The following is a 144,179-nucleotide window of genomic DNA, read 5'->3' as shown; positions in this document are numbered from 1 at the left end:
AACATCATTGTAACATAAATGCTAATGTCCTACATGGACATAAAGGCCAAAGATACAAGTTTTGCGGGTTTACTATCAGTAGTTTTACACTGCTTGTTTCCACATCAACAAAGACTGCATGTGACTAGTCTGGCAGGCCTGATCCAGCTGGGCTTGACAGCAGAGCACACATGAAAGAAAGGGATGGAGGGATGGAGTGGTGAGAGCAGGGAGGAAAGCGAGGGATGAACAGAAACACACAGTGGGATCCTGCTGTTCACAGCAGCAGGTGCAGGGAGAAGGGGGGTTGGGGGGGGTGATGGGGGGGGCGCGAGTGGTTTCTGTGGAAAGAAGTAAAAGAGCATGTGGGGGGTTTGTAGGTGGGGGGAACATATGGGCCGCATTCACTGAATCAAACTCGGCGCGTATAAGCCAATGAGATGGAGTTGTTGTTTAGATTTTGCGCTACCATGAGGCTTTTCATTATGATCTATTGAACTCCCGTGCTCTGATGGCGCTCTTGGACGGCAAGAGGCAGGAGAGCAACACTGACAACAGCTCGAAGTCACACACTGATCTCTCTGCTGCCCGCTGTGTCAAGGTAAAGAGCGCAGACAGCAGCGGTTGCCTGTCGATTGCAAAGGCACATCAAGAAAATACCTTTTTACCAGGTCCAAGATTGTGAGTGCAGCATTTTCAGACTGCGTGCAATCGTTGTTTCAAGCTTTTTGGAAACATGTCATCCATGTGGCCACTAGCGGTCCCCTTTCTGCCTGCTTTCTTCCTCCAGCTGGCTGAGGGTGTCACACCAACATATTCTCACTACCAACTCTTCACACATCGCTGCTTGGTCAGTGGACTTTTGATGTCTACATATGATGTATTAGGTATCCTCCTGTGTCTGTTGTTGAAATTCTGAGACGGTGTGTCAATTTACACCTGTTACATGCCTTGTTTCCTTTCAAAATACACTTCAGTTTTTATACGTCTTTGTCAAAATAAACATACAACATCGGTAAAGCACCTCATATATACTAGTTAGGCTTGACATTTATGTGCTTCTGGGTGAAAGTCCTGTATTTTTGGACCCATCCACTGCCCCTCCCACCCCCTCTATAGGGACTTTCCAGCTCCTTGAGTTACATTAATTGTCCAGTGACATTTTTTAAACCAGCCCTCTCACATTCTGAAGTCGTGAAATACCACTGCTTTCGCAGTGATTTTGGTATAAGATCCCGACGCCAAAAGCCACCTCTTCCCACACAACACACACACACCCCCCCAACACCCCCCCCCCCCCCCCCCCCACCCCCCCCCCCCCATGTGTCAGTAATCGAGTATTCTACTGAAAATTCCATCGATTAATCGAGTAATCGGATGAAAACATATTTTTTTTTAGTTAAAGAGCAATTATAAATATACATGAGACAATAAGACATTTCACCTAACAATGAACCATTGGTTTCCTTTTTTAACTACCCAGTTAGCTTTATTATGTTTTTATTTTCCACCCTCATCACTCTACAGCGCTGTGTTTTTACAGATTAAATAAAGCCTGTATGAAAGGCACGTTAGCCACGCATCGACAGTAGTCATAATTAATAGAAACCTAGCCCTCCGCAGGGCTAACGTTATGTTAGCAAGGTACAGTAACGTTAATCTCATTAATTAGCGCTACTTAACTTCATTTTGCCTTGTCTCGGGTGACGGTCCTCCGCTCTCGGAGTAAACAGGGTGGCCTCGGTGGAGATGCTGCAGCATTGAAGACGTACTGTTGTGGTATACAAGCGCTGTCTTACAGTGAATACACGCAGCAGTGTTCGCCTTGGTGTCCAGCTTGAAATGCTCCCACACTTTTGACATTTTCTGCCTTTTCTTTGTGCCTTTCTCTTCGCTTTCGTTGCCTTCTTCGTCGGTTACCTCTTCATCCATGGTTAAAACCAAACATATCCGCCGCCTCTTTTTTATTCCTTTACGTGCGTGACGTCTGCACGTTGTGCCGCATTAGAAGTAGTCCGGGCGAAATACCATGCTTTGAGCTGGCAAAATTAAACGATTCCTCGAGGCAGAGAAAATTCCACGATCATTTTTTGTAATCGAGTTACTCGAATTATTCGAGGAATCGTTTCAGCCCTACATGATACGCCGCTAGACGGTGTGTAGTTGAAACGCTGCTAGTAACAACACAATAAAGGGAGCACAAAGGTTCCATCCATGCCAGCATGTGCGTTTGTTGACGTCCCAGTGTTGGTTGCCATGTGCTGTTGTTGCCTAAACATAACAGGGTGCAGTGGTACCCCAACATTTGCTTGTTGACATCATAGTAGCAGCATCCCAGAATGTTACCAGCAGATGCAGAAGGATACCTAGAGCATAATATGTAGGCACGGAACCCCACTGCAAAACGGTAATATGTAATAAGTTGGAATGAGAGCACATTGTTCAAACTGACGCTGACCTGCGGTGTCATAACCTGATGTCGCCCATCGGTGTATCATACTGTCAGAAAAACGATTATTTTTTCAGTGTTTGATGCAAAAATCACTATCTAAGTGGCGGCATTTGATGACTTTGAGAGAACAGGTTGGATCCATGTGGCCACAGAAGTCTCCTTTCTGCCTGCTTTCTCCTTCCGGCTGGCTGAGGGTGTCACACCCAATTCTGCAAGCACAGACTTCAAAGGCTCTTGAATTCTCTAAATCATGCAAAGAAGGCTTTATATCCCACCTTTTAACAGTGGTGTTTTGTGTTGTTTTTTTTTTTTTTCATGAAAAATACAAGCAGGAGATGTACTTTCACAAGAATATGCTGCAGGTAAAGTAACCAAGGGCAACCTTTTTTTTTCATTGGTTACTGTGTTTTATTATGCCGTAAAATAGGATAAGTAAGTGAGTGAACCAGTGCTAACATCCTCGCCTGCACTCCCCTGAGCTAGCTTGTGCCCTAACAAAGATTTTTCAAAAAAACCCCAGAGTAGGGGAGATGGAGCGGGGGATATATCAAATTACAGTACATCAGTCTGGAGGAGAAGCATCTTTCTTGAAGACTGGGCGTTTGACAGACAGCGAGAGAACAGGCAAGGGAGGATAGCTGAGGATCTCTGCCTTTGATGAGACATAACAATATCCAAATCCCCCGACCGCCTCTTATTTAAGTTACTGAGGACTCTAAAAAGGGAAGTTCTTCCAAAGTCGCTCAGAAGCTTGTGCGCTTTAGGTGAAGGGAGGGAATGGAGGGAGCAAGAAGTAGAAGGGTGGGGGAAAGAAGATAATGTTTATGCATTAGATTTTCAAAGCGCTTTTTTCTGCAAGGAAATTCAGATTCAAAGGTGTGTACTTCTTGCAGGAAGATCTAAGGATTCTTTCTCCCTCTCCCTGTTATTGCTTGAGTGACAAAGTCTCTCTGTAGCTTAGCCAAGACTTTGTATGCACACATGGTAACTGAGCGTGAGTAGGCCCTACATAGCTACAGTACATCCACCAAGGGGGACTGAGTGATGTGTAAGTGTATATTTTATATATAGTATTTTCTACGCTCAAACTACATATTCGACATCAAAGAGAACAGTGACGCTAAAGTAACTCCTCGGCTAGGCAATCAAATGCGACTGTTAACTCGAGTCAAGCACTCTGCCGCCCACAAGCAATGCCACTGTGCTCACAATGGAACCTGAACTGTATGCCCGCGCTTTATCGCTCCAAATTTCAAAACCCATCGCCGCAATATTAGCCGAGACTTTTTTTTCTAAGTGGAAGTTTGAACTCCCAAACTTCAGAGGCAGAGCACTTTGAAAGAGCTGAAGGAGCGGAGATGAGAGCACGAGGGGTTGTGTGTGTGTGTGCACGCTCTCGTCGGATAGTTTGCTGAGCGCAGCACTCGTACATACGTGTGATTAAAAATTCAAATGAGCGCCTTTAGAATCGATGGAAGGCTTTGAGGCTCCGTAATGAGGCTGATATATGAAGTTTAAACATTCGGAGCCGCTGGAAGTGCCACCGTGGAAAAAGAGACAGAGAAAAAAGGGGAGGGAGGCAAAGAAAAAGGGGAAGATTTGTGGCTTTGATGCAGGGATATCACCGTGGGGCATGGCTGGTTGGCTGGCGCTGGCTGGGATCGGGATCCGGAGCGCTTTCAGAGTGTTTGCAACGTTCCCCAAGACACCGTTTCCAGCAATCCCCTCGCCAACAGTCGGGACAAACCAGGAGGAAGGAGGGAGAGGAACGGAATGAGGAGCAGAAGCGGAAAAATCACGTAAAGAAAGAAAAGTGGATGGAAGCGGAGAAAGCGGTGCCGAGTGGATAAGGAGGGGGGGGGGTTTAAAAGGAGAGTGATGACAGAGGTAGACCGGGGGGGTGGGGGAGTGGGGGGGACAATGAGAGTGACAAAGTGTCCGCTATCACTTCTCTGTATACACCCTTCAATCACACACACACACACACACACACGTACAAACACACACAATAGCTCAAGGAGCCAGAGGAGGGGTCATGGTGAGGATCTGGGACAGAAGGAGAGAGGTATTAGTTCACATGCTGCTGTGTGTGTGACCACGTTCGAATGTGGTCACACACACACACACACACACACACACTCACACACTGTTCTACTTCTATCTGTGGAAGCAGTGGGAGTCTAGTGCCACTTTGAACTTGCCTACCATTAAAAGCCTGACAGAGTTTTGAAGAGGCCTATTGAAAGGGAACCTGTGCATTTATGATGTAAATGTATTTTTTTCCAACCCTTTCTTCTCTCCCCCCTTTTTTTTATTTTGACAGCCTTTGAAATTTGTCATATGCACATCCAATTTAACAGCCAGAAAAGACTTCTTTGGCCCCCTTTTTTTTCTCTTTTTCGCAACAATCCATTTTCATATCAGCTTGAAAGGGACTGGCTGAATATTTTTGCTTGATTTTCTTTAATGTGATCATCACTGTTTCAGTCGCTCAACGTGTCGGAGTTAGATTCTTTTAGTAAGGTAATTTTCTGTCAGATTTGCTCTCATAAGCAGCTCTTCAAAGGGGGGAAAACAAGCGGCTGCTCAAAAGGACAACAACTTGTGCAGTCCTTTTTCTCTCACTTTAAACTGGCTGTTTTTAACCCTTCCTTTCATTTGTGGCTCATGTCCCCTTAAACGGCTCTGAACTCTGAGGTCAAACAGCATTTAAAAAATCATTTCTGGAGTTTCTTTGAACCTTCTCACAGCTCCGCATGAGTGTTTTCACAGGGTCAAACTGCAAAGATGCCTGCCATTAAATCGTCAGTCACAGGCGAGGTCTGTAAGGATCACTGTGATGTGATACATCAAATTTAAATACATTCTTCTTGGATGATTCTTGACATCACGATTTATGTCCAATGCCAATGCAAAGCATAACGCACACTTTATAGCATGTAGCAAAGCAGAGCAGCCCTTTCTCACTGCAAACTCGTCAACTGTTTTTTTTTTTTTCCCTACATCTTAACATGTGCCTCTTTTGCCCAAACCCAACCATCCATGACTTTGTCGTCAAATCCAAACCATTGTGGCTTCCTGTTGGTTGCCATGTGCTCATCTTGTGTAAACATAAGAACCATGCTGTATCATCCCATGTGCATTTGTTAATGTCACGGTGATGGCATCCCAGAGTATAAACAGCTAATACATAAGGATACCTAAAACATAAGTCGACATAGAAGGTCTGACAGGAAACAATGTCAGCAATTGATGGTAAAAAATTATATATTTCATTATTTTGTTCCTGGTAGCTTTCATTTACTTTTAGTAGTTGCACATTTTTGTATATGCATCTACCCAGCTAGCAGGGAACATTCCCACAACATTGGCTAATGTTACCTACAAGTTGCAATAATGTTTTTAAGAAATTGCTTTTAATCTAATGTTCAAAGAACGTTTAAAGGATGTTTATCCTTTCAAATAATGTCCCTTTAAGGTTAAATGCTGACTGAGACGTAACGTTTGAGCTGCAACATTCTGAGGATGTTTTGGTGATGTTGAGAGGTGAATGTTCTTTATGAAACATTCCCACGATGTTACAGAAGAATAAAGGAAGAACATTTATCAAAGCAACATTCAAAACATGTTATTGAGGACTGAGATTACACAGCATTTTTTAAAGATGAAAATGTATATTATATATTAACAATAAAAAAATACATATTCACATTTTTTTCATGTTTATATAGATAATGTTGCCCAAACATTAAGAAGAACGTTCTGGGAACATAAAGAAAACTTTCCACTGAAAGTGTTTTTTAACATGCAGTGGTTGCATTGTGCCATTCTCAGAACATTTTTAGAGCCAAAAATTGTTAACTGGGTATTAGCTGTAGGCTGCAAGAAAACTTTTAACTGTAAAGCATGCCAGGCCAGTATGCTAGCATTGCTAACATTATTTTCTAACAAAAGTTGAAGACTTGACGTCATAAATGCATAAACATGGTGGTCAATGTTTGTTGATAGTAAGAAACTTTATTATTGATTTACGTATTAACTATCAATTTTTGATCACGTCAAGTGTAATATGGTATTAATGTTAACTGCCGTCCACTGGAAACAGTTATCCGCCTCTTGTTTAAACACTTGCAGCATTAAAATGCAACCCATCTTCTTTGGAGGGGGGGTTGACCAACAACAGTGTGTTTGGGAGGGGGTGTACGACAGCTGGAGGCCGACCACGCTTCACATGCTCTCCCACCTGTCAGTCATCTGTCATATCAAAGCCAGCATTAAATACAAAATAACAAAACCCAAGTTTAATATATACAGTACAAATTGCATGCATCACACATGCATAGATTACAGAGGCCAAAGAGCAGCATAGAGAACCACAAGTTGCTTCTGACTCATTCTTCTCATATTAGAGTAGAGTAAATAGCACTCTAGCCAACATCCAAGTTGTTATCATGACTTTCAGAAAGCTCTGATATGTTTGATAATGTCATTTCCTTAAATGAATTGTTACAGGGTGCGTTATTTTATGTTCACGGTTCCTGTGTTTCTTTTTTGTGTGCTTTTCCAGGTGCCACCCAGGTACACACCTAAGCTTAATCTGCTGATAAAGAGCATGCAGTATATATAAGGACTGGCTGTACTGCATTAGTGTTGTTGTTCTTTACTCCTGTTTTGGAGGGAGGGTTAACTTTAGTTGTTTTTTTATTAAGTCATTTAAATGTTAAAATTAGTTTTGCATTCTATGTTCTTATAGAAAGTAGTTTTGTGTTTCATTTTTCAAACCTTTTTTTTGTATATCAAAGCTTTTATTTATACACTCACTTCCACTTGCCTACTAAAATCCACCTTTTGTTTGTAAGTGGGCTGGACAAAAGCTTTTGTGATGTTATCAGCAGTCAGCTGGACTGCACCTTGCGCGACAGATCGCGGATGGGTGACATCAGATGATGACATGGCTGGACAGAACCTGTTGCGACTGTATAAAACACTGCTGGATGGCGTAAGGTTAAAATTCTGCTGGTTACGACGTAATACAAAGAAACGGAGGTCCTGATGGGAAGGTGGGAGGGATAGTGGATGGGTCTAGCAAACCCTGGACTTTCAGCCAGGAGCTGAAACAGGAGTTTGCTTCCTGTCTGAATGTAGAACAAAACCGTTATATTTTCCCTAAACCTAACCGCATGCCTCTGTTACCTAAAATTAACCATCAATGTCTTTTTAGCCTTATGCTAACCATGTGCTTTTGTTGACACTCCAGCGTTGGTTACAGCATCGTGGAACATATATAAATAGCAGACACAGAGGGATGCCTTGAGCGCAATGTAGACGTGGAAGCCCTCTGACAAAACAGCCGACATATTAAATTATTAAAAGAAATAGAACAAAAAAGAATTGCAAAAAGGGCACTTAATTAATGAAAGGTCAAAGGGGCAGCTGCATGAGCTTCACCTGAGGTCTGTCTGTGGACGTTCCCTCTGTTATGTCAGAAATTATTTTTGTGTCTATTTGTTTATTGTTGTCAGCCTATTTTGAAGTGAATGATACAATGTTTTCACTGAGGTTTCTGTTTTAAGTAACAGACAAAAGAGTTTCATTCTGTTCTAGTGAGAATCCTAGCATTGAAGTATTTAGATAAGGATGTTTTTCTTAACCTTTTTAAACCTGGAACTACATCAGTTTCATTGCACTGCGTTCAGACACCTTTCACAAGCATTAAAACCTTTAAAACCTAAGCAGATTGGTTTGATTTTGTTAGAAAACATTGAAAAAGGCAAGGAGCAACTTGACGAGAAATGTCCCCCTACTTGCAAGAAAAAAAGTAAAAGGTGACAAGAAAATTAAATAAAATCTTGCTTTAAAAAATATTTATTTTTTATATTAAAATGATGTTACAGGGGGGGAAAATAGCACCTTTTCCAGGTAATTTTCATGTTTTATTTATTTATTTATTTTTTAAATTCTTTGCTTATTTTCAGGTAATTTTCTTTATCTTTTTTATTAATATCTTGCTATGTGGCCCATTTCTTAATTTGCTCATTGCCCTCTTCCTGTGTGTCTGGAAGAAATTAAGCCAATTTGCTCAGATTTCAAAACGTTCGAAATGATCAAAAAACTACATCTCAAAATCACTCACAGAAAATAAAAATCCTTCATCTCAGCCTGACTGATGCCTGCTTCTGTCTGTATCTAAACACAGCATGAAGACATCACCAGCAGACTGCATCTGTACAACCGGAGCTTTATCTATACAAAAGTATAGTGTGGTGACATTCCTCAAACAAGTACAGCGACACTTTTCGACATAAAATACCTATTAGAGCTGATGTGTATCTTACTTCTGTGGGGGACCACATATAGGTTGAGACAGATACTTTGTGCTGTATCCTTCACTTATTCACTCACACACACCCGCACGCTGTGTTGTTGTGGCCGTCCGTGGTAGCTGAGTCTTAATAAAGCCTAATCCCCGCCGTGCATCCTCTCTCTGTTCCACAACTCCTGCTGGTCGTCTGTCTCAAGAGTGCCGTAATTTACTGTCACAGAACTCCTCAAACCGGCCACCACAGTGCGCTGAGGGGGACAGGAGACTAGGTAACACAGATCAGTGTCAGAAAGAAGGAAAAAACATCCCTTCTTCCCCTTCTGGAAAAAAAAGAATAAAGTCTTAAAAAATAATGGAGGTGGGGAAAGAAACTGTTTTTCACAGACTCAAACACACACAGCAGTTCGCCCAGCTTTGTTTAGGTTTTCTTTTTTTTTTTTTCGGAGAAAAGAAAAGGAAGGGGGGAAAAATTGCTAGGTGGTTGTCAACGGTTGAAGCTGCAGCCGCACCTGGCGTCGTGCGACTGGTCTTTGATCACTTGTCGAGTGAAATTCCACCACTGGATTAAAGTGAAGGAGGGGCAACCGAGGGTGGGAGGACTAAAAAGAGTGACAAAGGAGGAAAAAAGAGAAAGGACGACTTGTCTGAAAGGTAGCCCTGTGCGATTTGTGCCTTTAATGTTGCATGCACTGCACTGTTGGCTGTAATCAGAATCAGCATGAATTGTTGAATTTGTCTACAGCCGGCCTAGTCTATGCAGACCCCTCTTACTGCACCAGCTTTATGTTACCACTTGCATGCACCTTTGTAAATCAGAACTCGACCATTAGAATACCTTCAGTTATCAATCACTTGACGGTTGTATGATAAGCCTGTCCTAAAATACTAAAACTACTAAACTACTAAACTAAAATACAACTGCTTTGATGGTGCTTTTGGTGCAAGATTGCAACACCAAAACGCGGCCAGACAGAACTGGTCGCAGTGTTATTATACACTAGAGTTTGGCCAGACAGCATCTGCCACGTCCAAATGATACACGCATTAAGAATACAGGCTGGGAGAACCTGTCCTGTCTGCTTGAAATGCTGTAGGACGGCATCATGTTGAAATGCTGCTGGTACTGAGGTTATACGAAGTAATATAAGGAATGGATGCAGTAGATGGGTCCAACAAACCCCAGACTTTCATGCGGTAGTCTTGTGTTTGCTTTCCATTTAAATGTGACGTCATCCTTTTAAACCTTACCATGTGCCTGCGTTTGTCGATACTCGATGTTGGTTGCAATGCGCTTGTGTTGTCTAAACATAACCATAACCATAATCCCTCCATGTGCTTGTGTTGACATCACCATAGTGGCATCCCAGTATGTCAAGCAGACGCAGAAGGATACTGAGAGCATAACATGTAGATGCAAAAGTCCACTGCAGAGCAGCAATATGTGACGACTTGGGCTGAGAACATGTTAGAATCTCCCCATGAAAAAAAAAGTAAGAGGCCTCAGACAGTATATCTTCATGTGTGACTCTGTATGCTCATGCATGTTGAAGCATGAAAATGTGAGTGACTTTTAGGTAAAATTCTGTAGGTTTGATCAGCGTGGCCTAAGAATATATCGTTGATATTCCAAAAAAGACAAAAAAACAATGTTTTGTTCTATCAATACATGTATGATAAAACATTTTTCTCCTGGGCTTCTTTTATTTTATCTTTACCTTTTTTATGATATTTAATAATCTCATCTGCTAATTTCCAGGTCATTTTCCTGTCCCCTATTATGTTTTTGTTTATTGTTTGTTTGTTTTTAAATTATTTTTTTGACAATTTTCTGGACATTTCTGGCCAAATTTCTCATTTCCTTTTCCCTTTTATTTTCAAAAGTAATCAAACCAATTCCATCAGGTGTTAGAGGTTTAAAATCATGTGAAAGGTGTCTGAACGCAGCGCAAGACAAGTGATGTTGATCCAGGGACTAAAGGGTTAAAGCTCTGCAAACAAAGTTTTCAAATGGTATTAATTATGCATCAGTATGTAAAGTGATGTAAAATTATTTTTTCCTGATTAAGAATTTAAAGCTTGCCTTACCTGTACCATTTGAGGGCACCACAGTGTGTTGAGAGTTTTAAAAAAGGACATTTCCTTTTTAGCAGGACATATTTTTAAGTGACTTCTTACTGGTTGCTCTCTTTGCTTTTTTGTTCTTATTTTCTTATAACTTTTAAATATGATTTTATTTTGGTTGCTTTTATCTCTTTTTTATGCTAATGCTTTTTATCTTGTAGCACTTTGAGATTTGAGACTGCATTATGAATAAAATCTGTTATTGTTTTTAGTTTTGTTAACCCTATCAGTCTGATCATATTGCTATTATTGGCACCAAAGCCACATATTAAAAACCTAAGACATCTGTGCCCATGAAACAGTTTTTGCCTTTTTAAAAAATGAAATAATAGGGCCCGTACAGTTTGGATCATCCCGTCTCTCAGCTGCCTTCCCTGTGACCTCCTGGGACATGCTGCGCTGTGTGACAGGTGACGCTCGCACACTGCGGCCCGGCTGTGTGACAGTGCAGCAGCAGTTAAGACCCTCTGTCAAACATGCCAGGACATCCAAGCTAAACTGTTAGCGATACCGAGTTAACACCTAGCGTGGGAGTCGTGACGGAGCAGCGTTGATCTGAATGGTGGGAGCGACCTTGAGTGAAGCACCAGGAATTCCCTCCACTTGACAGCTGGCTCTCACGTACACCCTTGACTTAGCATGTGCTAATGCTGTCAGAGATGTTTGGGAAGAGAACTGCTGGCATGCTAATCTGCGCTATGTTTGCCACAAGGCTGAGCTGAGCTGTCCGGGGCATGTACAGGGAGGTGTTGACAGTAGCGCTACCAGTTGTTCAATCCTCCTCTGAAGGGGGGGGGGGGGGGGGGTTCTGGGAGATGAAAGGGACCAAAGATTTACCAGGTTTCTGTGGACAGCCACAGCAACTGGGTGAGTGGATGGTGGGAGGGGCAGTAGTCGTGGCAGCTGTTTCGATGGCGGTGTCACCACGGGGGTCCACCGGTACAGGACACACAAGCTACACTAATACAGCCACATGTTTCACAGGGTGAGCAGAGGTGACGGAACTGAGCTTAATCAGTAAACCGCAGGTCATATAAAGCATAGGCAAGGCAAGGCAGCTTTATTTGTGTAGCGCATTTCATACGCAGGGCATTTCAAAGTGCTTTACAGAGCAATAAAATATAAAAACATAATAAAAGATAGGAATTTACAGTAAAAGAGAAAGAAATAAGATAAACAAGTTGAAATCAATTACTTAATTACTTAAAAAAGTGCAGACAAGAGGTGCAAAGATAAAAAGATAATTTAAAATGATTTAAAATCAGATTTAAAAATAAGCTGGTAGTCAGCAGGTGGAGTAGGCAGTGTGAAAAAGGGATGTTTTTAGCTTTGCTTTAAAAGTGATCAGAGTCTGGGCTTGTCGAACCTCCTTTGGGAGGTTTTTCCAGGTTTGTGCTGCATGATAACAAAATGCTGCTTCACCGTGTTTAGTTCTGACTCTTGGGACGCTCAGTAGGTCGGCCCCTGATGTTCTGAGGGTCCTTGAAGGTTCATATGTCACAAGCATGTCAGAGATATATTTTGGCGCTGAGCTACAGATTGATTTGTAGACAAGCAGTGAGATTTTAAAGTCAATTCTCTGAGTGACAGGTAGTCAGTGTAAGGATTTTAGGACTGGAGTAATGTGGTCATATTTCCCAGTTTTTGTCAGGATTCTCGCGGCAGCATTCTGAATAAGCTGAAGTTGCCGAACAGCTTGTTTTGAAAGGCCTACAGACTGTTGCAGTAATCTAACCTACTGGAAATAAAGGCGTGGGTGAGCCTTTCAAGATCTTGCATACATTGATTAAAGTATAGTGTTCCTGTACAACTGGTACAACCCCAGGTCAAAGGGATAGTTCTGATTTTTTAAAAAAGTTGGGTTGTGTAGTAGAGGTTGACAGATTATCGGACGATTTTTGGGGGCCAATATTTGGCATTTTGACAGTTATCTGTATCTGCATTTTTAACTGAATGATCGCTGATAAAATTAATTCATTAAAAAGTGCAAAAAAAAGGGAGGAACTTTGTAAGACGTCTGGGAGCTATTTTTATTTATTCATTTTTAATTTTTTATTTTCATTGAACTTTGTAAAAAAAAGTTGCTGGGAACTTGCTGTATATGATGTTGAAAGTTTCAGTTTGAATTGTACATATGCCAAAGGCATTTAAACAAAGTTTTGTGTTGGAGTTTATTGTATTCCATATTCTAAATGACAACGGAAAGATTTTCATTTTGATTGTAAATGCATCAGTTATCTGTCTCATTAACTACTAATAATCAGTATCGGCGCTGAAAAACCAATATCGGTCAACCCCTATTGTATAGGGTATTTATTTCGGTATTTCGGTATTTTTTCCGGTATTAATTTTATTTATTTCATCTATTACATACAGTAGATGTCAGTTGATGCATTGGTCTTGTTCTTGTTCATGCTCTTCTAAGGTGTACTTTATAAAGTTACCCTGTGCTGGCCTGGCATACATACTGCAGTGTTTTCGATTGTTTTTGCGAATCTGTGTACAGAAAATCATTTTTGTCCAAATGTGGCATAAGTGCTTTACCCTTCCATCAGACATTCCGACAGGGAAGCCATTAAAGGTTTCAATTCCCCATCTACGCTTTTGTCAAAGCCATCAGACTCCACTGACAAAAACAGTCATTTCAGCTTACTGAGCATGGACGCCACTGTTTCTGGCTGCCTCAATCAGTTAGTCAGTTTGTATTATTGTGAGATTTTGGTGAATCCTAACTAACCCTTTCAAACGCCAAAGTCACACAATAACATAAACATACGAACTGATTGAGGCAGCAGCAGACCAGCAGCTCCTGTGTTCAGCGATGTAAATTACTGCTTTTCTCAGTGAAGTCTGGCTCTGAAGACAGTGATAACTGTCAACTTTATTTTCTCGCTGGAAATCACTGTCTGACATCAAGGTAAAGCAGTGAGAATACTGTCAACATAGTGTACACTTAAAATAATTTTGACTTTTTAGGTGGGACTTTTTCTCGGTGGCTAAAGGTTCTCGGTGGTTTTGTTGCTGACCCCTCTGCAGCAGTAGATTGCTTCTTTACCTAAAGTCTGGCACACACTAAAAGATTTCTAAAATCTTAACTGATATAGAAAATGTGAGAGACCACATGCATGTAGAGCTGTGACGATAACTGCATCATCGCGATACCACGGTGATTGGATGCCTCTTGCAGGATTGAGTTCATTATCGTTATTACTGCACGTTTTTGCTGCATGTGGTGTGTGCCCTAACATAGTAGTCATTGTGTAGTTATAATCATTCATTTTCTTCCATTTGTTTGATGGCATCTGCAGAAACAAAACTTTTCCACTGCTTTTACCTTCCACCTCCCACTGTCTCCATGTCTGTTGTTTGTCGTGCTTCTGTCTTCAGTCAGCTTGCTTCCTGATTGGCTATCGTTTAGTTCCATGTGACAATCCACAGAGTGTGTGCTTGGCTGTCCGCTGTGTTCCCCCCCACACAACAGGATTTACAACCGTAAACATTGACCATGTTTAATAATTATGATTTCAAATCGTAAAAAGAAAATTCATACATCACAAGACACAAGTGCTCAAATCATCTGTAAAATCGTGTACAATCAAAAAGAGTGTCCATCAAGGCAAATACTGATGATGTATTGCTGTATGGTGTATCTTCACTTTTATTGTTAATTTCAGCAAAGATTTTGTCTGACAGAACATAAAAAGTTGGTGAATGCCTTAACCCTTTCAAACCTGGTACATCATCACTTTTCTTGTGCTGCGTTGAAGCTCCTTTCCTTTCACAGGTATTTAACCCTTTGAACACTTAGCAAATTGGTGCAATTTCTTTCAGAAACATGGGGAAAAAGGCAATGAGGAGTTTGACGTGAAGTGTCAGTCAAACTGCAAATTTTTTTTAGTAGATTTAAAAATGTAGTTTTTTGAAAAAAAAAAAAAAAAAAGCTGAGCAATCCAGCAAACTACATAATTATTTATTTTTTGGAAACTAAATTATTATAATTTTTTTTAAATAAGTGTCAGCCATTAGGAGCAGTACTGGTCCAAATGAAAACGACAAACCAAACAAAAGACCCAATGTTTATAAATAATTATTATTGTTATTTTTAAGTAATTTATTTTTTTTGCTGTTGTCTTTATTTGTCTGCTTTTTCTGTTTGTTTATTTGTTTTCTTGCTTTGTATGTCATCGTTGTTGGTGGTTCTAATGGACCCTGACTGTTGTTGCTGATATTGTTTTAGGATCATTTTTAAGCAGTTTTCCAAGTAATTTAATTAATTAATTTATTTATTTATATGTATTTATGTGTTATTTATTGACTTTCCCATCTTTTTTTGTTTGTTTTGGGTTTTTTTGGGGGTTTTTTCTTTTTCAAATTTTCAGGTAATTTCCCGTATTTTCTTTCCAGTTTCATTCTATTTTATGGGTCATTTCTTCTGCAATTCCTCAATGAACCTTTTTCCCATGTATTTGAAAGAAATGAAGCAGGTTTGCACAGCTTTCAGAGTTAACTTGGGATCATTGTCAGTCAGTAAAATCCAGTTGTTTGTGAGCTCCAGCAGATGGCAGCAGTTTCTCCTCATGAAGCTCTCACTGTGATCAGCTCCTGAAGCTGTGGAGACTCGGAGACGCTTGAAGACACGTTCAACAGAGCTTACTGAGAGATGTTTCTGTTATTAACGTCATTGTTAGAAATGAGGTGGACAAAATACGAGAAACACCTCTTAGAATAACACACTACAACTCAACAGCACCACAGACTAGATCCTTTAACCCCTTGAAGACTGGAGCGTCATCACTTTTCTTGTGCTGCTTTCAGAAGTCATTCACAAGTATTGAAATCTTTGAGTTTCAAATTTGTGCTATTTCTCTCAAAAACATGGAACAAAGGCAATGAGCAGCTTGGCAAGAATTTTCCTGCAAATTGCAAAAATATTGTAATTTTACAATTTTCTTTTTTTTTTTTTAAGTAAGATAAAATATCCAGAAAACTTTATTTTAATTATTATCATTATAATATATTTCAAAATATTAAACAGAAATATTATAGTTTTAAACCTTTTGAAAACTAAGCAAATTGACTTGATTTCTTAAAAAAAAAAAAAAAACATGGGAAAAAGGCAACAAGCAACTTTAAAAAAGTACAAAAATTACCTTAAAATTTGAAGGAAAAAAACCTATGAAAAAAACAAAACACAAAAAATGGAAATGGTCTAAAAAAAATCACAAATAGTAATTAAAAAATCTGTAAAAAGATTAAATATATAATAATGACTTTTATAAATATAGGTTTTTTTTGGACATTTTCCCCTTTTTAAATTCTTTTTTTTTCCAAAGCTGCTGATTTCTTGCAGTTTGCGGAACAGTTCTTGCCAAGTTGCTAAATGTCTTTTTTCCAAAAGAAAGCAAACTAATTTGGTCGGATTTTGAAAATTTAAATACTTGTGAAGGCGTCTGAATGCAGCACCAGAAAAGTGATATGAATCCAGATTTCAAAAGGGTTAAGCAGTTTTTCAGGTAATTTCCTTGTTTCATCCATTTTATTTTATTTATTTTTTGTTTGTTAGTTTTTAGTTTGGTTTGGTTTTGTGCTAATGTTCAGGTGCTTTAATGACTAATGTATTGCTAATTTCTGGGTCTCTACTTCAATTCCTCATGGCCTTTTACACTTTTGAAAGAAATCAGGCCAATTTTCCACATTTTTAAAGGGTTTAAAATAACCATACTTATGAATCCACACCTCCAAAAAATGGCAGTTTCATGAAAGGAGGACTTATTGCAGGATTAATGCATTTGACTGCAGCAGTTTTAGATAAGTGTGACTAATAGCCTGGTAACTGTGAGGTTCTGTGGAGTTACAGGAAACATTCAGACAGAAACAGATGAGTTTAAAGGTCAGCCCAGTTTTGTTGTAAATAGAGTTTTGCTCTAAAGAATTATGAATCTGTAAATTGCTTCTTTTATTTTTGTTGGCTCATCTTAGTGATACTGTAAATTTGGTTGGTGCTGTGTCATCAGTATATCAAGGTGGTATGTTTCATAGGTCAGTGTGTGAATAAGATGGGGAAAAATCAAATCTTTGAATAAGGAAGAGACAAAGATGCTATGGTATAAAAATAAACATCTTGATTATAGACACAGTCTTATCCAATTCAGTACAGTACATTGGCTTCCCCAAAGACAGATTATGCTGGATTTATTTGTAATTTGATGTTGTGTACATCATCAGGGGCCTGCACACTGTAGATGGAGTTTGTTGTACTCATCACAGCACTTGTGCCAACCAGCTGTCATGAGGCCCACTTACTGAGCATGCACTTTGAGTACAGGTGCATGCTCTTGTTTTGTGTGTTTTATGTATATGCTTCTGTGCATGTGTGTTTACATGCATGTGCAGTCATGCAGGGTGTGGTAACCTCTAAAATCCCACCCCACCTCGCTTTGGTTCCATGGGAACCTGTGAGCAGCTAATCCTCCTTTTTTGGCTGAAGAGGGCTTCTCCAAACAAATCATCCAGCCCTAAGACCCTCTGCTCCTTAAGTGGGCTCCTGGCTCCCTTTGCCAAGCCTTACCAAAAAACCTCTCTCCTTTCTTCTCTCTTTTCTCATATGCTTCACATAAAACAGCTACCTACCGTGAGGCAAAAATCCCCTCGCCTCTGCCTCTTTTCTTCCAGGAGCAAGGGAAGGAGAAAGGAATGGGGTGTGGATAAGCCAGGCCAGCAGGAGACTGTCAAGTTGAAGAACTAAGATGACCTGTTTTGGAGGAGTGGGTGAGCCTGAATAATGGCTGCTGGTAAAGGGGTCATTGTTTGATAGCAGGAGAGAGCAAAGTGAGGATGAAGGGTGCATCTCAGGACTTTGATGTGGCTCCTTCTGCTTTCTTTTAGTCTGTGTCATGTCATATATATATATATATATATATATATATATTCACAGAGGTGCTGGGTGATGCTCTTCGTCCACTCTGTGCCAACTCTCAGTAACATGGAGGCTGGTTGTGTCTGAGCTGGCTAAGCAGCCATAACCAGCACTCTTACCAGAAAGGTGTTTCTTAAGAATGTATTGGGTCTAAAATATGAATATGTGGGACAGATGTGAAGCTCAGAGTATTCCTGCATTTAAACAATCGGCTTCTTTTTCTGATATTTGTGGAAAAAGGAAAGATATCTGCTGGCTGTGATTGGTTGGCTTGTTACATGACATGCTGTGCGTGCTGTGGTGCGGTTTTTAGGCTTGTAGAGTGTGCACGTGGCATCGGCACGGCGTCGCTGTGGCTTGCCGTGCGTCTCCATTAAAAACAATAGAAATGAGCATGCAAAAAAACACGGCACGTATTCGGCCCCCAAAAGCTTCAGAGTTCAAAGTGGGGTATTTATTGACGTATCTCATAATGAAGAGTAAAACGTGAAAGCCCTTCAGCTTGTGTTAACCACACACCTTATTTCAGGCTTCTAACAAAAAAAAAAACATTCAAAAAACTATTTACTTTGAGACGAGGGAGCCAGAGGTGCTGAAATGCTAACTTGTTTCTGGCTTTTAGGACTCATTAGTGGGGCTCTATATGAGAGGCATTAGACAACTTCACCTACTGTCAGTGTGTTCTTTCAGCCCAAGGACAACACAGTGTGTGCACGCTTCATGCATGCTGCTACTGTATACAGTGACAAAGCTTTGATGACTAGATGGTGATACACACACACACACACACACACACACACACACACACACACACACACACACACACACACACACACACATATATTCACACACTGATACCTTGCCCTTTCTCTAACCCCAGCACATGAATCCAAGTACACTCTCTCCTTCAAAGTCAGCACACAGGTTACTTTCTGTCTTTTCAATAATAAGCTAATAACTTTGCACTTTAGGCCAAAATGACAAACATACCAGTAACTAAAATGTACAACCCACTGACTTCATTGCACATTTTGTTTGTTTCATGGGTAAAACATGTTTGGCAAGCTTTAACTTTAAATGGACCCAACCGTTTAAGTGTTAATCATGGTAAAGTATTGCTGACGTGTGTTAATGAATCTGGAGTAATTCAACATTTTTTTTTTTTGCAAATCACTCATTTATTGGTACACTTTTAAAGAGTTCTGCACAATGAGTACTTTTGAATTACATTTCCTTGATTACACTTCTGTACTTGCAGGACTTTCCTTTGCAATGGAGTATCTTTAAATAGTGATGCTGAATATAGATTTTTCACCACTGTGTGTATGACACAAAATAGTACAGTTAAGTAATAGACTTAATTAAAAGCAGACAGGGTTTTCTTTGAACTTGCATCTGTGTTCATAATGTAAAGATGTTCACCTTCTGCTGCTGCTGCTTGCTCAGTACTGCAGGCAGCCTCCCAACTCTAATAATGTGGGACTTCTGAAAAGTTGCAGTTCATATTGTTTCCACAGAGGGGCGCTAGATCCATGCAGACTTGACAAGAAACGTGACATTTTAACAACAGCAGTTTTACATCAGCACAATCTTTGCTTCAAAAGCAAGAACTATGAGTAAGCAAGTTTTATGTATTATTTTAAAAATACTTAAGCATTTCCACACAAAATGCATTCTTAGTTTTTTTGTGGAGGAATGATAATATTTAAATATGAGGTGACTGAAAAGTGTGTTGATGGCCCAGCTGAGCATTAAATTGATCAAGTTACATCTTAACTTTTATGAGGCGTTTGACAAATACACAATGATAGTGTAGTGTCAGGTTAGCGTTGTTTCTCAGCTCTTGTGTGTCTTTGTGGAGTTTGTCTTCTCCCTTCTGTCAAAACACAAGTTTCTGAACTTGAGCTGTGTGACGCGAGGGAATTGATGCATCCACCATCTATTTATAACACACAGAGCAGGTGTGCCGATACACAGAGGCAAAGTGATTGGTTGGGATCTTCACAGGACTCTTTGTGCTTGTGTAAATACGCACGCACACACACACACACACACACACACACACACACACACACACACACACACACACACACACACAAGACACATGCTTGCATATGCAAACATGAAAACATGCACTCACACAAACACTCACACATACATTGATCTACATACATGAAACCGTTCCACGGCGCTGGTGTGTGTATGCCCACAAGACAAAGGCATTCCCATGCATTGCATACATTCAGACAATCAAAGATTTACAGCTTTCTACTGACACACACACACACACACACACACACACACACACACACAGAGAGAGATACACTCATTTCCATCCAAGCAACTCAAACACATCTCTAAGTGTTGTCATATGAAAAGGGAGACGAGATGCTCTTCACAGAATCATCTTCTTCTCCCCTGAGGGTGGAGCAGATCTACACCCACAACCAGATCCTCTGAGCAACACTTGACTCTAACGATCTCAACAAATCAACACACCTCGCCTCAATACAAACACTCCGCACACAGTTTCAAACACCTCCGAGAACTACCTGTGACCATATTTCATGTCTCCGACAGTGAGGTCACAGTGGTGGCAAAGTGATACAGCTCAGAAGAACCTGTGCCCACAGGGAACATCATCTGCTGTCACTGTGTGAATTTATCAATAATAGTTTTGTATTCTAAAAGCCAAGATTTTGTTTATTAAAATCAAACAAAAGCCCAAAATAATCAAAAATGGAGAAATTGTCATGAAGAGAAACTGAACAAAACTGTCCTTATTGTTATAACTTCCAGTTCTATTATGTACTGTAATTCTGTGTGGTTTGAGCGAGTAGTGTTGTACCCCTGTAAAAGCCATTGCCGAACTTCTGTATGTAGATCCAGTCTGTGTTAAACACTATACTGCCTCTATTTCATTACTTTCAAATGTATGAAGCTAAAAGTGGAAAACTAGAATATGTGAATAGAATAGAAGTTATATGTATGAGTCTTAAACAAATGTAATTAGAAATGCCAAATTTCAATCAGGTTTCATTTTAATCACAAACGACAGCAAATCAAAAAGTGATAATTTGGCACATGTCTACAGGCTGTACACTCTAGAACTGTTACTTTCTACAATTTTATCATAACATTCCAACCCCTTATATATTTAACAACATTCTACAATTGCATCATAGCATTCTAGAAGTATACGTTTCTAAACCTGTAACATCATACACCTGCATCATTCTACAAATACATCATAAAAATATAGAAATATTACATTCAACAATGGCATTCTAATATTATAGAACAGTGGTTTTCAAACTTTTTTTTGGACCAAACCCCTCATTTCCATTGTCCCGGCCCCTTACCCCCCCCCCCCCCCCCCCCCCCCCCCCCCCATCAGTTAAAATGTGGGCAGACTGTCTTCACTGAATATTAATGTTAGTGATTATTCTGTCTTGATTTAAAAAAGCATGTCATTGAATGCCAAATAGCAGATCTGATTTATCAACTGGAATATCATTTTCTTTAGTTTTCAAGAAAGCCAAGACCCATGTGAACAGAAGTTATATTTTTAAGTCTTAAACAAATGCAACTGTTAGAAATATAACATTCAAACTTCAACAAAGTCTAAGTTTTTTAATCAGAAACATCAGCTGATCAGAAAGTGGTAATTTGGCACTGGTGTCTACTGGGAGAAAAGCAGAAGGCTGTACACTTTAGAACAATGGCATTCTAGCTCTGTATCATTCTACAGTAACATCATAATATTGTAGAACTGTAACATTTTACAATTTCATCATAACATTCTAGAACAATAAAATTCCAGAAATCTAAAATACTAGAATTGCAACATCCTAGGACCCTTACACTGAACAGCTAACTTTATTCTACATTTTTGTGTAACATTCCAGGAGTATGACATTCTAGAACTGCATCATTCAACAGTTACATCTTAACAATGTAGAACTATAACATCAGTTGCATTATTATATTCTAGAACAGTGATTCTCAATCCCTTTTTGGGACCAGCAGTCTCTTTTCCATGATCCAGGTCCCTCAGCATCAGGCTATACACACTCTAGAACTGTAACATTCTATAATTACGTCATAACATTCTAGAAATATGACATTCCAGAGCTCTGAAACTCTAGAAATGCAACATTCGAGGACCCTAACATTACAAAACTGACCACATTCTAGAACTGTATCATAACATTCTAGAAGTAAAACATTCTAGAACGTCAACATCTTACAGTTACATCATGATATTCTTCAACAACAATAAAATTCCAGAACCCTAAAATTCTAGAACTATAACATTCTAGGCCTGACAACATTCTACATTTGATTCATAATATTCAGTGACTATGAGATTCTAGAATGCTAAATTCCCAAACTGACAACATTCTACAATTACATCATATATATTCATATTATATATTCAATATTCAAGAATTGTAACATTCTAGCACTCCAACATTCTGGACCTTATAAATTTCTACAGTTGCATCATAAAATTCTAGAACAATAAGATTCCAGAATCATAAAATTCTAGAACTAAAGCTACTATCTACAATCCTAAAATTCTAGTCCCTATTTGTTTTTGGACCAGTGCTGCCCCTTTCCATTACCCTGGTCCCTTACCTTAGGGTTCGTAGCTGAGAAACGTTACACCAGGAATAATGTTGGTAACAGCTATCAGAGAATATATATTTTTACCAAATATTAGACCTCTAGTTATTTAATGTTCGTCGTACCATATTTCAAACTGCAACTTTTGATCTCACAGCCATCGAAACACAAAAACATGTACTCTTTTATTTCTGGGTGTCATTCTGAGCATCATTTTAAAATTACACTCACTCAACATGCAGTGACACACACACGTGAGTGCGCGTGGCAGGTAGAATATCAGTGTCTTAATCTAAGGGGTCCCATTTGTCCAGAAGATGGTGCCATTGACTTGACTATAAAAACTGAATCTCTGGTCTTGATCCTCAGATAGAAGAAAACAGAGCCCAGACTTCTTAAACTGCATTAAATATTCATGACAAAATGTGCAAATAGGACTGATTGTGATTTGATAAGCCATTTAGTTTTGGAAAAACATATGTAGGATGAAATGAGAATGTGCAAAAAAAAAAAAAAAAAAAAAAAAAAAAAAAAGAAATAGAATAACTAACTAAATAAATAAAAACTAGGTTGAGGCTGAACCTGTATTAATGTCCCTCTTTAAGGCCTTAAAAAATCCTTTTCAAAAAAGGGAAGCTCATAGTTGAGTCCAGCAGCTGCTCTTTATCAGGTTTGATCATGTTGGTTTTTCATGACTTCCCTTTTTGTAGTGCAGATATGGTGTCAATAAAAACCATGGTGTGTGATAAGCTTTTTTAAATAGAAGATCATTTTGTCTTATGAGCCTCCTGCTTTAGCAAATGAGACATCTCACTGTCTTACAGCCCTAGACTTTTTGGCTCAGTTGGTTTGACGCATGGTTAATCTTTCACAGTCCAAACACTTGCAGGTTAGATGAACTGTTATTTTTTACCTTTAGATGTGAATGTGAAGTAAGTGTGATAGACTGATAACTGTGTGTAGATTGTGTATGACCCGTGGATGCATTATTAGACCTAGATACCAGACCCCAAGATGGTGCTGATTTAGTGAGGTGCTCACCTGGTGCATACACCAGGAAAATAATAAGCTTCCTGGTTTACTTTTGCCATATTTTCGACCCAATGAAATTCTTAACAGCAGTGTTTCCAACGCATTCTCATTCCAACTCATTACATGGTGCCGCTCCGTCAGTGACCTTCTTCTTATGTCGTTTAGGTATCCTTATGTGTCAGTTTTTTTTTATGCTCCGGGATGCCGTTACTTTGATGTCAGCTGTCTCTGCTGTAGAGAGATACAAATACTTTTGTAATTGGAGCCATACAACCAGAGAAAATGATAAACAAGGGTGCTTTTGCACAAGAGGTAGAAAATCAACAACTACCAGAATGCTGTGTGCCTTATCTGTGTTATTGTCATGGTTCCTGCATCCTCCTCCCCCTCACTGCCAGTACATTTCCATTCATCTCCCTCTGACCTGCTCTACCTCCTAGCCACGCCCACTGCTGCAGCCTGCTCTCCACAGCTGCAGCTCATCACCAATCAACCCGGTATTTAAGACACTCCTGTTCACACACTCATTGCCAGATCGTCCTCTGCAGCATGCACGTCTTTCCAGCACTCTCCGTCCAGATTCTCCGTTGCCGACTCTGCCTGTCCCTGACCCTCTCTTCTCGCCTGCCTCCCTGTGATCCGACCTGCCTTCTGTCCCCGACCACGAACTCAGTTTCGGCGTTCCTGAAATCTGACGGATTCCCCGGTAAAGACCTCTCTGCTCAGACTCGACGATTCTCCGCCTGATCCCTGCTGGTGCTGCTGTTTCCGTGGACGGACCACCCGGTAACCGAACCCCTGCCTGCCCTCGACCACCCCTCCGTTCGATCCCCGACATCGCTCTCACACGTGTTGTCGGCTCTCACGGAGCTACGGGGTTTCCTCGCCACCGGCTACAGCGGGTACGAGCTTCGTGTCTTCGTTACTGGTGATCTCCAGAGACATTGTTTGGGCTCACAGCTCGAAGAACGAACTTTCATTCTGTGTCCAGTCTGCCATTTGTGTTGGTATTAATAAAAGTTATTACCAAGCGCCAGTGAAGCGTACTGTTCTGCATTTGGGTCCTCCTCACGCCCATTACAGTACGATCTGGCCAGAAATGGACCCAGCAGACTCCGGTGCTCTTCAGTCCCGCCTAGCCCGAGTTGAGGGAATGCTTCAACAGCACGAAGCACAACTCACCTCGAACGCGGCGGAGGCTCGCCAGTCTGCTTCGGCGCTGGAACGGGCGCTAACTCAGCTAGCCACGCAGGTTCAACAGATGGCAACCACGCTGACGCAACACGCTGTTCCAACTCCAGTTCCCGTCCAGCCCGCTCAAGCTCCTACGTCATCATCCAGCGCCGCTCCTGAACCCCGGGTGGGGGCTCCTGAAATGCTACGCTGGAGATCCTGAGGGTTGCAACCCGTTTCTCACTAACTGTTCGATCCTGTTTGCATTGCAACCCCATACCTTTGCCTCGGAAGCCGCCAGAGTTGCCTTCGCCATCAACCACCTCACGGGTCGAGCTCGCCTATGGGGAACGGCGGAATGGGAGAGGGGCACGCCGGCCTGCTTGTCGTTCCATGCCTTCGCTGAGGAACTACGCAAGGTTTTTGGACCGATTCCTGTGGGTCCAGATGCCACTGGGGGTCTTCTGAATCAACGCCAGAGAGATCGATCCGTTGCGGACTTCGCCATTGAGTTTCGCACGACGGCTCGCCTGAGTAGTTGGAACCCCGCTGCCAGTGTGACGCTTACCTGAACGGCCTCGCTCCTTACATTAAAGACGAACTGGTTTCGTTTGATCTTCCTCAGTCGTTAGACGGCTTGATCGAACTCACCACCCGTCTAGACAGACGAATCCTGGCGAGGAGAAGAGAGAGCGGTTCCGGGAGGGGGAGACTCGCCGGACCCTCTCCAGTCGGCCTGGTCCTTCCTCCAGCCCGGCTTCGAACTCTGTACAAGGGACAGAACCCATGCAGGTGGGTCGCACACGGCTGACAGCCGAGGAGCGGGAGAGACGGCGTCGGGACAACCTCTGTCTGTACTGTGGTCAAGCCGGACACTTCGTTTCCAGTTGCCCGGTAAAAGGGCGGGCTCAGCAGTAAAAGGGGGCATTCTGCTGAGCCGATCCCGGAACTCGGCCTCCAATCCACGTCCTCTGTTCCATGCCCAGCTCCAGCTCAAGGAGGGATTCTACACCCTCGCCACATTTATTGACTCTGGGGCCGATGTTAACCTGATTGACGAGAGGAGCTCGCTCGTCAGTTAGGGGTGCAACAGGTTCCCCTTCCTCGTCCTGTACCTGCCAGCGCCCTGGATGGTCATCTGTTGGGGACCGTCACTCATCAAACTACTCCCATCGCTATGCAATTAGCGGGGGAGCATCACGAGACAATCCAGTTTCACGTTTTGAGGTCCCCTAACCTGCCCCTGATCCTGGGATATCCCTGGCTTCGCCGACATAACCCTCACATAGACTGGTCCACGGGCTCGATCCTGAACTGGAGTCCGTCGTGCCAACGTATCTGCCTCAAACGACCGAGCGAACCCGCTCCATCCCCCGGTTCCGGTTCCCCTCCGGATGTTTCCATGGTGCCGCCAGAATACCACGACTACAAGGAGGTATTCAATAAGGCACGGGCTACTTCTCTTCCTCCTCACCGAGCCTATGACTGTGCCATCGACCTCCTTCCGGGTTCCACTCCACCCAAGGGGCGTCTCTACTCCCTCTCGGGGCCAGAGAGGGAGGCCATGGAGACCTACATCAGTGACTCTCTGGCTTCTGGCATCATCCGGCCTTCCTCGTCTCCGGCCGGGGCAGGCTTCTTCTTCGTGGGAAGAAGGATGGCTCTCTTCGCCCCTGCATCGACTACCGGGGCCTGAATGACATTACGGTGAAAAACCGTTATCCTCTCCCTCTCATTTCCTCCGCTTTTGAACTGTTACAAGGTGCCACCATTTTTACTAAGTTGGACCTCCGCAATGCATATCATCTGGTTCGGATCAGAGAGGGAGACGAGTGGAAGACGGCGTTCAACACACCTAACGGGCATTACGAATACCTGGTGATGCCGTTTGGACTTACCAATGCTCCTGCAGTTTTTCAGGCTCTGATCAACGACGTACTGAGAGACTATCTGAACAAGTTTGTTTTTGTCTACCTGGATGACATTTTGATTTTTTCCCAGTCCCGACAAGAGCATGTTCATCATGTACAGACTGTCTTGCAACGCCTGTTACAGAATTCATTGTTCGTCAAGGCGGAGAAATGTGAATTCCACGTCGCCTCCGTCTCCTTCCTGGGTTACATCATTGGGCACAACCGGATGGAGATGGACCCCGCCAAAGTCTCTGCCGTCTCCGCCTGGCCGGTTCCTGACTCTCGTAAACAACTCCAGCGCTTCCTGGGCTTTGCGAACTTCTACCGAAGATTCATCCGGGGCTACAGCACTGTGGCAGCCCCCCTCTCTGCACTCACCTCTCCTAAGATCCCGTTTCACTGGTCCCCGGCCGCTAACGAGGCCTTCCTACACCTGAAAAAAACGCTTCAGCTCGGCACCTATCCTCCTCATCCCTGACCCCGAAAGACAATTTGTGGTGGAGGTCGACGCCTCTGACGTTGGGGTGGGGGCCGTCCTATCCCAACGCTCGGCTGACGACGGGAAGTTGCACCCCTGTGCCTTCTTCTCAAGACGCCTGTCCCCGGCCGAGCGGAACTACGACATCGGGAATCAGGAGTTGCTAGCGGTGAAGTTGGCGTTGGAGGAATGGCGTCACTGGCTGGAGGGTACCCAGGTTCCGTTCTTGGTTTGGACTGACCATAAGAACCTTGAATACATCAAGTCAGCCAAAAGACTGAATTCCCGCCAGGCCCGGTGGGCTCTGTTTTTTGCCCGGTTCCTCTTTACGCTCTCCTACAGGCCTGGTTCCCGGAACATTAAGCCGGATGCGCTGTCCCGACAGTTCCTGGTAGGGGAGGATGAGGAGGCTTCTCGTTCCGACAGCATTCTCCCTGCTTCCCGTCTCCTGGCCGCTCTCACCTGGGAGTTGGAGGAACGGATCATGACAGCGCTGGAGGAACAGCCGGGTCCCAGTTCCTGTCCGCAGAACCGACTCTTCGTGCCACAAGAGTTCAGGTCTGAGGTTCTGCAGTGGGCCCACTCATCTCGTCTGACCTGTCACCCTGGAGCTGCTCGGACTAGGGAGGTCCTGCAGCGACGCTTTTGGTGGGCGACCCTGGATCAAGACACCAAAGACTTTGTAAAGGCCTGCCCGATCTGCAGCCAGAGTAAGACGCCCCGCCAAGCCCCTGCGGGTCTCCTGAAACCTCTCCCAGTCCCTCATCGTCCCTGGTCCCATCTCGCCTTGGACTTCGTCACCGGTCTGCCACTGTCAGATGGTAACACTGCCATCCTGACGGTGGTGGACCGTTTTAGTAAGATGGCCCACTTCATCGCTCTGCCCAAGCTCCCCTCCGCCAAAGAGACCGCGGAACTGATGCTGGTCCACGTTTTTCGTCTGCACGGCCTGCCTACTGACGTGGTGTCGGATCGAGGGCCCCAGTTTACGTCTGCGTTCTGGAAAGAGTTCTGCCGCCTGCTGGGAGCATCCACCAGCCTGTCATCGGGGTATCACCCCCAATCCAACGGCCAGACGGAGCGGATGAACCAGCAGATGGAGACCTCTCTTCGCTGCATGTCATCCAGCCAACCCACCTCCTGGTCCTCCCAGCTCCTATGGGTAGAATATGCCCACAACTCGTTGGTCAGTTCGGCCACCGGACTCTCACACCTTTCCAGTGTGCTTATGGCTTCCAGCCCCCCCTGTTCCCAGCCCAAGAAATTGAGACTGCTTACCCGTCAGTGGAGAACTTCATCCGCCGCTGTCGCCGAACCTGGTCCCAAGCCCGGTCTGCACTCCTGAAAACCGCCGCCCGCTACTCCTCTTCTGCCAACCGTCGCCGCTCCCAGGCACCTCCATATCAGGTGGGACAGAAAGTGTGGCTCTCCACCAAAGACCTTCCCCTGAGGGTGGAGTCCCGGAAGCTGGCTCCCAAGTTTGTTGGTCCCTTCCCGGTCGAGAAGGTGGTTAATGAGGTCGCAGTCCGTCTCAAGCTGCCCCGCTCCATGCGCATTCACCCGACCTTCCACGTCTCCAAGCTCAAGCCTGTCAGGGAGAGCGCTCTGCAGCCCGCCGTCCGGCCTCCTCCTCCTCCTCGTCTCATCGATGGCGCCCCGGCATACACCGTTCGGCGCCTTCTTCGCTCTCGTCGCCGGGGACGTGGCCTGCAATACCTGGTGGATTGGGAGGGATACGGCCCGGAGGAGCGGTCCTGGGTCCCGGCTCGGCAGATCCTGGACGACCAGCTGATTGAGGACTTCCACCGTCGCCATCCTGATCAGCCCTCCCGTGCCGCTCCTGGAGGTGGGTCTTCTGTCTCTTCTCCTCCTCCTTCTCCAGTTCCCGGTCCATCTGGTTTGGGGTCCTGCACGAGGGGGTTCCGACTCACCGATGAGGGTTGCTCCGTCCTCGGATGACGACAACGACGACGACGCTGACGGCGACGATGTTTCCATGGGGTCCGAGGAGTTCTAGCCCTCCTCCTGGCCCCCTCCGCCCTCCCGGTTTTTGGTGTCCTTGGTTTGGGACGTCATGGGCCGTCCCTTGAGGGGGGGGGTTCTGTCATGGTTCCTGCATCCTCCTCCCCCTCACTGCCAGTAAATTTCCATTCACCCTCCTCTGACCTGCTCTACCTCCTAGCCACGCCCACTGCTGCAGCCTGCTCTCCACAGCTGCAGCTCATCACCAATCAACCCGGTATTTAAGACACTCCTGTTCACACACTCATTGCCAGATCGTCCTCTGCAGCATGCACGTCTTTCCAGCACTCTCCGTCCAGATTCTCCGTTGCCGACTCTGCCTGTCCCTGACCATCTCTTCTCGCCTGCCTCCCTGTGATCCGACCTGCCTTCTGTCCCCGACCACGAACTCAGTTTCGGCGTTCCTGAAATCTGACGGATTCCCCGGTAAAGACCTCTCTGCTCAGACTCGACGATTCTTCCGCCTGATCCCTGCTGGTGCTGCTGTTTCCGTGGACGGACCTCTCCCGGTAACCGAACCCCTGCCTGCCCTCGACCACCCCTCCGTTCGATCCCCGACATCGCTCTCACACGTGTTGTCGGCTCACGGAGCTACGGGTTTTCCTCGCCACCGGCTACAGCGGGTACGAGCTTCGTGTCTTCGTTACTGGTGATCTCCAGAGACATTGTTTGGGCTCACAGCTCGAAGAACGAACTTTCATTCTGTGTCCAGTCTGCCATTTGTGTTGGTATTAATAAAAGTTATTACCAAGCGCCAGTGAAGCGTACTGTTCTGCATTTGGGTCCTCCTTCACCATCCTCCTCTGGTCAACACTGAGTCCCACTTCAGTTCTGCTTTGCTGCTTCATATACGTCACAAATGCATCAGCTGCCACCGAAGTGTCATGATATCCTTTCATTTTCAGGAGATAGTAAAAATGTCTCCACTGGTGTATGGCCACATTAATTAGCTCCTGTGCTGGATCTTTGCATTGCTTGATAGCTGTGATTGGTTGCCTTGATGCTCCGAAGTTTGACGGCGTTGTTTGCCTGTGATCAGCAGATCATTGACGATTTTAAAACGCTCCCCCGTCACAAGTTTGTGCTTCATTTTATTTGTTACTTACAGCTACTTCGCCATGCTATTTCAACATACTGGCTACGCGGAGTCTGTTTCTGCTTCCCAGCGGGCTCTGCATCTCAACGTTGCAGCCCATGATGAGCATCAACGCAGACGGCTTGCATAATCTCAGAGAGAAGGAGAGATAATTTTCTTATTAAGTTACATAATGAAACAATACAAGCTGAACCTGTCCTGAGCTTGAAACTTTATGCAACAAAACAGATGTTTTTTAGAAGGTTTACTAGGTTTTTGAGCTTGTTTTACATTTTAATTCCAAAGTTAGTTCAAAATCAAGAACGTTGATATCAGTTAGGGAGCAAGAGCCACACCTATAAAGAGACCTTTGATGCAGTGAGGTAAGAAAAAGAAAAACTAAAAGATAAGAAATCTAATTTACTACACCCACTATGTTTTAAGATGTGATTAGATTGTGGATGGATGATAAATAAATAAAAAAATTCCAGGAAAATAACCTAAAAAAAAGAGGAAAAGACAAAATGAGGACAAAAGAAAACAAGAGAAAAAAAGCAAAAAAGGAATAAAGGAGAAAAGGGAAAGTGAAAAACAAAAACAAGAAAATTACTTGAAAAAATGCCTTGCAATATCAATAATTATCAATAATGTCAAATTTAACATAATTTTTTTCATTACAGGATTATGATCATTATAAATATCTGGACATTTTCCCTGGCTTATTTTTTAAAATAATTTTCTAAATATCCTAATTTCTTAGAATTTACTGGGTTTTGTTTGCCAAATTGCTCATTACTTTCTCCCCATGCTTACAAAATAAATCCAGCTAATTTGCCCTAGTGTCAAAAGGTTTAATTACTTGTGAAAGGCTTCTCAGCGCAGCACAAGAAAAGTGATGTCAATCCAGGTTTCAAAGAGTCAATTGCATTCCATGACACAGGTTGTTATATTTTAAGTGCGTGTGTTTTCGTGTTTGTGTAATATTTAAGTGGGCCCAAGCCATATTATACATATAGACTTGTATTGCTCTGCACACCAAATGCGCTTTTCAAAATTCTTTGAAAAGTTTCAAAAGTTCTACAAAATATAACACATTGATATGATTTTCTACTTTCAGTGAGTTAATTTTTAACCAGCATCAGTCCTAGTCCTAAATATCAAATTTTCATTAATTTTCAGAATTTTATTGCTTTAAATGCCAGATTTTTGTCATGATATGACTATGTCTTTAGATGGAAAAAAAAGCACAAAAAATGAATTATTTTCAATATACTACATGCAAAGTAGAAATTATTTTATTATCACAGTTTGGAATATGTCAATGATTTAAAGCAACATTGATTGTGACAGCGCACCTTGTGGAAATAGCATGTATTTTCTCCCATGTGCTAAATATGGTAAAAAAAAATAAATAAATATAATAAAAATAAAATAAAATCAGGTGGAAAATAATAAAGATGTCAAATTCCAAGGCAAAGGCCCAGAATGACATCCAGAAATAATAATAAAATAATAATTTGATGGCTGTGGGATCAAAAACTGCAGTTTGAATGGATTTCATTAACACATTTTTTGCACTTTACAGTCTGAATGTAACAAATTAGGTTCCACAGTGTAATTTAAACTCATTGTAGGAGCTGAGCTGGAAATTCCAAGATTAAACAAAAATACAAATCATTGCCAAAATGTAAATGAAAAACGTGTAAAATGCACCAAACAATCCATAAGAGTTAAATGTGCAGCACTGCAAAGATTCAAAATTTCAAGTGTTTTTAATGCCCGCCAAGGACAACGCTGTGGATGCTACTACTAACAATGATATTAGTATTAATGACTAGTTTGATCACACACACACACACACACACAACCCTCCAAATCCAGCCCATGAGAGACAGTTTATTTCGTTCTAACCAGCACACGGGCTACAGTTACCGAGTGGATATAGTGACAGAGATGACTAAAAATCACAAATAATGGCTGCATGTAGATGATTTTGGAATTTCTCATAAGTTTTGATGTGACACACAGCTAAATGTCTGTAGGACGGTGGCTCTGTCTCTCAGACTCTGTCTGTCTTGTTATGACTAGTTTTTCTTGGGTATTACCATTTTTCTTTCCCCTCCCTCTTTAATTCAAATGAGTTTCTCTTCCTTTATTTTGAGTTTCTGTTCCACCTGCATGAACACTAATTACGACACTCCTTAATATCATGTGCATTTCCTGTAGATCAATGATTTTCAAGCCAAGGACCCCTTCGCTGAAGATTAATGGAGCAAGGTCACCCTGTTACATTATACTATAAAACTGCATTGCATATTAAACCTTTTAGACTTTAGCAAATATGCTTGTGTTATGACTGTGAGTCATATTATTGTTAAAGGGTGTTAAATTGTGTTATTGTTATTATTGTTATTATTACGTTTTTTCCCAAAAACATGGGAAGAAGGCAATGAGCAATTTAAGAAGAAATGACCCTTAAATTAGAACAACATAAAAATTATCGCAGACACAAACAAACAAAAGGAAAAAAAAAAAACAGAAAAAGGATGTGACCTCAAAGTGCTTAGAGATTATTATAATTCAGTAAAATCATTTTAAGTATATTAGTATGATATGTAGTTCTCTGGACATTTTTTTCCTAGCTTTTTAAAAAATACTATTCTAAATCTACTAATTTCTTGCATTTTGCAGGACATGGCTTGCCAAGCTGCTCATTGGCTTTTTCTCATGTTTTTCAAAGAATTATTTGATAACATATATTGGTGGGACAATAAAACCTGAAAATCCCTATAGTATATGAAGCCAGTAAACAGGACCTTTATCCTTTATGTTGTGAAATCTGTGTGTTTTAATACATACAGTCAGACGGACACAGCTGTTGTCTTTGTTGATGCTTTAATGGCAGAGTTATTCATAAATAATAAAGCAGAAGCAGAAAAGGTGGATTATCACACACAAATTTTTCACAGACAATTTTTGATTAAATTTAAGGGTTAACATAAGTCATTATCTTATTACTTTTTAACAAAAGTCAAAGACAGAAAGAGCAACTGTGTGAAAGATGCTATTAACTACATCTGTGATGATTGAAAAATCAAATTGTTATTCTCTTATCACCTCATCTCAGGTCAACAGCTGATTTCAAACTAACTGACTGCATGCATAGTCTCTCCAAGGAGCACCCCATTTCTGCTGTGAAAGATGTTGGCCACAGAGGGACTCATGGGGGAGGATGTGTATTCTTGACACTGGTCACCACCAAGACTTGGTGCGCACTCTACTACATAGGAGAAGAAAAAGGTACCATGATCTAACATGCAGCTATCGCTCACCTTACCTCTATGCAGATCAAAAGTACACTGGCCAAGCAGATCACTGTTCCAGTAAGTGTCCTCATCATAAACACTGAACGTGAGCTTGTTTCTCATGTTCATGACGATGGATCCAAACTCAAAAGTCTCAGACCATTTGGGATTGTCATTGTTACTTATGATGACAGTGCGCTTTATCTGATCACCATATCTCACCTCCACTGAACCATCTGTCTTTGTCCACTTATCACCATACAACTCTTCTGCATAGAGCCTGAACACCTTTAATGTGGCAAGACCTCTCCCAGCAGGACAGCAGTTTGACTTTACACTACTATCACTGATGCAAACACAAGCACAAGGATCCCTTTTGCTGGATCTGTGGCCAATCTTACAAGTTTCGGAGCATTTTTTCAACACAGCATTTTTCTTGATGTAGTTCTCAACCTCTTTCTTCAGTCCAGCCCTGGCAGAGTGAGTACTTGGCAGTAAGGTGTGCAGCGGCTTTAGGTTGTAACGGATCACATCTGGAGTGGTTTTCAGTGAGCTGAGCCAGCTGTTATAGACAGACGGGTTTGATTGCTCGTCAAAAAGGATATCGGCACTGTCAATGTGCCCACCAATGGTCTCGCTGTTGCGCTCATTAAACATACTGCTAAAACTTTGGTTAGAGCCTAACTTCTTCTTCTTCTCCTGACAGTGTTTATACATGGCCTTGATTTTGGCAGTGTTTTGAAAGCAAGCAGAGGCCTCGACTGACAGACAGTCCTTGACCTCCGTTGCTGACAGTCCACCCATGGTTGCCTCACAAGTCTTCATGGAAGTAATTGCTTTGATCTCCCCTCCTAGAGACACTTGTGTGATGTAATGTGTGCCATACGTGTCAATCAGGTTGCGATATAATGACGATGTTTTGAGTGAATAGGAAGGAAGGGAGTTCACAGCTGATTCATAATCATGACTCAGTGGAGGATTCGTTGCAAGTCTGTAGCTGTGAAGCACAGGAAGAATAGCAGTAAGTTACTTGTTCCATTTCATTCAAGTCACTGTTTATGTTGTGCATTTTGGACAAACTTGCTGAACTGTCCAGAATGTTGCAAAGCAAAATATTTTTAAGTGTACTGACCAAATAAAGGACATAACTGTCCACATACTCACCTATAGAACCTACAGTAGACAGAATGGCGAAAGAAGGTGTAGCGATCTTGTTTCGACTTTTTCATTGCAAAGGTAGATTCTCTGGAGTGGGAACCTCCAAGGCCAATGCCAAGAGTGACAGATGGGTCTACAGGGATTTCAAGGTCAATTTTCCAATCATTGGTCACGGCCGAGGTGGAATCATTGACAAGAGTTTCGACTGAATCATAGGTTGTACCGGAGACCTTCAAACTGCACTTGGGGAGGGTTCTCCAGTCTAACACGGCAACTGGAACCTTCTGTTTCTCTTGGTCCATGTAGCTGTTGCTGAATAGCCTGCAAGTGCCATTGTCAAGCTTCCATGTTTCAGTGTCAATGACATAGGCACCTTTTCGTTTCATTGTGACGATGTCGAAGCCTTCTCCACCCAGATTGTAACCAGGGACAAATGGAGCACTTTTGCATTCCTGCGGTGTACCTATGATGCTTATATTGAATGGCAGACAGAGAGGACTCCATGCCCAGTACAGGAGCATGAACTGCCACAGCCTCACCATCTGTAAGAAGGAAATAAAAAACATAAGTTATAAGACAGGGGCACAGAATCATTTAAACAATGCAAATTATTAATCCTAAATTTCTTTTTAAATTGGATGGAACTAGGCTAATAACTGAGGAATAGGAAGAATTTGATGTCACAGATTACTCGGCTCAAAATGTTAGTTTCAGATCTGGTCTTACCATGGCCATTGACAGCGACCTCTGTTCAGTAGCCTACAATGTCTGACCTATGTTATAGAACTGATGTGAAGGTGGAGCTTTGATAGCCAGTGTGATTCTCACACATTTTAAATTTAGCCATCTGCATTTGCATGTGTGTTTGTTGGATGGTTCTGTGGTATGTCACTTCTTTTAGATGATGGGTGGCAGTATGTTTTTTTATTGTATGTAGTCCAAGCCACAGAGATTACTCATTGAAAGAAAATGTCAAACCCAAGAGAAGGATACAATGTCATAAAAGGCAGTGTGGTACAGTGTGCTTGGTAAAACTTGATTATCCACTTGTTTTTCTTGATCCCTATTAAACATACAGTTGCAAGACTTCCATTATATTTAAACAATCTAACTTTGCTTATTATGAGTTGATATTTTGAAAGTTTTGAAGTGCAAGTGCAAGCAGTTCCCCATAACAGCATTTTGTAGAAAAATGAGTCTGACTACCATCCACAAAGAAAGGCAGCTGGGTCAGGTGCATTGTGCAGTGAGGCAGGTGCCAAGGCAGGCTGACCTCTTGCATTGCAGACCAGCTTAAGAGACGTGGAATGTCACCTTTCTGATGGGGAAGGAATCGGAGCTGATGCAGGTAGTGGAGTGGTACCAACTAGATATCGTTGGGCTCACCTCAGTTCAGCACAAGTTCTGGAAACAAACTTCTATTTAGATGCTGGACTCTTGCTTTTTCTTGTAGTTTCCCAGGAGGAGAGGAGCCAAGTGGGTGTGGGGATACTGTAATTGTAATTTTGACTTCTTTGTGAGACACACAACCTCCCACCGCCTCACCAAAATATCAGAATTCAGTTCCTTTGCATTTCAACCACGTGAGACATCCTTCCCTTCTGTCTCCTCATCAAGATTCAAATTCGTTCGTATTTTGAACTGTGATGAGTTTAACTCACACCTTTGATAAGAGACCGAGGGGTGTGTTTCTCCACAAGCATAAAATGTCCAGTTTTCCCCATGCTCGGGGTCTTTCTTCATCCTGACCGCTCACATGTTGATTGACCTTTTCTTTGCAAAGGAAATAAAACCTTGTCGGCCGACAGAAGTCTCTATTTCATTCTTCACCAGCAAAAGCAGCAGAGAATTTCCACCACAATACTCACAAGCCCCTGGCTGAGCACTGAGTTCTCCCTTGGGGAATGAGACAGTCAGCGATGTGGCTGCAAATAGCAAATGCAAGGTCTCTGACCACTGTTTGTGCTTCTACACCAAACTGCAATTCAGAGTACCAGGTCTTCTTGGAGTGTCTGGGGATTGTCCTGGAAAAGGTACTGACAAGGGACTGGACTCTGGGGTGCTGGAAAGGAGGCTCTGACTGATTGTTGAACCTCACCCCGAAATTCCACCAAGTCAGTCAACAGTGTGGACGTTCAAGACAATACTTGGAATGTCTTGGGACGTGCCAACCGTTCCTTGTATAATCCAAATGAGAGCTGTGTACTCAGCACAAAGTCAAACCTGTTGTCAGTGGGCATTGGCCTCTGCCAGGGTTTCCCCTTGTCAACTTTTTTGTTTGTGATATTCATGGACAGAATTTCAAGGTGCAGCCAGGGGAAAGCAAAGTGTCCAGTTTGGGGACCTCAGAATTCTGTCTCTGCTTTTTGCAGATGATGTCATTTTATTAACTTCATTATATTGTGACTTCCGACACGCACTAGGGAGTATTGCTAGGAGGAGTTCTTACGGTAATTACAGAATCAATTGCATTATATCAGTAAAGAAGAAAAAGTAATAACTCCATTCACTCCGTGGATTAATTACAGTGATGTAGATTCACCCCCATAACTCCCAATAAGTTGCTCCAAGCCATTCTATGGTTGTCCTCATAAAAGGATGTGTGGTGTCATACATAATTTTGTGGTTTTCCACCTCCATAATTAGCTTCTCTTCGACCTTGTTGCTGGTTATGACCTCCGAAAACCTCTGACCTGATGAATACGCTCATTTTGAGGTTTTGTTGATGTAGTTAAGTGAAATACGATCATACGTAATCGAGTATGATAATACACTCGTAATACGAGTGTTTTATTCTGAAATTAACCGGATGTTTTAATGTTGTATGGCTGTCCGATTTCCTGTCTCCTCTGTATTAAACTGTGTGTGTATTACACTGTGAGTGATCCGGCGTCCGGCAAAAATAGGAGGCTTGCGTATCTGATCTGCAAGCCTCTGGATTGCTGGAGCAGAGATGGAGGTGGCGCAACGCAGTGGAGCCAGTGGAAATTAACACGTAGACTAGAGTGTACTCTATTTGCTCCATCTGCCATGGCCGGGCGGAGCTGGACGGCACACGGATCTGGTGGAAATTAGGGGTCACCAAAAGCACATGATTAGGATTAGGCAAGAAAAGCACTTGGCAACTAACACCGGGTCGTCAATAAAAGCACATGGTTAGGATTAGGCTACAAAGGCATGGATGGTTAGGTTTAGGCAATAGAAGCAGGTGGATAGGTTCAGGAAAAATGTCATGGTTAGGCTCTACACTCATAAGTAAAGTCTCCAGGTAAAAGTCCAGAATTTGTTGGACCCATCCACCGCCCCTCCCTCCCGCCCTATATAAGCCCTAGTGCTCCTTATATTATGTCATTATCTGCAGTGTTTCAACCTGATGCCTCTCAGCAGCATGTCATGGGGGCGTGATCTTACGCCGGAAACACTGCAAAACGCATCGGTATTTGACATCTGAGAATGACAGTGAGCAGCACATATACTGTGAATACAAAGCAGCTGAGCAAATATCATATTGGATGATAACTCTTAAAGCACTTAAACAAGCAGTGAAAATAGTGTTTGTGAATAACCAGCAGTGACAGTCATCTCCAGAGACGCATACAAACTTCCTGTCACACAGTTGAACTGTGCTCTCTTTTGATGCTGCAAGTTTGCAGGAGTATTATACTCTTTGAGCGGTACTCCATCAAAGTAGCAGTATGTGCCTTGTTTCCATCACTACATAAACCAAAATGTCACACTTTGGTCTTGGTTCAGTTTTGTTCATATCACGAATTTCTCACTATGTCTCATGTGGTCAAACTCATTTACTTGAAGGAGGAAGCTTTATTTTGCAGTTGCTTTACTGTTCAGCATAATGTTGTACTTGAAAGTTGAAAGATGGCAGGTTTAACTCTTTAACTACAAATATATTTGCTTTTTGGAGATCTTGTCAGGCACATTGATGAAACAGATGATTTAATATATGACCTCTGAAAAACTTGCTACACCAGTGATGATTTACTTGTGAAGTGAATAAGTATGCAGTCATATATCAAGCATTTTGTGTTTGTAATTTTTAGATCAATTTGATGGTGTTTATTTTGTTAGTCTTTCTCTGTTAATCTTAAATATATCCATTTTGACTGAGTGCAAAACAATCAACCATTAGTGACTGTTTGGCACGTTTTACCTGCTTTTTATTCTTCATTTTTCAAAAATAATTTTGCCAGTGTTAATGCATATTGCATACATTTTGTCAAGATTGTGTATTTTTGTTGAATCATGGAATTTCCAGCGCACCTCCTACAGTAAGTCTAAAATACACTGTGTAATCATGATTATTATATTCAAACTGTTAAGTGCAGAAAATGTGCCATTGCAATCCATTCAAACTGTATGTTTTGATCCAGCAGCCATCAAAGCATAAAAACATACATTGTATTATTTATGGGTGTCATTCTGGGCTTTTGCCTTGGAATTTTACCTTGCTCATTTTTACTATTTTCCACCTGATGATTTTGTTTTTCACCATATTTGGCACTATGTGCAGTGTCACAACCAATGTTGCTGCAAATCACTGACATATGACTATGATAACCATAAAAAAGTCTACTTTGCATGTAGTATATTGAAAATTCATTCGTTGTTTTTTTCATCCTAAACATTGTGGCATCATGACAAAAACCTGGCATTTAAAGGGTTGACATTCTGAAAATGTATTAATATTTGATATTTATAATAAGGACTAATGTTGGTTAATAAAATTTAATTCAATGAAAGCAGAAAATCTTAATAATGTATAATATTTTTATAGCCTGACTTTGAAAAGTGCCTTTTCGTGAATGGTATGAGTGTGAATATTTGACACAAAATAATAATGTCTAAAAATAAATCTTGCTGCTAATCACTGAAGCATTTCCCAAGCTGTGATAATAATTTATTTTTTAAAAAAATGGCTTCGTATGTAGAATATTGAAAAGAATTCTTTTTTTTGTAGTTTTTTATTTTATTTCCAAAAACATAGTGGCATCATGACAAAAACCTGGCATTTACAGGGTTGTATTCTAAAAAATTAATGAGTATTTTTAATAGGACTGATGTTAGTTAAAAAATGAACTCAATGAAAGCAGAACGTAATACTAATGTATAATATTTTTTCAAAGCTTGATTTTGAAAAGTGCACCCAGTGGGGTGAATGGTTTACACCGTGGATACATGGTGGTCAAACAAATGCCACTTTAGGAAAGTCTCCTGGCTTCAGTTTCCATTATTATGAAGGAGTTCTATAGCAAAAATCCCAGAGGTGCCATCTATGTATCGCAGATGCACTGAACTTTGCCGTTTAAATAAAAGATAGTGATGATAATTTAAAACATTGACAGTTATCTCTTGCATACAAGACTTCCTGTGTCACACGATGGAACTGTGCTTTCTGATGGTGCTGCAAGTTTGCAGATGCACCCCACCTTGAAACACAACAGAATTCTCTGAAAGTACTCACACCATACTGGCTGATGTGTGACACCATCACACAACTTTGTTTTGCAAAGTTTGTCAAATCTGCTTTGTGTGGGATTTCTAATATATATTAGAAAATACAAATACTCTTTTTACCATATGCACAGTGCTTGAACATATCAGCTCTGATACACCACAGCAACCAAACTTCAAACTTCACTTTTGGTCGTTTTCTTTCTCTTTTTCCGCTTCTTGACTGAGACGCACTTCACACTTTGTTTCGTGTGGGGGAACTATTTTACTGTTATGGGAGCATTAACAGTCAAGTGGTTTGTGGGTGTCTGTTTTAGCACTACGCAGAAATGATTAGAATAATAACAAGTATTACTATTAATACTAAGGCTGGGTTGCACCAACAAGGATTAATTTAATTTAAAATTTGAACTGATCAGAATTCAGTACACTTTGGGTTAAAATGAGTAAATCCAGATTTAAAATTAAGCAGCTTCTGCACCATTAAATATTTATCTCAGTTTAGTAAAGCCAAGTTTATTTGTTTACACAGAATTTAAACAGTTTTATCAATCAATATAGTCAAAGTATTTATTTAACCCTTTGAGACATGGGCAAATTTGCTTTATTTATTTATTTATCTATCTATTTATTAATTATTAGAAGGTAATGCACAGTAAAAGAAGACATTACATAAAACAAAACAAAACAAAACAAAACAAAAATACTAGAAGGTTTGCCAAAACTGAAATCCACACTGTCACATAAAAGTCAGTTGTTTGTGGGACCCATACAGCTCCTTATATTACGTGGTTACTGGCAGCATTATAACCTGACATTGTCCTTCAGCTTTTCATGCAAACAGGACTGGTTAGCATCCTGCCATGTTATCATGTGATGCCGCATGTGCACGTTGCATGTCGTGACACCTGGTACCAGTTAACCACCTGCGTACAATAACAACACTAGGCCTGGCCTAGAGCAAAACTTAAACTGAGATTTAAAGAGAGGTTTAAATCTAATTTGATGGCAGTTTTAAAGTTTGGTGCAACATAATTTAAACTGAAACCACGAGCTAATGAGGTTTAAGAATTAATCCTTGTTGGTGCAATTTACCCAAAACCTTTTGTAGCTTGCTTTTAGTGACATGTTAATCATTCCACTAATGGCATTTTTATAGTCAAATGTTTTAATTCACCTTATTTTTACAGTCGGACTCCCTAAAGGCTTATTTGCATTTCCTTTATGTAAGAAAACCAAATATTGCTTGCCTCCAAATACTGTAGGCATTTTTAATTGTGCAGTTTTCAACAGGCAGCAATTACATAACGTGCAGGTGCCATGCAAACTGGAACACATGATAGTAAATACATTTATGTGGGTCTGTCCACACTACAAAAAGTATTCGTGTCAGTTTTGGAAGGTTGGTGAATTTTATTCTGTGAGTGAAGACGTGCATAATAGAGAGTTTCCTCCTGCTGTATATGTGTTCATAGCATGGACACGTTCCCCCTCTGCTGCTGCTGCTCATCACTCCTGCAGGCAGCCTCCAGCCACTTCCACTCCAATGCTGTGGGACCTCTGAAAAGTTGCAGTTCATATTTTTTAACACAGAAGGGCGCTGGTTCCATACAGAAATGACTGGAAATGTGACATTCACACAACAGCTATAGGTTTCAGACATCAAGAATTATTAAATCATTATATATTTTCAAATGCGTTGTTTAACCATTTGGATTGATATTACTTTTTCTTGTGCTTTATTTAAAACCTTGAATTCAGAGCAAATTGGTTTGCTTTTTTAAAAGGAAAATATGGTGTGAAAAAGAGTAATGAGCAACTTGGCATAAACTTTTCTGAAAATTGAAATTAATAGATTTGGATCTTCTTTTTGTTGTTTTGTTTGATATTTTTCTTGATTTCAGGTATTTTCTTGTACTTTTTAGTTTGTTTGCTAATTTTTGAGCCATTTCTTCTTACATTGTTCACATTATGAGCAATTTTGCAAGAAATGTCCGAAAAAAAAAAAGTTAAAATATGACAAAAAGTTACCTGAAAATTTGTCTATTTTCCGGTACATTTTTTGTAACTTTTTACTCATTTCTCGCATTTTTCTGGCCCTTTCTTGTTAAGTTGCTTATCACCTTCTTCCCATGTTTTTGAAAGAGATCAAGCCAATTTTTCTCTGGTTTCATAGGGATGAATCAGTTTTAACAAAATAATTAAGCATCTGAGTGAGTCATCTGACAATGAAGCCTAATAAATCTTAAAAGTTGTTAAACTCAGAAAAATACCATTGAGTGAGCATTGGTAATTTTGTTTTAATTTTTTTAAGGAAGTGCTTGTAAGTGTGTTGGATTTTTATTTTTGGAACAGCACATTTTTGTCCAAAGGAAGAAATAAAAATAAGCCAGTTATATTTAAATACATGTAAATACATGATACAGACATGATAGTGTGGTGTCAGGTTAGTGTCTCTTGTGTGTCCTTGTGGAGTTTGTCTTCTCCCTTCTGTCAAAACACAAGTTTCTGAACTTGAGCTGTGTGACGCGAGGGAATTGATGCATCCACCATCTATTTATAACACACAGAGCAGGTGTGCCGATACACAGAGGCAAAGTGATTGGGATCTTCACAGGACTCTTTGTGCTTGTGTAAATACGCACACACACACACACACACACACACACACACACACACACACAAAGACACATGCTTGCATATGCAAACATGAAAACATGCACTCACACAAACACTCACACATACATTGATCTACATACATGAAACCGTTCCACGGCGCTGGTGTGTGTATGCCCACAAGACAAAGGCATTCCCATGCATTGCATACATTCAGACAATCAAAGATTTACAGCTTTCTACTGACACACACACACACACACACACACACACACACACACACACACACACACACACACACACACACAGAGAGATACACTCATTTCCATCCAAGCAACTCAAAACACATCTCTAAGTGTTGTCATATGAAAAGGGAGACGAGATGCTCTTCACCAGAATCATCTTCTTCTCCCCTGAGGGTGGAGCAGATCTACACCCACAACCAGATCCTCTGAGCAACACTTGACTCTTAACGATCTCAACAAATATCATCACACCACCTCGCCTCAATGCAAACGCTCCGCACACAGTTTCAAACACACTCCGAGAACAACTACCTGTGACCATATTTCATGTCTCCGACAGTGAGGTCACAGTGGTGGCAAAGTGATACAGTTCAGAAGAACCTGTGCCCACAGTAGTTTTATAAAGTCAGAAAAAGGGGAACATCATTTCATGAGAACTGAAGGTGGGAGGACGATAACATTGTTTGCATGTGTTTTTTATTGTGGTCATTTGCACCTACCTCCAGTGAGACTGAAAGCACTGCTGCAACCTCAAAAAGGAAGTAGGCGAGGCCTATTTTGGCAGCGACAGTGCTACAAAAATATGTTCCAGGAGATAGTGTTTTCAGCTTTTCGCCGTATGTAAAAAGGGATAAGCTCTGGTGAACAGAAGATTTGTTGGAGGTTTTCCATGATCTTCCTTCACAGCTCAACATTCGGGGGATAATTTGGGGGCGAAACTGCAGATTTGATGGAGCTTTTTTAGAAATCAGTCTTGAGGAGCGAGGACTGATTTGACACACCTAAGGATATCTTTTCTTTACAGATTCAGCATTGTGACAATGCCTGTGATTGTACTGGAGGCCAGAGACTTCACCAGTCCCCTTTTTCTTGGTGCGGACATTGGAAGTCTTAATCTGGCTGTACCACCTTCAGCCTCGTGGCCTCACTGGAACCTTCACACTAAATCAATCTAACATCCAACTCCGCAACACCTTTTGGACCTTCTGCATGTTTACCTGGTGCTTCTTTCTTCACCCTCACACTCTTTATCCACATTCTCAGCATCATCCAGTTTCACAGCCTCATCCCGAATATCCTGGAAGAACCTGACGATGACGGCGGCAGTCTTAGGCGCGCTGATGTGTCTCAGTGCCTCAGTGGTTTTTCCCTTGGCTCGTCATGGATCACGGAGGAGTGTCGTCTCGCTCTGTGGCGGCTGCTGTGGCCTCCTTTTTCACCTTCCTGGCCTACACCCACCGAGTCCTACATCCTGCGCACCCAAGCCCAGGAACAAAGAGGCTACATGGGGAGCATGCCGGGCCTCCTCAAGATCCTCCAGCTCTGGGGAGGCTGTTATATAATCCCCCTGGTCATGGGAGGATGGTCTCTAGACCGCCTGGTGGTGTGCACAGTTGGCAGATGTGGGTTTCTGGTGTGTCATACGGCGTCTGTGCTCTCATGTCTCTCATCACAGCCGTGGTGATGAATTAGGAGACTTTGCTGGGCGGTGTTTTCTACCTTTTGACAGATTTCTGGCTGTCTTCAGTCTGATTGGGGTGTTGCTCTACATGGTGGCCACAATGATTTGTTTGACCAGATCCTGCAGCTGAGGGACCTCGGACAGAGTGACACCAACAAAGATGCAGAACTGGTTATCATGGAAACAGTGGTGGCCAGTATTACACTGTTGGCTTATACAGTCGACCTGGCCCTTCTCCATTAAACTGCTGTGTGACAGGAGTCACACCTGAGAAAGTACATTGAATGTATTGCATGTGAAGTTCATCATGCAGAGTCCTAAAAGTTTGTGAGAAAAATCATTGTCTTTGTCAAATTTGCGTGTAAAAATCAAACATGAGTGAATGTTTTTGCTGTTAAATTACTGCTGTGTAATCAAACCTTCTATATGTTAGACCTATGAAGTGCTAACTATAAAGACTATACATTAGCTACATACTATACAGAATAAACTTCAGACCTCCTGAAATTATGAAACAGATCACTATCAGATCACACTTTTTTTTCTTTTGATGAGTTCTGCAAGTGGTTTGGTTTGAGTCACATTTATACTGCACTAGTGGTTGGAATGTAACTAAATAGATTTGCTCAAGCACTGCACAAAATTACAAATCTGAAGTAAAAAACTGTACTTTACTTTGAGTCTGTTCTTTTCTTGCCATGTTTATACTTTTTTTTCACTACATTTAAGCGAGAAATATTTTGACTTTGTTACTTTGATCTGAAAGCTTTCGCAACTAACAGATTAAACAGATTAAGATTTTTTGGTTAAAAAGCTAGTTAAAAAAGTATATTTATTCATAATTTAAACAACCCAACAGTGTACAGCTGAAACGGAGTACTTGATATAATATATTATATATATATATATATTATATATAGTATATTTATATATATATATATAATATATATATACAATATATATATATTCATACATAGCTTATTTTTGTAAAAAAAAAACAACTTGTTTTTTTTTACTTTTTTGTGTGCCATGCCTTCTTCAGTTGATGTTGCCTGATCCCTTTTTTAAATATAAATTAACTTTGCTGAATTTTCAAATGGTTTAAGGATTTAAGAACATCCAAATTTTGAAGTAATAGTAACTAAAACTGCGTAGGGGGAATGTAGAAATATAGTGGCGTTATACTATCCGTGCACTTTATTTCGGAAATGTAGTGGAGTAAAAGTAAAAGTTGGCATAATATGTAAACTTCAACGAAAATACATCAACCCGCTGCCAGAAAGCACTGTTCAACGTGGTTCTAATATATTTACGTTACACTGTTTACATTCTCACCTGCTCTAACGCTAGGCATCAAAAGAAGCTCTATCGAGAAATCGATCGGCAACCTGCACGGCGAGCCGGTTATCGCTGTGCTCGGTTCTCGATTTGTCTGGCCTTGACAGGCTGCTGCGTTTTTTTCTTTAAGGAACTGAGTGCAGTTAGTCAGTTGTCAACAGGCTGAGCGACTAAAACGAGTCGTTGATACAACTTGGTACGTGGAACTGATAACACTAACGACACCGTGTTGAGAAAAGCTCGAGGTCCGTGAGGTTCGGTTCGTTCGGTGTAACGTTATCCAGAGAGAAATGAAGAAGTCGCGCGGACACGGTAAGCTATCTTTGACTCTTTTTTAAAATAACAATGTGCGAGTTTGATGAGATGAAGTCGGCCAGCACAAGCTTTAAAACTCATTCGTGACTCAGTTTGTAACGAGCTAGTTTTTCCAGAACCGTCTGTAGACTTTAATATGAAGTCATATTTAATGGATTAAAGGCAGAACACGTCTGTCAGTCAGCGCTGCTAGCTTATCTCACCTGCATCACGACTGCTGTTAGTCTTTGTTAGGTTTGCTTTCAAAGCGTGACAAGTCTCTATTTAGATCACATTAGCATGTATGTTAGCCGATAGTTAACCACTTCCAACAACACCCACGTGTTAAATTTGACTGGAAATGTTTTTATTGTTTGCCTACCATATGGTTAGTCTACAAACATTACACACAAGAGGCTACCAGTGTCTCGACTCACTCACTAAGAGGCAGAAACACCCTCTTCATATTGTCGGTCTTTGTGTTTGTAACCCACATCTGTAATGATTCGGCCTTTCTCTTGTTATTAATGTGTTTCTCAGAAGCCCCCTGAGCATCATGGACATGTGAAACTCGACTCTGCAGCAGGCAGATGCAAGTCCCAGGCTGGATTGAATGGCACTGAGGATACAAGGTAAGCACTTTGCCAGTAAATTTGAACTCATTATTGATCCGTTTCCTGAGCTTCAAATGACCTTAGTGAGGGTAAAGTCTAACTCGACAGAGAGAGAAGAGAAAGAAGAGTGAGGGAAAGAACAAATACAGCTCCTGAGAGTGAAGATCAGAGCAGGAATGCACACAAATGAGTGTACACAAATGGGTTCAGGGATCAAATGAAACCTCAGTGATATACCGAGTATTTCTTTTTTAAACTGTATTTTTGTCTCTTTTTTTTAAAGAAATAAAGTAAAATGATACATTACAATCAGCTCTGACAAATATTGACACCCACCCACACACACATATGTATAGTATCTAAACAGCAGAAAATAATAAACAGATTGGGAGAAAAAGAGGGAGAGAAAGGCCTTAGTACACATTCATATATAGGATACATTGGATCACAACAATATTACATAATCTTTAATTTCTGCTGTCCCTACTCGACCATATTATTTACCAAGAGCATATTCAAAAAAGATTTTACCTTTGGAAAATGCGATAGTTCAACGCATGTAGCAACATTCTTTTAGTACTGGTGACCTGTATATCCCTCCATAAATAATAAGTATAAATAAAAATAAAGAAATAATTTTTTTAAAAAGTAAACAAAAAACAAACAGAGATAAAATAATATAATTATAATAATATATATTGGTTGCGAGTCCATTTTAAGTGACATTTCTAACTGAAGAGGCACAGACAGACCGTGGGTGATAACAAAATAGTGTGTTTGTCATGGGAATCATAACCTCAAAGAGCAGGTTTACCATCTTTGCCACCTGCGCCTGCAGTGATGCGGCTGCAGAGAAAAACATGTTCAAATGTATTAGGCTGACACAAACACCACAGATGTTTTGGGCTTTGCGACGAAAGGCCCTGAGGTATGGATGACAATAAAGTCAATAGCAGCAAGACGTTCTACAGGTTTTTTTGCACACATTGACCTCAAGGTAAATTTAAAATGTTAAGCAACTTGCAATGCAGGGTTGCTATGCATAATGACCTCCTCCCATTTAACCCTTTGAAACCTGGAGTGACATCACTTTTCTAGTGCTGCTTTCAGATGCCTTTCACAAGTATTTAAACCTGTGAACTCAGAGCACTTTTGTGCGATTTCTTTCAGAAACACAGGGGAAAAAAGCAATGAGCAATTAAATATTCCACAAACTGCAGGGAATTAATAGATTTCGAAAATTATTTTTAAAAAGTTCGGGAAAACTGTATTTCTAGTTATAGTAATAACATTTAAAATTATGTTACAGAATTATATTTTTTCCAGGTCATTTACTGGTGATTTTTTTTGGGTTCAGGTTTCAAAGGGTTAACCAGTTTACTGCTGACAGTTGTCTTGTAGTTCTTTCTCTCTTCGTTTTGACTTGTAGCTGTTGCCGTAAACATCTAGTTACCTTTTGGTTGGATGTTGGATGTAGCAGGATTTAGGGTCAGCTTTAATTTTGTTTCTTCTTAAACCACGTTTAAGAAAAATGACAAATAAATCTACCTTGTACATGTTAGCATTGCGGGTAAGCAGGTTACAACTGTTGCCCCTAGTGTGCTTATATCAGGCTGATTGTTTTGGACCTATAAACAGACTTTTATTTCTCTGATGCTGGTTTATTGATCACAAAGTCTGCTGAAGGGATTTACACAAACACATCTCCAGGCCATGGCGCAGACCTACACAGCAGACCATGCTTTTTGGTGCGACTGGGTGTCTATAATTCCCTTTTGTTTTTCTCCCTATCCTCGTAATAATTTATCACATGATCATATTCAGGTCTACTGCTACACTATTATGGTCCTGACCCTTGTACTTCTTCTGTACAGTGGTCTCTTTGTAATCCCATTGCAGTGTTTCTTTATTTCTTTGCTCAGGCTAATGCAGATTTTAAAAGTTTTGCGTGTCTTTGAAAACAGTTGCTGTGTTTTGGAGTGAATGGTGATTTGACTTTAAGAGTTGCACAGAACATGAGTGGTTAGATCCTGTTTGTCCATACTGGAATGTCTCTTCAATACAACACCTTCCTCACCTTATCTGAGTAACTTTTCTGAACGCCTTCACAATGCTGTGAATATCGAGAGCATTTATTGAATATTACAGTCAGGGTTGCAAATTAGCACCAGCCAAATGTTGGTAAAATATGTAAATGGCTGCCAGATTAACTTCACTCAGCAGGCACAAAAACAATGTTAATCTGTTGACTGGCTGGTAGATTTTGGAATTAACCAGCTACAGTGGCAGGCGGACAAAAAAAGTTAACTATAAGTTAAACCTTTTTCTCGGAGAGAGGATTATTTGTCTTCAATAGTTCTAAGGTATTAAGGCTGACATAAAAGTCCAACAATATTGTAGTAATAATCATGTTTTCCATGCAGATGTTATTTAGTATTAACAGATTTTGATAAAGTTTTTGTTTCTCGCATATCAAAAGTTTAGTCTTTTTAATAAGTGAAAAGATAATACCTCATTTAACTGAATCTTTTATTTATTTATTTGTTTAATTAAAGAAATTTTTTTCCTAACATTATATTGATTGCAACAATATGGCCTTGCCCTAAATAAAATAAATATATATATATACACACACACACATTAATAATCCAAAATGGGTTTCTGTGGCTCTCAGAAACAGCATGGTGCTTTCTTAGAGCTCATATTAAATCCCCAAAGGTAATATTTATTTTATTAGATGAGAATACATGTAGCTGACATGGCAAAGTATGAATGGGAAAAAATTCATATCTGTGTGAGTGACAGACAGTTAAAAATGGCGTATATGGTAAGAACTAGACATAAGTTCATAGGATCACTATAAATCTAGACTAAGTTACAATATAAAACTGCAGAATCTTTTTTTTTTTTACTATCAACAAATCCCACGAAAGGTTTAAACCCAAAAACTCCAAATATAAGAATTGTCTTTGTGCCCTATAGCAAGCATACAAACACACTGAAAAGCCATTGGGTTACATATTCTTTATGATCAACACTAAATGACACTGTGTGTGTATTTTTGATCTGTGGAGAGCACAGCGGCTCCAAGTTGGGTTGGCATCATTGCAAATGCTCTGAGACATGGTTTCTTGTTTACAACAGTTTGCTTGTTATTTCACTATAAGCTACTTTGGTCTTACATTTTTGATAAAGAGAGGGTCATTCTTAATCAGTGTCTCAGTGTCATATTAGACAGGAGGCAGGTTTCCAATACAGATTTGTGCAAACTAAAGCAGTATTTTCAAAATATTGATAAAATAACAATTTCCATTGAGTGATATGCAACATCACCTCTGGCGATAACATTCGAGGTCGCATGACAGTGGATGTTCAAAACATTAGCAGGTTTATTTCTATTGCAGCCACTGCACAAGCCGTCATTAATTCCAATCCAAGGCCACGTAGGTGTGTTATTGAACGATAATGGAAAGGCAAGCCCCTTATACGTGGGAGCAGCCATGTATGAGGGGTTTCTGGGAGGTGACAGTCCAGGATTTCACAGAGAAATCGTGGATTCAAAACTTTCGGATGATCCGCTCAACTTTTGGAGAGCTATGCAATGCAATAACACCTCTTGTAGTGCCTGCTGCATCATGAGGGAGCCAGTTCCTACTGACAAGCACAAAGCCAAAAAAAGCCAAAAAAGTGTTTCCATAGTTTGTTTGTTTTTTAATGAGTTTTGTAAAAAAAATATAGTTCCATTACAATGAGGCATAAGCTGTTGGCTGTCAGGCTTTGGCTACAAACATTTCTTGTTGGAAGGATATATTAATTATTTAGTGTTGATAATAAACAAATAAAGTAATGTCATGGTTGTCCTTTACCTGACATCTGTACCAGTACCAGTAGAGTGTCAGAGGCAGCCGTCCATTTGTCAGAGAAATGGAATAACAAAATCAGGACTCTCTCACCTGTGAGAGACAGAAGGATGTTTAGGGTTTGAGCAGCAGGTGCTGTGACCTTTCACCAGTGTTATTTCCCTGACGTGGGGTGTGTCTTATTCATCTTTCATGCCGAGAGAAGGAACATGTGCTGCTTATCACACTCTGTGTAGGAACAGGCCTACACCCCTGTTGACTAAACACCTGCTCAGAGCTTTTACTGGCATAGTGGCCCTCAGTTCTCACCAGGTCTGACCTATTTTTATAAAACTCCAAAATGCCTTGTTGTAGTTAAGGCTCAGTCAAAGCACTGATGTCAGCTCCTGACTCAAGGCTTATTTGTATTGAAATTAACACCAACGGAGCCTCCTCCTCTAACAACACAGCCCTCTGATTTAATTAATAAGGTTGGGCTGGTTAGTGCCTTGCTTCAGGGTTTCCCTCTTGTCACGCTGCCTTAGACAATATTCCAAGTCTACGTCAGACAAAGTAGCTTGGGTAAGATAATTCATCCTTTTTATTATTCAAGAAATGGAAAGGCTTGACAGGTCAATGTATATCCATAATCACAGGCTTGATCGAGTATTGACAATTGTGCAAAGGTGATAAGCTGACCCTATTGTCACATGTGTTTGTAGGCACCTTAGTTTTTGTTGGGGAAATATCTAGGGCTTTGTTGGACATGTGATCGTTCCAGAATTCCATAGCAGGGTGTGTTTTTGATAGATTCTGTAGAACTCTTGTAAATCTCTACAGACAATTGTGATGCCTATCAGTGAGATACCGGTTGTGCTTAGTACAGTGCAACATATACAATGCCAAGATGTGTATACAAACTTTTTTTTCCTTTTAAATGTTTAATTTGTATTATTCTGAGTCCAACCTCTGAATTAGGAGGTTTTTGCGAGTCCATGAATGCAGCCCAGGTGGAGCTCTCCATGTGGTCTTTTTTCCTCAGCAACAGTTTGGGCCTCATGGGATTGATAATTGATTTGTTAATCTGTTCTGAGCTGATTAGATAGGATTGATGGATGAGAGGAGCAGCTGTTTGTGAGTGAAAGCAAATTTTAGACCCAGCAGAATAAATGATTAAGTTTTGCTTTCAATGCACCTTACTGTCTGCTGCTCCATCTGTACCCAGAGCATGCTGTGTGAGTGTGATGCGATGAGTAACTGAACTGTATATATTCCAACCGTGCTCCTAGTGAACAGTTTAGCTTGTTTTTTTGTTTTTTTTTGTGGCAGGCTGGCACAAATAAATAAATGTTTTAGAAACCGCGGTATGTTTTTACTTGAAATCAACTCTAGTTTCAAATCAGTGGTGACATGATCAGTTTTCCTCGTCTATAATAAACACAAATAAGATCTGCCATTCAGAGTTGAAGATACGGTTATTTAGTTAAGCAAGCTTCTCCTGAGCTACCTCCTCATCCATGCTGTAAACATCACGGTTGTTACGGACATGTGCTTCTCCCTCACCCATCCAGCCACTGAGATAATGACCATTACCGAGACATCAGGAGAATGTGTCAGTCAACCAGCCTGCAACGTTCACAGGCCTGTTTCAGGTGCAGCCTCCATTGTATGTTGTCAGTACCATTTATCTCACTGCCATCATAATAATCACTTGTTATCAGAGGGAAGAAATGGAGGCAAGGTGGGAGGTGGGAAGATGTATAAATATAGCCTGTCTATAAATACTACCTCTCACTCGAAACTGAGACATTCACAAAGCGACAGTACATTCACACGCAGCATTGTTTGTGAGAGGAAAAGGCTGGAAAAGATGGAGATGTTTGAGCATAAAGGCATTCATTTGCTGTTTTAATTGGAGCCCCGAGGAATAGTGCAGCTGTCGTTTTATGAGATTAAAGCCACTCCTTTAGAATTTTGAGCAGTCGTTCAGCATGATCTACAGATTAGTGTGAAATACAATGACATAGCTGAGACCGCTCCAGTCTCCCATGAGCTGCTCTCACACTCCATAACAATGTAGTCTTTTGTCACTACAGTTTAGCTGACAAATGCTTTGCCCGATTTCTCTCACTTTATCTGCTACCGATAACAATAAATATATGATTACTGCATTCCAAAGTCTGAGTTAAGTTTCTGTTTGATTTATTGTTAGCCATGAGTGCACAATCATTGCTAAATGAGATTCCAGATTTTTTTCTTTTTACTTCATTTGAGAAGTTTTGATGGTAAGAGGAATTTTTATGCCTTGGCACCGGTGATAGTCATGGCCGCAGTTATTACTTTTTGGGGTTGTCTGCCCATTTGTGGATATAACCGTCCCTTTCTCGTGATGTCTCAAGAACACCTCAAGGGAATTTCTTCAGATTTGCCCCAAACGTTTATTTGGACTGAAGGATGAACTGGTAGAAATTGGTGATCGGAGGTCACTGTGGCCTCCTCTGTCTCGTCCTTGTGAGCGTGGTATCTCAAGAACACCTTGAGGATTTTTTTTTTTTTTTTTCAAATTTGGCACAAACTTTCACATGGAGTCAACAATGAACAGATTAGATTTTTTTGGTCAAATGTCAATATGACCATGCATCTGTCTCATTCTCGTGTATGCAATATCTCAAGAACACCCGGAAAATTTCTTCATATTTGGCACAAACAGCCACTTGGACTGATTAGAAATTGGTGTTCAAAGGTCACCTCACAAAACATGTTTTTGACCATAACTCAAGAATTCATGCTGTAATTATGACAAAATTTCACACAAATGTCGAATTGGATATAATGATGAAGTGGTGACATTTCACATCTAAAAGGTCAAAGGTCAACTTCACTGTAACATCATAACATTCTGCAAAAAACACTTTGCTGGCAATTACTTAACATCATGACTCAGGACATAAGGGGAGAAATTTGATCAGATACTGACATGGTGACACTAATCTTGAAACTGTGCCGACTAGAGAGATCTTCTGTGTTGCCATCCACGTTATCACAGACATGGATGTAAACTTCAAGTGCAATTTGAACGGTTTTTAGAAGCATACAACCACGAGATGTGCAGCACTAAAATCTCTTATTGTTGTCGTGTTTGATGTGTGCCTCAAAGCCTGCTGTTGTGAAACTTAATTAGGTTCTAGGAAAATTGAAGTGGCCTAGACGGATCCAGGCAGTTTAAAGTGTGGTGAATGTCTTTAGAAAAAGGAGAAGTCCACAACCCCAATTCTACAGAGAAAAGATTTTATTGTCTGCTTTTAGACAATCACATAAACATTAGTGTTTTATGTCATTAGGCAGATTTCCATTACTGATTTGTGTGATTTTTGAAAAATTTTGATAAAACACAGTTGCGAGATGACTATGTTTGCACTTAGTGATGCTATGCATCTTCTCTCATGATGTATCATTCCAAAAAGCATAGTGATGGATGTTCACAACTCACAACATTAGCGGGTTTATTTCTATTGCAGCCACTGCACTAACTGTCATTATTTCCAATTGACGTTGACATAGGCATGTTATGTGGGAAGTAATGAAAAGGCAAGCCTCTTATATGTCGGAGCAGCCACGTATAAGGGAGGAATTGTGAAATCACAACTACTAGATTATCTGCTCAACTTTTGAAGATTTATGTGTTGCAATAACACCCCTTTTAGTGACTCTTTAAGTCTTTGTTGTACATCTTGTGACCTATAAAAGCCAAAAAAGTGTTTCCATTACAGTTTTGTGAGATACAGCTTTTTAGAATCTCCTGAAATCTCACCTAATGCGAGACTAAAAACCCGTTTGCAATAAAAGGACGTTTTTTCGACAATGATGTGTTTCCATTTCAATTGGTGCAATTTTTGTGTTAATGGAAACCTGCCAATTGTCTGTTTTTGATTTTGTATCTGTGGAAGTGAACAACCAGTATGTTGACATTCTGCATATACTGGGAACTGTCTGGGGAAACAGGGGAGTAATTGTGGAAACAAAGCAGTGCCGTCCAGTCCTCTCCTGACTTCAACCAGATGTGGCCAGTGGTGCAAACTGTCACCCCAAAGGCCTGGATGCAAACTGTGACTTGGTGTAATGCACCATTCCACTGTTCTTGTATTAGCAAGAAAGTTTAGTTTCATTTTGACTTGTTTTTGGATGAATTTTTTGGTACCAATAAGCCTGTTAGGCTGACGGCCAGATTCAGACTTGTGAAGACGTGATAAAGTGTAGCTGCTGAATGTTTTACTCTTTTTCCATCAGTTTTGTCTGAAAATGAAACCATAATTAAACCCAAGCATTAGACCAAGGCCTTATGAAAAGAGCCCTGGTTTGTCTTGATAGTCTGTCTGCAAAACATGATTACATGGTTGACCTCTTGTACTCAATTAAAACAGTGACCTTAACCCTGAGTTGTTGCTATAACCAGTGGCTTGTGTGTAAGAGCTGTACATGTGACTGGCTTTTATTGAATTGTAACTGAAGTAAAGCTGGTGTTAAAGTAGCATTGAAAGACCTTTTTTAATAAAAAGTATCAAAAAACAACACTACAAAAGCTAAATTGTTGACACAGTTTCTTGTTTTAAAACGAAAAGGAATGCTATTGCTAAGCTAATGTTAAGGCCGACTGCCTGTGTATCTGTAACTGGAGAACAGTGGTGTGCTTGATCCATGTCACAGTTTTGTCACCGCTGCAGCCAAGGAGTTCATTTAAAAGTAATGAGGGCTTGTTGACGACATTAAGCAGTTAAGTGAGGAGTGCATTATTTAACACGAACACCATGTGGGTCAGTGAGCTGACATGGTTTGAGATTGGCTGAACATTACAGAGTAGGGCTGGACATTACGAATATTCCATAATGTTGGTATTAGGTTAACAGCACTGCATACAATTAAAAAGATATTAAAATGTACTCAGTTTTGCCTTGCTGTTGCTTTCAGTATACTGCTAAATAAGGGTCAACCGGTATTGATTTTTCAGGGCAGATACCGATTATTAGTACTCAATGACGCTGATAACCGATATTTGAAACCAATATGCATTTACAATAAAACATGAAAATACATCTGCTGAAATTTAGAATTTGGAATATAACAAACTTCAACAAAAAACTTTGTTTAAATGCTTTTAGCAAATGTTTAATCAAAACTAAAACTGTCAACATTATATACAGCAAGTACCCAGCAACCTTTTTTTAAAAAGTTCGATGAAAATTTAAATTAATAAAATAGATGAATAAAAAAAGCTCTCTGAGGTTTTACAAAGTAAAATACAGAACTTGACATAATTAAAGGAAATGATTTCCAAACATTAATTTATTGATCATTGAACTAAACACAAAATGAACAAAAAAGAATGATAGTTTAATTTTGAAGTGCAGTTTTCTAAGGATATTCTTTTTGACTAACTCGATACTCGATAATACTCGATATTGCATATAATCTCTAAATTGTGCAGCCGTATTACAAATTATTAACTGCAGTAGGAAACACAAGGCTTCTTTATGCTCTTTGTAAGTAAAAGCAAGTAGTGGTGTATGGTCTGGCTTGTTGTTGTTGTGTAAAGCTCAGAGTCACTGTGCTACTGTATGAAAGCCCTCTCTCTCTGTTTCTTAATACAGGATTATTTCTTACTTCCTTGCCTCGGTGGACGCTCTGTCACATGCTCTCCTCAAGCCAGTGTATTCTCAGTGTTGCGATCCACAACAGCTGAGCCACTGAAGGCAGTAATTGAGCAATCCAACTGTCCTGATGGGCATTTGAGAACAAGTGGGAAACACTGCCAAATGTGTCATAATGGCTTTGTCATCAGAATGTTTGCGTATTAGCAAAAAGAGGACAAAACTTTAATTCAGCAAGTAACTGTTTGGTCAACTGATTTTTACAACAATTATGGACAAACAACACACTTAAATGATCACTGTCTCAAATATCATGCATCTGTCTTAATACTGTAGATGCTGAGAGAGTGAGACACTTATTTCGGACATGCATTATACCCAAACAGAGGGAGGGTTGACGTACAGGTCAGTTACATGCTGCTCTGACAGAAGCTATGCATTTCTAAAAAGTCATTTCTCAGGAATTTAACCCTTTGAAACCTGGATCAACGTAATTTCTCTTGTAATGCATTTAGATGCCTTTCACAAGTATTTAAACCTTTAAAACCTGAGCAAATTGGTGCAGTTTCTTTCAAAAACATGGGAAAAAAGGCAATGAGCAAATTGGCAAGAAATGTGCCAAAAAGAGCAAAAGATTAGTGGATTTGGAAAATTATTTTTTACAAAAGCTTGGGGAAAAATTCTTGATTTCTATTTATAATTGTCATATTTATATATTTCAAATTATGGGAGGAAGGCAATGAGCAACTTGACAAGAAATGTCCAGAAAAGAGAAGGAAATTAGTAGTTTTATAAAATAATTTTCTTTTTAAGTTTGGGATAACTCTGTAATTATCATAATTGTGTATTTATAATTATGTTTACTGAATTTTAAGCAGTTTTTTTTCTAGATAATTTACTTGTTTTTTTTATTAACTTCCTGTTTTTTGTTGTTGTTTACTTGTTTGTTTTTGTTTGTTTTACAAAACTCTGGTAATTTTCTTATATTTGGTGCGAATTTCTGGGTTATTTGTTCTTAAGTTGCTCATTACCTACATCTTATGCTTCGCCACTTTGCTCAGGCTTCAAAGGGTTAAAAAAAAGGCCGCTTATTTTTTATGAAAATATACACTGCACATCTGTTTGATAGTTTTCATGAGTGTTAAGAGACTAATACACACATTAGCAGCTGTAAAATTGGCTAAGTAAGTGAGGCCTGACCTGTTTGCGTTTTCACTGTGGCTGCAGGATAACAGCGATAGACTGACTTACCAAAAGAAATATCATAATCATATTTTTTCAGGACACTGTGTTGGTTTACTTTGTTTCAGTGACAAAGTGTGCTCTAGTTGGCAGAGGAAGGCTGAGAGATGGGATGATCTCACGGCCTAACATTTCAATCCCCGCCTGTCTCACCAGTTTGTCAGCATTCATGAGAACAGTTTCGATTCTATTGGGCTGCTATTGTTTATTTGTCTCTAGAACCTGGAATCTGAAATGACCCTGTGAAATGCATTAACCAGTTCACCACCGTCTCAATCTCAGTCACTCAAACATGCCTGGACACACATCTTTGTCTCTATTTATACAATTAGCCACACTGAGGCTACCATACTGCTCTGCTTACTTGTCTTTTACAGTTACAAAAACAAAGAGAGTAAAAGAATAAGAAACATGACAGCAAACTGCATGTTAGACTTGCACTCATAACTTTGGGTTATTGCCCTCTCTTTTGTAGTAAAGCGCATAAGGGGCCTTAAAGTGTTCGCATTAATATCAACCAACGAGTCATTCTATAGAAATGTCTTGTCAGGTTAAGCTTTCTCCCATCCAAGCCTTCTGGAACAGTGCCAATTTGACATTATAGCTACAGGTCCGTCAGTCGATGCCGTTGGACCCAAAAAGACTTTTTCCTGTAGAGTTACATTGTGAAAGAGACGGCTGTAAATCCTTTCATAGGTGGAGATGAAAGCAAGTTTTTTTTTTTTCTTTTAAATGTGTGTTTATGTGTCCCAGGGATGGGAATTTGCACCAGCCACCAGCCAATATGCTGGTTGAAAATGCAAGTGGCTGCTGGATTTTCTTCACTCACCAGCCAAAAACACAATAGTAATCAATCGAGTAGTGGTAGATTTTGTAGTCTACCTGCCACAGTGTCAGAAAGACAAAAAAGTTTATTTCCAAACCTGTTGTGTCCCTTTTGTATCATTCTGTGTCACCTCCCTAAATTCTGAGTTTTTTGCGGGTCTATGAACGGAGCATAGACAGAGCTTTATACAAGTCCTTTTTTTCTTCGGCAGCAGTTTGTGACTGGCAGGATGGATAATTGATTCAGAGCTTATCAGATCAGATTGAATGATGTGAGGAGCAGCAGCTGTGAGTGAATGCAGACTTGTAGACCCAGCAGAGCGCCTAATGTTCTGCTGCTCCATCTGTGCCCAGAGTGTGCTCTGCGCTCCGTGAGTGTGATGCAGTGAGTAACCGAACAGATAAATACTTCAACAGCGACAGTCCAGCTTCAAAAATAGAAAATGTCTTTGTGGCGGAAGAATCGTGGTGGGCTGTCATGGAATCCTGTTCATTCAGTCCAACAATATTTCGAAGTGATTAACTCATTGTATCCCTTTTTCAAGATAGTGGAGAGCTAGACAGGCAGTCATTTGCCGGTTAAAGTCTCTAATGTGCCTGCTCTATGGGCCTAAGATTGCGGAAGCAGAGGAGATTCAGGTAATTTTACACACAGAAGTCCAGTTTTTTTTTTTTTTTGCTTCATGTGCCTCTTAGCAACTTTCCATGCTCAGGCCTCAACGTGTATTTGGGGTTTTTTTTTAATGAAGTGGGACATATAAAGTGGGACTTACGGGAGATATAATCCTTCAACAGCTATTACATATCTGTAACTTGTCACTGCCTTACGGGGGCAGTTAAGTGTTAGCTGCTGTAGCCACAGTGTTGGCAGCAGCATTAATAGGAGCACTGGGCTGTGGGACACTTTGCAAGTCATTAGCTAAAGTGACAGTGTAAGCACAGGGAAAGCCATTACTACTGCAAATAAACAACTGCTTCTAATCCCTCTCTAAGCAACCTGGATCAGGTATAGTGATGTGGGATTTCATGAAGTCCTCCATGGGGAATGTGTGAGCATGTCTTTTCTGAAGGTCTTTTTCTCTTGCAGTTAAATATGTGTGCCTTAGCGAGCATCCTCTTGATGCCACTGATTCAACTGAAACAGTGTTGTATGATATTTGAGATGCTCTGAGGGGATGGCATGTGGTGTTGTATTAGCAGAAAGCAACAGGCAGGATGACTTGCAGAAATACCCTTGCTGTGTGGTTACTGAGCTGCAAACACCGGAAACACTCAGTTCGACTGATATTTTAGGCCCACATGCATTAGGAGATAGAGGCATTAGTGCAAGAAGGTTAAAATGAACACTGCACAGACTCTATGAAGACACACTTAAGCTTCTGGAAAACAGACACAATGTGTGATAATTGTCTATTGTTGCAGACTGTGAAGGCCTGTGGTTGTCCCCAGGTGGTGTGTCTTTTCCAATTGTCACATGGCAGCAATTTCCCAACAGTTCTGTTTACCATGTTTCAGGTTTGCTCCTAAGTGAGCTGCAAAGAGTTGTTGACTAATATTTGCTTCCTTACTGGTCCCAGGCTGTGGATATACTTAGATGGAATTAAGGGGTTTAGGAAAAGTGAACAGTTGTTTGTTTTGAGAAAAACATCATATGAGGAAGCTTGGTATGAAGCAGCCTCTTTCCCGCTGGATTGTTTAACAGACAATATGGGCTTGAAAATGTAATGTAAAATGTCTTTTTGCACTCCAGCTGGTCCTTTTGCAGGAGGATAGTGATCACCACAGCAGTGGCTTTTATACATTTCCCTGTGAATTAAGATTTGGTTCAGGTTAACATGTAGTCAGTATTTCATTAGGTCATTTAAATGAGGTGTGTTGGAGTGGAATGGAATGGCTGCAATACATGTAGAGATGCTGATTTATGAAAAAGTTTGAAGTGGTCTCTTAATTTTTTCCCAAGCTTCATATTTCAACCTCGCTCTGAATAAACTGTCCAGCTCCAAAAATAGAAAATCTCTTTGTGGCGGCAGATGTTCTAATCATGGCAGGCCGCCACTGATAAATGAATGTTTGGCAGACCCTGGCACAGGTGACCATGTCTGAAACCAAAAGTGTTTATAGCTGGAGGAAGGGATCCTCAGATGTTGTGTGACAGTCTAACAGCAATAAGATCAAGATAAGATCATCAGAATAACTGCCAGTTTCAAAGGGCAGGGTGATATGGCGAAAATAGAAATAGCACCGTATTTTTGACTCAATACGCATACTTATATTGTTGTTGACACAATATTTTAGCATTGACTATTTGTGCTTTCACAAAACGTCAACGCTGAGATTTTTAATAACCAGTCATTAGTAATGTGGATATAATGACTAAGCGTGTAAAGGCAAATAATAGAACAATTTGGTAAGTTCAGAAAATTATATCACTTTACAGTAATGCCAGGGCTCAATGCTAATATTTTTAAGCAATGGTCCTATGGGCCTCCAAACCCTTTAATTTGTTGGCCAAAGTAAATTTTGGATGCCTTTAAATGTAAAGTTATGTAAAAACAATAGCCTACAGAAAAGGCTGTTTAATGCTGCTTAACATATCTGTCCTTAACTGTGACACTTCAATAAATAAAATTCATAAACAGAATGAAAATATCTTTGTAAACATGAATATTGTCTCACAGTCTATCATTTCTTTACGTTGTTGTTCTCACCTACAAGGTACCTTAGCTATTGTCTAATAACTCTTTGCTGAAGTGTTGTTAGGAAATAGTGAACTGTTCTAATGACACATGGTATGATATGAGGGAGGATGTCTTTCCTCCCTTTCTTTAGTGTGATTTGGAACTTCTGATGAGGTCATGCAGGAGGTGGTACTACTGTGAGACACTGAGTCATGCAAGCCATAAAACTGTGGTTATTTAAGGAACCCAGAATTTCTTAAACATGACCCTGCAGTAACACTGATTCCAAGAAAATATTACATGTTGAAAGAAAGATCCTCTTGTATATGCTGGACTTCGAATGTTGTAACATCAGTCAGTGATGATTAAAATGTTCAATTTTTTACAAAGTTGTAAATTCCATTTCCCATTTAGTGGCCGTACTTTTCCTTATCTGACTACATTTAATAATTTCTGCTAGAAGATCTATTTGTGGCGGCAGATGTTTTAATGGTGTTGGGCTGCAACAAATAAATGAATGTGTGGGAAACCCCGGCTAATTTGTTTTACAAGAAAACTTCACAGGGTACATTTAAGAATTGATACAGGCTGTGTTAAATTGGTTGTAGGTGTGCATACTGAGATGTTACTGGGTGGGCCTTTTTGTGCAGATTTTTATAGAACACCTCGTCATCATGTTTTTTTTCGAATGGCTCTAGTGAGAAATTGCATCTTGATTTTACTCAGTGTCTTATTTTTCTGCTGAAAACGCCTCACACATTTGAATCACTGTGTCAAAATACATTTTAGATGAAATGACGGCTCTAATTGGGGCTGCTTTCCTCCTCACCATTTCAACAATACGTTCAATAGCTAAACACACAAAGTGTCTTTGTAGTCCAATATCTTCTGTGTGTGTAAGAGCTCTGAGTCTCTTTTCATATACAGTGTGTGCTGTTAGATCGAAAAGACGTGAGCTGTGAACATGTCTCTAATGAGTGCAAAACACGAGGGTTAATGAGGCCTGCTTCCCTATGTAATTGGCTTCATCAGCATCAGTGGCAAGATTTTGTTCTTCGCTGTCCTCTTAAGCTGTGGCACAGGAAAAGGCACTGAGTACACAAGACAAGGGAGGACTTCATTGTCAATGTTTACATTGTCACTTGGATGGATGGCCAAGTGCTGCACATGCCCAGTCTTGGGCTCCGTTTGTTTGTTCCATTTCTGATTTGTTAAAGCAGGAGATAAAATCAAGCTCACAGAGCACTCACATTAACGCATACATGCAAACTTCCTCACTTCATTGGACCAGGCGATATGGCAAAAAATATCACGATAATTTTCCCCATATTGATCGAAATTTTAGCAGCGAGCACGGTAATAAATGACAATACATTTCCTCCTTGTTCCCTGATGTTCTAAAGTGGTTGAGAAATGTTTCTCGTGTCGCGTTTTTTTTTTTTTGTTTGTTTTTTGGGTTTTTTTTTTTAAACAATGCCACTGAGAGGGTCTGAAAAGCAGCTAAATAGCGATAAAGTCAGCACATTAGTAGTCCTCTCCTCCTGTCTCCCCGGGACCTTAGATCATCCGTAACAGTGTCTCCTATACTACAGTGAAAACACAGATTGATGGAGAATTTCATCAATGGTGGGGACAGAGTAAAAAAAAAAAACTGTCCAAAAACTCCACATGACATAGAGTTTTGCAGGGCACGCTGTTTTGAATTTCTCATCACCTCGGCACACTCAACTCAGCACAAACTATAACCTTGCTGTGAAAAATCTGTGTGTACTGTGACGCCTATCCCTCCTGCTGCTGACAGACGGACGTCTCACAACTTCTGCTGTATGACACAGCATGGCAGGCAAGCTGTTTGAATCAATCTAGGCCTATCCATATCAAGTAAAAATGACCATATTTTATCATCGTCATCGATGTACTTTTTATTGCAAACCTATTTCGAGATCGTTTTATTGCCCAGCCCTACGTCATCACTAATCCTAATGTGCTGGTCGGAAATACTGGTTGAGTCTTTTACGTTGAAATGAAATCCATGTCCAATTGGCGATCCATTAGAATGGCCTCATTGTGTTGCTGCTGACTGGAGGCTGACTAGCAAGGGACAGAGGTGGCTGGCAGTCTGCCTGGCTGGGTAACAAGCTCACTCGTGACCCATGTGACAATGAGTGGCCAAGTTGAGTCTGTATAAGGGTGAGCCAGCATGATGTCACACCACCTTTGTTGCCCGAACAAGGCACAAAAAATGCCATTTCTGAATGTCAACAAGACATTACCATAATTCTATTTTCACAGTACAGAAAATTGAACCTGTATACAGCTATGACTTTTTCCTAGACCTCACTCTGGAGCTGAAAAAGGCCATTTTGTTTTTTTCACATGTGCAGTAGCACTTTCCAAGACCTGTAAAAAGATGTGTTAATTTAGAGCAGCCCCCCTTTAATTAATTTGGTTAGCTTTTATGTGAGATAAATATTGGCTGAATTGGCTCAGTGAATGTTTTACATTGAATCTGATATCTGTCCCTCAGCCTGTCCCCTTGACTTTAATAGTATACCCTTGTTAAAGTTGGATCCTTCTTTTTGTCCTAAATACTGCTTAAATTGCTGTCAGTTGATCACCCAGTGCACCTCGGGCATCTTGTTGTGGCACCAAACAATCTCCAATGTTATGCAGTGTGACATCATCCCAGCGTCATGCTATTATCTGGACTTTGGCCTATGTCCCTGAAGGCTGTGCTGTAAGTCTGTTTTTATACATGCCACACAGTATGACTAAGTCATAAACACCAGCCAAGACTGCACTCTGGCAATAATGTTGACTGTTTAATGGCAAAGCTTTAAAATGGAATATAGGTCACAAGACTTTGAATGTTCACAGTATAATATGCAGAAGCTAGAGGTCACCGCTACTTGCTGCAGCGTTTGTATGCCTAGTAAGTCTTTATTCTTGTTTTGCCAAGCTATATTTGTACTGGATTATGGACTCCTTGATTCTGATGAATATTTAGCAGTCTTTGGTAGAAACTTGTGAGAGTGTCAGCAGGTGGTGCGTGGTATGGGGGGTAATTTAAGATTCCCGCTTGCTGCTGAACTGACGTCTGATGCAACTAAAGTGGTTTAGAGATACAATACCGCATATGTCAGCACTCACACATGCATACACATTTCTGTCTGAATATAGCATTATTTACATAATTTACCATCGCTGGTCATCCCAGATAGTTAGTAATGAAATGGAATCAAAGATTGACTTTTCAGAATAAGATGCACCATCTCCTTTTTATAATTTTGCTTGCAGTGCATTGGTCACTGCCTGGGGCAAGTGCTTAATGCTACATTGTGATAACCTGATTGTGCTACTGATTGATAACTGTTTTATCTCATGTAGATGATGACCTGTGTTAAAAAAAAATATTTTCACTGGCGTCAGCCATTGTATATATCATATATCTTGCACAAGACAAGATCTTGTTTGGTTCACAGTCTAAATAAGGGAAAGGCAATCGTAAAAAACAAACAAAAAAACTTTTCTCAGAGAAAAAAAAAGAGTATCCTACTTCTCAAAATGTTGAGCTCTTAAATTCATTTTATAACTTATTGAAATTTTTAGGGATTGTGCTGAGACATAAAAATATCACAATAAAACCATATACCACATTTGATTTAGGCCCTCTTGATACTGGGTAGATCATTTTGGTGTTCTCCATACTAAACACAGGTCGAGAAGTAACATTTGTCTAATGTTTCCTACATGGATTGTAAATAAAAAAATAATCTACTGTTTGTAAATAAGGGATGGGTGGAACTCATATGTTTGTGTTTTGTTTTTTTCTTCCAACAGTTTAAGAAGTTAGAGTTGTTGTGTGGATAATTGACCTGTTAATCCGGTCAGAGCTGATCAGATCAGATTGATGGATGAGAGAAGCAGCTGCTGAAAAAAGCAAACTTTTAGACCGAGCAGATTAAACAATGAAGTTTCCCTTTCACTGCGCCTGGCGCTCTGCTGCTCCATCTGTGCTCAGGGTATGCTCTGTGCTATAAGAGAGTGATGCGGTAAACCAAATGCTGTAGCCCTTTATATTGAATGGTCTAACTCCAAAAAAAGGAAAATTGGTTTGTGGCAGCACATGTTTTCATCATTGCAGGCCACCATGAATAAAAAAATTAAGATGTGGGATACCCAGATTTTTAGTATTTTCCCATTTATGTCATATTTTCCAGTTTATCATTCATTTTTCCCATCCTGGTGTAAATAATAACGCTTGGAGTTATAGGAGACCACAGTCAGTCTTGTTCCCAGATATACTGAATACAGTATTCCGCTGCAAACAAGTTATTTTCTTTATCGATTATTTTGCCAACTGTTTTGATGAATTGCTTTGTCTGTAAAATGCCAAGAATAGATCTTCAAATGTCATGTTTTGTCAAAGCAACAGTTCAAAATACAAAGATAACCAATTAAACGTCATATCTGATGGGGCACAGCAGCATATCCTCACATTTGAAATGTCAAAATCAGAGAATATTTTAGCACTTTTCCTTGACAAATGGCTTACACAATTATTTGATTATCAAAAAAAGCTGCAGATAATTTTTGACAATCGACCTAACAGCTGACTTATCATCCCAGCCATAATTTAATGTAATCTCTTCTCCTTCTATGCAGACTGTGACTCAGTGGGAGTACTGCAATGACTAGCCGGCACCCTAGCCATGCAGAGAGCGCTCACCCCACAGAAAAACAGCCGCCTGCCTTGTCCCCCAAGCTCCATGTCCAGAGATCGCCATCGAAGGACACCATCACCATCCACTTCTCAGCTCTTGGGAAGGAGGAAGAGGAGGAGGAAGAAGATTTGTACAGGGCAACTGACTCTACTACCTCAGCCACACAGGATGACTCAAACATTGTGACAGCTTTAGAAGCAAGTGAGGAGATGTTTGAAGGGGAGCCAGTGGACTCCGCAGCTGAGGTTGCTGTCATGCCTGAATCATCTAAACTTTCACCAGTTTCTAGACATCACACCAACCGCTCTCCCACACACACTCTGTCATCATGTATCCCCGAGCAAAAAGGCTCCACTTCCAATCCCTCTCCCACTAAATCTTTGAGCTTTCCCTCCAGTGACAAACCCTTCCTCAGCTTGGTGAAGACTCTCTCCTCTGACATTGAGGCTCGTGACGGAATCCCTTCTGTTTCTGCTCCTACAGTGAGGCATCGGCACCTGATGAAGACTCTTGTCAAGTCTTTATCCTCAGATACATCCCAGGACTCCTCCTCCACACCCTATCGTCTTCCAGAATCCCGCCTTAACCTGCAACTCTTCAAGCAATTTGCGCAGTCCCGGATGCCGTCTGCTGCCACGTCGTCAGCTGGCGATTCCAAAACTGCCCCTTCCTCTCCATTAACCTCACCAGATAACCGCAGCTTCTTCAAGGTCTCCGAGGTTGAGGCAAGAATCGAAGACACTAAGCGACGTCTCTCTGAGGCCATCTCTGAACCGCTCCAACTCCTCAGTAAGATCATGGATGAAAAGAGTGGCAGCTTAGTTGGCAGCAGTATTTACAGACCCAAGGCCCTCTCTGCCAGTGCCTCCGAACTCTCAAATCTTACTTCTGTCAATGGTCACCTGGAGAGCAACAACAATTACTGCATCAAGGAGGAAGAAGGAGGTGACCTCGAGGCAGAGAGCCCCAACAGCAGGCCTTCTGGTCCGGCTGAATCACCTGTTGCCTCCTCCATTGACACAAAGAGCCCCAACAAATCTTTACTTTCCATGTCATTGGACAAATGTTCCATGTCCGCTCTGGCTAAACAAGAGGACGAGGACTTCTGCATCCTGTACAGTGAGGACTTTGAGACTTACACCAACACAGATGGTGACGGTGGTGATAGAACTGATGATACTGGAACTGGAAGTCAAACTAAAGTGCCACTAAGTGGTAGTACTGAACCATGCAGTGAAGATGAATCTGAAAGTATTGAGCCGGCGCCGAGTGTTCCACACTATACTCTCATCATCCTCACTGTGCTGGTCTATGGGTATTTTGTATTACCTCTACCCAGTTATGTCAGAGGAATGCTGCTTGGGATTGGGTTTGGATTTCTTTTAGCTATCGCTGTTGTGTGGCTGACGGGACCAAAACGTTCTGGCAGTACTTTTAGACATTCCAGACACCATGGGAAGCTGTGGAATCTGACCAAATTGGACATCAAGGAACCAGAAATATATAAGGTCAGTGAATATTCATTTCATAAATATTTAGTGCATTTTGTCATGTTGCAAAGGCCTTGAACACCATATGTAATGTTGGTTGGTTGATTTGGACTTCTTGTGTTGATATGTCAAATCACTACTGAAACAGAAACATGTTTAACAGATTTTCATAAGACATTACATTATGAGACAATTTATGAAAAGAGTTTACTTCTTCCTAACTTTGATTTTTTCTGAAACTTGTGATGTGTTAAGCTGATCCACACAACACCCCCTGCCACACAATATAAACTTCTCTCTTCATAGGACATTGTATTGCGGGCTCCCACACATTGTCATGGATAAAATTTGAAACCTTTTTAATGGATTTTTAAAGAACCATTATAAAAATGCTTTCTTGTTGCCCTACTTATATTTTAAATACATAATATTCAAACTCCATTCAAACATGATTTCAGCTGGCTGGCATGCATTCGGAAAGAGTGGGAATTTAGGGAAGAATAAAGAAACATATATCATAGTAAATTAAATGTATCGCATTGACTTATAGGCTATTTAAAGCTGTGCTTCTATCAAAAGCTTGCAGTGTAGTAACTTTGGAACTAAAAATAACAATTACAAACATGTACCTCACTAGATGTGCTCAGCGTTTCCACTGTAGACAATACTTTTACATGTGAGCGGGGTTTTTATCACTCACTGCTCCATCTAGCAGCACTCATTGTATTTCAGTGTTCACCAGTGATACAGAGGGAAGTCTGCACCCCATTTATCGTCCACAGAATGGGGCTGCAGGCTTGAGTGAGAGTCTCTCTAATTGGGATTGATAAATAGCGGATTAGTGCATTGAATCTTTGTCAGACAAGAAGAGGATTTTAGTGCTGCTGGATGGCACCGGAACAACAGTGCTTCAACACGTCTTTTTTCTCTAAGAGAGGATTAGAATATATGCAGTTCACACAGTCCACTGGCAGTTAATTTGAACTTTTTAAACACTTAAAGATGCACTCATTGCTAATAGTGTCTGTCATTCAAGAGAGACAATAAACACAGATGGAGTGGTCAGAGTGTCATATTTAAGGTGTGCTGATGGATTCAAGTCTTCAACTTATGCATTGAGTAACATTACAAGTAAATATTCCTCAAAGGTTGATGGCAGAAGGCCCAGAGGATGAAATATTTTTTCTCAGTGTCCAGCTACTGCTGCTGCAGGCTGAAACATCCTTTCATTTTATAGTTATAGTTTAATAATGCAGAACAATCTGACATTGTATGTACAGTGGTTAAAGCAGCCACAGCTCAGCCCTGAGCAAGTGTTGATTCTCTACTGACCAATCAAGGAACTGAAGTTTTGTAGCTCCACCTTTTAGTAGCGGACCAGGGTGCTCGTTACGCCGTCAGAGGGGTGACAAAAAATGAGGATAGTTCCAAAGGTACTAAAGGTACAATCTACAACTTTTTACAATGGAAATGCAAAGAAAATGCATGCTTAACTGGACCGTACCAAACCGACCTGCTGACAGTGATGCCCCATAAGCGTAATTGTGTCTCTTTTTGGGGTGTTTTGCGTTTCTTTTGGGGTTGTATTGGGTATGTGTGGTTGTTTTGTATCTCTTTGGGGTCGATTTGCACTTTTTTGAGGTCATTTTGCACCTTTGTGGCCATTTTTAATTTCCTTAGGTTCATTTTGTGTCTCTTGTTGTGCATTTCTTGATGGTTGTTTTAATCTCTGTTGTTGTTTTGCATCTCTGTGGGGTTGTGCACAGAAGATTACTGTAAAAACTTTATTACGCAAAACACAATTTGATGGCTTTTCTAAACTTTTAATGATTTTTACTTGAATAATAATAATAATAATAATAATAATAATAATAATAATAATAATAATTAATAATAATTAATAATAATAACTTTTGATAACACCTTTAAAAACAGAGTATAACCCAAAAGAAAGGAAACAAAGAAACTAGAAACTGACTTAAAATTGCTTGGAAAAAATATAACTATGGGAAAAATTCTAAATATATAATAATGATAATTATGAATACAGTTTTTAGGACATTTTCCCCTTGCTTTTTGTAAAATATTACTCCAAATCCAATAATTCCTTGTAATTTGTGGAACAGTTCTTGCCAAGTTGCTCATAGCTTTCTTTTCCATGTTTTTTAAAGAAAGCAAACCAATTTACTCCGATTTTGAAGGTTTTAATACTTGTGAAAGGCACCTGAACACAGTGCAGGAAAAAAAATTGCATTACAAAATTACAATTAGATCCTGACTTGGCAAGAGATGGGGTCCACTCTGGACAGGTCACCAGCCTATCACAGGACCAACACATAAAGACAAGCAAATATTTACACCAGAGCTGCACAGTTAATCCAAAATATTGGCAAAATGGCCAAGTGCAGTATCCAAATTGCGAGAGGTACAACTTAAAAAAAAAAAAAAAAAAAAGTCACAGCATACCATTATACATGCGCATTGTGGTGCTACAGAGGTGTTTCAACCTACAAATCATACTCTACACAAAAAAGGGAACATACTTGTTTGGTTTTGACAGCAAAAATAACACCATCATCTGTTTTTTTAACAGTGAAAATGAAATGCAGAAATTAACATTCCCACTACTGCAACTCATATTGCAATCACAATATCTGTCAAAACGACTGCAATGTGATTTTTTTTTTTTTTTTTGCCTATTGTGCAGCCCTATTTAAACTTCCATTCACACCTACGTGCATTTTAGGACTGAATTTGAATCAACAGTGCTTAACTCTGCCACACCAAATGTATACTTTAAAGCAACATACCACAGATTTAAAATATGAAACACAAAACATTGCATGAACTTTGAGAACTTAAGAGAATTGTACTTGATTATCGCACTGTGTGCAGCTCTATCTATGGAGTGCTGTGAATAATGGCAAAAACGCACTTAAAGATGCATATTTCTTCAACACTTTTTTTTTTATTAAAGAAACAAAGCAGCAAATGAGCTAAACATGGATGCTGGGCTGACTTTACCCAGAGGAACTTCAAAGTCCACCACAGAAAGTGAATGACAACAAGCTGCCTTTGAAAGACAGTGGATACAACATGCTCTCTTATCAGTGTCAACTTGCACTGGCCTCATTACCAGGCGCAGTTTGGGATTGTCATCTGTTCTGAGTTTGCAGTTATTGAGAAGGAAACACAGCACATATAATTAGCATTTTTCAGATCCAAACTGTATTCCAGTGTGATTGCTTTTGATCTCATTCCACATGCTGTAAACTGATGGTGTTTCCTCTGCAGGGCTGGATGAATGAGATCTCAAACTACGACCCAGAGACATACCACGCCACACTGACACACTCTGTGTATGTGAGGTTGGAGGGCTCCATCATTCGTTTGTCTAAACCCAACCATAACATCGCCCGCCGTGCCTCACACAATGAACCAAAACCGGATGTCACCTACATCAGTCAGAAGATCTATGACCTCACCAACAGCAAAGTACGTTTCATTCATTTCAGCTGAAAACTGTTGTCCCAAATCTCCCTGTAACTGAGGTCCGCTGTAGTTTTGAACGAGTAGATCTTATAAAGCATATCACGAGTTAATGTTCAAATATTTATATAGTACATATATAGTACAAATTCTGTATGGAATCTGTCTTGTATAGCTTCAAATGAGCCATGAAATGTGGTGTAAATGTGTTAAAACCAAGCGCTTTGTGACTCGGGTCTGTCCTTCTCCAGGTATATCTAACACCTCCAAGCCTGGCCAGGAAACGTATATGGAACAAAAAATACCCCATATGCCTTGAGCTTGGCAAACAGGATGACTTCATGTCAAAGGCCGAGGGAGACAGATGGGAGTCCAGTGAGAGCTTCAACACCAGGGACAGAGGAGAGGGGACAGGAGGAGCGCAGGAGCGTGGGTCTTCATCCAGCAGAGACCTGACCCTCTATCTGTTTGGGAGGACTGGGAGGGAGAAGGAGGAGTGGTTTCAGCGCTTTCTGTCAGCTTCAAGGCTCAAGGCAGACTTGAAGAAAGCTCCAAGTGTTGCAGGGAGTAAGAGCGGTGAGCAAAACTCATGTTTGTGTCCATGGCCGTATCTACCATTGAGTTCACAGAGGTCGGGACCTCTGCATTTTTTTTCAGGGTGTAAAACTTAAGATAATGTCCGTGTTGCAAAGATAATATGATGCCAAGAGAATGAGCGACTTGCTCCTTTGATAACAGTCATTGATTGTGTGTGTGGGTTGGTGGTGAGGGGAGTGCTCCTGTCCTCAGTATGCAATCTTTGTTAAATGCTGTGCTTCTCGGGTATTAGGTATGGTGATCAGACCTCCCGTCCCTGTTTTTGGTGCCCATTTTTGACTGCAGGGCTGCCAACTTGCACGCACTGACTCAACGTTTTTTGACCCATTTCAAATCTTGCACGCCGCGTGTCCATCTCCTCACACAGAGAAATATGTGTGATCACTCATGTGATCTCATATCAAACAGCTGATTGTCTGACGGCACTCCAGTGAGGGAGACAGACAACGGGACCGGAGCTTTCCCTCCCAGCACCAACATGTCTGAGTGTTTTAACTTCTTAAGACTTCAACAGAGCATTTTGTTTTAGTTTTAGTCGCATTTAGGATGGAATTATTTGTAAATACCGGGATGCATAGCTCTATATCTCATCCAGCCGCTCTGCGCTGAGCTCTCATTATTATTACCAGAGGCAGATGTAGTGATTTGGGGGCCTGGGGCCACAGACAAAGTGCCCTGCTTTATTTTCAAGCCTTTTCTAACTAGGAATGTTGGTAGGCTGTTGGCAGGTGTAGAGGGAGCAGGCCGACTCAAAATTTTTTTCTTAAATAAAATTATTAATAGCACACAGTTAATATTAAAGCCAGAATCCTGCAGCCAGGAGAGATTTTATTAGCACAGTGTACCTAAACCTCAACCTAAAGCATGTGCTTTTCATTCTTATTTAAGGCTGGATTGTTTAATATATAGTAATGCATCACATTTTAAGTGTTCTCTACAGCCTCAATCTAACTAATCTTGACTAGTGAAGGTGGTGTAGAAATAAGGGGATTTTTTTAATGTTACAATTTTTTTTCTGGGGGGAACCCCCAGACCCCCCCTCCATCCAATTATGTGTCTTGTTTTATTTATACCACTGTCCACTGACATTGATCTTAAAGCTATTGTTATCCAATTTTTCTCTCCAGAACGCTTAAAATCCAGATCGTGAGGGAGGGAGACAATTTCAGGGAAGCATGCCCCTGAAACCCCCTAGCAAGCTTGGTTTTTGGGACCTCAGGTTTTCTAAAACCCTGCATACAGCCCTGTTTGTGTCCACATTTGTCTCCTTCCGCAAGTGTAGAGAATTTTAGAGAAGAAAGAATATCATTAGTTCTTAATCCAACTTTTTAAGGCTAAATTTGTTGTAAATGTTTTTATTTTAGTGCAGATATATTTATGCTCTATACAGAGATATGGCACTTGTAATTTTAAGTTTTAGTAGTTGGGAAACGGTAGCAAAAACTGCATGCGTCATCTAATTCTAGCTTTTTTCTGATGTTTGCCGTGGCCCTCAGCTCTGAGCTCTCACAGTCGCAGCAGCAGCCGCAGTAGTCTGGATGAAGCTCTGGCGTCTCAGCCCAGGTCAAAGGACTCCTCAGTGTCCTCAACAACAGCAGGCAGTGCCAGAAGCAAGCTGCTAATGGACTACAATGTATACATGGCCTCCTTACTGCCAAAACAGCTGGTGGTGAGTCCTACAGCTGCCAGCCCTGTTCTCCAGAGTCCTCAGAGCAGCCCTGGGGCCGATAAAAAGGTACAACATGCTCATCCTCTATTTATACTGTTAACCCTTTAGAACATGGATTGGCATCAATTTTGTTTTGTTGTGTTTAGATGCTTTTCACAAGCATTTAAACCTGGTTTGATTTCTTTAGACAAAAAGGCAAGGAGCAACTTCCCAAGAAATGTTCGGAAATTTGAAAAAAAAATTTGTAAAGATAACAAGAAAATTACTTGCAATTGGCTGTGAGGAGATTTTCAGATCTTCTTTCAAAAAAGGAAAAATGTCCGGAATTCTCTATTTATTTTCTTTTGATTATATATTTAAAATGATGGTATGGTGGCACTTAGGTGACAAACTTAGGCTTACTATAGGGCTAAATGTTTAAGAAGTCTGTTTAACCCTTTGAAACCTGAGAAAATTGCCTTTTTTTTTTTTTTTTTAAAAAAACATTGTAAAAAGCAATGAGCAACTTATGAAGAATTGAAAGAAGTACAAAAAAAATACCTAAAAACTTGAAGGAAAAAAACCCTAAAATGTAAAAAATGTAAAAATAAATAAATCAAAACCAAGGAAATGACCTGAAAATATAGCTACAAATGTCTTGCAATTTGCAGAACACTTCTTTCCAGGGTGTTTATTGCCCTTTTACCCCATGTTTTCAAAAGAAAGCAAAGCAATTTGCTCAGATCACCAAAGTTTAAATATTTGTGAAGGCGTCTGAACGCGTCACAAGAAAAGTGATGTTGATCCAGGTTTGCGAGGGTTTAAGATCTGAGGTTTATTTTCTCATCTTCTAATGTTTATAACCTCGCCTGCTGTTTCTGAAGCTCCAGAGCACCACTTCAGCTCAGGTGCAGCCCAGGGAGGAGGAGGAGGAGCAGGAGGAGGGGGAGGACACTGTTGCCTGGGTGAATGCGGCCCTTGGCCGGGTCTTCTGGGACTTCCTGTGCGAACCCTACTGGGCTGAGCTGGTCTCCAAGAAGATACAGATGAAGCTCAGCAAGATCCGGGTGAGTGGAGCAAGGCCCCTGACAGTCTTTCACTGTTCAAATGTAAAGAGTCAAAAAATAGGAGAATTTAAAGTAAAGAGTAGAGATGATGTAACAGAGGACACACACACACACACACACACACACACACAGACACAGAGAGAAAAGCTCCAAATGTCAGTTTGTGTCTCTGTGCCGCTCTTTAAAGGCCCAAGAGGCTCCACACTGGGCTTAGAAGCAGAGAGACAGACAGAAACACCTCATCTTTCACCTCGGTCCTTCATACTCCTCTTTCTTTTCAGTTCTGTTGTGTGATTTCTCAGTATTTTGCCTCGCCTTATAATGTCTTTTGCTCTGTGCTGCAACATAACCGTGACTTGGTAAGAGATGGGGTCTACTCTGGACAAGTCACCAGTCTGCCACAGGACTAACGCTTAAAACAAGCAAATATTTACACCAGCGCTGCACAGTTAATCAAAAATATCATTGGTCTGTGTTGACAAGTATATGTGCATGAATGCGCCTGAAGCTGGAATCCTACATACTCTTTGAAAGATATACATTTTTTTTTTACCAAATGAAGTGAGATCATAATCTGCAGATAAATTTCTCTCATACAGTGTGCTCAGCTCAGGTTGCATGCTTTTGTCTTTTTCAGTTGCCTTACTTCATGAATGAGCTAACCCTGACAGAACTGGACATGGGCTCGGCCACACCCAGAATTCTTCGGGCATCGAAACCCTCCATCGACTACCGAGGTCAGAGAGAAATCCATTCTGACACACACAAGCACTTATACTCTGTGATTTCTGTAAAGAGATACTAGCATGTGTGGCCTGTTATGCTGACTGCGGGCCACACTGAGCTCTGTGCTCTATATTCTGGGAAGACTTCAGCCATTTTGCAGAATTTTCTTATCTACAGAGCACACATGGTTGCTTCTTATGTCTGTGACACAGGTCGTTGTCTCACACAGGCGTTTAGTGGGCATTTCTGTCCCTCTGCAGCTTCACCATCTTGTCACACAGTTAAAAAAACTATTCTAAAACTACTTCTGTGTCAGATTCCAGCCGGCTTCTCTAAACAGGGGGCATGCCGACTGACATCTACTGTTTGTTATGTATGTCTGTGGATGTGTACCACAACTCCACCTCAAAAAATCAGAACTGTTCCTTTAACCAGATATAAAATTAAATTAGCATGGCAACGTCCAAAGAAAAAAATATATAATTTTCTAAATCTTGCAGTACAAGACATATTGTGAAATGTCAAATGGGGTGAATACTTGTGCAATCTACTGCCTGTACACACACGTGGACAGAAGTGACCTTTTATCTCATGACTGTGCACTGCTCCCATTCTTTCTCCAGCCCTCCTGCTGTGACTAATGAGATCACAGCACTGAGGCTTTGTCAGGATGACTCTGACATGCTCCTCAACCTGACTCTCAGTGAAAACAGCACCGTCCAGACTGAGACGCTTCCAATATTAACCATCAGATAATCAGAATGCTAATGATAACGTAACACAGCAGTGTGGGTCGCACCATCATCGTGTTCTGATTAACTGCTTGCGGTTCAACCTCTGTTTACATTTGAATCAGCTTTGACGCAACTTTCAATACATGTGTGAAAAACTAAAAATGGAAAAATACCCTCCCCCCATTTTTGATTACAGCAATGATAAAGCCATGAACAGGTGCTCTGTCAGTTGCAATCAGTGAGCCATAGGAAAACTGCAGCCAACAACAATATCTGCTCCATTCAGTAATCAGGGGCAAAATGAGGTTTACTGTGCATCACACTGGAGCCCAACATGCACTTACACCCACTCAGCCTGTCAGACAGGGGTCCCCTCGAGGGTAGAGAGACGTGCTCGCTACTTGCAGGCTCTGATCCAGTTAAATAAAAATCCAGACCTTTCCTCTCCACTACAGCTGCTGCCAGACACTCTGACCTACAGTAGAGCTGCTCAGAGTTCAGCATGGGGCAGTTACAAGGAGAGCTGGGACACAAATTGAAAAATAAGATTTTGGATATTGTAATATCCCAAGTGTTCTTTTTTTCCTGCTTCTAAAAGATGTTTTACAGTAAGGTGATTTAATTTTTCGGAACTAACCACACTGTTCAAACTGCTCTTTTATTTGTATTTACCCATTTAGTTACTATATGTCCACTTTACTGTACATTAAACAAATTCTTGATATTGGAAAAGATTAACATTTGTATGCTCAGAAAAATCTTACTCAGTATAAAGAGCAATGGGCTGGTAATAAACAGATGAAACCAAAACCGTGAACATTTAGGATGGTAAAATATGAACTTGGCACTGATAATTATGCTTTATATAATTTAACTAAAAAGGAAAGATCCCTTTGTGTTTAGTTGAGATCTGGCATTTTACCACTGATGGTTTAAACTGGACGGTATACGAATTTAGAATAAGAAATGCAGATTTGTGTTATTTGGCTGATATAGAAATCGAGTTTCATTATATTTTTTACTGCCCTTTTTATGTGGAACTTGATTTAGTACATATATAGTGCTGTGTGTATGTATATATATATTTGGTAAAAAATATTGTGATATTTGGTTTTTCCACTATTGCCCAGCTCTAGTTGCAAGTGTTATGATAAAGCATGTGTTTGATTAATATGAGGAAATCACCTTTTATTAAAGTCGTGTGCTATAGATCCTGGGAATCACTTCATAATGGAAAGCTTTGATTAGAGAATATAATCTGATGGGTAGTGAGGTTTTAACTCCTCAGTAGGTTGTTTGCACGTGACGTCACATCGCCCTGAAGAACTGTGGATGGGGGCAAGACGTGATTTCTGCACGAAGTGCTTTAAAAATGCCAGCGTTTTGTGCTGTTTATAGCTTTGCCAACTCATCAAATCAGGGAAAAAAAAGAGCTACTTTTGCAGTAATGACAGACAGTGCTTGTGTATGTTTTGTATATCACGTTTTCAGCTGAGTTTGTGAACGCGTCTGAGAATGGTTGACCCAACACAAACAAGGCAGAAAATAGTAGCTACAGATAGATAGCACATAGCCTGATGCTAGTGCTACATCCATCCATTTAAAGGTACTTTAGAGTGGAAATAGCAATACAAAGACAGTGATTCTCAAGCAAACATGCTCACCAAAAAACAAGACGGCTGTCATTCAGTGCTACTCTTGATCCAGTGTCGTTGACCCAGCCACACACAAAATAGTTATAAGCCTCAAAACTCTTGTACACCTTCATTTGGATTGCCATGTAATTGGAGTGCTGCAGGAAGAAGTAATTTGTGATATAGATCACCTCCACATCAGACAAAGCGGTCAACCCGTGGGAAAAATCACTTTTACATAAAGTGTATGGATCATTTCCGATATGTCTATAAATTTCTGATGATAACTGCTGCGTGCAGTTCCATCTAAGGCTTTAGTGTTTTCACTTTCCTCCATTCTCAACAATTGAATTGAGTGTTCAACACTTCCTGACCCCATCTGACTTTTGCGCATCATCATGATCACATGATTGAAAGCAAGCTGTACAGTCAGGCCCTGAGCACTGTAGCAGGTCTTTGAGTTATCTATGGATCAGATAAATCGAGGCTTTGTCTTTGTGGGGGACTGAACATTCGCCTGCTGCAATTGCACAACTATGTCGGCTCAAGTAGCGCAGAAGTTTTCAGCTAACTGTGCTCTAGTTTTTGATCAGAACGCTCTTTGTATGTCTTTTTTAGACATGCTTTAGCAATGAGCCTTCTATCCCTTTGTACCGCACTGTCTCTCTCATTCTCCCTCACATCCAGTGACAGATCTGTCTCTTCAGCCGTTTCATATGTACAGTCTCCAACTTTTTCTCTTCCTCCTGCATTCCCTTTCATTTCATCTTCCTCTTTCTGTCCTCACTCGCTCTTTTGTCTCACTATTTCCACTTCCTCTCTCCTGTGCTGTGAGTCACCGCCTCATTTTTATCTCTGCGGCACTCACATAACCCTGTAATGAGAGCACGAATTGATTGCATCTCCAAGTCAGACGGCAATGGCATTTATTGGAACCGTTCCAGGCAAAACACACCTCAACAGCCACTCTGAACACAATCAGTGTGTATGTAGGCCACTGTTATGTTGTGGACAGGTTGTCAGCTTTAATTGCACTTTCATCTGCAATATGTTACCAAATTCTTTGATTTGAGATTGCAAGTGAATTGATCCAGATCACCCACTGTCAATCTCGAAACAGCAAAGTGCTTCCTTTTTAGACCTATTTCTTGGAAGGGACAGGAAGCAGGAAAGAGGTACAAACGAGACTAAAGATAAATGAAAGCATTTTCTTTACTGAGCCCCGTGCATGTTTCTTTGCTTTATAGCTGAGACCTCTGCAAAGAAACTCATGTTTCCCCCCTTCTTTTCTGCTGTGTGTCTATGATCATTAGCCTTTAACCTTGAAGTGGTGGCTTGAAAACATTGAGTGGAACAGGTCAGGTCAGCTTCCCTTTTGAAATTTCCACTGGTGTTAAAGTAGCTGTGTCCTCTCTGTGTCTCAAGTTCTGCCTTCACCCTGTCTGACCCAGCTCCTTCCTGGAAGCAACCTGTAGAGTGCAGTGGATCAATGAAGCTCTCCAGCTGTCTTTGTGCACACACATCTCCACAAGGAGTACACTGCACGCTTGTGTCCATGCACATTTATGTTTACACACACTCATGATTCATAATCAGCAGTTTCTGTAATGTCTATTTCTGGATGCATGCAAGCGTGCATGTGTGAAGTCTTTGCAGCATGTGCAGCACACACTCTTAAAGAAGTGTTTCACTGCTGGGGAAAGATCAGACCAATAAATCCTCCTGCTGGTGGGTGACGTAATGCGAATTCGTACATGTGAAACCATGGAAGCTAACAAGAAACAGTCTTGTATTCCAGTTAAACGGTAAGCTAAAATATGTCTGAAAACATTTAAAGAGAGAAATAGGCAACTCAGTCACAAACTCAGTAATAAATATTCTTCTTCTTCTTCTTCTTCTTCTTCTTCTTCTTCTTCTTCTTCTTCTTATTATTATTATTATTATTATTATTATTATTGTTATTTTATCTCTTCATTTATCTATAAGAGATAAAATAAACATCAAAGGAAAAAACAGATAATAAAAAGGAAGGGAAAAAACATTTTTGAAATATTTGAATGATTTGATTTACATTTAGATCATAGGAAGCAATCCTATTGGCTATGTATTCATGATTTTAAGGACTTCGGTAGCCGTGTACTAAATGGTGCATTCTGTCTTTGTTCAAAGTGCACTGTGTTTTGGTTCAAAATCTCTTAATGGCCCATCTTCCTCTGACTCACTCACACCTCACCTTATTCATCTTTCCTGTGTCATCTGCTGCCTCCCCATGGTGTAAAGAGAAACCACACCCAAGTTCATGATTATGCTGGGTTATTTGTACACAAGGTCATGTGATCCCGTGTTGTAAACAGACAGAAAAAAAGGAAAACAGTGCACATAGCTTTCCCTGTGCAAGGCAGGCTATCAGTTGAGGCTTTTGAGGAGTTTGTATAATCCAGATTATAGCAGGTTTTTTGGAGCAGACGGAGAGAGGGAGAGTCTTATTAATGCAGCCCCCCGAACCCCCCTGCTGATATCAAAAGGGGCTGTTTCTTCTCTGTTCAAAGGACCTTGTGATCCCCCCCGCCAAGTCGTTCACCGTCTTTCTCGTCTAAGCTGAGGGATCAAGAAAATAAAGTCTGATGGAGAGTTCCCACTTCTGTGATACTGATGGTGCCACAGAAAGGGCAAGAGAGTAAGGGAAGGATATTAGAGGTGGGGAGACAAAGAGTGAAAGATGGAGAGATATAACAGACAGGGAGGAGGACTGTGGCCTTAAAACTCATAGCCATCTGAGTCAACTCTGCTGCTTTTTAGTATCTCTCGTAAACAGGCTCAGATAGAGTGAGGATATTTCTAAGATCTGTTAAGTCACACTTTTTCTTGTATCCTGACTCAGCTTGTGTGTAGATATAGTGCTCTACAAAGTAGCACATATGAAGCTATCAGAAAAGTTCTTTACAAAAATTACATGTAAACTCCAAGATTTTGATGCACCATCTGACTAGATTGAAATGCAAAATCTACTTGTAGATAATAGTGTCAGCGCCATAGAAGCAGCAAGATATGTCAGTGCATGTCACAGCCAAAAAACACAACCAGCACAACAACGCATATCAGCTAGAGTTCATCTCCTCACAGCTCACACTCTGCCTTCTCATGTATTACTGTACCTCATGGATTTTCTTTTCTTTCTTTCTTTCTTTTTTGTTTATCAGATGACTGATGGTCAGTGTCCCTATTTCTGTTGTTGTGGTTGTGTTTTGATGCTTTGGCAACTTTGCTCTTGAAGCTTACATGCCAGTGAAGCAAGTTGTTTTGAATTGAATCTAACTGCACTGAATAGAGCAGTGATATGATAGTGGAGCAGTCTGTTTCATATCCTCAAATGTTCCACTCTACAGTTTCACTTCTTTAATTTTCTCTCAGATCAACATTTCTAACGCCCGCTGTGTGTCCCTGCAGGTTTGTGGTTTGACCTGGAGATCTCCTACAGCGGTTCCTTCCTGATGACCCTGGAAACCAAGATGAACCTCATTCGCCTGGGCAAGGAGGGAGAAAGCTTCCGCTTTGGGGAATTTGGCAAAGATGGGTGAGGCAGTCAAAGGCACACATTTTAGAAAAACCTCCAGATGTTTTTTTTGTTGGATTAGATGGCCTCTTTTCCCCTTCTATTGACATTAAAAATATATATGTCTCAGTCAGGTGTCTGCCACATTCTGTTTGGCTCTCACTCAGCTTTCTGTGTCTTTGCTGTCTTTTATTTCTTATTTCTTCTTTCTGCTGTTCCCTCTCTAACTTCTGGTTTCCACCTTTATGCGGCTGTTAAATCGGATGTGTATCTGCTCTTGGTGAGTGCTGCTTAAATTTTAACAATGATGTTGTCTGTGCAACTCGTTCTTTACTTGTATATGTTTATTAAGTATTGATACCTCAGTGTGTCTGGTGCTTTTGTCTGTGTAACTGGCTGTGTACTATCTTCCCCTGAATCCATCCCCAGCGATAAAGAGGAACAGAATATGTTCATATACAGTATGTCAGAGTAAATACAGTCAATTATACTTTCTCTCCCACTCCAAATACCTGAATTCACTTTCAGTATTATAACTCTGACTGAAGCACCGAATTACCCGATCCACTAAATATGCTCCATATTTGTGCTGATGGCACTATTTTTCTCATCTAAGTCACTGAATTCTTTCTTAAAACAGTAATGTGTCCAGACGTGCACGTTACCTTGTGATTGTTTCCATACCTCATTTATTCATTGTTTTGTGGGTGTAACACAAGAGAATTCATTTACATAGTGCAGTAAAACACTGCAGAACTCTGTGTGTGTGTGTGTGTGTGTGTGTGTGTGTGTGTGTGTGTGTGTGTGTGTGTGTGTGTCTGTCTGTCTGTCTGTCTGTCTGTCTGTCTCTGTCTCTTAGTGCATGCATGTAGGTGTGTGTTTGTGTGTGCATGTGTGCTAATCCATTTGTGTTTGTGTGTTTGCAGACACAGGCCACGGACTTACTGCCTGGCTGATAGTGATGAAGAGTCATCCAGTGCTGGCTCATCAGATGAGGAAGACTCCTCAGAGCTCTCAAATGACTCCACAGGAGCAGAGGGGTGAGATGAGTATATTTTAGGGAATATTATGTAATTATGGAATATTTAAAAAAATATTTCTGTAATAATCATTCAAGAAAAAAATGGAACAATAGCTTTGTGTTTAAAAACATTGAAATGACGTCACAGTGAAAGTAAAGTAATGAAGAAGAATTATTTAAACTGAGATAGAGGATTTTGGCAGACATGACCAGGTGTTCATTATTAAATCACTTCCTTGACAACAAAATCTACTTTTGAAAACGTCATTTCTTTTTATTGAAGTCTGGCTACAAGCAATTCAGTACGTCTTCAACCCTAGCCCTCTTTTTATTAATGACAGTTTGGTGGGAGGCCACAAACCCAGCAAGATCATGCGCTTCGTGGATAAGATCACCAAGTCCAAATACTTCCAGAAGGCCACGGAAACAGAGTTCATCAAAAAGAAGATGGAGGAGGTGTCTAACACACCCCTCCTGCTTACAGTGGAGCTGCAGGAACTCCAAGGAATGCTGGCTGTCAACATACCCCCTCCACCCACTGACAGGATATGGTATGTGTTGTTGTTCTTCTGCCTCATTCCTGGAATGCTGTGCAAAGTGAATTTCAAACAAACAATCATATGACAAACAATCATATGCTCTTCTGAGATGGCACTTTCCCACAGATGGAAAACACAGCCAACTCTGTTGATAACAATTACTTTCAGATGACTCTGAATTAGCCAGCATCCTCTCTCGTGTCAACACTAAGTTCAGTTCAGTTTTTATTATTTGCCCCAGAGGGCAATTTGTGTCACAGCAAGTGTGAAAACATAATAAGAACACATAAAGCACAAACAATAAGACACAGAAACATACAACAGATGGCATTAATCTGCACATAGGGAGAGTTGCACCTGTACACATGTAAGCTCAACAAGACAGATTATTAAGTGTCCACCATAACTAAAGCCATATAGTACATATTGCACTTGTAGTGAGTCACATGGCACATAATTATATTTCTGAATGGTGGATAATTCATATGAAACATATACAGCAGAATATCTGTAATAAGAACAACTATAATTCTTTAAAGAGACAGAAAGGAGAGAGAAAGAACAAAATAACAAAAGAAAGAAAGAAAAACTGAGAGACAGCAAGAAAGAAAGAGAATTTTTTTTAGATTAAAAAGAAATACTTTGACAATTATATATCCAACATATTTACAGGCACATCATAAAAATGGCACATATAAAAAATCCATACTCCTTCCCTTGTCAGAGTTTTTTCGCTAAAAAAAACAACAGAAACTACTCTACTGTACTGCTGTAAGGGAAAAAATGAAAGAGAAAGAAAGAAAGAAAGACAAAACAACAATTCATACAAAAGTGCATCAACAGTAGCAATGTACACTGTATGTCATGTACATTTTATTAAGTGCATGGTGCAAGGTGCTTTGTCTATGTGCAAAGTGCAAAATTCCACACATATGTTGGCTGTGTACATATGTCACAGATCACTGGACAAAAGGACAAGAAGCATTGCAGTCTTGCAGATACAGTGCATAAGAACAATCCAGATGAACTGATCCCCTCCTGCCCCCTGGAGATATTGTAGACTTAGCCAAAACAGCAGATGATTCACATACACCCAACACATGCATACAACAATCGTAGCATCACACATCCATTCAGCCACAAATGACAGTCAACATGAAAGGAGCACAGCAGACGGTTACAGGGCATTTCTGCATGCATGTATGTAAGCATGCAGTGCACCACAGCAGTGAGACAGTATATAAAAATAGGTTAAATAAAACAGAGCATGGCAGACAGGTAGTACAGATATACAGTATATCTATCTGTGTGCTGCAGAGGATCGCCCTCTGCTGGTGGTTAAAGTACTCTGCATGGCTTTAGTTTGTTCATCTGTCAAGTTGTTAGTGTTTGTCTGTAAATCATGAATTGTTTTGACCTTTTGTTGTCATAGGTATGGCTTTAGGAAGCCGCCTCACCTGGAACTGAAGGCCCGACCTAAACTGGGAGAAAGAGAGGTCACTCTGGCTCATGTGACAGACTGGATAGAGAAAAAACTGGACCAGGAATTCCAGGTATTTATGAACACCACATTTTTATTAATTGAGACACATAGTGCCTAGTCACCTGTTATTCTGTGTGGATTTTTTTTGCAAATAATGAGACATAAACTAACAGTGACAGGCAAATTCACAGTCTTGCAAAAGTCTAACACACCACATGATCCACCGCTTTCAGTTCCACTGAAATAAATCACATTATAAATGCTGGCACTGTGCCATCATATTTTCAAATTCCACTGATCTAAAAACTTAACCACTTTGAAGGACACTCTAAAATGTGCAGTTTGATCACACAACACAATGGCACAGATGACACCAGTTTATGAGAGGCCGTGCCATTAGCATGTGGACTTAGAGTTATGTCCACCAGCAGGCTGTTGCACCAGCTGTGCGTAAGTTCTCTCTTAAATTAGGGTGCAAAGTCCACAGTAAACACTACGTTGAAATTAGTTTGTGTGATACCAAAGCTGTGTGGATTTTTTGTCGCGCCAGAGAGAACGTAAGGCTCATCTCAGTTACCCTGACGAAATTTTCACTCTCGATTGTGGCCAATCGGTGACAAACACCATTCTTGATGCTGTGTTTATGAGTAGATTTATGTGTTACAAATTAATCTGCTTGTATTTCTTGTCATGTTTTAGCTGATAGAAGGTCTGCAGCCAGTTATATTTTGCATCTCTGCTTGATGATTACTTTTAAAGCTTGTCTGGTACTGGCCCCAAGCTACATAATGGGGATGTTGATCCCCTATGAGCCAGTTTGCAGTCTTAGATCGAGTCCCTCTGACCGTTCTAAAGTCGAGGTGTAAATCCAAAGGTGACCATGCTTTTGCCGTCAGGGAAAAATAATAATAATGATAATAATTATAATATTATTACATTATTGTTATGGACCTAGATGGACCTGCACATGTATAGCGCTTTTTAAGTCCTTCAACCACTCAAAGTACCTTCACACTATGAGGCACGTTTACACACTGGTGGCTGAGGCTACTATACCATGTGCCACCTGCTGCTTAGTTTTCAACTATTTATACACATCACACACCAATGGAACAGCAGATGGAGAAATTTGGGGTTCAGTATCTTGCCCAAGGATACTTCAACATGTAGAGTGGATGAACCACCTTCTAACCTTCCCATTAGAGGACAACTTGCTGCACAATCTGAGCCACTGCTCTCTGTTATATGTGCTTACTGTTTATGGTTTATTTTCCAAAACATTACGTGTCGAAAATATTCCAAGAATACAAAAGATTGTCAGACCGCTCACTGTCCATCCATCGTTGTCTCTCCTCTTTTAGAAAGTCTTTGTAATGCCAAACATGGACGATGTATGGCTAACTATCATGCATTCTGCCATGGACCCACGCACAGCCGGCGGGCCCTTTGTGGGCCTCGCAGTGGACCCAGAGCCTTCCCAGCCAGAGAAGGAAGGCACCAGCCAGCCATGAAGATTGTTTACAGTATTTCCTAGAGCTTATGAAGTCTCTAAATTGGAACTGGAGCCAAAGTGGATAGGTCAGACACTACTGTAATAAAATTCCATTCCTGTAGGGAGATGGTTTCTCACTCACCGTAGAGGAAACCTGATCAATTAAAAAAAAGAAAAACGGTTGAGTCGACCAAGGAAACACTAAAAACAAACTGTTGCTTGCTGCTCTGTTCAGTAGTATTTATCGTGCCAGAGAAAATGGAAGGATTGCTATATAACTGTAGGAACCTTTGAATAGGGGCTGATATGTGACAAGAGTCATTTTTGGCTCTTACTCTGGGTTGGTTTAATTTAATAATGGGAGTATATGGGGATATATACATGTGTAATGTTCTATGAATGTGTTGAAGTGGAAGCATTCACCAGATACCTTACAGCCTGCAGATGACACGTTGCTACTGAGGCTAGAGACTTAGATCGAGCATGGTAGCACACTTATTATAGAAACACAGTAAGTGGAGTTGTACAATAGATAGTACGTTGAAGTTGAAGGTGTTTTCATAGTGAATGATTAGTGTGTGAAGGAGATTTTTATCGGTGAGAATGAACGAAGTGTAAGCAGGTTTAAAAAGAAAGTATATAAGCTCAGCAACTTGATGTTAGATTTCTTTACTGTATGAAACATTCGAACTTTAAGTGGCTTCATGTCTGCGATTTTTCATCAGGTGTTAACAGTATTCCTTTGTGCTGTGACTACACCCTAAACACCTTCCTTAATTCGCCAAAATGTTCTCATCCCAAGTCATCACATGTTGCCGCTTTAAAGTGGACTTTTAAATCTACATATTACACTCTAGGTATCCTTCTGCATCCGCTGTTGATGTTCCGGTGCGCAGTAAGTGTGATGTAAACACAAGCACATTGTGGGACTACGCTGCATGCTGTGATTATGTTTAGGCAACAAAAGCACATGGCAACCAAACTGGTTAGGATTAGGCAACAAAGTCACAGGTGATTAGAGTTAGAAAAAAGGGCACAAGGTTAGGTGTAGGAAAAAAAACAAACATAACATTCAGACAGGAAGCAAACACTGAACTCACACATAAAAGTTCTGGGCTTGTTGGATCCATCCACCTCCCCTTCTGCATGCCTTATAGAGACCTCCGTGCCCCTGATATGTTGTTACCAGCAGCATTTCAACCTGACACTAATCTGTGGCGTATATCGCAGACATAGCAGGTTTCATTCAGGCGTGTTTTAAACTGGTGCCACCTGCCTGCTTATCCTACTGCCACGGTAGATGCTGTCCACCAGTGTAAAATAACAATGTAATGTTTCTCTCCAGCATTCTCTGCAGTGTATAATGGGGATGCAAAAGTTGGCTTTTGGTGTTGCGATCTTACGCCAAAAGCACAGCAAAAGCAGCAGTATTTGACGACTTTGAAATGAGAACGGGCTGCATTTACCAACATCCCTTTTTTTATGCCAATGATGCCCTTATCCATGTCTGTATGGAACTAATGCTCAAGAGCAAACATTATTATGTAGGAAGTGTCATTCGCTATGTAAATCCCACAATAATAACGAATACACAAACACAATAAGTGCAATGATAGAAACGCTAGGTAAACTCTAGTATGATATTGTATAGGTATATAACTGTGCGTGTGAGATAAGAAGTATGAGACCTCTAACATGTCGATTGAATGTATGTTTGGATAGTTTTGGTTCTTATTGTATGACAGCAGTTTTTACCCAGTTACATTCTGACTGTGGTATGCAAATGATTGCACAAATACAAGTTTTGTTCTTGTTTTCTTCTGATACACATGATCTCATCCTGCAGATCTTCATATTCAGATGTGTCATTTAACCATATGGAGTACCAGGTGGTGTATTTATTGATACATCGTTTCTACTTAATTGTTATTTTTTGATTTTTTTTTTTGTTGATGTTTTTATATGACCAACTTGGATATGTGGCAGTGCTTTAAAGAGACTCTACCTGCCATACTGTATGTACAGCAATTGGGTGAAGTGAAGGTACGTACTGCACAGCGGAACATTAATTGCCAAGAATGTAACGCCTTATCAACAGGTTCCATTTCAGAAAACACATTTATAACTGTGTCATATTTCTAATTGAAACCAAAGCCCTTTGATTAGGCAATTAGTGCCAGATCTCTGCTCAAAGGTACACATCCTGTCTTGATGAAGCATTTTGAGGTAATATTTACAAATGCGCTACAATACCTGCATTAACATTGTTTACAGGAATATTTACCTTCTTTTTTCATTTTTTTTTTGCTCTCTTAGGATACTAAAGCACTGCAACACATAATGGATTTTTTTTCCTGTATGATTGTCTTTCCTTTTATGCTTTGGTTACTTTTTGTGATGTATTTGTTTCTGAATGACTACATGAGGTGGGTTATGGTTGTATTTTTGTCTACTTCTTTGGAATAAACACAATGAAATAAGATTTTTGAGGATATATGAAGATCATGCCATGATTTTTATCTGTGAATTATTAATGACTTTTAAAGTTATCATGTAATTTTAAGGCCAAATTAAGTGATTATGTGTATCTGCCTTATTTATAGAGCAAAAATAAATCTGACAGTGAAAAGCCTTTTGGTTTTTTTGGCTTCGAATTTTGTATTTTGAATATCTGGGACGCAAAACTTGCTTACTGTTTTGATTGAAATAGGGTTTTTTTTTGTTTTTTTTTAGCTTTTTTTGTCTTTATCTTGTTTGTTTAAAAAAGTATTCATTTGGCAGCAGCATGGCCCCTGTCATTGCTGCATTAGTAGCATGCAGTATTGTATTATGACTACCAATACATTGATATAATATAGCAACAAATATAAATAACTCAATATTTTGTTTTTTGTAACTATATTTGTCAGTCAGTGGTGTACATACATTTTTTTTTCCATTTATTTTAGTGACTTTTAGTAGTTGGGCAAGTTATGAGCCTGAAATGTATGTATCCAGGTTGTCCAAAAAATAATATGAGCTACATATGTGTTTGTAACTTAATGATGATACATAATCTATTTTTCTTGTGACAACCAGTGATGAATGCAGCCTCGGACAAAAACAAATTAGCATATGGACGTTTAAAAAAATCAAGTCAACGGTGTCATCCTCTGAGGAACAAAAGGTGCAAGGTTCTTCTTCAAATTGAAATCATTTGTGATAGTGATAGTTATCACAGGGTATACTGCTGACATGTGGCTTTTCTTTGGCTTTAAGGAGCAAACTTCTTGTACGTTGACGTGCTGAAGTGACCGCATCAGCCGCTCTGGGACGATGCTGAGCGCCCCACCTCCTCCTCCAGCGGATGTTGTCGGTTGCTTAGCAACGTTAGTGCGCTGGGTTGTTAGTGGCAGTGCTACGGTGGTAAGTACCTACAGCTTTAACGCAATTAAGGAACTTATTTCTAATATTTTACCCAAAGATAAAGTTACGCTGTATAGCTTTTATGTGTTTAGTAGCTAATGTTAGCTGGCCACTTCTGTAACTGTTGTGACTGGGTTAATGTTCCCTCGAGCTCTCTGTCTAAGCTCCGATGAGAGCTAGCTAACTAACGTTAGCCCAGGGCTAACAAGTTACCGTCCTGGGAGGTGTTGGCTTTGAGAGGTTTGTGTTTTGTGTCCCCTCATAGCTACTAAAAGCGAGTTAGCCACAATGTTCTTGATGAGAGATTAATTAACGAAAACAGCATAACGTTACGCTAAAAGAGGTTTTAGAGGGGGTTTTGTTAAGCTAATTAACAGGTTAGAACACCTGTGAAGCGGAGTGATACACGCGTGGTTAAAAGTCCTATAGCTGTTGTATCAGCACCGTGGAAAAACAAGCATATTAGCTAACGGTTACATAGAAAAAAATATTGATATATACAAATGTAACTATCTTCATTCCTCTGCGTCATCACCACAGGTCCAATGCAGAGCTCAGGAGGAGAGGGAGGAGAGGGAGGTGAGGGAGGCCCCAGCCAAACTCAGACAGACAGCCGGCCGCATGACGGAGCTGAGGAGGCAGCGGAGGACTGTGGAGCGGCTGTCCCATCTGCTCAACAGGTATCATGTCTGGGCAGTAAATAAGACGCATGCAAATTTTTAGCTTTAATGTTTCATGTTTCTCTTCGTACTTAAAACTTCTTAGGAAGACATGAGGTTATTTATTTCATATTTCTCCAAGTGTTATGATGTTGCACTTGCAGGCTAATCTGTGTTCAAGCCCGTCAGGCTGGTAGTACAGTGTTACTATGTGACACCTGTGGACCTTTACACAGCAGACATTTGGACAGGTGAAAATGGTAATATTAACCATGGCTCAGTTTCATTAACCCTTAGGGCCCACTTTAATATTGCATACACACACTCTGCCCATAAAATGCACTTTTAAAAATCAAGCTTTCATATTTATAGAGTTATATTTTTTTTTTAAAAAACCAACATCAGTCCAGTTATATCAAATATTCATTCATTCTCAGAATTTTGACCCTTTAATGCCAGGTGTTTGTGATAATGCCACTATGTTTTTATATTATTAAAACACAATATGCGAAAATATTATTTTCAATTTTCCACATGATGCTAAGTAGATTTTTTTTATTATCACAGCTTTGGATATGTCAATGATTCGCAGCAACATTGTTTTTGTACAGTATTATTTAAAAAAAAAAATATATATATATTTAAAAATAAAAAATATATAATATTTACAAAAAAAACAACCCACAAACAATGAATTATTGTCAATATACTATGTGCCTAAGTAGATGTTTTGGGATTATCACAGCCTGGGGTATGTCAATGATTAGCAGCAACATTAATTGTGACAGTGCACCTAGTCAAAATATCATGTATTTTCTCCATTTGCCAGATCTAGTAAAAATGACATTATCATGTGGAAAAAAGTAAAAAATGACAAATTCCAAGGCAAAAGCCTAGACTGATACCCAGAAATAATACAATGCAGTTTTTATAATCTCAGATGGCTATGGGATCAAAAATTGCAGTTTGAGTGGGTTAAGTGGCCCAGTTAGTTATTCCAGTGCAGCTATCATTATTTTTACCTGGTTTTCCTATTTGACATGTCAAAATGTCTGCCATGATAAAGTTCTTTTGCCAGCTCCTGTCAGAGTCTGGAATGTGCACAAATATAGTCTAACACAACACGCTGTCTGAATCAGAGTCAGTGTTTAAGACCTTTATGCCTGCTTTCTGTGTGTGTCCCACTGTGACTCACAGAATCAGTCAGGACCAGAGCCTGATGGCCAGACCCCTCAGCCTCACCCTGACCACAGTGATGACCCCCCCCGCAGCCACAAATTCAGGTCAGTCACAACTGGGATCAAACTCTGTCTGGGATTGACAATCAAGGTTAGAGCAACACAGCGAAGCACAGCTAAAACAATTATCCTGTGGGAATTTTTTGAAATCTTTCCCTAGCTTTTAAAAACATAAGTTTCTAAATTTACCATTTTTCTTGTAGAACACTTCTTGTCAAGTTTTTCACTGACTGTTTCCTGTATTTTAAAAACAAAGCAAACCAATCTTCACAGGGTCTGAGGGTTTAAATACTTGTGAAAGGCATCTGAACGCAGCACAAGAAGAGTGATGTCGATCCAGTTTTCAAAGTGTTAACATAAACTTTATTGTTCCTAACAATATTTGCACTGAAAGTTTAGGTCAGCATATGGAGAGCAAACATATATATACATTTTGAAAGAAATATTGAAATATTCCCAAGTTCACATTGAATTCATAGTAAAGACTGTCTTTTATTTTCTGTATTTCAGTGCAGCAAAATGTTGCTCAGGTCCCACTGACACTTAACCTCTCAAACCTTAACACAACAGAGGACATGGAGGTTCAGGAGCCACTGCTGGAGGACGAGGATGAGCAGGAGGAGTTTATAGTTTTGGACTCTGAACACGTCTGTAGCTCTTCCTTCTTTGTTTATGCAATCAGTGATTATTTAATATATAGATTAAGTCTTCTGCTCCTCGGAGAGTGCAGTGTTGCCAATATATCATCTGAGTGTCTACAATGTTAATGTATTTGGAGCACTGAAACAGTGCTCAAGTATCAGCTAAGCCCTCCAAAAGCTACGTTAATGCTGCAAATTTGCTTCTAGTCCTTAGGCGGATTTCCATTAACCCCTTATATTTCACAAATTGAAATTGCAAATATAAAATATATCTAATGGAAACACATCAATATTGAAAAAACTCCCATTTATCGAAAAAAAATATTTCACAGTAGTAAGTTCTCAACTGCATGAGATGGTATCTAGGGTGATTTGAAAAAAACATATTAAGCCAAAACTGCAATTTTTTGGCTTTTATAGGTTAATGATGGAGCAAGAGCTACAAGAGCTGTTATTGCATCGCATAACTCTTCAAAAGTTGAGTGGATCATCCTGAAGTTTTACATCCACAATTCCTCTGTGAAATCGTGGTCTATCACCTCCCAGAAATCCCTCATACATAGCCGCTCCCATGTATAAGGGGCTTGCCTTTCCATTATTGTTCGCATAACACCTACATGGCCTTGGATTGGAAATAATGACGGCTAGTGTGGTGGCTGCAATAGAAATAAACCCTGCTAATGTTTTCAACATCCATAGCCATGCTTCTTGGAATGTTGGAAGGAGAAATCACATAACATCCCACAGTGATGCAGTCATGTCACAGTTGTGTTTATCAAAATTTTGAAAATATTGCTTTGCCTTTTGGGTAAATCTGTTATGGAAACCCGCCTGGTGGTTCGTAAACATTATACCATGTGTAGCCAAATCTCATGTCACTGATGTCATGTTTATGTGTTGCAGCCTCTGGTCAGAAGGCAACAGGCTGCTCTCAGCAGTCAACTCACCAAGCAGCTGGAGAGGATCAACCTGGAACTGAGGGAAAAGGTTGGCTATTTATCATACTCACACATACAGATATACACACAAAGAAGAAACTAACATGCCGTCTACACACACGTGCAGGTGAAGATTGTCCAGAAGATGGTGCTGTTGACCTATATAAAAATTAAATTGACAAACATGTATTTCCTGGGGTTAGGTTAGGGTTAAAATGCCGTATTCTACAGTATATTCCATGGGGCACAGGCACAAAGGTAACAGCAGTGTGTTTGCTGTTAAAAAGTACCTAAATGAACCAGTTCTGATTACAATTTCTACCAAAAAGGGGTTGATATGGTTAAAGAGCTAATTAAAAATCCCTTTTAATCCCTAAAAATAATTTAAGAAGTAAGTACAATAAAAAGATGTATTATGGTTGTTGATAAAACTTTGGATAAAAGGGGGAAGAATAAAAGGTAGATAAAACAATGGGTAATTTTTTGTTAAAAGGAGAGTTCCAGAAAGCTGAGGGGAGAAACAGACAGGGTTAATGGGAATCTACATTAATAATAAAAGATGATGGTTCTTACCAGGGTTAGGGTTAGGTGTAGGGAGAGGATTTGACTTGATTTGTCAGCCAAGCAGTAGGTACAAGCACACTACCTTAATATTGTTTAAAACCCTTTCCTCCCATTACACTATATATCAACGTTTGTTTCTTGGTCCATTCTACCATCGATGGTGGACTGGGCCTCCACTACCGGGCCATCCACAACCTTTAAGTCTCCAGTTATAGTCCATCAACACAGAACTAGCAGCTGTCATTTTTTATGACTTTTACCCAACATACTTAAGTCAATTAAGTGCCACAAAAGTGTTCCAAACCCAAACAAATTCACATGCAACAAACATACAATCAAAGACGAAAACAAATTCATATGCAACTAAAATAAAAAAGGAGAGAAAAACACAATACCTTGCCATTTTTGTACATATTTTGCAATAAAAATGACTTTACCTCACGTCCTAATCCTAATAAGTTGAGCTGTTTATCCAAAATTTCTCCACTGTTCCTAGGGTGTTTTAATTATGATTGTATCTAGTAGATTTTACTTTTTAAATCACAGTTTTATCGAGTAACTTTTGAAACACAATGACATGTTTTTATCCTGTAGATCTTTTCTAAACATGTTTTCAGATCACATTGTGGTTACATCCCTCTTTGGTGTTATTTCAGTCCAGTTTCCAGTGGAGATTTTTACTGATTATGATTATTTTAGTCAAATTTTATTCAGTCCATCGGGTGTGATGGTTTTTAATTCCTTTATATTTAGTTTTTTGCTGCTAAATCTCCTCTCTTCTGACCAACACACTCCTGTTTCCAGGCCTGCAATCATCAAACTTCGCTTGCCATGTGTACGGAAATGCTTTTGTAGTTCTGTCACTTTTTATGTTTGATTGATATAATACAAGTGTTGTTTTAGATGTTGTTAGAATTTGTTCCATGTTTGTCCAGTGTGGTTAGGGTTTGGGATACAGCATACAATATACATTTAAATACCCAGCATAAAAATGTTCACTTTAAAAAAAGTGATGTTCGTGATAAAAGGAAAGCAGAGTTTGACAGACTATCTGAGAGCCTGATTGAATAAAAGACTCTTGATAATTTGTTTTCTGGTTTCTTTCTCTCTGCTCTCTCCCGCTGCCCCAGCTGGAAATGGAGAAGGCAGATGCCAGCCACATGCAGGAGATGAATATTGAGATGTTCAGGATTCAGGAGCAGCTGGCCAGACTCCAGACCAGGCTGGATGACCGTCATCACGCCAAGGCGCAGGCTGAGGCCAAACAACGGCAGGCTCAGGATCAGCTGGAGGTGGTAAAGAGGCAACATGCCAGTGTTTCTGGCCAAACTGCCAAAGCCAAAACCAGCGGTGAGACTGACTTGCCTTTCAGTATCAAACTAGGATTATATTTCATCCTGGTGACTGTTTTACAAAATTTATTTCAAACTCTTACAAGCAAATCCCAGATAACTGATTTAATCCATGATGATTCTGATGTTTGACACCATGTTGGGAAATGTGAGCAAAATACTCTGTATGTTAGACTTGGCCTATTATTTCCGAAAATGGTCAGCTATATTGTAATTGTTATCCTATTTAAAATCAGAAACCTCAATCTTGTGCCTTAAATACTGCTGAAAAGTCAATAGCACACATTTATCACTGTAAGCATGTCCAGGGAAAGAAGCATTTAACAACCAAAAGCAGAAACACATGAGGCTAGGCTTTGTTGCTTTATCTCAGCTGAAATTACAGCATTTCTTAAAATAAATGGGGTTAACATTTTAGGTTCAAATGTTTTTGCAAATTATCCAACAGTATGACTTAAATTTATTTGAACTGAATCTTGGATCTGTCTTTATAGCTAGAGTGATGATACTGGTATCATATGAAACTAGAGAGCCAGAGGATTCCAGTGGGGCCAACCATGTCATGCCATCTTCTCAGAAAGGGGACGAAATAATGTTGGGCAAAGTTTTGGCCCATGGAAAAATGGCATGGCCATTTCACAGGGATCCCCCTCAAGATATCGGAATAAGAATGGGTTCTATGGGAAACCCATGAGTCTCCTCTTTACGGACAAGCCCACGAAATGCTAGTCTCATGCAGTTCTGAGCAAAAACTGGGTTTTTTTGCATGCAGTATGAGTGTGTTATTTTCACCCATTTGAGTATTTCTACATATTGGGGCCCCAAAATAGCCTGGAAATTGCTCCAACCAACAAGTTCAGCACAGACATGCAGCTAATCAGACTGATGTCAGCAGACAGCTGCATCACCAAAGCTGGCAAAGCACTATTTTGGAATCTCCACAAATCTTTGAATGAAACCGAATCGAAGAAGTGAACTACAGCTACTAAATGGGTAGAAACTGACTGCAGACCAGCCAACATGGTGGAAGACTCGGGTCTAAGAGACGTCCTCAGGTTGAGGGGAACAGTAGTTTCATGACACAGGACCTCTATGAATCACAGAGAGCAACTAAACTGGAACTCCTGAAGAGTATGAATGCTGTCATGTGATTCCTAATTAAGTCAATCTGGTGAGACTCAGTTTACCTCGTCAAAATTGACTTAAAACTGTTTTGAAATACAGAATAATGGAATTGTAAACATTTCATTTTAAAAAAAGTGATTAATTATGATTAACTATTGAAATTGCAATCACAATTTTAACAAAATTAATTGTTTAATAGCCCTAATTGAAATGTCATTCTTGTTCTTGCACACAAGACTTTGTATTGGAAGCAGCCTGTAGTTTGGTACATTGTATCATACAGTATAGTTTCAGCAACAGCAAGACAGCATCAGCCCATGTTTCTAAACTACAGATTTAAGACACCATGTAAATGCTGGCTCCTTTGTGTCCTCTCTTCAGTGTCCCAGTTACAGACAGAGTTGGACAACCTGAAGCTGCATCTGGCATTCGCGCAGGGACTCAGTGAAGATCTGCACTCTAATGTCAAAGCCATGAAGAACGCCACAAACAAAGCAGGAGCTGAGAGGAACCAGGCCCAAGACCAGAAACTGAAGCAGGTGACAGGATCAAGTCTGAAGTTCAGTAACATCAATAATGAACTGTTATTGATTAAAAAGTCTCCTGTGTCGTCAGGATCTATATGTGGAGCGTCTATCAAAGGACATGGAGAGGCTGACGCAGCAGATTGCCATGTATGAGGCTCAGACCAAAGCTCAAGCAGAGGAGACGCAGGCAGCCAAAGAGACGCTCTCTGAGGTAACTGGATCATGACCTAAAACAGTATATATACCTGATAATGATCATATATACCTGATCATGTTTTTTTGCCCCCAAGTGACTTTGAATCCGAGTCACTTAATACTGAGTATCTGCTGATGCAGAGTCCTGATCTGATACTTCTGTTTTCTAAATAATACAGCTGCACAGGCTGTGTTTAAAGATATGAATAAATGAATAGCCCTGCAATGCATTAGCCATTTTATTATTATTATTTATTTATTTGTTTTACAAAAGGAAGTGTAAAATGACAAACCCTCCCTTTAATCTTTTTGGCCTTGTCGTTTTCAAGTCAGTTCTTAATTCTCAACCCGAGCTTGACAGGTTGAGCCAGGTTTGGGCTGAAAATATGTGCTGATTGGCCGATTCAGGTAGGGCTTTGACTGTGGGGAAAAAAACCCCAAAACTTTTTAAAGATACGGTAAATATATAAAAACATTAAAAAGTCAGTTCTCTTCCCTTGATTTAATTTAATTCTTGTTTATTTAAAATGTAAATCCAACATAAATTATCAACACAGGTCTATGTTATTGATTTTATGTGTTGATTGATTGATATTATCTCCTCTTTCAACATCAGATAGCAGCTTCCTCTTCTCTTTGCCCTGTAGGCAGTGTGAGAGAGAGACAGAGACAGAGAGCAGCCAGGCTCCGTGCCAGGTTCTCTGTCGTTTCTTTCAGCCCAGGCAGAGAGCTTCTCTGGTGTAGCAATACAGTTCCTGCTCAGTATTTTCTGTGATGATTTCGGACAGGCCTGGTTTGGGCTTAAACTTACACTGGTTGATTCGGTTAGGGATGTAATTTAACAGACAACAAAGACAGCACAGTACCTGTAATTATTATGGCAGTGTTGACTGGATTTGGTGGATTTAAGCAGTCTCACTCGAGTAAATTTAAACTGTTGTTAAATGAAATAATGAAATATATGTATACTGTTGTAATCTGTAAGTGTTGGTAAAGTTTCTACAACAACAGTCACGACACATGTCCACTTATGTTTGTGTCTTTGCGCAGGCTGAGATGCAGATGGAGTCTGTGATGATGGAGCGTAAACAGCTGCTGCAGCAGTGGAGCAGCAACCTGCTTGGTATGAGGAGACAAGACGAGGCCTTCAGCGCCATGCAGGAGGCTGTGCGGTGAGAAGGGGGGCGACAGAAGGCTGAATGTTATTATACTGCTCCACTTTAAATGTGATAACGTACTAATAGTACATGTAGCTAACAATATCCCTGCGGGAGATGTGCTTCATGGGGGTGGTGTCTTTCTGCAGTGATAGATTTTTGTTTTGCTTATCCTCTCAATTTTCAGGCTAAAGCAAGAATATTCAGATATGTGTTGAAAAGATGTAGAAATACAACATAATATTTGTAGGACACATAATGATCACTTGAAATCTAAACAGAAACAATCAAAATTAAGACGTGCTTCTGTTACTTCTTTGCTGCTGTCCTTGTTACCCTCAGCACTGCCGAGCACCAGGTGGTCATGCTGGACAGTGAGATTGAGGGTTACAAGAAATCCACATCTGAAGAGCAGGACAAAAACGAGACTCTTACGATGCAGCTGAACTGGTCCCAGGCAGACGGCGCCACCTCCAAAAAGCTGATCAGTCAGAAGCAAGTCCAGCAGGAGGCTCTGCAGGCCCAATACAGCACCTGCCTCCGCACTCTGAGGGAGACGGAGCGCACCCTCGCCAGGCTCAGTAAGGTAGCTACAAGAGGACCAAGGCTTCTGTTTTTACGGCTCTGCATCTGATTTTTCCAGACTGGTGTCTATTTAAAATAGGACCTCATTAACATACAATTTGTACTTGCGTGGATGAAAAATGACGTGCCAAAAACTACGGTTTCTCTAATGTCCTCTTGAGGCTGGCTTCAAAACAGAGTCCATCCCCTAAACATCCCTGTTAAAATGTTCAACTTCATAGCAGAAATGAACATGTTTATGGCCTTGTACAAAGAACAGTTTTGGTCTCTATAGCTAATTTCAACATTCAACATTTATTTTTATAACTCATCCATTTACATTTTATTAAGGCTTAAAGTTACACATATTTAATGGTGGGGCCACTTGAGTGACAGGCTGTCTGCCAAAAGTATCCTTGGCTTCCAGTCAGATCTACCCCTCACTCCTCCACAGCTCCAGCCCATTCTCATTATGAAGTTGGCAAATACTGCCACTTTTGCAGTGCTTTTGGGGTAAGATTCAGACACCAAAAGCCACCTTTTGCATCTGCATGATACACAGATAGACTGTGTAAGCTGAGACTGTGGTTGGACAGAACCGATCGTAGTGTTATTATGAGCCGGCCAGCTTCACTTGAGAACACTGTCGAAAGAAACCTGTCACATCTGCATGATGTGGCTGGACGACATCAGGTTCAAACGCTGCCCGTACAGACATAATATAAGGAGCACAAGGGCGCTTATAGGGCAGGTGGGAGAGGAGGTGAATGGGTCCAGCAAACTACGCTGGGGTCCATTGTTCACTTTCTTTCTGAATGTGATGTTTTCTTTCTACACCCTACCATGTGCCTCCCCTAAATCTAACCATTTGTGCTGTTGTTGCTGTATTATAACCATGTGTCACGTCGTCCCGCCATGTGCGTTTGTTGAAATCCCAGTAACGGGATCCTGGAGGGTAAAAAAATAGGTGCAGAATGACACTTAACTCATAATATGTAGACGCAAAGGTCCACTGACAAAGCTGTAACATGTGATGAGGTGGGATGAGAAAGTGTTGGCCTTCAGAAGCACGTTTTCAGAGACCGACATAATATGTTTGAAGAGAATGATAAACTGCCTATCAACTGTTTGATTGCCAACATATTTACCATTATGACCGCAGAAACAACTTCACCGCTGTGTCCATCACACACCTCTAAGCAAACATGTTTGCTTATATGGAGGAAAGGGGGCATGACAGTGTGTTCACTAACATTCACAGGGTGGTAAGAACAAAATTGGCCAGTGTGCAGGTGTTGTGTATCCAACAGTAATTTTGCATATGCACTTACTAACATTTGTAAGCACATAAACCTGAATGATGCCAAGTGTCTTCCTACCTTCCCATTTCCCTCTGAAACCAGTCCACTCTCAAATTCTTTTTTGCCTTCATTATTCTAGGAAACCAAAACCCACCATGATGAAATGAACAATCAGAGGAGGCAGTTGGAGAAAGACAGTGCTCTCCGTCACGAGTTTGAGGATAAGATCACGACCTCCATCCAGCAGAAGCTCACCCACAACCAGGCTGCAAAGTACTCCCAGCGACTCATCAGCAGGGTAGCTGCACTCAAGAAGGACAAGGTGGGAGATGATGATGATGACAAAGATGGGAAATATTAAGATGGAATAATCATTGAGAATGTGGCATGCCCTTGAAAAACATGTTATAAGGGTTGACCATCTTTCAGTTTAAAGATGCAGATTAATAACATCAAATTTCCTTTCCATTGGCTCCTTCCATATACACACAACTAGCCTAATCATGTTTTGGTGTCTTTCCGTTATCATTCTGTCCCTCTCTAAATTCAGACATTTTTGCTGGTCCATAAACTCAGCACAGGAGAAACTCATCATGAATTATTTTATCCCTCCCAGTAAAAGCCTCCTGAACAATAAACACTGAAGCAATCCTAACTTCATAGCAGGAGTTTTAGCTGGTTACAATCTACAGCCCTCGCTGCTGGATACCACTAAACTCTACACACTGCTCCTTTAAAGGAGTACAGTTTGAGAACCAGTGTGAACGGCAGAGAGGCTGCCAAATGCCAAAAAAATATAATTTGCTGAAGACAGACATTACAAAACAACACACAATTCACATATGCAGTATGCTAAGGATAAAGATTTGGCTTTCTGATGATATTACATTTTTTTTTCCTGTTTGTCATTTCTTCTCCCTCTGTAGATCTCTCAGCTGTGGCAGCTGGAGGATGAGATATCAGTAGTGGGACAGGAGAGCAGTGAACTCAGCCAACAGCTAGACAGCCTGACCCTCACCCAGGAAGCCCTGGAGGAGGAGATCGCAAAGTACAACAAGTTATTGACAACAATCCAGTCCAAGATTTCCTCCTTTGTGACAGTGATCGGGCAGAAGCAGGCTGCCATCACCAGCTATAACAAAAAGATCGGTCAAATTGCAGCCAGCACTGGGGTGAGAGATTTGGGGGAAGCAGTAATCCCTGGTTGTTTGTTGTCTATGTGGAATAGAAATTCATTACAATCAGAAAAAAAATCACATGTTGCCTGTGTGGTCTGTGTGCCTTCATTGCCAGCGTGAGGACCTGAGTCCTCTGCAAATCAAGGTGGAGGCATTAATGGATCAGATCGAGGAGCTGGCGGCAAATATTAAGAATGACAAGCAGCTGTGGATGCGACGACAGGAGACTCTAGAAGGACTGAACCAGGAGAAAGGAGCTAACAGCAAGGACATGCTCAAACTGCAGGCGGAGTACACGTGCATGCAGCAGAAGAAAATACGCTTGGAAAGTAAGTAATATAGTTAGAAAGAAGCATGCACACACACAGGTCCAAGTCAGCCAATCAAACTCACTAGTTAGTGAGTTATGTGTAGGCTTTTAGTGACTGTGAGCAAGTGAACATCATGTCTGAGATTTGAATCCTTTAAAAACAGACCTCCCATGGACGGCTGTGGTTGATAGTTTTCATGATTTTATTTAAATAGATTTTATATAGGAACCTTTACAGCTAGAGAATTTAGTTCTTTTTGCAGCAAAAATGAAAGGCTTCTGTCTTTTCTGTCATCATGTCAGTACCTTATGTTACCTTACCTTAAGTGCAATGCAAATGTAGTATTTTGCCTTAAACGAGAATTTAATGGCTGCATGAGACTGCTGTTTACATATTCCCCTAAAATGAAAAATCATAATAACTTTAGCAGTCATGCTTTTTGCAGTAGAAAGCGAAGGCTTCTTTCTTCCATTTCATCACACTGGGCCTTTTTCCAAACAGTGCGTACGCACAACTCTGTGATCACCATGTGTCGTACAAATGATGAAGGCCTGGCTGTTAAAGAATATGTAAACACACAACTAACTAACTAAATGCAGAGCATATTAAAATGGCATTCATGAAAAACGCTTTCATAGAAAATATTCAAAAGCATTCATTTTCTAATGCACGCACCTACTTTTTCCTCTGCCTTTCATCCCTATCAATTATTGTCATTATTAAAATATTAAAAGAAAAACCCTGAATCTCCCATTCCTAGCTTACTTTGGACTATATGAGAATTGAATCTGCTGCTAATAATGGCTACTCCTACCAATTTACCAGTTTTACTACCATGAATTTCTTCTGCGCACGTGATGTGATGTCATTGTGCTACCTGCATTGCAAAAACATGCAGTGGCTTCAGACGAATGACTCCATCACAACACCTGTATACTTTGCCCATAAAATATGAGCATATCTCAAAACCTACATATTGTACATAGTTATCTTAACTCATGGAGTGTTAAGACATATATAGTCTATGTCTCTACAATTTTTAAATATATTCTTTTGAATGACACAGTTTTATAAATTTCTATGGTTTATTGATTTACATAAGCTTTTAGCTTAGGTTGCACAGATTTTAGGGATATGAAGCATTTAAAGATACTCCAAATAATGACATCACAATAAGCAAAAATACCAGTGTAGGCACCAGCAGACCATTTCCGTTGCAGAGTTCAAAGGTTAATTTCTTTCCTGCGTCAGTCTGACATCTACAGATGTACTCTAACTTTGCCTGTGCACTATTACATAAACTGCTATTAAACCAACTCTAACCCCACCAGGTCAGATTGAGGTTGTGCACCGTGACGAGACAGAGCTGGATAAGAATGTGAAGCTGCTGAGAGGAGACCTGCTGAAGCTCAGCACCCTGCTGAGCAAGCACGGACGGCTTAGCCAGGCACTGGAACAGGAGAACGCACTGATGGAGACAGACTTCCTGCACAGACTCAAGGCACGGCGTGATTTTTAAATTCATCCTTGAGTTTATTGTTTTCTGCAGTTTAACAGTAAAAGGTTATGCTTCATGTGTTTAGGAGGCAGAGCGGGAGTCCATCGAGCTGCAGATGAAACAGGAGAAGACCCAAGAGGAAAAAGAAAGACTTCTCAACAGTCTGCTGGAGGCTGAGTCAGTCACATATTCATTTTATGCTTCGACAGTATGAGTTTGTATTTCTTCATCTGTATAGCAACCTTATGAACCAAAATTATATATGTTTTAAACAAAATATACAAGCTATATCTATTCAACTGTACTCTTATAAATCAGTGCTAGCTTAATACAACAAGTATTTTGTTATGGTTAGCAGTAGGGGTGTATTAAATGAACAACGATCAAGTAACATCGACACAAAGTGTAAACATAGATCCATATCATCCTATTTCAGGCATGCATTTATTTTGTAAGTATATGTCATGTCACACAGCGTCCGGCAGATGATGGCGAGCAGCCGAGGGAAAGATGATGAGGATATATTACTATTATTTACTCATGAATCAATCATCAGTGTGGAAATGTTTTGTTTTCGGAAAAACTGCAAGTTAACAGACGGCGCACGTCATATGTAAACAAAAGCCGTACTGAGGAAACAGGACACACCTGCCGGGTCACTTCACTGACTTCTTCCTAATGTTACGTTAGCTGCTCTGTTTCAGCAATGTTGACTAAAAAAACGTGCATGTAGACTGAAAGTCATCAGTGCTGTTCTGTCAGGAGATGCAGGGACTTAAACCGGCGGTGAGTAAGACAAAGCATAAATAATAGTATGTTGGTTAGTTCGTTAAGCGAATTTCTGCAATGTAAAATGCCATAGGTTTATGCTAACAACATTACCATGTTTTATATGTGGAGGAAATGTAACCTACAAAAGACAGTTGTTTTGTCTATGACCCTTGACAGTTATTATTGAGTTTTATACTTAAGCGAAAAGATCTTATTGTTAATCCACGTTTTGAGGATGTCAGACAGCCCTGAAGTTTTAAGAAAAAAGATCATGGTTTAAATTGAAATGAAAACATTTTCTCCAGAAAGTTATCTTTTCTGGCCATCAACTAAATCGAATCGAAATTGTGGTAGACTTTGTACTCAGCAAATACTAAAGTTTCGATATAATGTCGTATCGTGATGAAACCACTGATTTACACTCCTAGTTAGCAGATTTTAGATCACTGCTTAGAACACAGTAACCTCAACGGTATTCAAGTTATTTAAAAACACTGATTCATAAATGTCAAGACACTTTTCTGTTTTCTAATAATTTATACCTTGTAGCCTATGGATTGAAACAAAATCATTCAGTTACTGACAGCTTACATTGTTCTTGCTTTGTCCTTTTTTTATGTCTCTGCACTGATGATAGCCATAGCAGAAAGCGTTATATTTTTCAGGTTGTCTGTCTGTCAGTCCAGCCATCCCATTCTCGTGTACGTGATGTCTCGAAAAATGCCTTGAAGATTTTTTTTCAAATTTGGCAAAAATGTATACTTGGACTCAATGATGAATTGATTAGACTTTGGTGGTCAAAGACCAAGGTCACTATGACCTTGCAGCTGTCTTATTCTCTACAATGCAATATCCCAAGAACATGAACATGATATATCAAAAGCACCTTGAAAGAAATTCTTCAAATTTGGCACAAACTTCCACTTTGACTTAACGATGAACTGATATAATTTTGGTGGTCAAAGGTCCCTGTGATCTTGAATCCATCTCATTCTCTTGAACATGATATCTCTTGAACTCCTTTAGGGAATTTCATAAATTTGACATAATTGTCCACTTGGACCAAAGAATAAACTGATTAGAATTTGGTGGGTGAAGGTCACTGGGACCTCACAAAACGTTTTTGGCTATAACTCTTTAATTAATTTAATTATCCTGCTAATTATGACAACATTTCACACAAATGTCTAATAGGATATAATGATGAAGTGCTGACATTTTATATCTAAAAGGTCAAAGGTCAACTTTCCTGTGATATCATAATGGTCTACTTAACACACTATTCTGGTCATTACTCAACATTATAACTCAAGAATTTAAGGGGAGACAGTTGGTCAGATACCGAATTGATGACGCTAATCTTGAAACTGTGCTGAATGTAGAGATCTTCTGTGCTGCTGGGGAAAAATGTTCATCAGTGTGAATGTGAAGCATCCATGTTTTTACACACACTGATGTAAACTTCAATTGCAATTTAACTGATGCGTGGAGGCATACAATCAGGAGGCAATAATTCTAGTCTCACTCTTCATTTACAGCACATACTACACATGTTGGGCACTTGTTTTACACGCTTCCTTTGTTGTGTGCATGTGTGTCATGTTTGTGTGGCCCACAGGCGGCAGATTCTGCTGTGGGAGAAGAAGACCAAGCTCGTAAAAGAGACTCGTTCAATCGTGGACTCAGAAGTGGGCCAGGGAGAAATCCAGATGATGAAGTCTGAGATACACCGTATGGAGGTAAACACAACTGCACACACAATGATTATATGTCGAGACAATAAACCGTAATATTGAGTTATCATCCACTGTTTGCCTTTGTATGTGCATACATGTGTTGTATGTACATGAAGGCAGCAAACAGTAATATACTCCTAACACCTCTCTCAACACTAGTTTGTCTCAAGATTTGAAGATCCTCTTTTTGTATAAAAACACAGTCAGCAGGATCAGAAAGCACAATCAATCCTGGCATTACATCATCTGTACAAATGGCACCATTATGTGTATAAAGCTTCAAACTTTTTTTTTTTTTTTGCACTGTGGGACATTGTTTCAATGTACAGTGTTGTTGAGGACTCTCCAACCCAACAGGGTGGGTGTGGGCAGGATGTCTGTGTGTGTCTGTGTGTGTCTGTGTGTGTCTGTCTGTGTGTGTGTGTGTGTGTGTGTGTGTGTGTGTGCGTGCGTGTGTGCGTGCGTGTGTGTGTGTGTGTGCATGTGTGTGTGTCACCCCTGCCTCCATAACAGACTCTCAAGCTCTGTCAATGTTTTATATTCTCAAGTGTTTCTCTCTGCACACACAGATCAAGTGGCTAAGTAACAGGTTGAAAACCCTTTTAGAATGGCTGACATGAGGTGAAAATCAGTTTCTTCTTGTTGGAGGAATGAATGAATAAATAAATCTTTATTTGGAACATGTATAAACAAAACCAAGCAAAACAAAACACACGCAAACAAGCCTTATGGCCAAGTGCAATGAACAAAAAAACAAACAAAAAAAACGACTGATACATAACCTACAGATCGTATCAATGACAAATACTTGAGCCACTTACACTTAAATATCAAATGTTCGAAATAATACAATGCATGTTTTTATGCTTTTATGGCAGTGGGATCAAAAATTGCAATTTGAATGGGTTTCAATGGCGCATATTTCGCACTCATCAGTATGAATGTAACAGTTTTGTTTACACAGTGTATTTTAGACTTATTGTAGGACCTGAGCTGGAAATTCCAAGATTAACCAAAACTACACGATCTTGCCAAATTGTATTCCATATGTACTAACACAGCCAACATTATCAAACATTGAAGAATGAAAAGCAAGTACCAAACAGTCCCCAAGGGTTAATATTGAAAAACAGCAGAGTAATCCTTTAAAACAACATGCTGTAAAACAGCATCTCAACCAATACCATAGTATGAGGTTTAGGTGAGGAAAACATTTAGAGTGAGCTAAAATGAATGGCTGGGACGGTGTGCAGGTTCGAATCAACCAGCTGATGAAGCAGCAGGAGCGACTGCTGAGGGAGAGTGAAGCAACAGTGGCGAGGAGGGAGACCATCGTCCTGCGCAGGGAGGCCATGATGCACAGCTCCCACAAACAGACTACAAAGGGCGAGCTGAACCGTGTCATACAGGGCCTGCAGCGCAAGATCAAGGACACACACAAAGTAAGGGACAGAGATTTTCCATATTTCAAGCATGTTTCACAGTTACCTTACATTCACTATTTCTGTCTTCAGCACGTGGTAGAGCAGGAGCAGGTGATCAGGGAGCTAGAGGAGAGCCAGAGGAGTGTGAGCGACAGGATGATGCAGCAGAAGGAGCAGCTGATAGAACTCTGCAGCACTAGCTATATCCTCGACGCTGACTTCGGAGATCTCCAGGACACCAAAGACAGGGTGAGGAGCACATACTTTGTGGCGGGATTGGGGTATCATTCTCTGACCTACATTTTTGTAGGTCTGTAAACACAGCATAGGCAAGTTTTTTTGTTTTTTTTTTCTTGATCTGAACAGATCCCTGTAGAACGTGATCCGTGATGCCATCACCTAACTATACTGAGCACACAAAGAGCCGCATATGTGCCGTAAGTTCTGGAGAGGCATATTTTTCCCCTGGACAATTTGGCTGTTGTTGTGTTTATCTGCCGGACAACAACAAGTAGGCTATTGCCAGCCACAAGGCAGCGTATCCCGGCTAACGTAAACTCTGATGGCAGCAGATTTTTTGATTGTGGCAGGCTACCACAAATAAATAAATGTATGGGAAACCCTTTTTTTGGGTAGTGATAAATAACAGACTGGACTGGAAATCTAACACTGACGCTGTGTATAAGAAGGGGATGAGCAGACTCTACTTCCTGAGGAAGCTACGATCCTTCAACGTGTGCGGCAAGATGTTGGAGATCTTCTACCAGTCTGTTGTCTCCAGTGCCATCTTCTTCGCTGCTGTTTGTTGGGGTAGCAGCATCAGAGCCAGTGACACCAACAGACTTAATAAAATCATTAAGAAAGCTGGCTCTGTGGTAGGTTTTAGGCTGGAGACTGTGGAGACGGTGGTGGAGAGGAGGACACTTAAAAAACTGCTCGCCATCACTCTGCACTGCTGACTTTATTTTTATTTATGTTTATTCAGATACTGTTCCGCACTTTACACATGTATATATGTAGATATGTACAGTCTCTTAGTTTTTTTAGGTTTTTTTTAAGCATATTCCTTTATATTCTATTAATAATGTGTGCTCTTTATTCTCTTGTTCTTACTGCATGGCGCTGCTACATCCCAATTTCTCAGTTTTGAGATCAATAAAGTATATCTATCTATCTATCTATCTATCTATTGTACTGCATTACAACATATTAACACATGCTACCATGTAAATATACTGTCAGATCAACTTTGTAAATTACACTGGTGTGTATTCACATTGTGCGAGAGTGACTGACTCGTCATTGTCTTGAAATGTTATGAAAGTTAAGTATTTGAAATAAGTGAGAAATAAATAATTGCTGCTAAGTGTGTGAAATATGCACTCTCAGTCATCTGCTGGCTGAGAAACACAATGAAGGTGTGGTTGAGAATGTTCTTTAAAGCATTTTTCTGGGTGTGAACATGCCTGTGGATTAAGTGACTTGAGCGTCACAGTTTCCACTTATAGAAACCACCCCCACACACCGAGAATACCACACTACTCATTTTTTCCCTCCTTTCTGTGGTCAGTGTTTTGAACAGGTGAAATCACAAAACATATCCATCTCATTCCTTATACCTCTGTTTCTCTAGAACTTAGCCCACCTCGTGGCTCTGCAGAGCCGCGCCAAGAAGCTGCAGGGGGTGCGTGAGGGCAGCTACCAAGCCTTGTCCACCAGCGAAACCGTGGGAGCCTCCCTGCAGAGCCAGATGGAGCGCGTGCACGCTGTTGGCACCATCCTGCACCGTGTGTGTGAGGAGCTCCCCCAGCACCAGGGGGCGCTCCGCAGGCTGTTGCTGGCACTTGCAGCACGCACAGAGGCCCTGGAGCAGGAGGAGGCCAGAGAATGAACAGAGGTTAGACACATGACAGTGAGTACAGGAGGAGTAAAACATGGAAATGGAGTACAAAATAGGTGAAAATAAGAGAGAATGATTAGATAACCTGAGAAGAATCAGAGATCACAGATTTTAATGTTTGCATTCTTTGTTGTTTTTAAATTAAACATGTTTGCGAAACAATGTAATAGAATGAAGACTAACAAAGCATTAATAGAAATAACTAGATTAATTTTTTAGCGTTTTGTTTTTTTTCTTCATTTTAAACAATTTTGACGGTGTTGGATGGTGGATTTGAAAGTGTTGAGGTCTCTGAAGCTTATTTTCCACTGCAAGGAAACACCTGCTAACATCTGGCTTAAAAAAAGACTTTAAGGTGATTTTTTAACCAAAGGTGATTTTTTCATTGGTATAATTCTCTCCTACGATTTCTAACCAATGTTATTGCTTTCTTGTTTGTGATCAATAATATCTTGGTCAAATATCTATCATGGTCCAGAACACAATCATTTCTATTTCCAAGTTACAGAACTTTGCGTTCTTTAGGTATTGCATATCCCAGAATTTCTTTAATTGACAATGTCACATCGTCCCAGAATTGGTAACATCTGGCTTTTTAATGCAATGGGAATGTGTACAATTGACATTCACACCCTGGTTAACGGATTCTGCAGTAGTCATAGGAATTTATTGGCTGCGGCTCCAATCAGCAGTGACTAAAGTGTAACCACTGCTAAGTTTTCACAGGCCCCCATGCTGCACACACACATACACACAAAGGCATACACAAAGGCATACTTGTCTACTGCAGAGCTGTGTACACATTTGTGTTCTACTGTCAATGGGAAAGCAATCTGTAACCTTTATTTAGTGGGTTTTCCTGTGTTCAAACAGTGTGTGACTTTCATCACATCATTTACCTTCTTCTCTTCTACAATTTACAGTCTTCTGAATTCAAGGCAAAGCTCCTCGTTAAGATTCATGTTTGTGAACAAATATTCAACACATCAATTGAAAATGCAATTTTGTTTTGTAAAACTAATACCTATTTACATACAACATACATACATACAGTATATATTTATTTCAATGTGGACAAAATTAGTACTATTTCCACACGGACACACACAACTTCTAAGCAGGTCTTGTAGTGTGTTCTTACTGGAGATGTGACTAAATTAAGTATACACAGAAGATTAACACTTGATTGTTAAGTATGGTGGCGACATACACCAATGTCCCAAAATGCCATGTATGAAGAAAACATCTGCAAATCATTAAAATAAATTTCAATATATTTCAATATAAGTTTCAATATATTTTACTCTCTCTTGTGAAGTTTAAGCACAAAATGGTGAAATAGACTTTGAGTAAAGTTTATGACAAAAACTACAAGTACATCATTCATACTGTATACCATTAATACGTATATTGTATATAATTGGGACCCAACTGAAGCTCCTCAATATTATTGATTTTCCTACTGTGCACCATTAGCATTTTGCTTGTGGGTAGGACCCACAGTGTTAAAGTTACACCCATTAAAAACATGTAATTGAGCTGCTGCAGAATTAACAGCATGTGCACAGTACACTTCTTTGGCTTTTCTAGGTCACATGATGCTATGGCTATGTGCTTGTCAGTAGGAACTGGCTCCCTCATGATGCAGCAGGAGCTACAAAAGCTGTTATTGTATCGCATAACTCTTCAAAAGTTGAGCAAATCATCCGGAAGTTTTGAATCTACAATTCCTCTGTGAAATCATGGACTATCACCTCCCAGAAATCTCTCATACGTAACCACTCCCACGTATAAGGGGCTTGCCTTTCCATTATGGCTCGCATAAGGTACAATGTATAAGGTAGATTTATTAATTACATTATAAACATAGTTTAAAAAATGAAATTAAGATTTACTCTTTGATCCTCCTACATTCTTTTGGAGCTGAAGGATGAAAAACTGAGGACTGTCACAGCCTGGAGAATGAAGCGACTCCATTAACCTACGTCCCCTTGGAGTGGAAATAATGATGACTAGTGCGGTTACTGCAATATTTTCACGATTAGTTTTGGTTAACAATGACATCACGTTTATTTTACACAATTACTCACTGACTTTGGAAACATTATGCAGTAATTGAAACCATCGCATGAATACCTGTTTTCTTGTGCTGCATTAAAACACCAAGCATTTAAACCTAAATTGTATGTGTGAATTGAAATTACCAAAAAAGCTTTTTTTTTTTTTTAAATATCATGCTCTTATTTGTATTTGTTTTTTACTCTTTTCATTTTTGTTTCTTATTTTAAGGTAATTTTCTTGTAACTTTTTTCTAATTCCTTGCATATTTTTTGTATCCATTTCCTTTTCCTTTGCTCATTGCCTTCTTTCCATGCTTTTGAAAGAACTGAAGCCAATTTTTGGAGTCAGGAGTTAAACAGCAGATTTTTTTTTTTTGTAAAATATAACTGAGAAACAAATTTTTAAATAAATGGTTAAAAATTAGATAAATAAAAAAAATAGATAAATATAAACACATGACAAGAGGAGAAGGAGAGAAGGTAAGCTTTAGCAGACGAGGCAGGGCGATGTGATTGTGTTTAATTGGAAACATTTAAAGGTAGAATCTGTCATATGTGTTAATGGCTGGTGTTATTCATCTGTGACTCATCTGTTCATTATATAACACAGCACCTGGACAGTAACCACGGGTGTGTCTTTATACTCTGCCATTAAAATATATTGATCACACCTGTCCTGGTTGGCATTTAAATCTGCTAACAAAACACAGCACCTTGGCAACACATTTCACACCGGGTCAGCATTGTCAGGCATCAAAATCAACAAAATTTACCGCTTGTCCAGTAACTGGCACTCATACAGAGATGGCCAAGCAGCTGCAGTCTGTCCTTGCAGGCAGCCCATCAGCTTTACACAACAGTGATGTCAGCTGATTTCAGCATTTACAAATGTGACCCTCCTTCAAGGGTTGTCACCAAGCCTTGTCAATGCAATGCTGCGGAACCGGCTCCTCACTCCGCATGCTTTCTGTGAGCTCCATCTTGTACTGTATCTGTTTGGACTTTCCACAGCACCTGCAGGCACCCTACAGACTGTCAGTAGAGTTGGCAGTAGGCGTGCTCAGGCCCTGGAGCATGGCAACACAAGTAGAAAATACAAAGAACTCAGGCTACTCTTACTCAAATACCTTCTCACACTCATCTTGCTTAAATATGAAACCTAAATTTAATCTCTGCTTACAAAACCCATACCTAGCTGGATGGATATGGCAGGTGACTTCTGTCTGACCTACACTGCTTGTAAGCAGGAGACATCTTTAATGTTCTCTTCTGTAAAGTACAATGACACGGCAGCAAGACTTTAAATGTATTTCAAGGTTAACATTACAAACTATAAAGGGGAATACCACTTAAATAAAGAATTCCAATTCCAAGTAACATCCATGGCCTTCGAAATTTCAGATCCTGTCACCATTCTCACAGTAACTACACATTGCCAGTTTACACGACTATGTAAAAAGGTTGTGTTTTCAAAAGATGACACTCTGGAACCTGGTTTCAAAATTTTGCGTTTTCAGGCCCCCAAAATAGCGTTGTCATGTGAACGAAAGGCCTAACTACAACAAAAAATGTAAATTAAAATCCATGCATGAACGGTTGCATGCCCCACCTCTTTTTGGTGGGGCATGCATTGCACTGCTGAGCAGTACAGTCATGTTTGGAATTTTTATGAGCTGAAAATCTTGTCAAGGTGCCTCTCAAGATTGTGCATTAATGTTGTCTATTGGAAAACTTCCATTTACCTGTATGAGTCACTATTGCAGTTTACTGGCACACGCACCTTAATCCTTAATCCCCATTTAGTAACGTCCTCTGATCTTGGACCACATCATTAGTTGGAAATACAAGTACAGCTCTGTGTCTGAGACACAATGTTTGTGTGAATGCTCAAATGTCATTGTTAAAAATCTCTTATGTTCTTTCATTAAAACATATTTGTTCAGACTCTTTACATTTCCATATGTCCTGCAGCTGTGAGATTTCCCACATGTGCCTGACTCATTGTGCCAGTATATCATTTACAGTAGGTTGCCTGGATAGCCCCCATTTGTTTAAATAAAGCCTTTAGTGTACAGTAAACACACAGTTCACCTACAAAGGTAGTAAGTTAGCTAACAGTACAAGAAAGCCTCTGACCTTATGCTTACAGCTCATGCCAGCTACGCCTCCAACCTTATTTCCCTCTCCAGCGGAGGACTTTGCACTTCCCAGTTGGCTGTGTGCTCCCGTCCTGTCAGCACTCTGCTATGTGTGTTTGCTTTACTGTGATTAGCAATTATTAAGGTGAACTCGCTTGTCATCTAATGTTTCTGTGTAAGCGAGAGGCTTTGTGCATTTATGCCACAAGCTGTGGCTGGACTCCATTCAGCAAACACGTCTGGCTTCACTCATTGATAAAATGAGGCAGACCTTTATGATGTGATTACACACAGAATTAGCTGCCGAAAGCAAACAAATGTTAGAGAGACACCAACAGTGTGACTGGAAGAGATGTGTCGCTCACTTGACTAATGGCTTTTTAGTGTGTGTGTGTGTGTGTGTGTGTGTGTATGTGATTGTAAGAGCTTGTGTTTGCAGCATTGTGTCTTTTTGTGCCAGCGCTCACAGGGTCAGTCCCTTGACACGCTACATCACACAGGTCTTGTCTTACAGGTTTTCCTGCACGCTCACACATCAACACACACACGCTTTGACACAAACGCCCAGAAGGCGTGGAAAGCCTGACCCTTTAATACTGCTTTTCTGCTGCTTCCAGTCACTCTGCTGTTGTGTCTGCTGCCTGGAATGAGTCTGTGACAGTGTCTTTGCAGCTGAGGGTGTGTGTGTCTGTGTCTTGGCTCCGTTTGCACTGGCCGTGCCTGTCGCCTCAGCGAACAAAACACGCTTAGGATGGCAGGGGATTGTGTTTCTGAGGGTCGTGACCTGGGAGAGATGACTGAGGAGGAACTGTGGGAACTGATTAATGACAACCGCCACCGGATCTCGTTGGGGGTGCGGCCGTGCATATTGATCCCGTACCTGAGGCAGGCCAGGGTGCTCAATGAGATGGATGAAGACGAGATCATCTCCTGCCACAACCTCACCAACCGCAGCATGAGAACCAGTGAGATTTCTGACTTAACTTGCTTCTTGGATTTATTGTTTGGAGGACGTAGTCTGCTTTAGTTTGTAAACGTCAAGTGGATTCTGCTTGGTCCTCATTTACTGCATCTGATATGTTTACACTGACTGTTAAGTGTGCCTCCAAGAGACAGTGGAAATCCCAGCGACACTTTGGCTCCAAGAACAATCATTTATTAGTAAAGCCAACATATTAAGCTGCATGAGAGTTTGAATTTGTATTGGCCTGCTTGATACATTTATTTTCAAAATTTGTATTTTGATTTAGCTTGCTTTCTCTCTGAAGAGAGATAAAAATGGAGTACTCAAAGGCAAAGTTAAGATTCTTTGAAGTGGGGTTATAGGAGGTACTTATTTGGCATTGATGGGAATACAACACCCGGGTGAACGCGCTAATTTCAGTTCCTTAATTAGAGAGATGTAATGACGTTCCATCACTTACCATCCATCTCCTCCTAAGCAGCTAAAACACTGATCCAAATACATCTGCACCAAGTTTGAAAGAGAGAATGGATAAGTAAGAGATATAGAAAGAGAAAAAAAACACTGAAAGTTTTTAAAGACGTCTGGTCCTACAGCTGTCTACTGTTTACCTATTTTCCAGCCTGTCCTTGACGTTGCACGGACATACCAACAAAACAACAAAAATCTGAACTATCCCTTTAAGTAAAGATTGTATTGAGGAAATATTTATCTTTAGACTAATTCTGCTGAATCAAAGGCTAAGGTTTTGGTTGGAGACAACATGACATCATCCTCTACCATTTCCAGGCTATATGCTAGACCTGCTGAGGACCCAGGGGAGGAATGGTGCCGTGGCCTTGCTGGAGAGCCTGATGATCCATTACCCCACCTTGTACACCCAAGTCACTGGACGCAAACCCAGCACTGAGCCTTCAAGATTCAGCGGTCAGTGGCTTTTGTCTTCTGTCTCTTCCTGCATTTTAAAGGGATACTTCACCAATTTTCAACCACCTTTTCATTACAACAATATGGGTAGTATGTGTAGATGAACTCTGTTAAACTTCCTTCTATCTAACCAATGCTTAGATATCCATCCTTCCACCATGGTGAAACTCCACCAGATGATGAAAATATGCAAAACATGTAATCTGGAGTTTTGCCAACTCTTGGGGGCTGTACTTCCACATTTTCATATTTTTGTATTTTGGAGGTGGACCAACAGACTGCCCTGGCCCTTTATGAGAATATTTGTCTCTGTTTCACATGTTGTCTGACTCTTCTGGCAGGCCTGATAAAGTACTCGGAGCTGACAGAGTACCTGGTCAGAGCAGTAACAGGGATGCAGAAGGAGCTCCAGGAGGCACGCTGTGAGGCAAGCAGAAAGAGTGCGCGCTGTGCCTCCCTGGAGTTGGAGATCAGGCAGTTAATGGAACTGGAGGAGAAGTCCAGGTGCCTCCAGTCAGAAAATGAACGCCTGCGCAGACAGCTGTGTTGTTTGCAACATGAGGTCACCAAGCTGAAGGATGAGAAGTGTGACTTGTATATGCGCTACACAGCAGCCATCGAGGAGAAGTCAGCCGTGAACATGCGCCTCCATGATCTCAACCTGCAGGTCAGTGATGCTATAGTCTTAACCTCACAAGGCGGGTTTCCAATATAGATTTGCAATAAATTTAAGTGATACTTTTGAAATGTTGATAAAACACAATTACAAGATAACTGTGTGTCCACCGAGTATTGTTCTGCGACTTCTCCTTTGGCGATAACATTCCAAGAAGCATGCCGATGCAGCTACACTCGTGTTTGGAGCTCAGATGTCTCTTCTGTTTGGACAATTATTCCTTACACCAGTTTCTCACAAGTCCCCCACACTCATTTGGAATTGCAACACAAAATCACCACATGCCCCCTGACATCCTGTAGCTCAGCATGCATTGATGGGTTCCATGAAAGTGCAGAGCTCTTTTGATATGTGTTTTAATCACAGAGGTGATACTGAACATGGTGGCTGGGGTTTTATTTCAGTCATGGTTGTAATACAGTCTATGGTTTTAACACCTTTGTTTGATACCTCACATGCATTTTACCTGAGGAACTCTGTGTGGTGTATGACTATATTGTGCTGAATCAATTCATTTGATCAATCGATAAGTTGACTGGCTGTAAAATTAATCAACAATAATTTGAAATTTCTTACATTCAAATTACCCAGCCCAACATAACAGAGCAGCACCATACAAATGTAATACAAAGCCTCTATGCTTTATCCCTTGTGCTCCATATCAAACCAAAATCTTATTCTTAATTTGGTTTTTAGCAGTGCTCCTCTGGCACTTTCAAGTTTAAGGCTGAATTTCACGTGTAAACAAAAGTCTGGGCCCAAAAATGCTAAGTAAAATTTATGAAGCACGAATGCTTAGCCCGTTGTTAGTTTTTTTTTTTTTTATGTTGTTGTAAAATTAGCATGTTCGGGGTATTGTTGGTGAGACAGGCTGTCAGCCTAGGTTCTGGTCACAACATTTTTTAAAATTTTACAGACCAAAATTTTATTTTTTATTGATTAAATGAGAAAAACCATCAGCTTTGTTCTTGTGTGTTGGCAGATGTATCAGCTGCAGACTGAGCTGCAGAAGACACAAACTGAGAACGAGTTCCAGAAGCGGCGCTCACTCAGACGTCTTTCTGAGACTCCACCACTGAAAGAAGAAGTCAGAGAGGTACCGTCTGGCCACTGGGCGCACAATTAGCATTATGTTCCTGTAAAAACACGGGTTAACCCTTTGAAACCTGGATAAACATAACTTTTTTGTGCTACATTCAGACATCCTTCAGAAGTATTTTAACCTCTGAAAACTTAGCAGTTGGTTTGATTTCTTTTGAACACATTAACAACTTTGCAAGAAATGTTCTGCAAATTAAAAGACATTAGTAGATTTAGAATTTAGAAAAAGGGGCTAGGGGGAAATGGCCAGAAAGTTATAAATTATATATTTAAAATTACATAACGGAATTATTATCACTTTTTCTCATGTCATCTCATGTTTGTTTGTTTTTTGTTTTTCTTTTGCTCGGTTAATTTTCTTGTAACTTTTTACTGATTCTTTGCTAAGTTTTGGGATAGTTGCACAGGGCTTTATCGCATGTTTTTGGAATAAATCAAATTAGTTTGCTCAGGTTTTAAAGGGTTAAAGCTGAGAATTGGTTCTCAACTGATTTGACCTTTTTAAATAAAGGTACAAAAAACAGTGTAATTACCACAGCTATGTATTTTGGTAATTACAGTGGAATCTATAGGCTTAGTTTCAACAATAACAACAACAACAACACACCAGCATAACTATAGTGTTAAAATGTAGTATATTGTATCCTTGCAGACCACAGCCAGTCGCCTTTTAGCTGCTTCCGTCTGGCTGAAGGTGCAGCCTACCAGGATGAAGGACAAAAAGATTTAACAGTTCATTTGACATCACTGACATTGATTTTTTAACCCTTTGAAACTAAGAGTAACATCACTCTTCTTACAAAGCTTTTAGACACCGTTCAAAAGGATTTAAACATTTGAAGAAAATTGGTGTGATTTCTTAAAAAAACATGGGGAAAAGGTAATGAGCAACTCGGTAAGAAATATTCCACAAATTGCAAAAAAAATTTTGAAAATGTAGAAAATTATTTTGTAAAAAGCTAAGGGAAAACACTGAGGGATTAAAGCAAAACCTAGGGAAAAAATATGTAATTATAATAGTTTACATATTTAAAATTCTGTTACAGAGTTTTCCTTTTACTGCCTTTTTTATTTGTTTGTTTATTTACTGATTTATTTATTTGACTGACTTTGTTGTACTTTTTACTGATTCCTTGTTCATTTTTTTTTATATATGTATTGTTTCCTGCTGGTTGTGCTTGCTCCTGACTATACAACAGCACAGCACAACTGTGTATCACAGAAAGAGTCAGCAGGCACTTGTGTCTCCATGTGTCTCTGCAGGCTTGTCAGGACATCCTGGCCAAGGACCTGGCTGAGGCCATCGACAGCCAGACGGAGCTGGCAGAGCTGCTCAGGTGTTCCAGAGCGGAGAACGAACACCTGCTAGCAGAGAGGAGAGGGGTGGGTGTTTTTCTGTGTCATCGTGGATCAGGAAATGTCACGCAAATTCATCTTCTGTTGATTATTCCACTGCTGCTCAGTGCCATGACGCCCAACAGCCTCTGGCCAGGGGAAAAATTCAAATCAGTCTATTTAGTACTTTGAAAGTGTGCAATGTATGAAAACACTTTATAACACAAGAGTTAAAGGTGTACAGTAAAAACTTATTTACTTACTTTTTTTTAAAATGGTGTAAGTATCTAATTCTGTGTGTGGCTCGGCAGCAGATTGATACGCTCATCAATTCCTGTAAATGTATAATATAACACTAACACACTTGAGGGCACATTGGTGTAATGTGTGTGTATGTGTGTGTTCAGCTGGTGGATCAGAAGGAGAGCCTGAGCCTGCAGATGCAGCAGCTGACCCTGGACTGTAACATGCACCAGCAGAGGAGCACTGTGATCCAGAGCCAGTGTAAAGAGCTGCAGGCAGAGAGAGACCAGGTGAGCTCACCACGCAGACTTTCCCCTCCTCCCTAAACATTCATTCAGTTTTACAAGCGGTACTTTTTGTTCTCGATTCTATTTTTAACTGAGCTTCCATCACATCATGTTGTTGTTTTTTTCTTTTGAAATGTCAGCAGTCAGATGTCAGCAGGGCTGAGAATTGCATATCAACCAGCACTGCACTGTCTGGAAATCCCTGTTTTATCTCTCTCTGTGTGTGTGTGTGTGTGTGTGTGTGTGTGTGTGTGTGTGTGTGTGTGTGTGTGTGTGTGTGTGTGTGTGTGTATGTGGATGGGTGGTTATTTTTGTCTCCTCGATATAGGACCATTGATTTAAGCACTCCAAAACTGAATATACCATGAGTTTTTTCATTGAGCAGTATTAACCCTTTAAAAACCAGAGCAATTTTGCTATATATCTCACAAATATGTGAAGAGGATGGTGAGGAGCTTAATAGTAATGCCCCCCATATTAGCATTAATAAGTAAAAAGTTACAAGAAAATTGTTTGAAAATAATGAATTAAAAAAAACACACGAGAAAATGATCTTCAAAAAACGGCTAAAAATATGTAAATGAATATGTTTTTTCTTTAACTATATACTTACAAGAATTAGGACTAGTTTCTGCACATTTTCCCCAACTTAAAAAAAAAAATATATATATATCTACAAGTTAAGACAAGAAATAAAACATAGTAGTACAGAGTAGTGTGAGTGGTATATGTGAAAATATATAATTAATAATGACATAACCACCTTACGTATGTCTCACCTTGGCTGTTTTCAGAAACATATTTTAGTGTACTGTTAAACTGTTACACGAGATAGCTCGCAGCTGGCCAGCGTATTGCTTTCTGTATTTAATTTGCATCGTTCTGGTGCAGCGCTGTCTATTCTGGTAGTTTTAGTTTCTTTTTTTAATTCTTGTCTGTTTTCTGTGTTCATGTAGCACCAATTTAAAAAGAATTTGTGTCTTTGGACTGCACAGATAGTCTAGTTTTGTGAAACGAGTATCTCTCCAGCAGTGAAATACTTCTTTCAAGATCAATCAAACTCACTGCTACCACTTTTCCTTACAAGACATTGTATATGCAGCGATTTGGCTTCAAAATCTGATTGCCTCATTAAATGTGATTTTAGGTAAGAGGTTTTCTATCATTCATTATAACACTGAGAGGCATATGATTTAATTCTTTGAACCTGAGGCAATTTGATACAGTTTCTTTCAAAAACATGGGGAAAAGGCAGGTGACAAGGGAACAACCTTATTTAGAATGATCATAAATACAAAATTAAAATTATAATACAGGATTTTTCTTATCAGGTCATTTCCTTGTTTGTTTGCTTTTCTTTTACTTAGTTTTTCTTTTGTTGTCTTTTTTTTTTTTTTAAATAATTTTCAGGTAAATTTTCTTGTACCTTTTATTAGATTCATGCCAATTTTTGTCTTTTTTGGTAATTTTTTCCATTGTTTGACATTTCCTCTTTGTTGCTCATTGTCTTCCTCATGTATTGTTTGTTGTTTTCAAAAGAATGTACCAAAAATGAGCAGCGACAGACGCCACCCTGACAACATCCTTCATACCAGCACGCATTCAGACATTCATACTTCTTCATTTAAACAATCCCTGACTGACATGTGCATATCTCATGTTTTGAGTTACAGGGGATGCATGACGAGTGAAACTATTTTGCTTATCATGACATTGTGATTGAGTATAGATTTAAATTAATAAGCAATAAAAATTCAATTACATATGGAGAAAAGGTGGGATTAAAATGTTTGTACTGCTTCTCAACTTACTACTTTTGGAATTTGTAAACTGAGTCATCATATGTTTGACCATTTCTTTTGCTCTATGTTTTTTTATTTTCTGAAAAAAAAATACTTTTTGTCTGTCTGCATGTTTGTACAATCATTTGTCTGTTTCCTTTTTTACATGTTTGAAAAAAAATTATGATTAATTCCTGTGCTTCTAGGCATACCTGTCAAGAAACGAGGCCCAGGCCATGATCGCCCGCATCCTGGCTGAGAAGGACACCCTGAGGTGTCAGCTGGTGGAGCTTCAGGAACAGGTCTGCAGCCTGCAGGCTAAACGCAGCCCCAGAGAGGAGCGGCACAGTAGTGATGTAAGTTGTCACACAAGCCCAAGTTCAGCACTCACATGAACAAAGTGCATGCAGAAGAAATCATGCTCATGCGGAGCTCTTTGTGTTTTTGTCACAGGAGACGGGCGAGGGCTGGGAGAGCCCGGGATCCAGCTTCGAAGATTCCTCACTGCACACAATCCCCACCAGACGCAGACTGCGCCGCATGGATGCAGTCAATCCCATGTCCCTGAGCTCCTGTAATTCAGAGGTAGGTGTGTGTGTGTGTGTGAGAGAGAGAGAGAGAGGGAGAGATCAGATACAATCCTTTAATTAGGCCAGAGTACTAACCCTTTAAAACCTAGAGCAAACATCACTTTGTTTGTGGTGCATTCAGACGCCTTTCACAGATATTTATTATTTAGTTTATATTTATATATATATTATATTTATTTTTTCTTTTAAAAAAAGGGGGGAAATGGGCAATGAGCAACTTGGCAAGTTCTCCAAATGGCAAGAAATTAGCAGATATTTTGAATCATAGTTCAGAATTATTGTCATTGTTTAAGCAAATTTTTCAAGTAATTTTCATTTCATTTCATTTTTCAAAAAGTACTTTCCTGCTCATTTTTTTTTGGGTAGTTTTTTTTTTATGTTGCTCATTACCTTCCTCTAAATGTTTTTTTAAGAAATCACGCCAATCTTAACCCATTGAAACTTGAGCAAATGGTTTAATTTCTTGTAAAACATGAGGAGAAGGCAAATAAACAAATTAACAAGACATCGCCCAGAAATTAGCAAGAAACAGTAAAAAGTTACCAGACAGTTATCTGAATATACACAAAAAAGAAAGGCAAGAAATAAACAAAAAAAGGGCCTCTAAACTTGATTATATTTTTTGTAATATACTTTTTAATATATCATAAAAACATTAATGACTATAATTTTCTGGACATGTATTCTTTTTCTTTTTAATTTCCTTTTCTTTCTTAAAAACTGATTTTCATGTCATTATCTTGTTCCTTTTAATAATTTTTTTGCATTTTGTGAGACATTTCTTGTCAAGTTTTTTGCTACTTGTTAGCTATTTTTTGGAAGAATGCACACACACACATACACACACATACACACACACACACACACACACACACACACACACACACACACACACACACACACACACACATACACATATTCTTCAAAAAGGAAAAAATTCTGCACTTTTGTATATGGTAAAGAATACATATTTGTGTACACATCTGTTCCAAGTATATCTGTATGTGTGTGCACAGAGTGAAGATGTTGCAGCAAGCAGTGTCCGATCCCGAAACGTAGAGCCCCCGAGTCCAGAGTCAATCCGCAGGAGGCAGAAAGCTCTGTGTGCAGACAGCAGGTGTGTGTGTGTGTGTGTGTGTGTGTGTGTGTGTGTGTGTGTGTGTGTGTGTGTGTGTGTGTGTGTGTGTGTGTGTGTGTGTGTGTGTTTATCTTCAGTCCATGTCACTGTGTGCCTCTCTACATGTTTTTTTTTCATTATTTGTCCCAAGTGCAGCACCTATCAGAGAGGAAGACGTGAGGGTGTTATTGCATTCCTTTCTGTTGATACAACACTTGGGTTATTGATTTACAGCAACGAGGGGGGGGGGGGGGGGGGGGGGGGGGGGGGGGGGGGGGGTAAACTCAGATCTCATGATACCACGATAGTGTGATGAAGAGTAAATTACAGCAAACATGAAAGATGCAGGCAGGGGGTGTTAAGGAGTAAGACAAACCACCAGTGAAAGCACGCTGTCAGCTTCATGCACACTCACATTCCTCTATTCTTGTATTTCTGCTCAGGGGAACTTTTTATTCTCACACTTGGAGTGCTAACAAAAGATTTAGCTCTGTCATCATAAGGCTGTTATTATTCTACCCACCAAACCAGTCTGTGGGTGGCAGCGTGGCTGATGATTATCTCACACCTAGCATTAACCCATTAACACCTGAACAAATTGGCTTTGTTTTCTTTCAAAAAACATAAGGGAGGAAGATAATGAGCAAGGAAAAAAAAGAAATGACCCAAAAATTAGCAAGAAAATCAGAAAATTAGATAAATAAAACAAACAAAAAAAGAAAGTAAACAAAAGTGCTTAAAAAATGTAGCTGTTGTCTTCTTTTTTTTGCAGTTTGGAAACTTTGGAGACGGAATGTCTATATGACGACTTTGTCTTTATTGGGAGTGGTATGTATTGACAACATACGAACATTCTGTGTGTGTGTGTGTGTGTGTGTGTGTGTGTGTGTGTGTGTGTGTGTGTGTTTATATGTGTGTGTGTGTGTGGGGGGGGGGTTGCTGTTGTTTGGCAGGACTTTCTATAGCCATTGTTCCGTGTTGGACCTTTGCCAGGGCTGTAAAGTGACACATTAACTCACACGCACATTATTTCTGGCCAAACAACCTTGATACCAAATTTTTAAACAACCTCTCTTTTGTCTAGTGGGGAGTAAAGACAAGCAGACAGCCATGCTTTCCTCCTCTGATGGCTCCGGCAGTGATGGGTGAGAGGCGCTACAAAGCAACAGAGAAACAGAATCACAATACTGAGCATTTGATCCTTTTTACTATGTAAAGTGTCTTTGAGTTCCCTGAAAAGCGCTCTTTAAATAAAATGTCTTTATTATTATTTATTATTATTATTATTATTATTATTATTTTAGCGTAGAAGAGACAGCAATATGTGCAATATACTGTCAGTTGAAAGCTGTGCATACCCTCAAGATAGTTACATACATTTAACCTTTTATCAGTCACACTAAGAAATGCCTTTGCAAAAAAATACATTGTAGATTGCAGAATATCTTAACAAAATGCATACATTTATAAATAAAAAAACATTTTCCCAGCATAATGCATTGTAAAAAGTGCAAAGGTCAATGTAATATAATAGATATCTGAAAATAAAATTGACTTCATACAATAAACATATAAAAAATAAATGTAAAAAAATAAAGAGATAGAAAAAAAATTAAATTAGTAAACAAAAACATTTGTAGAAAATATATGGTTAAAAAAGTTAATGTTATATAATAAAAATCCAGGAAAAAATAACTTCATCAAATAAACAAATAAAAGAACAAAAATAAATACAAATATAAAATGAGTAACAAAATCAGTTTAAAATGTATAGTATTGAAAAAACTTTCACTTTAATATAATAAAAATAGAATTTAATTTTGAATTATAACATAATCAAAATACTGAAATGTATTGTATAAAAACATCTGTATGAAAATTTTTTTAATGCTTTAAGCAAAGCGATTTGATCACAAAATATGTCAACTATGTTACAATGCCTGATAAAGGGTTAATATAGGGACAGGGTTAAAGCGACACCTGAGTTATATGAGTGTTATTTTTGCGCCTGAGCATAGTGTAGAATTTGCAATCCACCTGCAAATTTTAACAAGTTTTTGTCTGACACTTTTTGCTGTATGACCACTTTCAGCAGAAAAAATAAGAAGAGGCGAGAAAGAAAGAAGAATAATGACAACAAAAACAATAGTGCTACAGCAGTAAATATTGCTGCTTGGACTCCTTATAATAATAAGAGATATAAGAGCTCATCCAGTGCATATAGAGCAGATAGCGACTTCTGATTCTCACATTTAAGAGAGTACTCCAACAGTTTAGCTTTACAGACCACCTTGGTTTTAGCTGTAAATACTGCATAGTATGAAAGGATTTCTCTGTGCTCAGTGAGAAGTAGCATTTTTCTGTTCTAGAAAGGGAAACAATCCTTAAATGATCTTTATAATAATCAGAATGTTTAATGAAGTATTCCTTCCTATCACTCTCTCTCCAGTCTGTCAAAAACCTCCGCCCCTCCCTTCCTGATGCGTTCTCGTCCCAAAGCAATTCGCGTCAACGGCCGTGTTCTCAGCATCTCCTTCCAGGGGGAGGCGCTGCTCAGCCAGCTGGCTGTGGTGGAGGAGGCAACAAGAGCGGAGTGTTTGTGCACCAGGTGACAGAGGGCTCCGCTGCGCATACTGTGGGCATCAGCCCCGGCTCACAGATAGTGGAGGTGGGTTTCACTGTGTCTCTGAACACCGCCATTCTGCATCCTGTGACGGGTTTCTCATGGTACTGTTGTTGTTGTGCAGATAAAGTACGAGCAGAACCAGAAGGCTCTGAGGATGGTGCTGGAGGATTCCACTTTAGAGGAAGCTATGTGGGCTCTTGGCCAGGTCACAGGCCTCTGTCACCTCTCCCTTCGGCCCAGGCAAGATGGTACGTCCCGCGGCATGTACATAAAATTCTTTTTGCTCCTTGTGACATAGATGGTACGTCTCAGTATAAATTATTTTGATCCATTTTACATACTATATTTCCTCATTCTTTAAGTCAAAATATTAGTTTTTATCATAAAAAAAATCTATATTAGACTACATTTCCTATGAACTGGGGGGGCGGCTGATTGTGTATTGTTGATTGGTTACTGATAGCAGGTGGGACCTTGTACAGTAGCATCGGCCACCAGTGTGTGTGAATGTGTGTGTCAGTGGGTGAATGTGACATGTAGTGTGAAAACACTGGTCAAATGACTAGAAAAAACACAAGTGCAGTCCATTTACCAGTTACTATTACTTTACATCAACCAAGACTTTTGTTATCTTTAAAACTAATTCCACTCTGTCCTCAATAAGCAAAAGGAATTTACTGCCTCACAGCAGCAGTTGGACCATTTGTGTTCATGCTGTGTTTCCAGGATCATGAAATTACAAAATGATGAAAAAAAGCAACAGAAGAATGCATTTCTACACTTTGCAATTTAATTTTTAAGAAATTACATTACCTTTTGTGCACACACACACACACACACACACACACACACACATGTACACAAACTCACACAAACATACATGAACAACTTAGACTGTATATAGAGATGGATGACGAGTCCCCACTTACCCCCTCTATGCTTACGTGAGGTTAAAATATCCAAGATACGGGCGTTGCCATCTTGCGCTGTTATGTCGTATAAATTCAGAGTAAAACATTTGTAAATTCAACATTAAGTTTTCAGTGGCTATTAAAGTTTAAAATTTTCGTGTTTCTAATTAGCTTCCATACAAATCTTCCTTAAACCTGTTGGTGGTTATAGCATAGTAAGATGTTCTACCTGAAATGGACAGTGGAGCTTATATGTCTACACCTGAAGTCATAGTGTACAGCAGGTGAAGACATGTTAGATTAGTATATATATGTTAATAATGTCTAAGCAGCACAAACCTGCAGAATTCATGCAGATATTCTTTGCAGTTTTAAAAATGTCATTCTTGATCACTATTACAGATAGACAGTGGCTTTAATTGTGATGTCCTGCTCTGCCTGTTCAGACTATGAAACGCTGCTGCAGCAGCTGCAGAGCAGTGAGACATCATCTGGGGACTCCTTCTACGTCCGTGTCAACATGTGTCTCCCTGCCGGCGCCAATGGAACCTTAGCTGTGTCCCTCAACGACATCCTCCATGTGACCAACACACGGCCTGCTGACACTGAGGACTCGTGGCACGCCAGCCAAGTTCACCCCTGTCAGCTCCTCGACCTCCAGAGCGGAAACGTACCCAACTATTACAGGTCGGAACACTGGTGGGAAACATAGAAATGTGTCGTGCAGGATCACCACTCACAGTGCCTTAACCCTTTCAAACCCAGAGCAATGTCACTTTTCTTGTGCTGCTTTCAGACACCTTTCACAAGTATTTAAACCTTTGAACCCTTAGCAGATTGGTGCAACTTCTTTTAAAAAAACCTGGGGGAAAAAAGGCAATGACGTCAACTTGACAAGAAATGTTCCCACAAACTGCACGAAGTCAGTATATTTAAAAAATGATTTCAAAAATCTAGGAAAAACATATTTTTCATCATCAGAATTACATTTTTGAAAATATGTTACAGAATTGTCATGTTTTTTTTATACTTCCTTTTTTTGTTTTTTGTTTTTTTTGAATTAATTTTTAATTTATTATTATGATTATTTTATTATTATTACTACTACTAATACTAATTTTCAGGTAATGCTTTTGTATTTCATTTTTTCTAATTTGTTGCAAATTTTTGGGTCATTTCACCTTTCCCTGCTCATTGCCCTCTTCTCATGTTTTTAAAGAAATCAAGCCAGTTTGCTCAGGTTTCAAAGGGTTAAACTAGAGATTTGAATGACTTTGTGATGGCACAGGGCGCAGCGACTCCTGATCCGAGCCATTGAAGAGATGAACTTTCAATCAAAGAAGCCTGGAAAGGTAAGAATAATATAAAATGCTGCCACCTACTGACCCCATCCAAATTTTCACTGTGCTAACTCTGGGATGTTCAGCAGACTGGACGTGTGCTGGCCCAGAATACGCAGAAGGCAGTGAGGATTGTGGGCACCAGGCGGCAGGGCAGGAACCCACTGTGGGTCTGCGTGGAAGATGAAAAGCCCAAGAGTACCGAATCAGGTACAATCTGAAATCTACTGTTTGATAAACACATTGAAATTAGAACTTTCCCTTTCTCACTGTGAGCCTCATGCAAGAAACGATATATGAACAAAATTTCTCTTATCACTATTATTGTTATTCTCTCTTTTAACTCATATCCAGGATATGTTCTTATTATATTAGTACCCACTGATTTTTTCAGTTCACCTGTGTTTTTTGCTTTTCTTTGAGGAAAGAGTTGAGGAAAGAGACAATTTTACAAATGGTTGAAAACACTCCACTTCCACAATCTTTTTATTTGACGTATTTGACATATTGCAATACGTAACCAAGGCAGGACTGAAAAAAGACAAATACTACAAATTAAATCAGTACCCAGACCAGGACCAAAACAAAACTTTGTAATAAAATAAACACAGAAAAATATGTAAATACACGTGTATAATGACAAAAGTAACTGCCTGTCACATTACAATTTAATGCCCCTAAAATTTATGGTTAATCATTCAGGAATGTTTGAAAAATGGTCTCTGACTGAGAATAAGAGAAGAAAACAAATTGTTTCCACACTCCAGAAGTTGTTGTCCAACACAAGGAAAAGTAATGTTTTACATTTGAGGAAAATTTTTAAAATGTTTGAAGATCCTTTGATCAAATTTACATAATGTTTTAGGGTAATTATAATGACTGGATTATTAAATTTCAGGGATACTAAAATACTTGATGCATTAATCTTAATGTAATTTCTGCAACTGTGGGTCCCCCTGCTGGCCAGAGGTGGAATATAACTAAGTACATTTATTCAAGTACTGTACTGAAGTACATATTTGAGGTTACTTGAGTTTTTTAATATCAAGCCAGTTTCCACTTCTACTCCACTTCACTTAAGGGAGGTAAACTCCACTACTGTTAAAGAGAACTGCCTTACAAATTAAGATTTTTGAGCACAACCATATGACAGTATACAAGCTGAAACAATTAGTTTATTTATTAGAAAATTATTTGGCAATTATTTCTAAAATTGTGAAATTCATTTTTCATGAAAGTATCGTTTTATGGTTCTAGCTTCTCATATATAATGTCTGCATAAGGACATGCTGCTCTTTTAATTATTTTCATTATAATGGATAGATAGATAGATAGATAGATAGATACTCTATTAATCCTTCACAGGAAATTATATGTATTACCTCAGTTCATTCACAGCTAACCACACACCATCACACATGACATGAAAGCACATCTGTTATTTTCCACAGGAAAATTAAAGTATCTTAAAAATAAATACTTGATAATAAATACAAAAAAATACTCACTTCTAAATAATATCCAATAATAATAAATACTATGTAATATATATGAAATTTCAGTGTGAAAAAGTGCAATAGTTAAAAACAGTTATTTAAGAGCATTAAAAAGTCTAATGGCAGCTGACAGGAAAGTCTTTTTTGCAGCTTTTGGGTAGACACCGTTTGTTTTCACCAAGATGCAGCACTGAATGCTGCAGAAAAAAGAACTACTCATTAAACAACCATAAAAAAAGCTTTAAAAAAAGTTAAAAACACCATTTAAAAGCACTAAACACAGGAGAAACACATACTACACAAAGCCGCACATAACAGGCTGCCGTTCTACTTGTGCCAGACTCCCTCCTGATTTATGAAATGTATTTAAACCTTTTTGCATGTGTACATTTACTTTAAAACTTCAGTACATTTCCCTCAAAAATAATGTTTATGTTTTTAAATTTATTTAAAAAAACAGTAGGCTTACATCAATTTCACTACCACTTCTAACCTTTTTTGGTGTCATCTCTTCAGTCTTGGCCATGTGCTATGGTCTTTGCACACGGCACAAAACCTGCCCTTATATAGTCTTTAGGGGGCGTTACCTGTGTTACCACGTGACTTCCAATTAGTTGTATTCATCACTGAGCTCACCTGGTCAGAGCAGATTTGAATGGTTAAGATGACATCTGGAGTTGACGTCTCTATGAGAAAATATGAGAGAAATTTGAGAGAATGTTGCTGCAGGAGGCCCAATGTGTATTGTTTCCTCTGCAGGTGATGCGTCTGCGGCCAAAAGTTGTCTAACCCTGATGCCCTACAGCCTGGTCATGCCACACTTCCCACCCATCTGCAGGCCGGTGCTGCTGCTGCCCACCATCCTGGGACACATCCTGAACAAGAAGCTGGCAGACTGGCAGGGCTTCCAGCTCTGTGAGCCAGGTGCGAATTTCTATTTTCTAACTCTTTCTGCTGGAGCATATGAAAACAAATGCAGAGGAGGGAAGCACCTTCCTGTGTGGACAGATAAGTCTATTTGACCTGACAGATCACATGCTGGTCTGTTGCTGCAGACCAGGAAGGAAATCAACTTTGGGAATAAATGGTAATAAAACTGATAAAGGTTATAAAGACAATACGGTGTTCCCTGCAATGATGTGGTGAAGTTTAATGATCTTTGTGGGAAATTTTGACCATTATGTAACGTCTAGTGTATTTAAGAGAACACTGACATGACATGCAGAGGAAAATCAAATGATAAATGTTTCAGATAATGTGCCAAATGAATTTAAGATAAGGCCATATCTAAAGGTAAAGATATCATATCTTCATATGAAGTTTGAAATCGATTGATAAAAAGACACAAACAAAATTCTTTGATGATCTTGTCATATGACTTCATTCTTTTTATTTAAAGCCTTGGGAACCACATTGAAACCCTAATTTTCCATGGTGCCGAGGTACATACAACATTCAACTCAAAACAATTGTCAATACAGAAAAATGCTTGGTATGGCTTGTACAAAATAAAAAAACTAATAATCAAACAAACCTAAGCCTAATTTTGCTCTCAGCTTTGACTGCAGCATGTCAACATGGCATTTAAAAGTCAGTTTTTCATCAATTAAAATGTATATAAAAGATATATGTAATATAAAAGATATTTATAATGCTGCATTTTCTCTATTATGGAATTGTCGGTAGAACAGATTTCAACCCTTCCAATGTCAATATTTCCTTTTGAAGGAGGTGAAATGATTACTGTAGATTTAGGGTGGTGTCATGAATGTAATCTGCACGGGAATAAAGGACAGTGTCATCTGCATAAAAATGGAAATTACATTTGTATGAAGAGGCAATATTGTTTATGTAGATGGTGAAAAGGACTGACCCAAGGACAGACCCCTGTGGGACACCTCTTGTTATGGGGAGAAAAGAGGACTGATAATTGCCCACCTTGACACACTGCGACCTATCAGATAGATAATTCTGAAACCACAGACAGCTGACATGGTCAAAACCCAAAAAAGAGGGTCTTCATATATATCATGGCGTCATGCCTCACCTCCTGTGATTTTCTGCTCTCCAGAGGTGCTGAGCCCCAGTGAGCATGCAGCCCAGCTGCAGAGGTCTGAGATCCTGGAGGAGTGTGAGCAGGGGAGAAACTGCTGCTACACCCTGCAGAGTGTGGAGAAAATCATGAAGAAGGTGAGAACATTCAACAAAAATACTGGTCTTAGTATTTCATTTTAGGCTGGTACCTCAAAAAAACTAAGAATTTGACTCAGTCAGGGGTGTAAATATAGAGTGTGTGTGAGGGGGGCAACGATGTCTTGAGTAGAGAGTGGGCTCTTGTGAGTGATTCATATTGCCACCCCAGAAATATGCATGTGATCTCATTCTGAACGTATAAATAGTGCCGCTTTGACAGTGCTTTTGGTGTAAGATCGCATAAGATTGCACAGAAAGAGACCTGGTGCCTTTCTTCTTTTTTAATGTAAAATAGAAATTAACAACAAAATGATATTGTTATTCTACATACATTTTAAACACTATTCAAGTAAATCAGTCATTTCTGATTTTCTTTTCTTTGGTATTTTTGTCCCATACAGATAAGATGATTGCTCGGTAACATACAGTGTCAGGTCTCTTTTTGATCATGTAATGTGAGAAGACATTACACAGTAGCTTTAGTCCAGACTGTAATCCTGACCCTCATAAGTCTGCAGCATCAGACCCATTACATATAGTCAGCCACCATGTTGATAAGCTGATAAGAAGACTATTTATGTACTGATACCTCCGTGAAATCATGGACACAGGGAGAAGTAACCACAAACATCTATGCACACATTAGATGGTTCTGCTGTAACTCAGTATTCTGCCACTTTATGTGGAGACATAAGGGAATCAGTGCTCACGTGTCTCACAGCTATCAAAAATACTGTACATTTTTAGGATTTTCTATTTTCATCAAGTTTTTTTTATCAAACATCAGTCCTAACCATAAATATCAAATACTTATTCATTTACATAATTTTAACCCTTTAAATGACATGTTTTTGTCACGATGCCACCATATTTTTAGATGAAAAAACCCCCACAAAAAATAGATTTTTTTGTATTTTCTACATTAAGATGATTTTCTACCTTTATGGAGTCATTTTTTTCAGTCTTAATCATAAATATCAAATCATTAATTTTCAGGATTTTAACCCCTTTTAATTCCAGGGTGTTTTTTCATGATGCCACTTTGTTTTTAGTTGGAAAAACACACACATACACACACGCACACAAACAAAGATTTATTTTGAGTATACTACATGCAAAGTTGATTATTTTTATTCTTTTTTTATTCTTTATAATCACAGCCTGGGATATGGTAATGAATTGCAGCAACATCGATTGTGCACCTAGTGGAAATTGCATGTGTTTTCTCCATATGCCAAATATAATAAAAATAACATAAATCATGTGGAAAATGGTTAAAATTACAGATAACCAGGCAAAAGCCCAGAATGACACTCAGAAATAATCTAATATATGTTTTTTATGCTTTGATGGCTGTAGGATCAAAAATGACAGTTTGAATGGGTTTCAATGGCGCATTTTCTGTAGTTAACGGTATGAATGTAACAGTTTTGTTTCCACAGTGTATTTTAGACTTATTGTAGGAGCAGAGCTGGAAATTCCAAGATTAAACAAAAATACCTGCACTCACACATACACTGGATATTACTCCTGCTGCTATCAATCGATGCTGTCAACATTCATATACCTCATACACTTGCTATTGCATAACTTGTACTACATTTATTTCAGTTGTAATGTTTACAGCCTTTTGTCTTTGTCTTTCAGGTCATTGTCGTTATGTATAGTTTTTACCTTAAGCTCTGTATGCCTTACAACTTACCCCTCGGGAACGGATATAGTGTTTTTGAATTTGAATTTGAATTTGAATTCACAATCTTGTCACAATTTATGCCATATGCATGAACACAGCTGAAATTATCAAAAAATGAAGAACGAAAAGTGCTTAAAATGCGCCAAACAGTCCCTAAGTGTTAAAATATATCTAACATATTGGCATTACTCTTGATTCGTGCTCATTTATTTTTCAAATCCATATTCTGTTGTTCTCTTCATCCTGCAGGGGATTCACTGTGTGCTGCCGTTGGGGCTGGACTGTGTGCGTCGTCTGCACCGGGCTGAGATCTTCCCCATCATCATCTTCATCGGCCAGTCTGCACGGAGTGCACGCAAACTCAAGTAAACTTTCACAAACGTTCACGTACAGCTAAAACGTCTCCTGAGGGGTATTCCATCAACCTAGCCAATTTTGTGGAACATTCCCACAAAATTGGCTAACGTTAAGTTTAAATAATGTTTTAAAGAAAACATTTTAATCTAAAGTTCAAAGAACCTTTTAAGGATGTTTATCATTTCAAATAATGTCCCTATAAGGTTAAATCCTGACTAAGATGTAACATTATAACTGCAACATTCTGAGGATGTTTTGGTGATGTATAGAGATGACAGATTATAGAATGATCTTAACAAAACATTCCCACAGTATTACATGACACATTTCATTCATGATTACCCTCGTTTTTAAGATTTTAGACTGTAGGCTATGTTGTAGCGATGCTCCATTTCCCCATCATGCCTATTGATGGACTAAGTAGACTGTGGTTTGCTGTTTTATGTTCCGAAATACAAATATCACTTTTAGTCAATGTTCATAATTTGTCTATTCAGAACATGTTGCTTTATGCTGATTATTGTCACCCTGTTAAGTATATATCGCTTTATATTCCTCTCTATTTATTCCAAAGCTCCATCAGCAGCATTTGTTCAGCCACAGAAAAGAAACAGCTCTTCAATTGTTCCCTCTTTCTGACTCATACGGTCGTCTTTTCGTCCTTCCGTTTATCGAGGCCTCTTTTGTACCCTGAGTATGAGCACAAAGCGAGGCTCTGCAGCCTGTCTGCAGTCAGCCTTGATTAGATGAGGCTAGAGTGAGTTAGTAGAAAGACTTGGGGCTTAATTGGGAGATGGTACTAGTTTAAGCTGGGCATTTTCAGGTGACCTTGGCTTTCCTAAGCTATGTTGGTGGAATACCCCCCCTGAATTATCCACTAAGGTCACTTCCTCTCCAAAACAAACGGATCAGGTGATTTAAACCGCCACAAACAATGAATAAAGCAGTTTCATGTAATGTAACTCCAGCGCTGCCCCTTGCAGTTGGGCTTCTAACTGCGTTAGCTGCGGCAAAAATGCAAATGGCTGTATTTTTAGCCAGTGTTGGGTTAATCCTCTCTGGCCTACTGTAGAAACATGGTGGCGCAACACGGAGATGGACAAGGACCTGCTCTTTATGTAGATATAAACTACTCATTCCAAGGTAACAAAAACACAACCATTCTTATTTTCAGCTAATTACACACTAAAGAAAACTTATTTCACCCTAAATCCTACACACTGGACCTTTAACTTAAATTTTAGCTGTAAAGAAATATACTGATATGATGCCACATTGTCTACATTTGAATGGTTATGTAGAAAAATACTTATTTATTAATCATTTATTTATTTCCTTCATTTTTGCAACACTTCCAGGTCAAAGCTGCATCGCCGCAGTCAGTCTGAGGAGCAGCTGCTGGCGTGCTCAAAGAGCGAGGAGCCGCTGCTGGATAAGCTGCCGTGTCTGTATCATAGCGTGGCTCCGGACTCCTGGTGCGACCAGGCCTCCCTGCTAACCAGCCTGCGCACCATCATCTGGGAGGAGCAGAGGAAGATTGTCTGGGTGGAGCCTGACCTGTGGTGAAGCGGTGGACAGAACTGAGAGAAATCTTAGGAAACACATCAAATATTGATATATGGTGATTTGATTTGTGCTTTGTGTTAACACGAGGATATATTTAGCTTTACAATGAATAGTTTTGTAAACAGCAGTATGTATCTATGATACTAAGGAGTAACTGGGTGAAAGAAGGGCTTTCATGAAGTTCTGTATTCTGTACTTTTAACCTTTTCAAACCGGAGCAGGCTATATTTCTTTCAAATACATGGGGAGAAAGTAATGAGCAATTCAACAAAAACAAACAGTAACAAACAAAAAAATCATCTAAAATATGCTGAAAAATGTGTTTATTTTATGTTTTGATTATATTGGTTTATTAACATAATTTAAAATATAAAATTGTTATAATTAGACCTATAGTTTTCTGGATATCCCCCCCAAATTATTTGTGATCATTTCTAAAAACTACTTTTTAGATAATTTTCTAGTCACCTTTTACTCATTTCTTCCAATGTTTGTTATTTATTTTATTGTGTTGTTTCGAAAGAAATTGCACCAATTTTAAAATGGTCAAAAAGCTTGTGAAAGGCATCTGAAAGCAGCACAAGGAAACCAATCAATCCAGGTTCCAAAGGGTTAAAATGTATGAATATGTATAATTTCTTACTGTACTCAAAAACACCTTGTACTCTGTGTTGCCTCCGTGTTTGAGGCGTTTGTCTACAGCAAACAATGGTGTCAGGTATCCAATGAAACAGACTGTAATGACTTGTTTTTAGTACATCTCTACAGTATGTTGTGGATCATTCCCACAATACTTCCACTTTTCATGCACTACATTTTCTGAATAAAATGTGTACTATTGTTTCAACAAATATACCCTACACATCTTAATAGTTACTTACTATAAAGATAAAATAAAAGTTTAAAAATATGACCAAAACGGCTTATAAAACATGATAATAAAGCCTGTCGAAAAAAATGTCTGATACGGACTTAGTATAGTATGTTGAAAAATGTGAAATTTTACATATTAGAAAAATGGCTGAAAAGGAAATATAGCTTGTAGACGCGATTGTATGGCACGTTGAAATAAAATGTTTTTTATGACATGTCAAAATTTGAAATTTTTCGCGATACTATGCTATGCCGTTTTCTGCCATTTTTTCGACATGCTTAGTTATGGAGTTTTTGGACTTTTTTGGCCTTTTTTTCCACTTTGTATACTATGACATGTCTCTCCAAAGTATATTATGTCGTTTTCAGCCATTTTAATGACGTGAAATTTGAGGATTTTCGCTATACAGTACCATGGCCTTTCTTGCAATTTTTTTGACATGCTTGATTATGGCGTTTTTGGCCTTTGTCTCTACAAGGTATATTATCTTGTGTTCAGCCATTTTTTGACATTTTCGACATACTATACTATGGCGTTTTTTGCCATTGTTTCGACATGCTAAATTATGACATTTTTAGCCTTTTCTGGCCTTTGTTTCCACTTTGTACACGATGACATGTCTCTACAAGGTAAATTTCGTAGTTTTCAGTCTTTAAAAGGAATATTATGTCATTTTCAGCCATTTTTATGGTATGTCAAAATTTGAGTTTTGTCGACATACAATATTATGGCATTTTCTGCCATTTATTCAGCATGCTAAATTGTGACGTATTTGGCCTTTTTTGACCTTTGTTTTCACCTTCTATTCTATGACATGTCTCTACAAGGTAAATTTCGTAGTTTTCAGCCATTTTTATGACATGTCAAAATTTGAGGTTTTTTTCTGCCAAATTTTCAACATGCTAACTTATGACATTTTAAGCCTTTTCTGGCCTTTGTTTCCACTGTCTATTCTTTGACATGTCTTTACAAGGTATATTAAGTAGTTTTTATTCATTTTTATGACTTGTAGAAATTTGAGTTTTTTCAACATACAATAATATGGTGTTTTCTCCAATTTTCTGGACATGCTAAATTATGACCTTTTGGGCCTTTTTTGGCCTTTGTTTGCACTTTGTATACTATGACACGTCTCTACGCGGTATACTATGTTGTTTTCAGCAGTTTTTATGACATGTCAAAATTTGAGTTTTTTAGACATGCTACACTATGGTGTTTTCTGCCACTTTTTTGACATGCTATATTATCACTTTTTTGGCCTATTTTTTGTCTGTGTTTCCACTTTGTATGCTATGACACATCTCTACAAGGTAAATTATGTCATTTTTAGCCATTTTTATGGTATGTCAAAATTTGAGTTTTGTCGACATACAATATTATGGCGTTTTCTGATAAATTGTGATATTTTTGGCCTTTTTTGACCTTTGTTTTCACCTTCTATTCTATGACATGTCTCTACAAGGTAAATTTCGTAGTTTTCAGCCATTTTTATGACATGTCAAAATCTGACATGTCATTTTGACATACTATATTATGGCGTTTTTTGCCATTTTTTCGACATGCAAATTTCTGACTTTTTTGCCCTTTTTCTGCCTTTGTTTCCACTTTGTATACTATGACATATTACTACAAGGTATATTATGTCATTTTCAGACGAAACATTAAAACGTGTTAAAACAGCCCAAAAGACCATAGTATAGCATGTTGAGAAAATGACCAAAAAACCAAGGCTATAGTATGGCAAAAATTTTAAAATTTGACATGTCCCAAAAACAGCTGAAAACAGCCCAAAACAGCAAAAGAAAAAAAAAGAATGCTGACACACGCCATATCATTAAAATGTGTAAATACATTTACACATTAAAATGTGTAAATACGACCCAAAACGCCATTTAGAAGCATATCGAAAAACCGTAAAAAAGCAAGGCTATAGTAAGGCAAAGATGTCAAAACTTCACACATTTTGAAAGCAGCTGAAAACACCCTCAAAACAGCATGATATGGCGTGCTATGGCAAAAATGTCAAATTTTGACATGTCCCAAAAACAGTAGAAAACCCCCCCAAACAGCAGAAAATAACGTCCTGAGACACGCCATTGCATTAAAGAGTGCAAATACTGCCTTAAACACCATAATTTGGAATGTTGAAAAAATGACAACGATAGCAAGGCTATGTGGTATGGCAAAAATGTCTAAATTTGACATGTGCCAAAAAACAGCTGAAAACACTTCAAAACAGCATAAAATAGTGTGCTGAGACATGCCTGATGTTTAAATGTGCAAATATGGTCAAAAACAGCATAATTTGGCATGTTGAAAAAATTACCACGATAGCAAGGCTATAGTATGGCAAAAACAGCAAAATTTGACACATCCCAAAAATAGCTGAAAACACCTGAAAACACCATAAAATAGCGTGCTAAGACACGCCATATCATTAAAATTGTAAATAAAGCCCAAAACACAGCATTATAGCATGATGAAAAAATGACCACGACAGCAAGGCTATAGTATGGCAAAAACATCAAAATTTGACACATCCCAAAAATAGCTGAAAACACCTGAAAACACCATAAAATAGCGTGCTAAGACACGCCATAGCATTAAAATTGTAAATAAAGCCCAAAACACAGCATTATAGCATGATGAAAAAATGACCACGACAGCAAGGCTATAGTATGGCAAAAACATCAAAATTTGACACGTCCCAAAAACAGCTGAAAACACTTCAAAACAGCATGAAAAAGTATGCTGAGACACGCCATATCATTTAAAAGTGCATATATCGTCAAAAACAGCATCATTTGGCATGTCGAAAAAATGATCACGACAGCAAGGCTATAGTATGGCAAAAATGTCAAAATTTTACATGTCCCAAAAACAGCTGAATACACTTCAAAACAGCATGAAAAAGTATGCTAAGACACGCCATAGCATAAAAATTGTAAATACAGTCCAAAACACCGTATTATAGCATGATGACAAAATGACCACAACAGCAAGGCTATAGTATGGCAAAAACATCAAAATTTGACACGTCCCAAAAAAACAGCTGAAAATAGTTGAAAACAGCATAAAATAGCGTGCTGAGACAGGCCATAGCATTTAAAAGTGCATATATCGTCAAAAACAGCATCATTTGGCATGTTGAAAAAATTATCACGACAGCAAGGCTATAGTATGGCAAAAACATCAAAATTTGACATGTCCCAAAAACAGCTGAAAACACTTCAAAACAGCATAAAATAGTATGCTAAGACACGCCATAGCATTAAAATTGTAAATACAGCCCAAAAATACCGCATTTTAGCATGATGAAAAAATGACCATGACAGTAAGGCTATAGTATGGCAAAAACATCAAAATTTGACACGTCACAAAAACAGTTGAAAACACTTGATAACAGCATAAAATAGCGTGCTGAGACACGCCATAGCATGTAAAAGTGCAAATAATGTCAAAAACAGCATAATTTGGCATGTCGAAAAAATGACCACGACAGCAAGGCTATAGTATGGCAAAAATGTCCAAATTTGACATGTGACAAAAACAGCTGAAAACACTTCAAAACACATAAAATAGTATGCTAAGACACACCATAGCATTAAAATGGTAAATACAGCCCCAAAATACAGCATTTTAGCATGATGAAAAAATGACCACCATAGCAAGGCTATAGTATGGCAAAAATGTCCAAAATTGACACAGTCCCAAAAACAGCTGAAAACACTTCAAAACAGCATAAAATAGCGTGCTGAGACACGCCATAGCATTTAAAAGTGCAAATATGGTCAAAAACAGCATCATTTGGCATGTCGAAAAAATGACCACGACAGCAAGGCTATAGTATGGCAAAAACATCAAAATTTGACACGTCCCAAAAAAAAGCAGCTGAAAACACTTGAAAACAGCATAAAATAGCGTGCTGAGACACGACATAGCATTTAAAAGTGCAAATAATGTCAAAAACAGCATAATTTCGCATGGCGAAAAAATGACCACGACAGCAAGGCTATAGTATGGCAAAAATGTCCAAATTTGACACGTCCCAAAAACAGCTGAAAACACTTCAAAACAGCATAAAATAGCGTGCTGAGACACGCCATAGCATTTAAAAGTGCAAATATGGTCAAAAACAGCATCATTTGGCATGTCGAAAAAATGACCACGACAGCAAGGCTATAGTATGGCAAAAATATCAAAATTTGACACGTCCCAAAAACAGCTGAAAACACTTGAAAACAGCATAAAATAGCGTGCTGAGACACGCCATAGCATTTAAAAGTGCAAATAATGTCAAAAACAGCATCATTTGGCATGTCGAAAAAATGACCACGACAGCAAGGCTATAGTATGGCAAAAATATCAAAATTTGACATGTCCCAAAAACAGCTGAAAACACTTGAAAACAGCATAAAATAGCGTCCTGAGACACGCCATAGCATTTAAAAGTGCAAATATGGTCAAAAACAGCATCATTTTCATGTCGAAAAAATGACCACGACAGCAAGGCTATAGTATGGCGAAAAACATCAAAATTTGACATGTCCCAAAAACAGCTGAAAACACTTCAAAACAGCATAAAATAGTATGCTAAGACACGCCATAGCATTAAAATTGTAAATACAGCCCCAAAATACCGCATTTTAGCATGATGAAAAAATGACCATGACAGTAAGGCTATAGTATGGCAAAAACATCAAAATTTGACACGTCACAAAAACAGTTGAAAACACTTGATAACAGCATAAAATAGCGTGCTGAGACACGCCATAGCATTTAAAAGTGCAAATAATGTCAAAAACAGCATAATTTGGCATGTCGAAAAAATGACCACGACAGCAAGGCTATAGTATGGCAAAAATGTCCAAATTTGACATGTGACAAAAACAGCTGAAAACACTTCAAAACACCATAAAATAGTATGCTAAGACACACCATAGCATTAAAATTGTAAATACAGCCCCAAAATACCGCATTTTAGCATGATGAAAAAATGACCACCATAGCAAGGCTATAGTATGGCAAAAATGTCCAAATTTGACACGTCCCAAAAACAGCTGAAAACACTTCAAAACAGCATAAAATAGCGTGCTGAGACACGCCATAGCATTTAAAAGTGCAAATATGGTCAAAAACAGCATCATTTGGCATGTCGAAAAAATGACCACGACAGCAAGGCTATAGTATGGCAAAAACATCAAAATTTGACACGTCCCAAAAACAGCTGAAAAACACTTGAAAACAGCATAAAATAGCGTGCTGAGACACGACATAGCATTTAAAAGTGCAAATAATGTCAAAAACAGCATAATTTCGCATGGCGAAAAAATGACCACGACAGCAAGGCTATAGTATGGCAAAAATGTCCAAATTTGACATGTCCAAAAAACAGCATAAAACCTTCAAAACAGCATAAAATAACATCCTGGGACACACTGTTGTATTTAAGAGTGCAAATATTGTCTTTAACACCATAATTTGGAATGTTGAAAAAATGACCACGACAGCAAGGCTATAGTATGGCAAAAATATCAAAATTTGACACGTCCCAAAAACAGCTGAAAACACTTGAAAACAGCATAAAATAGCGTCCTGAGACACGCCATAGCATTTAAAAGTGCAAATAATGTCAAAAACAGCATCATTTGGCATGTCGAAAAAATGACCACGACAGCAAGGCTATAGTATGGCGAAAACATCAAAATTTGACATGTCCCAAAAACAGCTGAAAACACTTCAAAACAGCATAAAATAGTATGCTAAGACACGCCATAGCATTAAAATTGTAAATACAGCCCCAAAATACCGCATTTTAGCATGATGAAAAAATGACCATGACAGTAAGGCTATAGTATGGCAAAAATGTCCAAATTTGACACGTCCCAAAAACAGCTGAAAACACTTCAAAACAGCATAAAATAGCGTGCTGAGACACGCCATAGCATGTAAAAGTGCAAATATGGTCAAAAACAGCATCATTTGGCATGTCGAAAAAATGACCACGACAGCAAGGCTATAGTATGGCGAAAACATCAAAATTTGACATGTCCCAAAAACAGATGAAAATACCTCAAAACAGCATAAAATAGTGTGCTGAGACACGCTATAGCATTTAAAAGTGCAAATATGGTCAAAAACAGCATAACTTCACACGTCGAAAAAATGACCACGACAGCAAGGCTATAGTATGGCGAAAACATCAAAATTTGACATCCCAAAAACAGCTGAAAACACTTCAAAACAGCATAAAATAGTATGCTAAGACACGCCATAGCATTAAAATTGTAAATAGCCCCAAAATACCGCATTTTAGCATGATGAAAAAATGACCATGACAGTAAGGCTATAGTATGGCAAAAACATCAAAATTTGACACGTCACAAAAACAGTTGAAAACACTTGATAACAGCATAAAATAGCGTGCTGAGACACGCCATAGCATTTAAAAGTGCAAATATGGTCAAAAACAGTATAATTTCGCACGTCGAAAAAATGACCACGACAGCAAGGCTATAGTATGGCAAAAATGTCCAAATTTGACATGTCCAAAAAACAGCATAAAAACCTTCAAAACAGCATAAAATAACATCCTGGGACACACTGTTGTATTTAAGAGTGCAAATATTGTCTTTAACACATAATTTGGAATGTTGAAAAAATGACCACCATAGCAAGGCTATAGTATGGCAAAAATGTCCAAATTTGACACGTCCCAAAAACAGCTGAAAACACTTCAAAACAGCATAAAATAGCGTGCTGAGACACGCCATAGCATTTAAAAGTGCAAATATGGTCAAAAAACAGCATCATTTGGCATGTCGAAAAAATGACCACGACAGCAAGGCTATAGTATGGCAAAAATATCAAAATTTGACACGTCCCAAAAACAGCTGAAAACACTTGAAAACAGCATAAAATAGCGTGCTGAGACACGCCATAGCATTTAAAAGTGCAAATAATGTCAAAAACAGCATCATTTGGCATGTCGAAAAAATGACCACGACAGCAAGGCTATAGTATGGCGAAAAGATCAAAATTTGACATGTCCCAAAAAACAGCTGAAAACACTTCAAAACAGCATAAAATAGTATGCTAAGACACGCCATAGCATTAAAATTGTAAATACAGCCCCAAAATACCGCATTTTAGCATGATGAAAAAATGACCACGACAGCAAGGCTATAGTATGGCAAAAATGTCCAAATTTGACATGTGACAAAAACAGCTGAAAACACTTCAAAACACATAAAATAGTATGCTAAGACACACCATGGCATTAAAATGTAAATACAGCCCCCAAATACCGCATTTTAGCATGATGAAAAAAATGACCACCATAGCAAGGCTATAGTATGGCAAAAACATCAAAATTTGACACGTCCCAAAAACAGCTGAAAACACTTGAAAACAGCATAAAATAGCGTCCTGAGACACGCCATAGCATTTAAAAGTGCAAATAATGTCAAAAACAGCATCATTTGGCATGTCGAAAAAATGACCACGACAGCAAGGCTATAGTATGGCGAAAACATCAAAATTTGACATGTCCCAAAAACAGCTGAAAACACTTCAAAACAGCATAAAATAGTATGCTAAGACACGCCATAGCATTAAAATTGTAAATACAGCCCCAAAATACCGCATTTTAGCATGATGAAAAAATGACCATGACAGTAAGGCTATAGTATGGCAAAAATGTCCAAATTTGACACGTCCCAAAAACAGCTGAAAACACTTCAAAACAGCATAAAATAGCGTGCTGAGACACGCCATAGCATGTAAAAGTGCAAATATGGTCAAAAACAGCATCATTTGGCATGTCGAAAAAATGACCACGACAGCAAGGCTATAGTATGGCGAAAACATCAAAATTTGACATGTCCCAAAAACAGATGAAAATACCTCAAAACAGCATAAAATAGCGTGCTGAGACACGCTATAGCATTTAAAAGTGCAAATATGGTCAAAAACAGCATAACTTCACACGTCGAAAAAATGACCACGACAGCAAGGCTATAGTATGGCAAAAACATCAAAATTTGACATGTCCCAAAAACAGCTGAAAACACTTCAAAACAGCATAAAATAGTATGCTAAGACACGCCATAGCATTAAAATTGTAAATACAGCCCCAAAATACCGCATTTTAGCATGATGAAAAAATGACCATGACAGTAAGGCTATAGTATGGCAAAAACATCAAAATTTGACACGTCACAAAAACAGTTGAAAACACTTGATAACAGCATAAAATAGCGTGCTGAGACACGCCATAGCATTTAAAAGTGCAAATATGGTCAAAAACAGTATAATTTCGCACGTCGAAAAAATGACCACGACAGCAAGGCTATAGTATGGCAAAAATGTCCAAATTGACATGTCCAAAAAAAGCATAAAAACCTTCAAAACAGCATAAAATAACATCCTGGGACACACTGTTGTATTTAAGAGTGCAAATATTGTCTTTAACACCATAATTTGGAATGTTGAAAAAATGACCACCATAGCAAGGCTATAGTATGGCAAAAATGTCCAAATTTGACACGTCCCAAAAAACAGCTGAAAACACTTCAAAACAGCATAAAATAGCGTGCTGAGACACGCCATAGCATTTAAAAGTGCAAATATGGTCAAAAACAGCATCATTTGGCATGTCGAAAAAATGACCACGACAGCAAGGCTATAGTATGGCAAAAATATCAAAATTTGACACGTCCCAAAAACAGCTGAAAACACTTGAAAACAGCATAAAATAGCGTGCTGAGACACGCCATAGCATTTAAAAGTGCAAATAATGTCAAAAACAGCATAACTTCACACGTCGAAAAAATGACCACGACAGCAAGGCTATAGTATGGCGAAACATCAAAATTTGACATGTCCCAAAAACAGCTGAAAACACTTCAAAACAGCATAAAATAGTATGCTAAGACACGCCATAGCATTAAAATTGTAAATACAGCCCCAAAATACCGCATTTTAGCATGATGAAAAAATGACCACGACAGCAAGGCTATAGTATGGCAAAAATGTCCAAATTTGACATGTGACAAAAACAGCTGAAAACACTTCAAAACACCATAAAAAATAGTATGCTAAGACACACCATAGCATTAAAATTGTAAATACAGCCCCCAAATACCGCATTTTAGCATGATGAAAAAATGACCACCATAGCAAGGCTATAGTATGGCAAAAATGTCCAAATTTGACACGTCCCAAAAAACAGCTGAAAACACTTCAAAACAGCATAAAATAGCGTGCTGAGACACGCCATAGCATTTAAAAGTGCAAATATGGTCAAAAACAGCATCATTTGGCATGTCGAAAAAATGACCACGACAGCAAGGCTATAGTATGGCAAAAACATCAAAATTTGACACGTCCCAAAAACAGCTGAAAACACTTGAAAACAGCATAAAATAGCGTGCTGAGACACGACATAGCATTTAAAAGTGCAAATAATGTCAAAAACAGCATAATTTGGCATGGCGAAAAAATGACCACGACAGCAAGGCTATAGTATGGCAAAAATGTCCAAATTTTACATGTCCCAAAAACAGCTGAAAACACTTGAAAACAGCATAAAATAGCGTGCTGAGACACAATATAGCATTTAAAAGTGCAAATAATGTCAAAAACAGCATCATTTGGCATGGCGAAAAAATGACCACGACAGCAAGGCTATAGTATGGCAAAAATGTCCAAATTTTACATGTCCCAAAAACAGCTGAAAACACTTCAAAACAGCATAAAATAGTATGCTAAGACACGCCATAGCATTAAAATTGTAAATACAGCCCCAAAATACCGCATTTTAGCATGATGAAAAAATGACCATGACAGTAAGGCTATAGTATGGCAAAAACATCAAAATTTGACACGTCACAAAAACAGTTGAAAACACTTGATAACAGCATAAAATAGCGTGCTGAGACACGCCATAGCATTTAAAAGTGCAAATATGGTCAAAAACAGTATAATTTCGCACGTCGAAAAAATGACCACGACAGCAAGGCTATAGTATGGCAAAAATGTCCAAATTTGACATGTCCAAAAAACAGCATAAAAACCTTCAAAACAGCATAAAATAACATCCTGGGACACACTGTTGTATTTAAGAGTGCAAATATTGTCTTTAACACCATAATTTGGAATGTTGAAAAAATGACCACCATAGCAAGGCTATAGTATGGCAAAAATGTCCAAATTTGACACGTCCCAAAAACAGCTGAAAACACTTCAAAACAGCATAAAATAGCGTGCTGAGACACGCCATAGCATTTAAAAGTGCAAATATGGTCAAAAACAGCATCATTTGGCATGTCGAAAAAATGACCACGACAGCAAGGCTATAGTATGGCAAAAATATCAAAAT

At 39.6% G+C, this 144,179-nt stretch overlaps 4 protein-coding genes across 5 annotated transcripts; 3 read left to right on the top strand and 1 right to left on the bottom strand.

Moving 5' to 3' along the window:
- Positions 1 to 32,990: 32,990 nt before the first annotated feature.
- LOC121942699 (perforin-1-like) lies at positions 32,991 to 35,352 on the bottom strand. The gene is made up of 3 exons (XM_042485981.1): positions 35,302 to 35,352; positions 34,582 to 35,117; positions 32,991 to 34,414 (listed from the first exon to the last, which is right to left on the bottom strand). Exons 1-3 carry the CDS (start codon positions 35,308 to 35,310, stop codon positions 33,259 to 33,261), a joined length of 1,701 nt encoding a protein of 566 aa, XP_042341915.1. The 5' UTR covers positions 35,311 to 35,352; the 3' UTR covers positions 32,991 to 33,258.
- A 10,649-nt stretch (positions 35,353 to 46,001) lies between these two features.
- LOC121941936 (testis-expressed protein 2-like) lies at positions 46,002 to 87,671 on the top strand. Of its 2 annotated transcripts, none has more exons than XM_042484956.1 (13): positions 46,002 to 46,017; positions 46,540 to 46,631; positions 65,508 to 67,074; positions 70,351 to 70,551; positions 70,797 to 71,121; positions 72,639 to 72,877; positions 73,675 to 73,857; positions 74,495 to 74,594; positions 80,399 to 80,525; positions 81,437 to 81,544; positions 81,867 to 82,076; positions 83,497 to 83,617; positions 84,909 to 87,671. In XM_042484956.1, exons 3-13 carry the CDS (start codon positions 65,533 to 65,535, stop codon positions 85,056 to 85,058), a joined length of 3,306 nt encoding a protein of 1,101 aa, XP_042340890.1. In that variant the 5' UTR covers positions 46,002 to 46,017; positions 46,540 to 46,631; positions 65,508 to 65,532; the 3' UTR covers positions 85,059 to 87,671. The 2 variants fall into 2 exon arrangements, with proteins under 2 accessions (XP_042340890.1, XP_042340889.1); XM_042484955.1 differs by having other exon boundaries at positions 81,431 to 81,544.
- A 711-nt stretch (positions 87,672 to 88,382) lies between these two features.
- ccdc40 (coiled-coil domain containing 40) lies at positions 88,383 to 107,562 on the top strand. Its single transcript, XM_042485706.1, is given in 20 exon segments — positions 88,383 to 88,444; positions 88,985 to 89,124; positions 90,301 to 90,362; positions 90,364 to 90,386; positions 90,852 to 90,988; positions 91,886 to 91,969; positions 93,615 to 93,834; positions 95,343 to 95,500; positions 95,577 to 95,699; positions 96,734 to 96,855; positions 97,183 to 97,426; positions 98,845 to 99,027; positions 99,632 to 99,877; positions 99,999 to 100,212; positions 101,526 to 101,695; positions 101,778 to 101,869; positions 104,082 to 104,202; positions 105,453 to 105,641; positions 105,714 to 105,872; positions 107,257 to 107,562. Coding segments are annotated over 19 exon segments (2,940 nt in total). The 5' UTR covers positions 88,383 to 88,444; positions 88,985 to 88,989; the 3' UTR covers positions 107,515 to 107,562.
- A 4,799-nt stretch (positions 107,563 to 112,361) lies between these two features.
- LOC121942408 (caspase recruitment domain-containing protein 14-like) lies at positions 112,362 to 133,224 on the top strand. The gene is given in 21 exon segments (XM_042485605.1): positions 112,362 to 112,686; positions 113,475 to 113,612; positions 113,954 to 114,279; positions 115,271 to 115,384; positions 116,653 to 116,772; positions 117,132 to 117,257; positions 119,242 to 119,391; positions 119,489 to 119,620; positions 120,642 to 120,742; positions 121,515 to 121,570; positions 121,827 to 121,887; positions 123,192 to 123,315; positions 123,318 to 123,410; positions 123,490 to 123,616; positions 124,726 to 124,966; positions 125,568 to 125,631; positions 125,709 to 125,829; positions 127,875 to 128,039; positions 129,187 to 129,305; positions 131,251 to 131,366; positions 132,717 to 133,224. Coding segments are annotated over 21 exon segments (2,916 nt in total). The 5' UTR covers positions 112,362 to 112,472; the 3' UTR covers positions 132,925 to 133,224.
- Positions 133,225 to 144,179: the final 10,955 nt, after the last annotated feature.

Source organism: Plectropomus leopardus, chromosome 4 (genome assembly GCF_008729295.1).
Source record: "Plectropomus leopardus isolate mb chromosome 4, YSFRI_Pleo_2.0, whole genome shotgun sequence".
NCBI lineage: Eukaryota > Metazoa > Chordata > Actinopteri > Perciformes > Serranidae > Plectropomus > Plectropomus leopardus.
Note: the sequence above shows the minus strand (reverse complement) of the source record. Positions and strands in the feature narration are given on the sequence as shown.

What these genes read in the sequence shown, in the direction of transcription:
- LOC121941936 (XM_042484955.1), top strand. Translation starts at nt 65,533, where the DNA reads ATGACTAGCCGGCACCCTAGCCATGCAGAGAGCGCTCACCCCACAGAA. An exon ending in TGTTGCAGGGAGTAAGAGCG is followed by an intron (nt 71,122 to 72,638) that starts GTGAGCAAAACT and finishes CGTGGCCCTCAG; the next exon opens with CTCTGAGCTCTCACAGTCGC. An exon ending in AACTGGACCAGGAATTCCAG is followed by an intron (nt 83,618 to 84,908) that starts GTATTTATGAAC and finishes CTCCTCTTTTAG; the next exon opens with AAAGTCTTTGTAATGCCAAA.
- LOC121942699 (XM_042485981.1), bottom strand. An exon ending in GTCTACTGTAGGTTCTATAG is followed by an intron (nt 34,415 to 34,581) that starts GTGAGTATGTGG and finishes TGTGCTTCACAG; the next exon opens with CTACAGACTTGCAACGAATC.